Below are 143,394 nucleotides of genomic sequence, written 5' to 3'. Positions count from 1 at the left end.
GTTGAAGATCCGAATATCAAGTTACAAATGTTCCGGATGCGAAAATCGACGAAACGAGCTTGAAGAGCTCGAGAAAAGGAAGAAACGGAGCTGCCGGCGATCAACCGGCGACCCAGCCAGCGACCGCCGGCTTTTGAAGGAAAATTGAGCAGCAGCCGGCGACCCAGCCAGCGCCCGCCGCACAGCCCGCCGAGAAATCGGCCTGGCTGGCGATCGAGCGGCGCCCGCCGGGCGCCCGTCGCGTGAAGAAGAAATTTTATAAAGAATCCGGCGATCGCCGGGTGCCCGCCGTGCGACCGCCGCGAGCCTGTCTTTTTACGTTTTTATTCGTTTTTAAAGTCCTTTTCGAGCTCAAACTCTGTAGTTTTACCCTGGCACTATATATAGGTCTTTCTTGTACCTATTCAGGGTTCCCAGACTTTATTTTTCAGTTTTCTAGCTTTCAGAATTTTATTGCTTTCTAGTTTTCAAGGCTTGGATCAAGACTGAAGATTCAAGCCGCTACAATAGTTTTAATTCAGTTTTTATACAATTTAGTTTTTATAATTGCATTCTTTTTAATTATGTTTATGTTTTATTTCAGTATGTCTGGCTAGTTTCCTTTAGCTGATTCTAGGGTTTGTAAATAGTTGATTGAATTTATGTGATTTATTTGTTAATACCTTTGTGCCTTCCAGTTTATGATTCATAATTCCTGGTGCTTAATTTCTTGTGAATTATCTGATCAATAGTTTGCATGTTTAGCTATTCGGTTTGAGACCTAGCGGAGATAACTGTTTAGCGGATTCAGGAATGTATGATATGATTTTAACCTTGAGACCTAGCGGAGATAGGTGGATCATAGAGAGCTATTCTTAGGAGCTATTGGGAGTTAGTAGATTTTCTTGAGACCTAACGGAGATAGATAATTTACTAATCTACGATCGTTGCTGCTCTAGCGAGAGTGATTGATTAATTAAGTGATCTCTCATCATAACTGGATTAAACTGGTACATAGGATTAATAGATTTATTATGTGGATTTAGTTAATGAATTTACTACCCTAGGATCAGTTGTCTTTTAATATTCGAATTTTCCTACGTGTTTTTAATTATTGTTATTTGCGTTTTAGTTTAAGTTAATTAAACCTTCCTGCTTTCGTTTACCTGCATACTGTGAGAGTCTGTTTAGGAGATAGATAAAGTAATTTCGTTTTACAGTCTCTGTGGATACGATACTCTGCTTGCTATTTCTGTGCTACGATTACACCGTGTTAGTTGCGGTATTTTTGTTGCTAATAAAATAGTGATCACCTCCGTCCCAATAAAAGTGGCCACATTTTCTTTTTGGGTGTCCCATTAAAAGTGGCTACTTTCTAAAAATGGCAAAAGCTTACTTTAATTAAGTCAACAATTACTCACTAATTTGGTCAACAATTGTAGGTCACTTTCTAAAAATGTCAAAATTACTCACTAATTTGGTCAACAATTGTAGGCCACTTTCTAAAAATTACTCATTAATTTTGGTGGGTCACACTCAATTAAAACATAACAATCTCCTTCTTAATCTCCGTTCCCAAAAAAAAGTGGTCACTTTTATTGGGACGGAGGGAGTAAGCTTCGCACATTCCTCCTCTTTTTTGTTATTTTCATTTTTCTTCCAGCTACCATCGCCATTCGCCACACCACCGCCTTCGCTGCTGATGACTGCCGCCGCCCTCGCATTACCAAATACTGTAAGAACTTATTTCAATGAAATAATTGTAAATGAGTGAAATTGTGCAGGAAATAGTTTCCTCTCAATTGGTGTACATTTCAGCGTATTATTTTAACTTGTATAAATGGGTAGCCTAAGCACTGCCACGATATCGGGGAACTCATTCATGTACCAATCTATCCCTAATCCACACACACACACACACACATCTATGGGAAAGGTTGAAACTCTGGAAACAGGAAACTCATTCATGTACCAGTCTAGTATAAAGAATTGTTTTCGTGGTTGTTTTAAACTGATATCTTTGATTGTAGGGTTTAGCTAATTTTATTTGCTATTCTTTCTTTTCTTAGAAGTTCTGTGGAATGGAGGAGTCATCGTGGCTGCTGAACAAGATAATGCTTCATGCAGTGTGCAAGTATGTTCTAATTTACGCATAGAAATCATTCCAAAATGCTTCCGCTCTCTACACTGCTAAAAAGCGGTTTCACTCCCACACCGAAACATTTCAGCAGTTTCTTTATCTTTCTCTCCCGGAATCGAAGATTCCAATCCATCATTCACCTTTTCTCCCAACTCAGTCGCAATAATATTGAAGCTGATGTCCAAACCCGCACAATTTTTACCGAAGCTCTACTGAAACAACACAAATATGAAGAAGTAGCTGATATCTTGAAAAACCTCACCGGGAAATCCAATTTTCTGCATAAAAACCGAATATTCAATTCTTTGATTCAGGGCATTTGCAGTTATAATCGAGATCCTGAGAGGGGGCTGTCTTTGTTCAAGGATTTCATGAAAAGGGAGGCAGTTGTTCCATCTTCTCACACTTTCTGTTCGTTGATTAGCTGTTTTAGCAGAATGGGGAAAATGGATAGGGTGATTGATTTGTTGGAATTTATGTCTGATGATAAATTCAAGTACCCTTTTGATAATTATGTTTGTACTTCTGTTATGCTTGGTTTTGTAAAGACTGGGGAGCCTGAACTCGCAGTTGGGTTTTATGAGACTGCTCTGAAGTCAGGTTCTTTGACTCCTAATGTCGTTACTTGTACAACAGTTTTGAGTGCTTATTGTCAATTAAGAGATGTTGATAATGTTTCACATTTGGTTACTTGGATGGAAAGTAATAAGTTGGCCTTGGATGTTGTGTTTTATACTACTTGGATGTATGGATGTTTAATGGAAGGATTGATTTATGAGGCATTTCAAAAGTATAGAGCAATGGTGAATACAAAAGTTGAGTTGGATACTATTGCTTACACTATACTCATAGATGGATTTTCGAAAAATGGATATGTGGAAAAGGCTGTAGGATTTCTGTGCAAGATGAGAAAGGACGGACTTGCACCAAGTTTAGTTACCTACACTGTGATTATTTTGGGGTTCTGCAAAAAAGGGAAATTAGATGAGGCATTTGCAGTTTTTAGCATGCTTGACAGGTTGGGGATTGAATCTGATGAGTTTACATATGCTATTTTGATTGATGGAGTTTGTAAAAAGGGTGATTTCGATCTTGTATATCGCCTGCTTGATGAAATGGAGAAGAAAGGTATAAGTCCTGGTATTGTCACATACAATACTGTCATCAATGGATTATGCAAAGTTGGGAGGACATCTGAGGCAGCTGATTTTTCAAAGGGCATAGTTGGAGATCTCATCACATATAGTACACTGTTAAAGGGTTATGTTGAAGAACAAAATTTCTCTGGGATTTTAGAAACTAAAAGGAGACTGGAAGCGGAAGGCATTCAGATGGATCTGATCATGTGTAACATACTAATAAAAGCCCTGCTTATGGTCGGCTTGTTTGAGGATGCACTTGCAATTTATAAGGGACTACCACAAATGGACTTGTCGCCGAACTCTGTTTCGTATTGTACTCTGATTGATGGATATTGTAAAGTAGGTAGGATCAATGAGGCACTTGAAATATTTGATGATTTCCGCAGGACCTCAAGTCCTTCAGCTGCTTCTTACAAGCGTATTATTTTAGGGCTCTGTGATGAGGGTATGGTTGACATGGCCATTGATGTGTTTATTGAATACATGTGGAGAGACATGACTTTGGATAGAACAGTGCATATGATGTTGATTGAAGCAACATTGAACAGAAAAGGTGCAGACGGTATTTCAGAAATGATCTGCAGAATGGACGACAGAGGGCTTCGAGAATTACATATTGTCTGTAATGATGCCATTTCTTTCCTCTGCAAAATGGGTTACCCTGAGGCATCATACAGTACACTAGTGGCATTGAGAAGTAAACAATTAGCATTGGAAAATATGGGTTATTATTCAATAATAAGAGCACTTTTGTTTAAAGGTAATATATTATGGGCTCAGCTTATTCTGACTTGCTTTATTAAGATATATGGCATGTCTGATCTTAATGTTTGTAAGATTATAGTAAATTACCTGTGTTTGAATAATGTGAAAAAATCCCTACTATTTCTCTCACGAATGAATGAGAAAAAGTGGAGTGTGACTATTCCTATTTCCACTTTTATGACACTTACAAAAGATGGAAAAATTGTGGATGCATATGAGCTCATGATGGGAGCAGAAAGTAACCTTCCTCATATGGATGTTATCAATTACTCCATTATGATTGATGCCCTCTGTAAAGCAAAGCACATCAACAAAGCATTAGATCTTTGCATTTTAGCTAAGAAGAAGGGATTAGCTATCAACATAGTCATCTATAATTCTGTCATAAATGGGCTCTGCAGCCAAGGTTGTCTGCTTGAAGCTTTTAGATTGTTTGATTCACTTGAGAAAATAGATATTCTTCCTACAGAGGTTACATATGGTACACTTATTAACGCTTTAGTTAAAGAAGGACTTCTACAGGATGCCAGGGTTCTCTTTGAGAGGATGTTTCTCAAGGACCTTAAGCCGAATACTCATATTTATAACTCATTGATTGATGGTTATTGCAAGGCAAGTTTACTTGAGGAAGCTACAGAGATTTTCCAGGATTTGGAGTTACGAAATGTTAAGCCAGATGGATTTACAGTTGGTGCACTGATCAATGGTTACTGCCATAAAGGTGACATGGAAGGAGCTCTTAAATTTTTCTTTGAGTTAAAAGCTATGGGTTTGTTACCAGATTTCCTGGGATTCATGTATCTCCTTCGGGGTTTGTGCGCCAAAGGAAGGATGGAAGAGTCTCGGAGCATTTTGAGAGAAATGCTTCAGACCCAGTTAATCATTGATCTCTTACGAAGGATTGATACTGGAGTTGAGTCTGACTCAGTGGATAATCTACTTGTCTTTCTCTGTGAGCAAGGACGTATTCATGATGCTCTTGCCTTACTTGAAGAAGTTGGGTCCCTGCTTTTCTCTGCAAGGAGTATTTCTTCTTCGCATGTATTGGATCAACATGAACTGAAAGCAGACACTGAAGTAGCTCCTTCAAGCTATGCTGGATCTGATTTTCTTTCCCTGTCATCTGATGACAGAAAAGTGGAAGACCTGCTAAATTCCATTGAACCTGGAAAAACGCATCACTTGAAAGATTTTAATTCTTTCTATTCTCTTATTAATTCACTGTGTTTGAAGGGGGAGCTGGCTAAAGCAAATAAGTTGACTAAGTTGCTTATAAAATCATGAGTTGTTTGCTGCACAAAATGTGCATCTCCTGTCTAGATAGTATATGGGTTTCTCTTTTGTCACAGGAATGAGATCTGTGCGAGTAGCATCTGCAGGTATATAACATTTTCTCCTGGTGCTCTTGATCTCATGTTAATATATGAAACAAATTTTAAGACGAGGTTGTGTTTCTTGGCTAGATTCTTCACCACTTATGATAGATTACCAAAATTGATCCAATGCTAAGGTGAAGACATTTACTATAAATATATATATATATATATATATATATATATATATATATATATCTTTTTTTTGCTTGGTTGATCATCCACACTAATGTTCTTATGTGTTTCTGTATAACCTTAAAGGTACCATCTGACTACCCAAAGGTTCAACTCTACCTCAGAGCAGGAGTTTGTACACCCCTTCACCAATATCATGCTGTGGCTGTGGTTTTTGCGTTACAATAAAGTGATTCGTACATTTTCTTTTCCCGTACTGGTTTTACAGAAAGGATGCACTGACTCATGACTAACATGAAGTTTTTTTATTGCTGCAGATGTAAACTCACCAAATGTCTTGATGGAATACTGGAAGAAGATCTTGTAGTGTTCAATCCTCATGTTAAATTTATGCTTATGCATGTAAGTAACCACTGCATAAGCTACATATTCTAACCCTTTTCTGGAAGAGGTTCACCTTCATATCTATATATTATATAAAACATCAGTTTAACGGTAAAATTTTAGCGCCATATTTTCTCTTTCCGATGTTCTCAATCGCGATTCATTTAACCATGATTCTCTCTCCCACAATTCATTAGAAATTTAGAACTGAAAATTCCAATATTTGAAATCTCTTTCATTAAACCCAATACTCCCACGATTCATTAGAATGGAAAAAACTCCAATATTTGAAACCCTTTTCAGTAACCCTCTTCTCTCTCGCAGATCGATTACTGCCGCCACTCATCGTTCCATCGCTCACCAAACTGAAACGAAAACTCGGCCGCCATTTCCCGATTGCCCATCAAACTCTGATGGAGACTCAACTATCGCCTCAAACCAACGTCGCCCAAAACGGTAAGAGCAAACCCAGCCAGTTTCTTTCTCTCTATCTTTTTCTATTCTTTATCTCTTATTCAACATACTTGAATTCGTATGTGTGCGAGTGTGTGTCTGTGCAGAGCGTGTGTGAAAAGGACACAAGCTCAGTCAATACATTGAGGGCTATGACGTCGGAAATTAGAGCAGTGTTCCCAAAAATGTTGGTGCTAATTTTCTCACCTAAAATCTAAAGGAACAGTCCTATTTTTGTTATATTTATATCTCAATTTTTTGCTTTCATTCTTTATGTTATCGTCTGTCATTTTAATATGTTTGATGAATATTGGCATATCAAAATCTTTTAACCGCTGTCGTCCCAATCGATCCACCAACCACCATGGTTGTCTCCTAAAAACATAATAGGATAGTTTATTATCTTTAATTAAGTGCTCTTCGTAAGGGTGTTGTACTATTCTGTTTTAATGATATTTAGAACGGAAACTTGAACGAATCGTGTGTATTATGCTCCTTGAAGTGTCCATATGTCCTTCAAATGGTTGATTTTTGTGTACTAACAGTTTTTAATTATTTGCAATTAATCCTACTAAGATATAAATCAGCAATTTGAAGCAATTTTAATATTATTTGATATGTGGCCTTCACTCTCTTGGTCTTAATATTATCCGAGAGACCGTTGAGTTACCGTCATCTAATATTCATGTTTTCAGAGAGATTTCTGAGTGTACTCTAAACATTTTTTATTTCTATCCTCTTTTGTGAATTATTTATGCAATGCTCCTAATCATCTTGGTTTATGCCTTTTTTTGCTTGATTTTCTTATAGGTCTTACATTTGGTTCAGAGGTACTTGGATGAGTATATCTATGGGTTGTCATCAGTGGTCTTGAGAATCAATGTCTGGGAAGGTATGTATTTGGTAATCAGTATGTTTCGCCATCTTTCACAGGCTGTCATCAGAGGCCTTAAATTCTTCTCTCATCATTTGTGTTGCTGTTTTACTTAACTAGAAACTAATCCAGCTTCGCATGCCTACATTTTGACGAGGCTCCATTTGGATCCAAATAATATTGGATGGAAGCTAGATTTATGTTTTGTTGTGGATTTCTTTGATTGTGAATATGCTTTCATCACATGTTTCCTCTCCAACTTGAGAAGATGGCTTATTTTGTGAAGTTAATTAGTTTGAATTGGAATTATAATTTAACAGGATTTTTATTGCTTTCTAATCTTATAGGAACATTATTCAAAATCTAGAAATGAAATAATGCAATAATAGAGCTAAGAAGATTCTTGGTGTTAGAAGTATCTTTGCTCTTCACTGTGTATTGAAAAATTAAACATCGATTTTCAATTTACACTTCTTTTCTTTTTTCTTTTCTTTTTTCCAGTTTACAGTCCTCTGTTTTGGTTGGCTTCATTCATATAACCCCTTTACATACAAACTATATCTGAAAAGGTTGATTACTTAAACTATTGACTTCACTTTTAAAACAATTTTGTTCTAAAGATGAAGCCTTTAGTTCGATAATAGTATTTGTTAGTGATCAAATTAAGCATCCAATTTGTAATAAATAGCTTGAAAAAGAAAACGTGTTAGTACCATTATAATCAAATATGACGTTTTTTAATGTTATTTTCTCTATATTCAAACATTTCAGTCAATTTCGGCATGTATAGTTAATGAGTACTGAAAGCATAAAAAATAGTAGAAAGATTTGTAGAACAAGAATTGAATAGGAAAAAGGTGTCTTCATAAGTTTAATTTATGCGGCAATATGCCAATATTATATGAATGCGCTATTTGAATCGAAACATAATTTCATAGTATTACAAATATAGTTTGGGAATTTTATTTGAATGTACACATTCACTACTGTGTATTTTTTCATTAGCGTATCTGAGTCATGGAGGAGCATATAGGCTGGAGAAGTGTGGAGGCGAAGAATATCCTATTAAAATTTGCTTCATGCCAATGCGGAAAAGAAAAAGACATTTAATATTTGTATGCAAATTTGATTTGTGTTTTACAAGAGTACTATTATAATTCTATTTTTTTTGTTCTTTGGTTTATTTTCTTTACTATGTTCACATGTACAATTGTCAATGTTAATTATAATTGACGTATTTGACATTTTTTTTTGTCAATTTCATATTGATATCTATTTATCGTACTAAACAGTAATAGTAATATTAAGTTACAGTACAAATTGATTTGCAATTTATTTTACAAAATGTGTTACCTATGCTGTAGTGACCCAAAATTTTTAACTACAAAGAAATTTATCTTTTTTTCCTTTTCGTTAATTAAATTTTTAAGTCTTATAAGTCGCGCCTAGTTATGACATTGAGCATAAGTATTTAATCATAATAAATTCCAAGCTTTTATTATTATTATTATTATTATTATTATTATTATTATTATTATTATTATTATTATTATTATTATTATTATTTCATTTATTATTTTAAGTAAGATTTACCCTAATTCATATTTCCTTTCTTACTAAATCAAAATTATGGAAAGATCTTTTTTGATTGATTTCTCTACCAAAAACAAATCCCTACCTTCTAGTATAAATAGCACATATGTTCATTCTTTTCCTCACTCAAAAATATAATTACTGAGCTTTTCTTTCGGAGCGAGGTAACTTATTCCTCTTTCTTCTTAGTAGTTGTTTTCTTCCTCTTCCGAGTTTTTTTTTATAATTCTCCTAGGTGTAGACAACACCTTCTCTTTCATATTATAATAAGTAATGTTAATCCTCTTTTGCATAGTTGCCAGACCCCTATTTTCATTCGCTATTCTTTAATTATTTTGAGGTGTACTATACGTATATCATTTGTTAAGCATAGAACTATGTTATTTGAAATCTTTAAAGTTGAGCAATCTTATATATATATATATATATATATATATATATATATATATATATATATATATATATATATATATATGGAGAAGTTCAAATAAGAACTACTAATAAAATAAGAACGGAGAACCATTTTAAGCCATTCGATCATCAAGATCTACGATGGATGCATCATCTTGGTGGATGGATGCAGGTGCTGGGTTCGAATCCTGAAGGGAGCAAAAAAATTATTTTTTTCGGATGCATTAAATTTAATAGCGGATGCATTAATTTGTATAGCAGATGCAGAGTAATTTTATTGGTTCTTATGTTCTCACGATAATTGTGGTTCTCATTATAACCGCACCCTATATATATATATATGTATAGGGTCGCATTCAATGGAGACCACTTCCTTAGATAAAGAATAAAGACCAAATCAAGGCCATTCATCTCACTCCAATCAACGGTTCATATAATTTCCTAATTTGATTTTACATGTAATTAAATATTGATTAATTACATTTATTTAATCCAAAAAGGGCAAATAAGTCCACTCAAATCTACTGAAATATGAGATCCCGTTGAACAAATCCCGAAAATTTCTCTTTTCCCAATCTGAGACCTGATCCGTCAATGAACATAATATGTGAACATTAGTATGTTCATTGTTTTCCTATGAACATTTCGACGAACATCAGTATGTTCATTGATTTTTCTACGAACATATCGACGAACATCAGTATGTTCATTGGTTTTTCTACGAACATCAGTATGTTCATTGATATTTTCTACGAACACTTCATTGACGATATGCAAATCTGCAAATCCGGCGGCGGCGCGGCGCGACAGTCACCACCACGAGCGTTCTACCATCGCCGTCTTCATCGGCTTCACCCGACGCCGGGGCATCACGAGCACAGCCTGCGACGCCGGAGGAGCAGCAGGAGGAGGAGGAGGAGATGGAGGCGATTGGGGAGGGAGGCGGTGGAAGGGAGAATGGAGGGGATGGCAGCGGAGCAGCAGAAGAATGAGGATGAAATGGAGGCGAGGAGCTCCTTCTGTACATACCCTCGTCGGAGACGAATAGCTCCTTCTGGCATATACAGCCTCATCGAAATTACCTTGAGATTCCATGGCATAAATTCGAAACAGGGTGAAGAAGGAAAGCCACGGCACATTGGGAAATTAGCATTATTGACTTAACTACCATATCCCACTTATTACTCTTCCGTAAATATAATAATTGATTGTATCTAATTTATGAAATAAATGGATATGCTGAGATTGAAATTACATAGCTATCCTTTTATCATAAAATGGACGTAAATCATAGATTGTTGATCAGCGCAATTATTGACCGTTAGATTGCCCAAAATCGACGTACATGATTTGGTCTTCGTTCTTTGAAATCTTGGTGGTCTCTATAGAACTCCACCCTATATATATATATATATATATATATATATATATATATATATATTATATTTGAAATATGCGTCTATATGTATATACCACCCTAAAGAGATGTACTTTAAGTTCATTTTGTCTTAATATATATTTATATTGCATAAATCGAGCCTTCTGTTATTGAAAAAGTTATATTGGAACACCTTTTGTACTTTACTTATTTAGTATATTAGATACAATTATTTGGAACATTTGATATATATATATATTTGCTTAATCATTAAACATAGGAATATAATACATATTTTTTTTCCCACTAAACATATGTATATATAAATGTTATCAGTATAAATTATTTTTGTAATATATTCATATATATATATATATATATATATATAATTAACAAGTTAAATTTCTTTTCCTAAAGTTCATATTTTTAAATATTTATATAGATACATGTATTTTGTAATAGTATAAAAAGATTTTATTTAGTTTACATTTAAAGATCCATCATAATATGCATTCATTGATTAAGTATATTTTAATTATGATTTATAACTCATTTTAGGAATGGCGCGCGAGACTTGATTATTTAATTGCGAGTTTTGCTCAAGAAAGGTTAAGGTGGGGTTATAATGTTGCATTTAACATTTATCCTTATTATACGTTTTACTCAATTTATATGTGTGAGAACCAGGCAGAGCCTCCGGGCTATGAGACAGAAAGTTATAACCTACGGACTATATGAGACAGAAAGTTATAGCATACGGGCTATATGAGACAGAAAGTTATAGCTACGGCTATATGAGATAGAAAGTTATATAGCCTTCGGGCTAAGAGACAGAAAATTATTGCTTTCGGGCAATATGAAAGAGCAGACAGTTTTCATTGCACTTATATTTTGTTGTGATTCTTATAATATGGATAAATGCACCCCACTCACCCCAAAACAATATCTTTTTCAGGAGATGACTCGGGCGATGAGAGGTGGGGCGAATGATGGTCAAGAATAAAGAAGAAATAATGTTTTATTTTCATTTAGAATAAAGACTCAGTTTATGATGTTTATTTACTTTTCTCTGTTGGATTTGGGTTTTAGTTATTTAAATATTGAAATCTTATTATTTTTAATCAAAGTACTTTTTTTATTTAATAAGAAAATTGGGGCGTCACATATGCAAACCACTGAGTGCAAATTAATTTCTCTTTATCTTATTCTTTTTTTCGCAAGATAAATTCTCTCTTATCTTATTCTTTTTGTATTTTTTATTTTTTGTCTTCCTTTTTTATTTGTTACAAATGAATGGTTTAATTACTTAAAATTTGTGATTTACATCTTATAAATGAATTATTTATAATTAATTAATTATGTATGGTATATAGTTTAACTTTAATTATTTTTTACGATTTTATATAACTATATATTTCCCGTGCATCACATGGGGTAGCAGTACTAGTTATTATAGATAAAAAAGCAGTTTCTAATGGAACTTTCCAATTTTTTGGCCAATGTGTTACATGTTGGAAAATTTAAACTGTATTGATCTTCTTGTATCTCATCCCTCTCTTAATCTTCCACGGTGTGTCATTGATCAAGAGTTGTCAGTCAGCAACTTGCGGTCATTCGATTCGCGTAAATATTCTGTAACAAACTTAGCTAACATCAGTCTTTGATACTAATGTAATGCCTTAGCTATCTATATTTTGCCATTGACTTCTTAGGTCGAGGATCCTGAAGTTTCCTGGATTCTGCACAACTTGCCAGTAGACGGAATATCCTTATAGAAATAGTTCATCAGTTATTTGTTTCCATATTGTATCATTGCTTCAGTTTTACTAAGGGACATATTGGAAACATTATATTGACATGAGGTATTATGAGCTTATTCTTGAGCAATTGGGATTTGTATCTGAACATCTCTGGCTTGGGATTAGCTGCTTCTCACCCTGATCTTAATTCTAGGATATGAATTTTTGAAACATGATCGATATATCTTTATGGAAGTTGTTTGTGGCCTTAGCAATCACGTTGGAAAATTAGGAATTTTCAAATAATTACTTGAAATTGGCCTATCAATCATATGCTGTAAAGAGATGAGCACGTCATCTTTTTTCTCTTATACTAAGTACTCCCTCCGTCCCGCGAAGCGTGACCCACTTTCCTTTTTGGGTTGTCCCACGAAGCTTGACATGTTTCTAAAAATAGCAAAAAATTTACCCTTTATTCACCTTTTCACTTTTTCACCTACCACACTTAACACACAGAATATCAATTTCTTAATTCCCGTGCCGAAAAGAAATGCGTCACGTTTCATGGGACGGAAGGAGTAATAAATTTTATATGTGTCTACCGTAGTCCTATTTGAGCTGAATCTAGACAATTGTAGGTATGGATTTCTACTTATTGTAACATTTCAAATGACACTATAATATTTCGAATGACACTACTACGCCATATAAATGACACTATAACATTTTAGATGATACTATAACATTTCAAATGACACGACTCGGACATACGAATGAGGCAATAACTTTTCAAATGACACGATGGTGAGGAGCAATATATGCAGAGTAGGGAGAGAGTACAAATCAGAGGAACCACTCTCATCAGAGGAGCCGTATGGGTCAGAAGAACCATTTATACCAGAAGGATTTCATCCATCAGAGGAATGACTCTAGCCAGAGGAGTCATCCGCACCAGAGAAGTCATGCTTGACAGAGGAGCCCTCTCCTCCAGAGAAATCATCCGCGCCGGAAAAGTCACCATCGTCAGGGAGGTCATCGTCACCAGAAAAGTTAACTTCATCAGAGAAGTCACTACCGCCAGAGGAGACGCCCTTGCCAGAGAAGACGTGTTTACCAGAGGAGTCCCTCATGCCAGAGATGTCAATATCACCAAAGAAGACGCCTTCGCCAGAGAAGACATTTCCATCAGAGGAGCCAATAAACGCGCGGGAAGGTCTCCCGCGTATTATCGAAATTACCAACGTACCCTTCCACCACGCAGGACGCATGCACCGAAGATGTTTTTACTATTTTACCCCTCCGCTTGTAAATACTATAAATAGGGTCCGAGCTCGTGTATTATTTCTTACGCTATCTCATATTTTCAAATACAACAGTCAGTTTTTCTCTTGGGCTCCAGTTTTCCGATTGCTTTACTTCACTCTTTCCGATCATCTCTAGGTATAGCTTTTACTTTTCATATTATAGTTTAGGTGTTGGTTCCGTAAACACCAACTGGCGCCGTCTGTGGGAAACAATGGGCTAAGGCGTGAGAATTCCACCCCCTGCGTGTGCAGATCCGGAATCGTCGCCGGATTTGCATGCGTAGGTCCCAATTACGCCATCATTCGGATGTTTCAAGTTATTGTAGATCAGTTTTTATGATTTCGTGCAAATTTACTTACAAGTTCGGGAGATCTACGTTCAATTGTGTTTTTGTGCATGGGGAAAAGGTGGCGACGGTTATGAATTATGAATTCGGGAAAATTTACGTTTCTTCACTGTGGATCGGGGTAATTATGGGCAAACATGAGTTTCCTTTGGAGAACGGAGAGATTATTCGTAGATCTAATGGTTTTATCGGTGAATTATGGAATTTTAGCTCTGCTTTTGCTTAACGATTGGCTCTGTGTTGGGGATTTGTGGGTTTGCAGCGATAGGGTGTTAATTAGCACTCCGTTTTGGTTATGATTGGGCTTGCGTGGTTGATATGTGAGTGTTTTTTGTTCGCGGATGGTGCTTATCAGTATTTTCCATGTTTTTATGGTTAATCCTCGTGTTTTATCGGTGGATCGGGGAATGATGTTTTGTTTCCGTTATGATGAGGCTGATACTGTTAATTTACTGGTATTTTTCATTTAAAGAAGGATGTTTATCAGTGTTTCCATGGTTTCTATGGTTAGTCTTCTTTGTGCTTGGGCTCGTGTGGTTAAATCTGTGGGTCTTCTTCGTTTAAGGTTGATAATTACCGTTACTTCATTTGCCTGAATGACAAATCTTCGTTTTATACCGTTGGATCGGAGTTGATGCCCTGTTTTTGTTATGTTGGCTCTGTGCTGGGAGTTTATAGACGCTTTTCGTTTAAGGGAGGGGATTTATGGGCGTTTTCCATGATTTTCGTGGTTAATCTTCGATTTCGGTGATTGAACTGGAAAGTTATGCTTTGATCCTGATATATTGGAGTTCTTTATTGCGGATTTATGGGTTTTTGTGGTTAATCGTCGATGTCGAGGGTATTTACTGTCATTGATACAAGAGTTTTACCTCAATAATATGATGATTAAATACTTTGTCTTAGTTAATGGTGAGATCCATATTGTTGTTTTGTGAATGATCTTCACTTATGGGAAACGATTATTCATGATTCTCCATGTTTTCCTTGACTAATCTTCGAATTATTAGCTTCGTCTCTTACATAATTCCTTTTCTTATCATGTTTATTGCAACCGTGCTAACATATCTTCTGGTGGTAGCTCTGCTTGTATTTATCCCTGGGTATTTTGCGTCTGTTGAAGCTTTATTGAGGGCTCTGTTTTCTCAATCTATACTCTGGGTTTATTTCCCCGAGTGTAGAATTACTTGGAAGGGAATTTTTTAACGGTCTCTGCACCGGAAACCGGGATTTCTTATTGGATTTCTTACATTGGGACTCCAATCGGTAATAAGGGGTTTATTCTTTCGTCGTTAGAATGGTTTCTCACTTTGTTTATGTGTAGGTACCATGGGATCATCAGATGCACACCGCAACCTAGAAAGGGAGTTCGACTCCGCTGCTCTCACCACTGAGATGCCACCTTCATTGTTCCCGGGCCTACAGGGCAATGCTACCTTCACTGCCCCACCAGGGTTTCAGGCTATCCCCGCCACTCCGTTGACAGGGTTGAATGCAAGCCTCCAGAGATCTGCTCTGGTGACTCCAGGATCTGACATGCCATGCTTAACTCCCGCGTCTGGAGCGGGACAACTCACGTTTGGATCGATGGAACAGATGATGGCGCTGCTTCACTACTCCGCTGTGCGTCAGGCACTAGGAACTCCCATGTTGTCCAGTGTTCCCACTGTAGCTCCACTGGTGGGAACGGCTACTCTGCAGGGCGCTGAGGCCCCACCTCCCGCTGCTCAGGAGGTAAACACTTTAGCAATCAACAAACAAGCTGCAATGCCTCTGGAAGTGCAAGGGGACCCGGCTGACAGGGAAGGGGAAAGAAGACCAGAGGGGAGTCGGGTCAGACTCAACAGTGTTGTGAGAAAGGAGAGGGTTGACGAGTCTGATAGTCAGTCCGTCTCCTTGGTGTTCGAAGAAGAGAGACCGAGGGAGAAAGCTCGGCTAAAAAACCAAGTGTCTCAGCTGAAACATCAACTCCAGGATCTGGAGGAATCGCTGAGGGAGAAATCCCGAAGGGAGGACAGGGAACAAAGGTCAGGAAAATCGCACCGGGTGGAGAAGTCCCATCGATCTGAAAAATCGCGCTACACAGAGAGATCAGAGGAAAGAGAGCCGGAGTATTCCTCTGGCAGACATGAATATAGAGTCCACAAGCGCCACGCTCATGAAGTACCCAGGGACAGAAGGGAACAGGGGAGGCATAAGGGGGACAAGAGAGCTAAGACATCGAGGTTCCACCCGATCCACAACCGCAGTCCTTTCTCGGACGATATTTTGGCAGATGCCTTACCTAGAAGCTACAAGCCCATCTCCCTGGATTACGATGGCACTACCGATCCGGAGGTACACCTCAATCGGTTTGAAGGGTTGGTTACTTTGCACATGTACACGGAGGGCATTAAGTGCCGGATCTTCTCCACTACCCTTACTGGACCAGCCCAGTTATGGTTTGGGACGTTGCCCCCAAATTCCATTCACTCTTTCGAAGAATTACAGACTCGTTTTCTGCGTCAGTTCGCGAGTTCACGGAGGGTAGGGAAGTCAGCCCTTTCGCTGATGGATATTAAGCAGGAGCAGGGAGAAACGCTTCGGGAATACACAGCAAGGTTTAATCTTGCCGCTCTGGAGGTGCCAGAGGCAGAATCGCAAATTAAAAACTGTGCCTATGTCAGAGGACTCAGGCCAGGGATCTTTTTTGACGAATTACAAATTCGACCCGCAAGGGATTTTGATGACATCATGGCAAGGCTGCCGGGGTATCTACAGTTGGAGGACGCCAAAATGGCGAGGAAGGTGGAAAATGAGAAACACAGAGTCAAGAAAGCTGAGGAAGCACCCGAACGTCAAAGACAGCAAGATAGGGCCCCATTCAGAGGGTTGCCTCCTAGGGTACTCCCACCCCAGGGAGGAATGCCATCTAATCAACAGCGCACAGTGAATGAAGTAACACGGTTTACCGAATACACGCCCTTGATTAAACCACAAGAAGAAATTTTTCATCTAATAAAGGATCAGCCGTTCTTTAGGGCACCGGGGACCTACCGGACTGGGCCGCCGCAGGAAGGGCCTAACAATAAGTTGTGTGAATATCACAATTCCTTCGGGCATTACACGAAATATTGCGGACACCTTAAGCACCAATTGGAGTTATTGGTGCGTCAGGGATGTCTCGACCACTTCATTGACAGGGGAAATGAAGGTCAGAGGAGGACTGATCAGAGGGATCAGCGGGATCAGAGAGATCAGCGAGAGCAGAGGGATCCAAGAAATAACCGGGATCAGCGACGAGAGCAGGGGAACAACAACAGAGATCGCAGGTTCGATGATAACCAGGATAATCGTAGAGAAGGGGCAGATAGACAAAATCTTCCTCCCCCCCCGTATAGAAGGGAAGTTCACATGATTTGTGGGGAAAACGGGATGCCCACGTCAAATAGGGCCAAAAAGCAAGTCGTCAGAGCAGTCAAAGCAGGGTATTATCCTAAAAGGGTCATGGAAATCACCAGCGCGGCAGAGGAGCCGGCAATCACTTTTGGAGCAGAAGATATACGCACATTAATGTATCCACATGATGATGCGCTGGTCATCACGGCAGACATTGCTGGCTGCATTATTCACCGTATTTTCGTGGATTCGGGTAGCGCTGTAAACATCTTGTACAAGGAATGTCTCCAGAATATGGGAATCAACGCTCATGTGGAGCCGACAAATGCTCCTCTATTTGGGTTTGGAGGAGAGATGGTCATGCCCCTAGGGTATGTAGAGCTGCCGTTGATCCTTGGCAGTACAGTGGCGGGCAACAAAACAAGGATGGTACGTTTCTTAGTGGTGGATATGCCCAAACCCTCGTACAATGTCATACTCGGCCGGCCCGCTTTGACGGCGTTCAAGGCGGTTATCTCTTTATTTCACCTAAAGATGAAGTTTCCAATCGAGGGTGGAAGAGTGGGAGAAGTTTGTGGCGACCAGACGACATCAAAAGCATGCCACGTGCAAATGCTCACACAGTCAGCGGGGCAGAAAAGGGAAAGATGGACAGAGGGGTCGAACGCCCGGAAGAGGGGGAAAGTGGGCGAGGTGCATGCCCCAGCAGAAGAACGCCAAGAGTTGGCAGATTTATTAAAAGACAGAGACTCCACAGAGAAAACCGCGCTGGTTTCCACTAGCGATGTTTGCAATATGATAGAGTTATTTCCAGGGAAAGAGGGTTTCCAGACTAAGATTGGATCGGCCATGAGTGATCAAGTCAGAGAAGAGCTCATTGGTTGTCTTCGACGAAATGCGGATGTGTTCGCTTTTAGTACCTCAGATTTGAAGGGAATCGATAGAGGGTTGGCGGAGCATTGCCTCAACGTGGACCCTAAGGTCAAGCCGGTAAAGCAACGGACAAGGAATTTTGGGGCTGAAAAGGACGCTGCCATCAGAGAGCAGGTCTATGAATTATTGAAAGCTGGGCATATTGTAGAAGTGCAATACCCAGAGTGGATTTCAAACGCAGTGATGGTACCCAAGAAAACAAACACCTGGAGGATGTGTGTGGACTTCCGAGATTTAAACGCTGCTTGTCCGAAGGACCACTATCCTCTGCCGAGGATTGACCAATTAGTGGACTCCACTTCAGGATGTGCCTTATTATCCATGATGGATGCGTACCAAGGGTATCATCAGGTAAAGATGAACAGGGGAGACATAGCCAAAACGGCCTTTGCCGTCTGTTGTGGAGTATATGGGTGGAAGAGTATGCCGTTCGGTCTGAAGAATGCAGGAGCCACATATCAGCGGATGATGGAGAAAATTTTCAAAGAACAGCTTGCTAAGAATATCTCAGTATACGTAGACGATATGCTCGTACGGAGTAACAGGGCAGAGGACCATGTGGCGGATCTGGAAGAAATCTTCACGGTAGTCAGAGATCACAGACTCATGTTGAATCCAGCCAAGTGCACTTTTGGGGTCACAACAGGGAAATTCTTGGGGTATAAAGTCACGCCAGCAGGGATTGAGGTCAACGCCGACAAGGTCAAAGCTATTTTGGAAATGACACCGCCTAGAGGAATCAAGGAGGTGCAGACTCTGAACGGGCGTATCACTGCCCTAAGCAGGTTTATATCGAGATCGGCAGAACGGAGCATGCCGTTTTTCAAAGTGTTGAGGAAGGGAGCCAAGTTTTTGTGGACAGAGGAATGCCGCGCAGCATTTGAGGATCTTAAAGTATACCTAGCGAAACTCCCAACCCTGACCAAGCCGGTCCCGGGAGAAACGTTGTATTTATACATAGCTATGGGGGAGGAGTCAATCAGCTCTGTGCTAATCAGAGAGGAAGGAAGTCATCAGAGACCTATCTATTTTGTCAGCAGAATTATTCAGGGCCCTGAGCTCAACTACACAGAGATCGAGAAGGCGGCTCTGGCGGTCATGATCACGGCAAGAAAGCTGAGGCCTTATTTCCTTTCACATCGAGTGGTGGTGCGCACGTCTTTACCTTTTAAACAAGTTTTGGGGCGCGCAGATTTGTCGGGAAGAATGGTCAAATGGGCTGTGGAACTAGGGGAATATGATGTAGAGTACGAGCCACGAACGGCGATCAAGGCGCAGGCATTGGCAGACTTCATACAAGAAACAACTCGTCGTCCCATACCAGAGTTCTGGGTGGCTTATGTGGATGGGTCAGTGACAAAAGAGGGGTGCGGAATCGGGGTTTATATTACTTCGCCAGGTTATGGGACATACCAGTTCGCCATCAAATTCACCTGTCGGTTATCTAACAATGAGGCGGAGTATGAGGCCGTGGTCAGAGGGGCTCATATCCTGTCAGAGCTTAAAGCTGAGTGTGTCATTATAAGGACAGACTCCCAGTTGGTTGCACAACAATTCTCGGGAAGTTATAATGTCAAGGATCAGAGGATGAAGGCGTACCATACCAAAATTAACGAAATGAAAGAAAAATTCATGGAGTTCAAGCTCGAACAGATCTCTCGGGAAGAGAACACGAAGGCCGACCTACTGGCGCGCATGGCTAGCGCAGTAGAGCAAACTTGGAGCGACGAGATCATTCTACTTTGTGACACCAGAGAGATGGAAACTTCGCAGGTATTCTCGGTAGAGATCAGAGATGATTGGCGGGCTCCGATTATACACTTTCTGAAGACAGGGGAACGACTAAGCAGAGAGTCCAACCAGAGGGCTCGCTATGAAAATTACTGCCTAATCAATGATCAACTCTTCAAAAGATCTTTTACTCAACCTCTGCTAAAATGTTTATCGCCAGAGGAAGCTAACTTTGCTCTGAAAGAGATTCATGCAGGTTGCTGCGGCGGGCACACCGGATTTCGAGACCTTGTGCGCAAGATCATTCGGGCAGGTTTTTACTGGCCTCACATCAACCAGGAAGCCAGAGAATTTGTCCGCAAGTGTGAAGCTTGCCAGCGGCATGCCGGGAAAATCAACATACCAGGGGAGCCCATGGGTGTAATGTACGCCGCTTGTCCGTTTGATAAATGGGGCATTGATATAGTTGGGAAGCTGCCTACAGCACCTGGAGGGAAATGCTTTCTCATTGTGGCAGTGGACTATTTTTCCAAATGGGTCGAAGCTGAGGCCGTGAGCAAGATCGATGAAGTTACAGTGGAACGTTTTATCTGGAGGAATATCTGCTGCAGATTCGGAGTGCCACGCATCATCGTGTCTGATAATGGGACTCAATTTACGGGGCAACGGGTTGCGGACTTCTGCGATCGAATGGATATCACACAGCGTTTTGTCTCGGTGGCTCATCCACAGGCAAATGGACAAGTAGAATTGGCTAATAGGACCATATGTGAGGGCATCAAGAAGAGGCTAAATCAGAGCAGAGGGAAGTGGGTGGAGGAGCTGGATACTGTTCTTTGGGCTTACCGAACCAGTCCAAAAACGGCGACAGGGGAGGCACCATTCACGCTGGTGTATGGATCCAATGCGGTGATACCAGCAGAGGCACGACTAGAATCATACCGGATTACCACGTATGACACTGAGCACAATGAGGAGCTCCGCCGAGCAGAGCTGGACTTGGTGGAAGCACAGAGGGAGGAAGCCCGTATCAGAGCGGCCAAGTACAAAGGCATCATCAAGGCGGGATATGACAAAAGGGTCAGAGTGAGGAAATTGTCGAAGGGAGATTTGGTTCTCAAGCGAGCTGACGCATTAAAGGCGGTGGGTAAGTTCGAAGCCAATTGGGAAGGGCCATACATTGTCACAGAGGTTTTGGGAGGAGGTGCGTACATATTGTCGGATTCAGACGGCAGAGCTCTACCCAGACCATGGAATATAAACACACTCAAAAAGTTCTATGTATAACTGCTTCTTAGCAGGAGTAATCACTTGTAGACCGGATACTCTTTTTCCCCACAGGGGTTTTAACGAGGTCCGGGGCCATAATATCAATAAAACAGATATGTGGTTCTAGGGAATTCCCTGGTGTTGTGTTTGTTTATTTCAAATCTTATTTTCTTACATTACATATGCTACCTAACATGTTCGTGCAGAGCACTGCACATGTCACCAGAGGGGGGAGTAGGGTGTATACCCATAATCCTCAATTTTTAAATTCAAAATGCAGACTCAAAATACAAACTGCTTCTTAGCAGGACAAGGGAGAAATAAATACAAAAACTGCTTCTTAGCAGGCCAAAGGGAAAACAAGCATCAGGGATGGACGTCTCTTCCTTCATGATCCAACATTCTGAGTTCTTTTTCGTGGCTGGGATACGCTCACCTCTCAGATCTACTTCAACTTCACTTTGTGTCTGCAGAATATCAAGGAAAATAGCAAGTCAAAATGCTACAAAAAAGAAATACAGAAGAGGAACAAACCAAGGGTCAGATCTGAGGAACCAACGCTCAGATCTGAGGAATCAACGCTCAAATCAGGGAAGTCAACGTCTAGATCTGGGAAGCCTGGTTATAAAACACTCAAGCAAGGGAACTCCACTCGTTACAACCACGAAGTTAGAGATCTACACCAGAAGCACAGGGGAAAAGGCGGAGACCTCAGGGATGTGAGTGTTTAGAGGGGAAATTCCCTTACCTGAGTGCCTTACAACCGATCTAGGGAGGTAAAACATCAACAGAATCCAGGGTTGGAAGGATCGGAGGAGGATATATATAGAGGTGATTCTGGGCTTAAGAAATGGGCTAAGGGACAATGGGCCCGCATGAGCTTATGGGCCGGAGAAGGGTGTAAGAAATAATTGGGCCAACATGTTCATAACAGAGTATTGCACATGTCACCAGAGGGGGGAGTAGGGTGTATACCCGTAGGTCCCAATTTTTAAATTCAAAAAGCGCTTCTCAGCAAGACTAGGGCAAATCAGAGGAATTACGCTCCACCAGAGCAGAAGGGTCACGCTCAACCAGAACAGAGAGGTTGCTGACAATCGTAAGCCGCGAAAGTTGGTTGTGCCACTCGGGCCCTCCATGCTCCGCGCAGAGGTTGCTGACAATCGTAAGCCGCGAAAGTTGGTTGTGCCAGTCGGGCCTTCCATGCTCCGCGCAGAGATAGCACTTAATCGTAAGCCGCGAAAGTTGGTTGCACCCCCCGGGTTTTCCATGCTCCGCGCAGAGGTTGCTTTAACCGTAAGCCACGAAAGTTGGTGGCACCCCCCGGGTCCTCCATGCTCCGTGCAGGGTGTTCTTTCAATCGTAAGCCGCGAAAGTTGGTCGCGCCAACCGGGCCTTCCATGCTCCGCGCAGAGGTGGCACATAATCGTAAGCCGCGAAAGTTGGTTACACCCCCCGGGTCCTCCATGCTCCGCGCAGAGGTTGTCCTTAACCGTAAGTCACGAGAGGTGGTGTGCACCCCCCGGGTCTGCCAAGCCTCGTGCAGGGTGTCCACTTAACCGTAAGCCATGAAAGCTGGTTGCACCCCCCGGGTATTCCAGGCTCCGTGCAGGGTGGACCTTTAACCGTAAGCCACGAAAGTTGGTCGCACCCCCCGGGTCTTCCATGCTCCGTGCAGGGGGTTACTATTCAATCGTAAGCCGCGAAAGTTGGTCGCGCCATCCGGGCCTTCCATGCTCCGCGCAGAGGTGGCACATAATCATAAGCCGCGAAAGTTGGTTACACCCCCCGGGTCCTCCATGCTCCGCGCAGAGGTTGTCCTTAACCGTAAGTCACGAGAGGTGGTGTGCACCCCCCGGGTCTACCAAGCCTCGTGCAGGGTGTTCATTTAATCGTAAGCCGTGAAAGTTGGTCGTGCCACCCGGGCCTTCCATGCTCCACGCAGAGGGTTACTATTTAATCGTAAGCCGTGAAAGTTGGTCGTGCCACCCGGGCCTTCCATGCTCCACGCAGAGGGTTACCATTTAATCGTAAGCCGTGAAAGTTGGTCGCGCCACCCGGGCCTTCCATGCTCCACGCAGAGGGTTACTATTTAATCGTAAGCCGTGAAAGTTGGGCGTGCCACCCGGGCCTTCCATGCTCCACGCAGAGGGTTACCATTTAATCGTAAGCCGTGAAAGTTGGTCGCGCCACCCGGGCCTTCCATACTCCACGCAGAGGGTTACTATGTAATCGTAAGCCGCGAAAGTTGGTTGCACCCTCTGGGTCTTCCATGCTCCGCGCAGAGTGCTCAAGCATGGATGGGAAGCAGCGTGGACGGGAAGCACGAAATCGCCAGCAAAGAAATCAACCAAATCCTCGTCAGAGGAGGCGGTGAAATCCTTCCTAGAAGAGTTAACAAAATCCTCGTCAGAGGAGTCATCGCAATCCTCGCCAGAGGAGTCATCAGAATCCTCGTCAGAGGAGTCATCAAAATCCTCGACAGAGGAGTCATCAGAATCCTCGCCAGAGGAGTCACCAAAATCCTCGTCAGAGGAGTCATCAAAATCCTCGTCAGAGGAATCATCAAAATCCTCGTCAGAGGAATCATCAGAATCCTCGCCAGAGGAGTCATCAGAATCCCCGTCAGAGGAGTCAACAAAATCCTCGCCAGAGGAGTTATCAAAACCTTCGCCAGAAGAGTCATCAACAAGCAACGAAAACAAATATAGGCAATAAAGATAAAAGGAGCAAGGAAGGGAAGGAAATTTCACTAAAACATGCCCGGAGGGCATAGCTATACACCAAAATTTGAAGGTAAATATTCAGCTTATACAAATCAAAGAGTTACAAAAATTTCTTTCGGTAAAGACAGGAAAGGGATAAGGAGCATCAAGAGGGAGGAACAGAGACAGCTGGGGCAACAGCAGAGGAGACAGGGGCAGAAGCAGATGGAATTGGGGAAGGAGCACCACTTGCAGAGGCATGGCCAGAAACGGTCTTCTCTGTGAACACGGGCAACGGACCAGTCTCCACCGGTTGGGGAAGACGCACTCCCAAATCCAACAACTTGGCAGCTTCCTGCACATATAGATCCTCATCTTGATACAGGTCGAACAGCTGTTCCACCGCAGCAGAGGAAAAGACAGAGTCGGTGAAGGCAGAAGCCGCTAAGTCAGAGGGCAGAGGGGGCTCTAGGCCGAACTGAGAGAATGTTCGGGTGCTCTCGCCAGAGGGATCCCATAGCCGGTTCACAAAGTTCATCAGGGAAGCAGAGAACGCAGGCGCATATATGGGAGCAGAGGGCAGCGAGTCAGATCCAATCCCAAGAGAAAAGTAGGGAATGGCTTTCTCTAGCACTGGATACCACCACTCTGGCTTCTCTGGAGAGTGTTCAGGGATGCCCATCCGTTTGTTTATCTCCTCGTCTTGGAGGTTATCCATCAGGGCTCTGAAATTCAAAGTGGCAAGTTGTTCTGGGGTGGCCCCCGCCATCTCCAATGCCTTGGAAGCTGTTTGCTCTATCACATAAGCGAAAAGAGGTCCGAAATCTGCCAAGTATTCGGGAGTCTTTTTGAAAGACTCCAGAGTGCCTTCCAGCACCACCCCCAGGAAGTGTTGGCCTCGCGGAGACAAGAAGTACTCCAAGCGTTGATCTCGAGCCCCCAGGACGTACGCACGGTTCTGAGCTTCCACAAGTATCCTTTTCCAGCCCCGCCTGGCTTCTTCGTAGTCTCTTTCATAGTCAGCTTTAAACTTGGCCAGGCATGCATGGCTCTCTTTTGTGGCTCTCGACAATTCGGAGGCCAAGGACGCCTTCTCCACCTCCATCTGAGCTAATTTAGCTTTCAACTCAATAACCTCCGCTTCAGCCTTGCTTAGGCGCTCCACAACTCCAGCAACATCATCATCGCGTTTAGCGACGTCCGCTTGCTCTTTCTCTCTCTCTTTTTCAGACACATCATAATCATGAATACACTTGACAGCTCCCCAGATCCCGGATTCCATCTGCAAGGAAAACAAAATGGGTAATGACAGAGCAATCAAAAGGTTAGTAACTTAAATTTTCTATGACAAAAATACAAAAGGCAGGATACCTGAAGAGCCAGCTGGCACAACTTAGTAGCCAAAGCCCCGCGCGTCAGCGCCTCCATCTTTTCCTGATCCTGAGAATGGACACGAGCTATCAAAGCATCAATTAATTTCTGCCCCGACAGACTCGAAATCGGCCCAGGAACAAGATCCTCTGGTTCGTCAGCTGAGGGCACCACAGCTTTGCCCTTACCCTTTCCACCGGCAGAGGGGAGAGCCTTGGAACTACCAGCTGACTTCTTCGCTGGCCCTTTGCCCTTGTCCCCAGCAGGAGTGAGAATCTTCACACCACCAGCAGACCTCCTCGCTGGCTCTGAGGACTTGCCAGCCTTTTTTAGGCCCTCCTGTCTCTCCTTCTCACCCACAGAGATCAGGGAACCTCTCTTCCTCTTCTTCGTAAGATCAGCAAGGGTGGCATCGGGAGCCGAATCAGGTGAAGGAATCTCATCGGTGATATCCACGACTCGGACATCTTCTTCACGGGTGCCAGCGGCATCACCAGCACTGGAGTGCCTCCCCCTGTGAACAAGAGCACCCGCATCAACTTCCTCCGCATCAAAGGGGCGCGAGGCTTCCACATTCCCCTCTGGGATTTCAACTACAGGGGGAATGGGGATCAGTTGGGAACCAGCAGGCTGCTCCGAGGGACTTGTTCCGGAAGCAGAACCGCCCGAGCCATGTGCTCCTCGGCCAGCAAGAGAAGGGGTGTCAGGCAAATTGTCCCCACATTTCGATCTCCAAGACATATCTGCAAACCAAAATTTCACACCATTAAAAGCAGGGTAACAAGAGCTAATGTATTTTCTAATGTATATTTTTTACCTATTGATCTCTCTGGATACAGGGGAAACAGACCATTATATGCCAGAGAGGAATTGTTCTCGGCCAGGTACCTACAGTCTAGAGAGTGGGCCTTATTCATAGCATTAAGGTGAGCTATAATATTCTGGTCACGAGTAGAAGGGACTTCGGAAGAGGCTGGTTTATAAGTAGTGCGACTTGTATGCCATTCCAGCTCCGAAGCACCATAATCGCGCCAGTTGCCGAAAGGGGTGCGCACATAACAATAATATTTTAGGAAACCCTTATCGAAAGAATTCAGAGAGGAAAGGAAGGTGGTAGGATATTTCGGGTGAGCAGCAAAGCTATACAGGGGATTGCCCTGCATGCGGAGGGTCTGGGTCTGACAGAACAATTTGGCGGTGTCCCCAACACCGTGAGCGCGGCACAAAACGTGAAAGGCATATAATCTCCGAATGGCAGAAGGAGCGACTTGAAAAAAGGGGATGTGAAAATAGTTACAAACATCAACCAGCAGAATAGGAGGAGGGAGTCTCAAACCAGCATCTATTTGAGCTTTCCAAACAACTATCACCTTGGGATGACGAAGGCTTTCAGGAGGCGTTGAATCCTTACAAAAGGCCTCGAATTTTAAACCATCAGGACGCCTACATTTGCTTTTCAATTTTTCCACCTCCGCGACACTAAGGCGGGATGGAGGAATACGTTTGGGGGGTAGGCGGGGCTTTTTCCCTTTTTTCCTAGGTGGAGAAGGAGGGGGTGCAGTTTGAGATTCGTCAGAAGTAGAGGGGGAAGGAAGATTTTCAGGATCTTGCCGCGATGGGGAGGAAGATGAAGGGTCTTGGGCAGAAGGAGAGGGCGAGCGAGAGGGTTGAGGGGCGGAGGTGCAGGCCATGATGGGAGATGCCAACCCTAGGGTTTCTAGCACGCTCAATCAGAGCACCAACAGTTATACCACTACACTACGATTAAATACAAAATTGCAGTGAAGAGGATACACGAGTTACCTAGGCCGGAAAAAGATGGACGGTAAAACCTGGAGCGGAAGGGTCGTGGGAGAATGCCGGAACAGTGAGGAAATCGCCGGAAAATGCAGAAAATTCGCTCGGAAGACTTGGAGAAGAAGAATAGTGAAAAAAGAGGAGTTCGAATCGGCTAAGTAAGATTGTACGCGGGTAACCACCAACACGCGGGATGAACGGCACGTGGCATACGGAAGAAATCAACGGATGGGAATTTATACGGAAAGGCGAAAGGACGCAAAGGTTAAAAAGTAACCTCGGGTACGGGGAAAATACTGTAGACTGGGCAGACATTTAATGCGGATGACATCATCCACGCGGGCGAGTCCTCTGACTAGCTGCACCTTTCCAGAGTGAACTAGCCAGACCAGGGGGTGGGAGTAACAAAAACGCCAGAGAACAATTTACAGGGTCTCTTTTTTACTCTCATAATGTCAAAATGTCAAAATGCTTATGTCTTTATGATTTACAGGGGCCAAGGAAAATAACAAAGCTTTGATGCTGATAACACACCACTGGTTGAACGCGAAGAATACCCGGTTCAACCAGACTAGAGGGGGGAGTGGTTGGTGAGGAGCAATATATGCAGAGTAGGGAGAGAGTACAAATCAGAGGAACCACTCTCATCAGAGGAGCCGTATGGGTCAGAAGAACCATTTATACCAGAAGGATTTCATCCATCAGAGGAATGACTCTAGCCAGAGGAGTCATCCGCACCAGAGAAGTCATGCTTGACAGAGGAGCCCTCTCCTCCAGAGAAATCATCCGCGCCGGAAAAGTCACCATCGTCAGGGAGGTCATCGTCACCAGAAAAGTTAACTTCATCAGAGAAGTCACTACCGCCAGAGGAGACGCCCTTGCCAGAGAAGACGTGTTTACCAGAGGAGTCCCTCATGCCAGAGATGTCAATATCACCAAAGAAGACGCCTTCGCCAGAGAAGACATTTCCATCAGAGGAGCCAATAAACGCGCGGGAAGGTCTCCCGCGTATTATCGAAATTACCAACGTACCCTTCCACCACGCAGGACGCATGCACCGAAGATGTTTTTACTATTTTACCCCTCCGCTTGTAAATACTATAAATAGGGTCCGAGCTCGTGTATTATTTCTTACGCTATCTCATATTTTCAAATACAACAGTCAGTTTTTCTCTTGGGCTCCAGTTTTCCGATTGCTTTACTTCACTCTTTCCGATCATCTCTAGGTATAGCTTTTACTTTTCATATTATAGTTTAGGTGTTGGTTCCGTAAACACCACACGACAACATTTGAAATGACACTATAACATTTTAAATGACACGACTCAGTTGTACAAATGACACTATAACATTTTAGATGATACTATAACATTTTAAATGACACGACTCATACATACAAATGATACTATAATATTTCAAACGACACTATAACATTAGAAATGACACGATTCAATTATACAAATGACACTATAATATTTCAAATGGCACTACTACGACATACAAATGACACTATAATATTTTAAATGACACGACTCAGTTAATACAAATGACACTATAACATTTTAAATGATACGACTGGCATACAAATGACATTATAACATTTCAAATGACATAGAAGGAAACACGTTAGGGGGCAAAGGTAGCTCATTGGACATTTTTAGCCACACATAGTTATAAAACAGGCCAAACTCATGTTGAGATACCTAAGTAACAAGTGAGATGTAGCTAAGGAGATGAAATGAAATGATGAAATCATGCAAAAATCTAGAATGCAGTTTTTTGTAAGTTTGTTGTATACCTAGTGTGGCATCCAAATGCTTCTTCAACATAATCTATTTTTCCATTGTCTCAGGAAACCACGACGCTATGTTCCTGGCAGCTTATGCTATATTGTCGAATTCACATCTTCTCATAATCTTACTTTACATCCCTCAATTCAGGATATACACACAGCAGTTTGTATAAGAAATCAAAGACAGAGAACAAGTTCCAATCCATATCACTAAAGCCATTATCTTACCTTTTTCTTCCGCTTCGTACAAAGATTTTTGCGTTACTATTTTTTTGTTTTTTCTTCTTCTGCTTGTGACTATGTGTAAACTTTTCAGTAAGCATACCCCTCTTATTCTTCAATGGGAGTTCCCTTCTCTCAACCATTGCATCATGAGCTGCGTGGTCCTGTTCTTGCCCCTGCTCTTTTACTGTTTTTTGTTTATTCTTCTTTGGCCTGTGACTATGAGTAAACTTTTCAGCAGGTGTACCTCTCTTATTCCTCAATGGGAGTTTTCTTCTCCCAACCACTGCATCACGAGCTGCGTGGTCTTGCTCCTGCCCTTAGTCCTGCTCCGAATGAAACCTCAGCTTATCGTCATTAGCCAAGAATTCATGTGCTGGAGTGGGGGTGGGGTTTGGAGTTTTGGTCACATCAAGGTGATCAAATAGCACTGCATCATGAGTTAAGTGGTCCTGCACCGAGTGGGACCTCAACTTATCGTCAATAGCCAAGAATTCGTGCGCTGGATTGGGGGTGGGGTTTGGAGTTTTGGTTAGATCAAGGTAATCAAACAGCATTGCATCATGAGTTGCCCCTGGTCCTGCTCCGAGTGGGACCTCAACTTATTGTCATTAGCCAAGAATTCATGTGCTAGAGTGGGGGTGAGGTTTGGAGTTTTGGTCAGATCAAGGTGATCAAACAGCACTGCATCATGAGCTGCCCCTAGTCCTACTCCGAGTGGGACCTCAACTTATTATCATTAGCCAAGAATTCATGTGCTGGACTGATGGTGGGGTTTGGAGTTTTTGGTCAGATCAAGGTGATCAGCGAAGTCCTCGCCAGACGAATCAGCAAGGTCCTCGTCAGAGGAATTAGCGAAGTTCTCGCCAGAGGATTCAGCGAAAGCCTCGCCAAAGGAATCAGCAAGGTCCTCGCCAGAGGAATTAGCGAAGTCCTCGCCAGAGGATTCAGCGAAAGCCTCGCCAAAGGAATCAGCGAAATTCTCGCTAGAGGAGTCAACAAAATCCTCGCCAGAGGAATCAGCAAAATGATCCCTCTGCTCTGGCAGAGGCGTGATCCCTCTGCTCTGGCAGCAACATGATCCCTCTGCTCTGACAGAGGCGCGATCCTTCTGCTCTGGCAGCGACATGATCCCTCTGCTCGGGCAGAGGCGGGATCCCTCTGCTTTGGCAGCGACGCGATCCCTCTGCTCTGGCACAGGCGCGATCCCTCTGCTTTAGTAGCAGCGCCATAGTAAATATCTCAACACGAAAATACACAAACTGGATTATAAGCTTACCAAAACCTAGTCAAACATGGGTGACTAGGTCAAACGAAAGTCGCGGAAGATCGTGTCCTGGAAAATCGGAACCGCTAGGGTTTCAAAGAACATTCCAACAAACCCTAACCCTAGTCGCCTCCTCGCCGGTCCATAACCTATAAATACTACTTCATTAACACCTGGGATGGGGACGCCGTCATTAACATTCATACTGATACTTACGATCATTCGCATATCAACACATTCTCTAGCACTATTCTGCCTCCTCGCTCCCAGCCTTAGGTTTTCCGGTGATCAGATCAACCGGGACGATCCAACGGCCCACGCTCATTGCTCAAATCACCTTCGACTCCGTCGACCAAATCGATCCGATTCACTATTTCATTTACTTTCAATTGTTTTCAATACGATTTTTATTACTATTATTTACTGACTTGAGCGTCGGAGGCCCTTCCATCGACACCCCCACCGGTGCTCTTCGGAGGGCTCTAACGTTACTTGTGGTCTCAGGTTGCTAGTGCCCGTCGATCCTGACGTGACTGACGTCACTTCCGTGATTGTTGGATTCATCCCCCACACCTATCAATTCATTTAAACTCTATTTCAATATACAATATTATTCAATTATAACCTTAGAATATATCGAGATGATATCTAAGACTTGTGGTGCCGGCGAAAGATTCACGGTAAATATACGACCGAATTTAAAATAATAAAAAATTAATATTATCGTAATTTTTTTTAAAAAAGAAGAAAATATGAGTATGAAAAATAACAATCAAATATACACTAAAATCAATATACAATCGAATAATAATCGTAATATACAATATTATCGTAATAAATTATTAGATTTATTTAGATTAATTAAATTATTAGATTTAAAATAATTCAATATACAATATCATTCATTTCTTAAATCAAACAATTTATTATTTTAAAATAATAAAATATTTGAAAATAAATCAAATAAATTAAATCAAATAATTTATTATTTTAAAATAATAAAATTATTAATGTTTTGAAAATAATGAATATAATAATTTATTATTTTAAAATAATAAATCTATTAATTATTTGCTTTAGATTAAGATTTACTCCCTCCGTCCCGCTATTCATGGCATGTTGCTTTTGGGCACGGAGATTAAGGAGAAGAAAATTAGGGAATAAAGGTGTATGGTCCACATGATTAGAATTGTGTTTAGGGATTGTTTATTATTTCTAATTTATCAATATATAAAACATTTATTTCTTGATTCATTAAATAAATTTAGAATCTGTAATTAATTAATCATTTCTTACCATTAACACTAATTTAAAAAAAAAGTTTCTAAAGTAAAATAGGCAGGAAGATTGCATTTTTTTTTCTTCTTACTTTTGTTAACTTCATCACCAGAAACTATTGCTGTCAAAACCAACATGTGAATTAGATTTAGAAAATCGAGATGATTGAAGTAGTTTTGGGAATTAGGAAGAACATGTACTGGGGTGAGCTTCTGTAGAGATTAGGCCTTTCCCCCAATTTGTGAATTGAGAATTTTCTCGTAGAAAGGAACAGATAAAGATTTCTCCAACAAGATTAGAGCCAATTTCACAAAATAGATCCAATTAACAAAAATGAATGAATTCACAAAACAGAATCAAAATACTAAAACAAAATTCACCAAGCAACAATAAAGATCCCAAAAATCAACAAACATTCACAATTCATGAAATTCACGGAATCAACAAAAATCAAGAATAAGATTCCAGAAATTGTATGAAATCAAGAATAAGATTCCACAAAAATCAACGAAACCAAGAATAGGAATGAGATTCAAAACAAGAACAAAATCAACAAAAATCAACGATTGAGCCGCTTAAATCTCGCCGCACTGGTGCTAGGGTTTCACTCGGTGGCGAAGGAGGCGGCAGCGTCGTCACACTCAGTCCACCGCCGGGCCGCTGATATGGTTTCCTCTGAGGGGGTGGAGGCACGACGATGGAGCCGCTCAGATCTGGCGCCAACCGGTGCTAGGGTTTCACTCGGAGGCGGCGGCGGAAGGAGCAGGCGCAGAGGTGTGGAGGCAGTGGAGGGTGGTGGCGGCGCTAGGCAATGGAAGCGACGCTAGGGTTTAGGAGATGGTGGTGAAGGGATGAAGAAGAGGGTAGAGAGGGCAGGAGAAGGCGGTGGAGGAGGGTGGGTGGACGCGGAGTCGCCGTGCCGTCGCCGTGGAGGAGGAGAGGCGGCGAGGGTGTAGCAGCTGAGAGAGAGTGAGAGTAATCGGGAGAGAGAGAGAGTTAAGAGTGAGAGTGTTTTGTTTTTAATTAAAGTAGGTTAATTAGTGATTTAATTAAGATTAACTATCCCTTATTATTTCCTAAAATAGAAACGAGCCATTATTAGTGGGACAACCCGAAATGGAATACGTGCCATGAATATCGAGACGAAGGGAGTATTATTTTAAACATTATTTGCAAATAATATCATATTTTTATTAGACAATAATATTGTCTAATTTTTTAGAATAATATTATGAAAATAACAATAATTTTTAAAATATTCTCAATAATTTAAAAATAAGAATTAAATAGAAAATTAATTAAAAATAATTAAATATTTATATATATAAATAAAATAAAAAATAAAAATAAATAATAACAAAAAAATGAAATTTAAAATTTAAAAAATTGGAAAAATAATATTAACGACCGATTTTTCGGTCGTTAGTAAATAAAATAAATAAAAAATTAAAAATAAATAAAAATAAAATATAAAATATAAAAAATTAAAAATAATATTAACGACCGAAAAATTTGGTCTTAAAAAAATTTATTAAAAATAATTTTAAAAAATAATATTAACGACCGAAATTTCTGTCGTTAAAAATTACAAAATAATAAAAAAATCTAAAAAAAATTTAACGGCCAAAAATTCGGTCATTAAAAAAATTTAAATATTAAAATATTAAAAAATAAGTAACGACCAAATTTTTGGTTGTTAAAAAAAAAAAATCGGTCGTAAATCGGTCGTTAAGGCTGCAAAATTAATGACCGAAATTTTCGGTCGTTATACGCGTGTTATCTTGTAGTGATATGCTTAACCAACCCCTAAACTTGAGGAGCAAGATCATCATCATAGCACGTTTGAAACCTTAATGTATCAGCCACATTTTCTTGCTATGAAGCTCATATCTCATCTATAATTAAGGGCATAGCTCATTGCATTCGGTACCAGAAAAAGCTACAACATACACAAGTGCAAGAGCTCAGAAGCTAATGTTCAAACATCTAACACGACATCTAGTTCACAACACATCCCACTCGTGTGTTTAACAAACCTTGAGTGAGAGACTCGTTTGTTAGGGCTAGTCGGTAGGTTTGATTGTTTGAGATTATAGATTAACTTTGTTCAAAGTCTAGTTGTTGCTAGTATTAGTTGATAGCATTAGAAAGAATTTATTTTCTTTTCAACTCCACTCAATAAGAGGGATTCTATTGAGTGGTTTATGTATCTTCATTGTAAAAAGGGATTTTTATAATGAACATACAACTGCAATTAATTATCATTGCAGTATAAAAATAATACATTGTGTATACTTTACTTTTCCGCTGCCTTTCTATTGTTCTATTAATTATTAAGTGAATTGTTTGATCATTCTAGCCAACATATTTGGGTTTGCGAAAGCAACAAACCTTCACTAGAAAATGCTAAATAAATTATATTACTATACTTAAATAAAGACACTTTGAATATATTTAAATGAAAATGCATTCTTTCTTAAATGACACTCTTGTATTCCTATATTCCTTATAAATGAAATTGTTCATATATTCCTTATAAGTGATACTCTACTTTTTTATAAAAGACACTATATTTCTTATAAACAATACTATATATAAATGATACTATTATGATCAAGTAACGACACTTGTCATGTAAACAATTTATCAAATTTGATTAACTAAACAAGTTGTCAAGAAATCAGTAAAGGGAATGATAATTTTTGTACCTTCTGTCAATATATCTCCATTAAACTCTGTGTCTGCATAAATAGTGTGATATTGAGAAGTATGCATAGATAGTGTGATATTGAGAAGTACACTCTTCATTCAACGTAATTTGTTGCTGAACTTTCAGATTTGTTTCTGTAAATATAAATGACACGTTTATTAGACTTAAATGAAATTGTTCCCAAATATTAATAACACTATATAAACAATTTTTTTGTAACGTCGATGAATAAACGTTAATTAATGCATTACTAATTTTTTTAACCCAGCTCAAAAATTTCTGAAAAATTTCCCAAGAACACTATCAAAACTACACAATATCACAAAGAAAAAATAATTTTTGTATTTATCAAAATTACAAAAAGATTATTGTACGTTGAATCACGTCATTTAACTGGGCATCATCTTCTTCGCTCAATGTATTAAAATCTTCAATCTCTACAATATTATTGACCATAGTTTTCAAGAAAAACTAAATCGTGGCACAGAAACAGAGACAGAATCAACAAAAATTTGATTTTCGGCTTCCATATTTTTTCGCCGAAAAGAAGATAATTGCAAGCGTAAACAAGTTGTTGAAGACAATGGCGGATCAAACAATCATCAATCTAAATATTGATGTGAAATAAAAAAGATTTCTGCTACAAAATTCAGAAGTAAAGAGCGAAGAACTTGAATTAAATAATTTAATTTTTTTTTTAATGTATAATGTGGAGCCGGATCCGGGTCGTGTTGCGACTCAGGATTCGCGCGCACCATGCGCGTATTTAAGTGTGCCTCAAAAATATAGTATTAATTGAGAAGACGGAATAAAAAAAACAAAAAATATATAGAAAATAAAAATGATTTGTATCCGATGTCTGGGACAAAAATGGAATTATGGGAAAGGCCAAACGCTCCCCACGCTTAGCTTTTCCTCGTATCCAAAAAAATAGACATTATTAATGATTAAATACCAAAAGGGCAGAGAAGAAATTAATCATTAATTGAAATTGAATTTTGATATTGAAAGAGAGAGAGAGCGCATTAATGGTTAGTTATATTATACCGCAAAGCATCTATTTGTTCCGTTTCTCTCTCTCTCTCTCTCTCCACCTTCGCTTCCTCTCTCTAGATTTCTGCTTCTCTGTTGTAAAAGTTTCTCCATTTCTCCACCCAAAACCTTTGCCTGGATTTTCTCTAAATCTTTTCAGCTTTTCTCAATTTCATGCACTCGCCATCGTTTCTAATTGATTTCGATACGCCCTCTCATCGTCATGCTAAACGGTTCACCGGAAATCCGATTCTTCTGCAAAGAGAAAATGTTGTTGATGTTTTAGGGCAGCGGTTCGGCGCGGATTGCACCGGAAACCGGAGAAATCTTCAGTTTCTGACCGTGAATGTGTTTAAAAATCGAAATTTGATCATGTGAAGATCATCTTGAAGGGCTTGGTGATCATGATTTGTCGGTATTTTAGCTGAATTGAAGGGGAAAAAACGAAAAACAGAAAATAGCAAGGGGGCAAATAAGTCGTTTCATGAAAATAAAATAAAACAAAAAGAAATTAAGGATTTCTTGTACTGGGTATTATGGAAACTGTAATGCCGGAAACTGCAATGCCGGAAACGGCATCATGTGCACGCCGTTTTGCTGCCCTTAGAGGGGTCAAATGGCGCGTGGATTTGGGGATTTTACCATCTTCTCCTTCTGCAACCATCGACGATCTTCGCCGCGTCACCGCCGATTCTCGGAGAAGGTGAGCTTTCGAAGCTTTCTATAGGATATGCATCTCACATTTTATTGCTGACCAACACTGATGAATACCTTGATTTAGTTGCAGTTTGTCTTTAGATGTATGCTTCAGGTAGCTTTGGCAAGTCATTTTGTTGATTTCGTTCGTTTTGTTTGTTGATTTTCATATTTAGGGAGCATTAGACGTTGTGTTTTCTCAGGTTTTCGGGAAATCGTGGAAATTTGTTTTGCCTTGGAGTGGTTTTTCATGATCCTATATATGTTATGATCTGCTGGTGACTGCCTCATGGTGGTGGTGGCAAGAGACTTGAAATTGTTTTCTCAATTTTCCAGGAGCTTAAATTCGCTTAAATTCATGAAGTTTTGAGCATCATTCTTTTACATATAGTACAAACGTTTGGAAGGTTATTTGAATAAATGCTTGCAACTATATTACTATATTGAATTCACGAATCATTACATCCCTCAATAGTACTATACTATCTCCAAGTTTTCAACTCTGACAATGGTCTAGTGTAATGTATTGCTTTTTATCTGTATCTGTGATTGTAACGCGTATGATTTTACAGGTATGCTGCATTGAGGAGACAACTTCTGGTTGATCCACATGTGCCGAAAGATGGAAGTAGTTCTCCTGATCCCGTCATAGACAATCCACTGTCGCAAAATCCTGGTAGCATTTTGTTTTCTCGTGTTTTCATGTTATATTTGTCACAACCTATCCTATTGGAAGTTCAACTCTTGTCCAAGACTCATTTACATGTTAAGTTTTTTCTCCCAAAGTCATATTTCTTTTTTTTGCTTTTGTCTTGTAGACAGCATGTGGGGTCGCTTCTTCAGAAATGCCGAACTGGAGAGGATGGTTGATCAAGATTTGACACGTTTGTACCCAGAAAGAGGCAGCTACTTCCAGACAAGTGGATGCCAAGGCATCTTACGGAGAATTTTATTGCTTTGGTGCCTTAGTCACCCAGAGTATGGCTACAGACAAGGTATGGAATGCTTATTAACTAGTATTGGTTGGTACAGACAAGGTGGAATAGCTCTATTAAATTTGTATGATACTCAACTACCAACTACTTTTTTTTCCCAGTTATTAGTTATACTCTAATTAATGCCTTTGTATGTGCCAAGAAGAAATGTTTTGGTGGAGTGAGAAGAAGGTTTTTATTTTCTAAAGCATCAGTTTTAAGCTATCTGTGAGATGTGTGGACAGAAATATGAGATTACTTCAAAACACGTTGGAGTAGATTCTTTTGAGGGTTGTATTTGTTCATATAAAACTGTCAAGATTAAATGCAGGGACAAAGATTGAATTGGATTTCTTCCTCAGTCGTTCTTGAAATTCATTGAGTCTTTCCCTGCTCTGTCATTGGATAAATGAAAGTAAAAAATCTTAGAAATCTTGAATTACCTCCTTATTATATGGCATCCTCAGTTCCTTCTAAAAGCTCTCTTATACGTGATACTAATTTGCATGAGACAAATAAGAGATATACATTTCTCAGGTCCTTGCAATTATTGTTTTCTGTATTTCTACAGGGATGCACGAACTCTTAGCTCCACTGGTGTATGTTCTTCATGTCGACCTTGAACGCCTCTCAGAAGTGAGAAAAAATTATGAAGACCATTTTGTTGACAACTTTGATGGCTTTTCATTTCATGAAAATGACTTGACATATAAGTTTGAGTTCAAGAAATTCTCGGAATCTGTGGAAGATGGGAGCAAGTCTAAAAAAAGTCCAAAGATAGCCAGTCTCACTGAACTTGATCCAGTGATACAAACCATTATCTTACTTAGTGATGCCTATGGAGCAGAAGGCGAACTTGGTATTGTCTTGTCAGAGAAATTTATGGAGCATGATGCATACTCAATGTTTGATGCTTTGATGAGTGGTGCTGGTGGTGCTGTTGCAATGGCAGAGTTTTTCTCACCATCTCCTTATCGTAATTCCCATTCTATGTTCACCCCTGTAATTGAAGCTTCTGCTGCAATGTATCATTTGCTTTCCATAGTTGATGCATCTCTTTATACTCACCTTGTTGAACTAGGGGTTGAACCCCAGTACTTTTCACTGCGCTGGTTAAGGGTATTATTTGGACGTGAATTCTCCCTGGAAGAGCTTTTGTTAATCTGGGATGAAATTTTTGCTTGTGACAATACAAGGTTTATGGAAGCAGATGACGCTCATGCAGAATCAAACTCTGGAGTCCTCGATTCACCTAGGGGAGCATTCATTTCCGCTTTTGCAGTTTCTATGATACTTATGATAAGGTCTTCATTGCTTGCCACTGAGACTGCCACTGCGTGCCTTCAGAGGTTGTTGAATTTTCCAGATGATGCAAGTCTCATGAAGCTTGTGGAAAAGGCAAAATCGTTGCAGACTCTGGCAGTAGATGTGAACCATTCCAGTTCTCTACTTGTCCATCCTGGATTCTATGATGAAGTGAAGCCTGGGGTTACTAGGGGTTATAACCACACTCTCGATGCAACTTCTCCAAGAACTCCTCTCAGTGATACACATAAGAGCTACTGGGAAGAGAAGTGGAGAGTGTTGCACCACAAGGAAGAAGAATACAAGCAAGCTGGTGTGGAAGAAAAAGTGCCCCACATCCGAAAGGGATGGTCAGATAAAGTAAAACTTCACCATTCTAAAACCGAGTCTGATCCATCCTCACCAACAAAGAGTGAAAGATCCAATCTTCCCGATCCAACTGTTAGAAAAAGTTTGTTGAATGATCTGGCACGGCAACTTGGAGCAGATGATAATGAAGTAAGTGCACTGCGCAGTGAAGATGTAGAGCACCAGGATCCGATAGAGGTTAATGGTCAAGAGGTTGCTAACAAGACATCAAGCGATACACTGAGTGCTGCTGGGAGTGAAGAGAATTGTCCAAATCTCTCAAATCCACCCAGTCCTAGCCATACGAACATCGATCATGAGAATGTGTCAGAAAGAAGTAGTGTTGCATCAAACTCATCTGTTGATGGAAATGATACTGAATCATGCAGGACTAACACAAAATCCTCCCCTCTTCTCGGCTCTAGCATCTCTCCTGACGTCTCTTCAAGATGTTCCCAAAATGATGATTCACTGGGAAAATCTCCAAAACTCATGCATTACACAAGAACCCTGTCAGGTAAATTTAATTGGTTGTTGAAGTTAGGAAGAAATGCTAATGAGGGAACCTCCGAGAGGCCCAGTACGTCCGAAGGAGCTAAAGATTCCAATGGTGAAATTGGTCAGAACAGTGCTGCTGGGTGTGATGTCTCTTCCATATCTAGCAAAGGTGAAACAGTAAACCAGAATTCGATGGTTAGCCTCAGGAATCTTGCTCAATCAATGCTTGAGAACATTCAGGTACATGACTGGATCTGGTAGCACCCTTCCTTGCACTTTTTTGGCTTAGCCATGGCATTATGAAAATCTTTATAAGACGAATGGATTTGGAGCTGCTGCGTTTTCTTTGATTCTGAACAGTTCCATATTATAGCAGCATCTCTACAAGTTCAGTGAAAAGCTAAGTCAATCATCCTAAAATTGATAAGTTGGATACGGTTGAAATCTGGTACATGAGTTATAGTGATCAATCTCTACATGCCAGTTCCACCCGCTTAACAAGAATAATGTTACCGTAGAAATTTTAATTCGTTTGAGATGCGAATTTGAGCCTCAGTGCATTTTATCAAACTCATTTATTTTGTTTTCCTTGCAGGTGATTGAATCTGTCTTCCAGCAGGATCATGGTGAATTCGGACCACCAGAAAGTTTATTGAAGAATAGCTTTGTTGGCGAAGGACAAGTCACAGCCATGTCCGCGCTGAAAGAGCTTCGGAAAATTAGCAGGATTCTGTCCGAGATGTGATTTGGTAACTATTTGTCTGTCGGGTAGCAAAAATATTTGTTGCTCTGGTTTATTATTTTGTTGTATGTATCCTGATTTTCAAGTGTATAATATCATTAGATGCACCTTGTGTTTATACTGATTCTATCAAATAAAGAAGTACAAATTCTGATCTTTTACAAAGAAAAATATTCTTTTGGACGAGATGTTCTTTTTAGTGAAAGAATAAGAGTCGTGATTTTTCAGTTATATAGTTGTTCATTTTACCAATTAGGCTCCATACCTGTCTAGCCAATTCCTAAAAATCAGAATAATAGTGTGAAACAAAACATATACAGTATTTTCTTATCCTCTTAATAGCGACAAGTAAAATATGTGAAAACAGAATTTGGTGCTTTGTTGTGAATTTCATCGTCTTGTTTTGTTTTATTATGCGAAGGAAAAAAAACAACTGCATAAAAAACTGTACATACCTAAGGTCTTTCTTGTTGATCGTATAGGATATATTGTTCTTTTTTGTAAAGCATTTGCTCCTATCACAAGAACTTGGTCTAAGATGTCATACAATTTAAATTCATGGTTTCATCGATCTATCAACGAGGTCAATTCGATAATAATGATTTTATTTTACTTTTAAAAATGGATATGTAGCTGAGTTTTTAGTATAATTGAGAAAATATCTCGTACTTTGGGAAAACAAAATTACGAATTTCATCGAATTAGGTGTGTCGTAATTAGTTGAGTGGACGAATAGCTAAACATTACAAATTAAAATCATGTTACCATCTAATATTTGAAATTCTATATGGTAGCAGAAGGATTTTTAGGTGTGCTGAAGTAAAATTTTGATTTCCCAAAGGAGGATTACAGATGTTAACCACATACAAACATAAGTTTGCATTTGTGACAGTTAATATTATCTCCATTGCTACGATTGATTTTCCCAAACCAAAACACAAAGTAAGCACTAAGAAAATCAGGAGGTTCAACCTTTAGTTATCATACACAATATAATAATCCTTTTTCTCAGCCTACAACAATCCATGCACATTTACTTTCCTAAAATAAATTATTTTAAACAAAAAGCTGATTCAATTGGCAGAATGCTCTGGGGTAAATATACATATCCCTAATCTACGTTATGAAAGCCTGGGAGAAGTGAAGTAATGAAACCAAAGACGATCATTTGGATCTCTTTCACAATTACCCACAAGCGGTTGCCACCCTCGGCTTGCCCACCTTCGCCTCCATGCTCGTTCTCAACGCCCCTATTCCCATCATTCGCTCGATCATTCTCATTTTCATTCTCACCTATAGGTTGACCATCTGCCACGTCAACATTATATCATTCAACCAATATACTGGATTGCTACTGTATAAAACATCTCAGGATACAAGGCAATGATGACATTTGAAAAACAATACAAAAGGTTGAAAATGGGCCTGCAAGCATGCATATATACAGGTGTGCATACCTATTGGATGCATACCAGATAATCATATTCTAGTAGGAGCATAATCGGAGGACTTACTAGATTTGAGGTAAAAACAAGACAAGAAAGCATACTTCAAAATTTAAGGATGAGAAAAAAAAACCCATCCTTTTAATCAATATTCTTTGTTCTATTTATTTTAGAGGGAAGGAATGTTGCTAACTTTGGTACTAACAAGCAAACATGGTTTGAGAATTAAGAAAATAAACATGGATGTATGCAGAAGAGCATTTCAAAACCTCATTTTTAATATTTGGTGCATTTTCAGTGCTGCCAACATAAATCATAAAGCTACAAAATAGGTATTGTATTTGACAGTTCACATAAACACTGGAGAGCTTACCGGCTAAGCCAGCATTTTCATTTCCTTGTTCCCCAGCGGCTGCTAGATTGTCTGCCCTAGCAGCAGGCCTGGCTGGTGGTGCAGCTGCCCTGCGCATGCCTTGAGAAAGCCATTGAATTACAGGTGCAAGAGCTCCAGTTTGATATCTGCACCAGTCAACAGGAATAAGCAAGGTAGCAGACTAACAGGACTTCAACATGTAGATACAGGCAAACAAGCACGAAAAGAAGGCAATATCAACATAAGCAAACGAAAAGGCGCATAAAGAAACTTTATTTCTGAAACTTAAAAAGGGCATGCAAAAAGCATAAAATTATCTCCGCTACATACAAGTAAACAAGTGTTGCAAAAAACACAAGGAGAGTTAGCCTCTGTCTAGATCCATCTTGGTTGAACAAGAAAATAACTGCTGCCAGTTTTAAGATGAGCAGTATATCAAGCTGGATAGCGATTTGAAATCTCCGAACAACAACTTGTCTTTGAGGTCCAGCCTGTTGTTGCTGTTGCAGTTGCTCTCCTTGTTGCCCCTGCTCACCACTGACCTCTCTGGCCTCTGGAGAACTTCGTTCTCTGATAACAGCATAGAGATTATCAATGCAAAACAGAGCAAAAACTGTGAGTACTTCATATTTTACTGCCAGATACTATAAAGAGTATGCAATTATACTAAACAATGTATAACTGCAGGATGCACCCAGAGCTGGAAAGGGTTTGTTAAAACAAAATTAACTTCACTCTCTGACAACATCACAGGGATTATCAATGCAAAGCAGAGCTGAAACTCTGAGTTACTTCTGCCAGATACTATAAAAACTATTCAATTATATTTATACTAAACAATGAATAACTGCAGGATGCACCCAAAGCTGAAAAATGTTATGTAAAACAATTTATCAAGTTGCAATGAGTTTTGTGGAAAGATTTGTCTAATCCATGTTTAGATTTTTTATAAGGAATAAACAAAGCAGCTGAGCTTTCCTTAACCAAGTACAAACATATACTAGCAACATGACAATGATGCGAATGGAAAAATGAAGCGCAATATTGAAATAAGATGACGATGAGCTCCAACTCATGGGTCTAGTTTAAATAAGGAGACTGTTTTGCATAAGTAACAAAGAAGAGAGGGAACAAAAAAAAACGTTAATCAGCTAATCATGGTAAGCATCACAATACCAAATTAAGGTCCATTAAAGAATCCTATCAGTGTGCCAGACTTTAGGAATACTTACGTAGGTAAGTTGTAGGTAAAAGGGATAAGAGTATTGGGTGGAAAACCACCAAAAGGTTGCATATACGGAAGAACTGGAACAGCATATAGACCTGGCCCACGATTAATCTGTTCCTGGTGCTGATGGGGAGGTAATAATCCAGGAACAAGCACAGGATACATAATCGGGAACACCGGTCTATCTCCATTTTGTGATTTTAACCCTTCAGATTTGGGAACCTGTGTCCCCAGTGATTATATAAGAATACAGTTCGAGGAAAATGTCTACATGATTGTCTTCATGTAGAGAAGACTATGAGATATGTACGCATGACCAAAGACTGCTTAAAACATTTCTGCAGAAATATATTTCCTTATAAGGAGATCATGATATAGATATACAAGACAACTCAACGAGTTAAATCCACTTGATAAAATAAGTATCAAGCTTATTGAAAATTGAATGCATCAAGTAGGTTCACATTTAGCAGATAAGAGAGATCTGGCATGGTCTGGAGCATTCATCTAGTTCAAACAGAAGTCGATATTTTTTTATTCCCTATGTGTGTGTGTGTGTGTGTGTGTGTGTCTGGTAATAACAATTACTGATAGCTTCAAAGTTTCTTAGATACTTATTTTATTAAAATTGGATACAGAAGAATACTGGCCCGCTGTTCAATTATTAGATTTCTTCATTTACCAGTTTTTCATCCAGATAGTAAAAGATCCAAGTTCAGGTAAATGTGCATACTTTTTCTATTCTACATATGCATCTATTAATGGTCCATTTAATTCACATCTCTTTTCTTTGTAAAAGTCCCTAGTCCTGACTCTAAGTAACACCTTAACATTTGTACATGAATATCAATTCTCCAGCAGGGATGGTGATAGTAAGTCATATTCATTACACTTTCCAGATGTAAGGTTCCACCAGACCATTTGAACAGTTCAATAGCTATTCAAAATTGCCGATACAGGTCCATTGAATTTGACTCAATAAAAATTACTGCAGATTTTCTTTCACTAGTTCATGCAAAACAAGCTTTCATGTACTAGCTTGATATCACAAGACAGGCTATAATTTACCAACTAGTGAACTTATAGTTACTAGTAATGATCAAAGTGCTTTGCACGTCATGTACAAAGTAAGTAAATCGTAGAAGTTACAGTGATTTTTCATATGTCTGTGTGTAAGGTATTGATTATGATTTATTTATTATTTTCTGAAAAGAAATAATACATGCATCTTTACACATTGATGATTTCTTATAACTTTCTGCTTCATATTACTGTTATTACAAAATCATAAAAATGACTATAGATCCAGTGGAATCTTATAGAGAAATGACAACTACCTGAAATGATAATGAAAGGAGTTGAGATGGTGAGTCTAAATAGTCAAAGTCTAATTAATAAGAACATTTGACATTTTAATACACATGCGAAACTCCAAAAGAAAATGCAAGTGATCATGGCATAGTATTGGTCGATGTTAGTTAACTGTTAATGCAAATATAATGTGATGTGAGAAGCCTTATACATAGTATTAGGATGCGAATATTTTGATCAGTCACAGCCACAGGAATATTCATATTCCAAGAAAAAGCCCTTAAACAAAAGGAAAAGAAGGAACATCAATCTTTAAGGATATCTAAATTAGAAGGGCTAATACCACAAGGCTATTGAATATTTACAAAAATATGTATGAATCACGATGACACAAGATTTAAAAGCAAAACAAAAACCTAAAAAGCACAGGATACAAATTTCAAAAGAAAAAAAAGTAAGAGAAAAAAAAGGGGCCAAAAATCCCATGTATTGCCCAATCTAAAACCAAGAAAGATGATTGAACTACAACAAAAATCGTATTGAAAAATAAACATTCAAACCAGCATTCATAATCAAGGACGAATTTACAATCAACGAATTTCATTTATAGATTAGAATAAGAAAGGAACCTGAGAGTAAGTTTGATCGGACGACGAGGTAGAAGCTTCCGCCATTGCAGTGAGATCGAAACAGCTGCTGCTTCTAATTCAATCTGATTATTCAAATGAATCCCTAATTATAATTTGAGCCCTCAGCTTTCTGCTGTATATAATTTCCCAAATTTCTTCTCTTTTGAGAGAGACACAGTTATGAAATTACGTGTCGTCCAAGCCCTATCCAATGAGGTTGTGACACGGATGCAATGCTAGATGGGCAGCTCCACTGACAACATGTACAACTGCATATGGCGAATGTACAATACCATTTGGAGCAACATTTTATGAGTCGTTCAAATATAAATAATGATAAAAAAAAAAATTTAAAAAAAATTAGGGTTAGTTGCCGCTAAATTCATATATTTTTTTTCATTTTTCGATTTTTTTCTATGACCAAAAAATTCTACATTAAATTACATGAATTGAAAAATTAATATGAAATTTCCTCCGCATTCGATTTTTGGCCATCGCCGAAATGAGTCAGATCCTATGTGACGAAATTCATGCCAGGTGTTAAGTTTAATGAATGACATGGATGCCACATAAGATTTTAAAAACTGAAAAAATAAAATAAAATAAAATGACAGATATGTTGCGGTGAGAAACGAACTAGTTCTCAAGACCTCCGCGACGTCAAAGCCACTGTCCCCCTCAACGCCGATGTCTACCATTCCGACTCTGGTGCCCCTTCCAGCGGCAACTTCTGCAAGCCACAATGGATCCTCACAATTGCCAAAGCTCGAAAGCATCTTGTGCATCACTGGTTCATCAACTTCCTACTTTCTCTCCACGGGTATGAACTCTAAAATGTGAAACCCCCGTCCAAAAATTGGCAGCTTCATCAAGCTGCTCTTGAGAACATACTTAATTTATCTCAAACATCCTTTTCGTAGTGCGAAACCCCATAGATACATCCAATCAACCTCAGGTCCCAGCCATAAATTAAGAAAGAGAGGTGATGGTGGACGACGGCGGTGACGGTCTGTACTGCTGATGTCTGTCGGGAGAAAGAGAGACAGATAGTCGGTGGGTTCCGCCGGAGAAGGAGATTGGTGTCTCCAGCGGCGAGTTCTGACAGAAATTGAAGGAGGTTAGGATTTTAGGGATTTTTAGGATTTAGGGGTTTTGTTGGTGTGGAGAGATAGATGATGAGAGAGAAATCATATGGAGATGGAGGGAACTGAGATACGAGAGTGATGGTGGCGGAGGTTGCCGGAAATTGAAAAAAAGACGACGTCTTAAACAAGGAGATGAAAATAATATTAAATCACGTTGTGTTGGCAGAGGTGGAAAACTTATCTTATGTGGCGCCTATGTCACTCTTTAAACTTAACATCTAGATTAAATTGCGCCACATAGGATCTGACTCATTTCGCCGATGGTCGCAAATCGGACGCTGGGAAAATTTTCAATCGATTTTTCAATTCATGGATTTTAAAGTAGATTTTTTTTGTCATGGGAAAAATTAAGAATTGGAAAAGTATATGGATTTAGCGGCAATTAGCCCAAAAAATACTCCATCCGTCCCAACTTCCAATATTGTTGGCTCGTATTGCTTCTTGGCCCATCCCATATAAATGACATGTTTTCCTAATTAGCTACGTTGTAAAAGCCTATATCTAACCCTAATTTTTACCTTCCCCACCCGATACTCTCCCACACTTTGCGGCTTTCTCTCTCTCACGCACGCAGGCCTCTTCGAGTTGCAAACCCTAATATTGTACCGCCTCTTCGAGTTGCAAACCTCTTCCTCGCGCTGCCCTCTTCCTTCTAATTTGCCATGATGAATTCCACATTTGATCAATATCCCTTCTTTGGTCTGCTTTACTTGTAATCCCAGAAAGAAATTCATTTCTCCCATCATTGACGTCTGGAATTTGTTTGTCATAATGTCAGCAAACTTTTGCACATCCGTTCGGATTTGGGTCCGAAGATGATGTCATCAACGTAAATTTGAACAAATAGGAGTTCCTCTCCTTCTTTCAGTGTGAAAAGAGTTCTGTCCACTAACCCCTTCTTGAATCCTTGTTCAAACAGATACTCAGAGAGAGTATCATACCATGCTCTTGGTGCTTGCTTCAAACCATAGAGCACTTTCTTCAGCTTGTACACCTTATCTGCTCCAGCAACTTCAAATCCTGGAGGCTGTTCCACATAAACCTCATCAATGAGCACTCTGTTGAGAAATGCACACTTCACATCCATTTGGTGTACTTTGAATCTCTTATGAGCGGCGTAGGCTAAGAATAGTCTGACTGCTTCTAGTCTTGCAACAAGGGCAAAGGTTTCATCATAGTCGATCCCTTCTTCTTGACTATATCCTTTGGCCACTAGCCTTGCTTTGTTTCTCACTACGTTTCCTCCTTCGTCCTTTTTGTTCTTGAAAATCCATTTCAATCCAATCACATTTGCACCATCTAGGCGATCCACAAGTTCCCAAACTGAATTCCTGTTGAATTCATTTAGTTCTTCTTGCATAGCAATAACCCATTAAGTGGACTTCAGTGCTTCTTCAACGTCTTTTGGCTCAGAGTCTGATAAGAAACAATTGAAATGTTCATATTCGTTGATGTAGTTCTAGTTGTTGTCGTGGACGAGATTGCACATTGATCTTTGAGTCTTCACACCGTCTGATGGTTCTCCAATGATGTTGTCCTTTGAATGTAGCTCAAACCATCTTATATACTTCTTGATTTCTTCTGGTAAGGGTGGAGGTTCTTCAGTCAGGACAGATCGCAGTCCTTCACTTGCTTCTCGAGTGGGGGAGTGTTGAATAGGTGGTGTAGTAGGTTCTGCACGTTTTTCAGTTACAGCCTTTCTTGTTACTTCAGTTGTTGGAGTTCCCCCTTGACTGATGCCTTCAGTAGCATCTCCAATCGGACTTACAATTCTTTGACTGATCTTCTGATACTGGAGTTTTTCAGTATCTTCATCTCTTCCTAGTCCCCACACCAACACTTCAGTAGGTTCGATGCTTTTCATTTCAGTATTAGAAACCCTGAAGTTTTCAGCATTTTCTTCAGTTTTCTGTTTCCTTAAATCATCAATAGACTCATCAAAAATAACATGAGATGTTTCTTCCACACATAGAGTATGAGAGTTAAACACTCGATAGGCTTTGCTGGATCTTTCAGTTCCAGAATATCCAAGGAAAATTCCTGGATCAGCCTTGCTATCAAATGTGTTTAGCTTTCTATTATCATTGTTATGAATGAAAGCACCTAGAACCGAAAGCATGAAAGTACGAAATTATCGGCTTCATATTCTTCCATAACTCGTATGGAGTTTTTCCATGTCTTTGTGTGAGGAAAGATCGATTCTGAGTGTAGCAAGCATTGTTGGCGGCTTCAGCCTAAAACTTCAGTGGTAGTTTTGATTCAGCTAGCATTGTCATTGCTGCTTCCTTCAATGATCTATTTCTTCTTTCAGCAACTCTATTTTGCTATGGAGTTATTGCTGCGGAGGTTTGATGACTGATCCCTCGTTCCTCGCAGTAGTTCTGAATAACTGAATTGAGGAATTCAGTCTCTCTATCTGATCTGATGCTGATGATATTGATCTCCTTTTCAACACTAAGTCTTTTCATCAGTTTTGGTAGTTCCTTCAGCGTCTCACTTTTCCTGTATAGAAAAACAACCCAAGTGTATCGAGAATAATCATCTACAACTACTAAGGTGTATTTTCTACCGTTATAACTTCTGGGAGACACTGGACCAAAAAGATCCATGTGAAGCAGTTGAAGAATTCTTTCAGAGAAGTGTCCTGTTTTTTACTTGAACGAAGTCCTGATTTGCTTTCCTCTTTGACATGCTTCACATTCTTGCTGTTTCTGAAACACAATAGAAGGCAAACCTTCTACCAGTTGATGTTTAACAAGTTTGTTGATCGTTTTGAAGTTGAGGTGGTTGAGCCTTCTGTGCCATAGCCAGTTGAGCTCTGAGCTGCTCTTGCTGATGAGGCACGTTTCAGTGGACTATCTTTCCATGATACAACGTAGAGATTTCCTTGCCTGATTCCTTTCAGCACCACATTCTTCTAGTTGTTTCTTACAGTGAATTCATCATTCTTGATCTTCACTGTGAATCCGCTGTCACAAAATTGACTCACAGACAACAAGTTATGTTTAAGACCAGAAACATAGCTAACATTACTGATACTGGCGTTACCCATGTTGAGTACACCATAGCCTTTTGTTTCGCCTAGTGAGTTGTCACCAAATGCAACTTTTGATCCAGCTTTCTCAACGTATTGCGTGAGATATTCTTTATAGCACGTGTGCTTCGAGCAGCCGCTGTCCAGGTACCATGTTTTGATTGAAGCTTTAATTTCTTCCTTCTTCTTATATTTACTGGTTTTGTCCTGCAAGGAAGAGTTATTTTAGGTACCCAATCAATGTTTGGGTCCTTCAACATTAGTCATTGTTCCTTTTGGAACCCAAATTTGTTTCAGAACTGGTCATCGCGCTGGTCCTCTGTGGTTGACTGGTCGTCTGACTGAAGCTGTTGATACTTCAGTTGGCACATGCGCCTTCGTTGGTTGAGCTTTCTTCTTTGGAGCCTCTTTCTTGTAGTAGTTTTGTCTGTTGTGAACTGGAGGTCTCCTTTGCTTCATTGTGTATCTTCCTTGAGATACAGAAGTCATTCTTGACTGATGGTGTCTTGACTGATACTGAGGAGCATAGAACTGATGTTGTCTAGTCGCATGATCTTGTCTCCATGGCTGTTGCTCTTTCCTGAACTGAACTGGTTTCAGTTGCTGATAGCTCTTGTTGGTCTTCCTCCTTAATTGATGAGGAAGACTCCGTTTCTTTTCTCCATGGGCTTGCTGTTGCTTCAGTCTGGATGTTCCTTCGCCATACTTCTACTGGAATCTGCTCTCCAGTCTTTTCAGGAGGGCAAACTGATTTGGTGCCTCCTTTGCTCATTTGTAGTTCCGTGGAGGAGGAACATTCTGATTCACCATCATATTTCTCTTTATGATTTCTTCTTTGTCATAATCTCTTGGTTCTTCTGTAGAATTGTCATCAGATGCTTCAGCTGCATCCTGGATTATGACCTTCTTTCCTTTATCAGCTCGAATCATCTTGCCTCCTATACTTTCCACAAGTGATCTTGATGGAAAGTTATCCATTAGAGAGGAGAGTCCTTCATACAGTCCTTGACTGTTTGTTCCAATTTGTAATTGAGCCTCTTAATTTCATGATAGGCCTTCTCACATTCTTCTGTTGATTTCTTGAGTTGAACTTTCAGTTGGTGATTCTCCAAGATCAGTTCATCGAGACAGTTTTCATCTGGATAGTAGATGACTGTTTCTTTCTTGAACTGGTCTCGACTGATCTCTTCTTCCATTTTCTGATTCTGTTGCATAATGTTCTCGAACATCGCTCTTAACTGTCGATGATCAGTCATGAGCTGATCATACTCATCAATTTCATTTGCTGAGCTGTCTCCAGAATCTGAGATATCTCCTGTACACATCAAGGAGTTATCAGTGTGAAAAGTTCTAGAGTATGAGTTTACCTCAGGCCCATTCATTCCGTTGTCATAGTTGTTGCCTGAGTTGTCACCATGCTTTCAGCATCTTTGGCCATGAGGGCTTGGCTCTCGTCATCTGAGCTGGTGGAGTTGAAGGCGGATGATCTAGATGCATATTCAGAAGATCCAACGTCTTCAACTACCATTGTCTACTTCTTTGCATGCCAGCGATCCCTCTTAGCTCTTAATTCCTTGCGCTCTTCTTGCGTTAGTTAAGGGCATTCTGATTTGTAGTGTTGTTTCTTCTGCATCTAAAGCATTCCACATCCTTGAGATCTGTTGTGAAGGATTTCTTTTCTCCGCTTCTGTCTGTGGAGTATCTGGGCTTGTGTTCTCTTTCTCTTCCCTTGAAGTGTTTCTTGTGAAACTTTCTGAATCGTTCAGTCAACAAAGCATATTGACTGAAGAAATCCTTTGGCTTTAGTTCAGTCGTTTCCTTCGACTGTTTCTTGCTTTCATTTGCTGAAGCCTTCAGAGCTACTCCTTTTGATGTCGATGGAGCTTCTTCGTCTGATCCTCCGGCTTTCTTGGTTTCTCGATTTCTCTGAATATCAAATTCATTTGCCACGAGATCTGAGAAGAGCTTGTTGGTTAGAAGCACGTTGAATATGGATTTATTTTGATGGGCGACTGCGTAGATTTGCCATTCGCCTCGCGGAAGTGCTCGTAGAATCTTCAGGTTGATTTCTCGTTGTGTGTACTTGTCCTTTGAGATGGACTGAACCTCGTTCAGTATTTGGTTAAATCTATGATCCATCTCTTCGACTGATTCGTTCTTGAGCATGAGAAAGGAGTAGAACTTTTGACAAGCTATTGATAGCTTATTCTCCTTTATCTCTTCCGATCCGATGCACATTGCTTCAAGGATGTCCCACATCTCCTTTGCAGTCCTGCTCTTGATGATCTTGGTGACATATTTGTCTGGGACTGCTCCGGAGATGATGCTCTTAGCAAGATTATCCAATTCATCTTGCTTTCTTTCTTCGGTGGTGAAGTCGGCCTTGTCTTTGATCCTTTGTTCATCGCAAGGATCTCTGATAGGATCAAGATGAGTTCTCTTGACTGTCTCTGTAATGATGATTGGCCCTCTCGTGATGACTTCCCACATTCGGCAATGTTGGGCAACGAGATAGCTCTCCAGTCGAAATCTCCAAATATCATATTTTCAATACTGAACATTGGGAGTGATAAAGCTCTGTTGTGGTTAGTTTCCATATAGATCAAGAGAAGAAAGATATACAGAAAAAGAACGCAAAAAGCAATTTTAAAAGGAAAAAGATTTTAAGACCTTCTTTTTGAAAAATGATCTAGTCCAGTAGAACCGGGTCAAAGCAAATTGTTCTTGCGAACAACCTGCTCTGATACCAATTAATGTTGGGTCCCGAAAGGTCTAGAATAGGTGTATGGGGTGGGGGGAATACATCTAAAGGCAAATTTTCAAAATTAAACACAATACAACCTTTAGTAGTTAACTGATACTGAAAAGTATTACTGATGAACCAGTTAACGAAAGGTTGAAGACTGATACTGAGAAACACTTCAGTAAAGATATCAATTAAAGTCAAGACTTTAACTGATACTCTCGTAGAGCTTCAGTCTTGGATTGAACAGAGAAGTGTTATAAATCTTACTGACTATCCGAAGAATTATCACTTAGACTAATAACACACGCAGCGAAAAACTTTATCTTTTGAAAAAACCTTTTAGAAACACGTTGTCAGGTTAATGTTTCACTTTGCAATTATTCAGTTTCAGTTAAGAACGTTTGAGCACAGATAAGAAATTAAAACTGAAAGCGATAAACGACAAAGGAATTTTTACGTGGTTCGGAATCCAATTCCTACATCCACGGTCAGTAGATCACACTGACAAACACTCTGGGCTTATGCTTACGGGTGCACAACAAACCTTGAACTGAAAACACACGTTTTAGCACCAACAGACTGGGTTGGTGATCACTATTTTTATAGCAACGAAAACTGCAACTAAACAGTGTAATCGTAGCACAGAAACATCAAGTGGAGTATTGTATCCACAATGACTATTATAACGAATCACTCTAAGTAATTCCGAGTAAACTCTAGTAGTATTCAGGCAAACTCCCAAGAACGAAGAATAAAATTAAAATCAAAACAAAGCAAATAAAATAGGATAAAAACTCAAATAATAAAATTAAGACTCTGACCCTAGAGATGTACTATTGTTAATCAAACACATGTATTCAATCTATTGATTCAATTACCAATTTAATCCAGCCCTAATGAAAGATCACTATATTATTCACAAGCTTCTCTAACGAACACCTATGAACGTAGATTAATTTACCCCTTTTCACATTCAAGACTCCAAGGAATAAATTAACTCCAAATAGCACACAAAGAATAGCTTCACCTGTCACATTCAAGACTCAAGGCTAACACTATATCATGCATTCATGAATCGGCTGAACAATTATCGCATTCAAGACTCAAACTGAACAGCTAGACATGTAAATTATTGATCATGTAATTCACAAGAAAACAGGCACCAGGAATCATGAATCACAAGTTGGAGGGCAAATTGATATCAACAAATCAAACACATATTAAATCAACTTTGTACAAACCCTAGGTTCAGATAAAAGAACTAGCCTGACATAGCAAAATAAAACAAAAGCATAATAAAGAAGAAAGCGATAATAAAAACTGAATTAAATAAAACTGAATGAAAAATCTTGAATCTTCAAACCATATAGAAATCCAATCCAAGCTGTAAAAACTGGAAAGCAATAATAATCTAAAGCTATGAAACTGAGAAAAATAAAAGTTGGGAACTGAAAAATAAAGTTGGGAACCCTAGATAGGTCAAAAGAAGACCTATTTAAAGGCACAGGAGATAAATACAGTGTAGAACTCGAAAATACTGATAAAATCCGAAAATCCCGAAAATTCCCGTCGGCCACTATTCACTGCTGCGCGCGACATTTTTGTTTCGGCCATAACTTTCTCGTCCGAACTAGGATTTGTGATCCGTTTGCGCTCACGAACTCATATCGAGACGATCTACAACTTCTATTTCAGCACAGCTTTCCAAATTCGAACTCAATAAGCCTGAAATTTTCTTCAAAGTTCGAGTAAGAATCATGTTTCACAAGATAAAGCAAATTAAGCACAAAACAATCATCCAATACTCAATTCCCTATAAAATTGACATCAAAAGAACATTAAAAACCATGGAAACATGAGTGTTATCAGTTGAATTTCTCAAACACACTTAGCGCGCAATGGGCACTAAGATCTCTTTGGAGTCAGAACACTGGTCTGAACTCCACACAACTTCAAACATTCTTTTCGCTCAGTTGAAAGGAGGTTTGAAAACTACCAACTAGGTCACAGAGAACAGGCTCTCTGTAATCAGTAACTTAGGCTTTGGATAAACAATATTTGCCTAAGGTTCTAAGAGAATATATGAAATCAACAATGGACTGATTTTGGCTTTGTAATTCTCTTCTTCGATTCAAACTTTGGAAGGCTTTGATTGGCTGAGTTGCAATTTCGGCAGCGTTTCAGTTTGTGTATTTGAATCGGTGAAGATTGAAGTGATCCTCGAGCTCTATTTATAAGAGAGGTCTTGAATAGATCCGTTGGCGAAGATGGTCTTCAAGAATTCATCTGTTGGAGAGTAATTCGAATTTTGCTGAGGCTTCAATCTTCGAGGTTCCTTGTTTGGTGAGAAACGACTACTCAGGTACAGTAGGTAAGGCGCCTCTGAAAGGTAATCACCAAAAGTGAATGCTCTGCAGAGAAAGGACGATCCCCTGTATCTCTGCATTTAATGCGGATGTACTTTGATTGCGTGGCTTCCTTTTAACGTTGGAGTTTCAGTCCAAGGAAGAATGTCAACTGATACTTGACTTTAGTATCAGTCCGCTGATTCCACGTAGCCAACATTAGATGAATGAGTCATAACTGATTCTTCAGTTGAGAAACTCGTTCTAGTCAAATATCAGTATTTGACTCTGCCTTTAATCGCGAACATCAGTCGAGTTCTTCAGTCTTCAGTCCTACGTTCTTCATTCTTCATTCCTCCGGTCTTCAGTCTTCAGTCTTCAGAACACTAGCGAAACTAGAAAAAGAACTCCAACACTTAAGTTCAAAAATTTCTAGTCTATTACAAAGAAAACTTAAGGATTTTGGTATCATCAAAACTAGGGCTAGGATATTTCATTAAGTTCCCAACAACACATTAGTTATCTGTTCTTCCATATCCATCTGATTAGCATGATAAAATGAAGGCTTTTTAGATAACTTTTGTTGAAAATATCTCATAAGACAACCGACTTCACCATATACCATGCTTCTTTGCCTTTTGGAACCTAGATAATTCTTAGCATCCAACATAGTGTAACCAATGACATCTCTCCCCCTGCTTGTCTAATCATCAAATTATAAGTTGATTTATGTCTCAGTCCATCATCATCTGCCAAATCAATCTCATGCGCTTGAATTTCTGTTATTTTATGTTGGGAAGATAACATATGAACTGTCTTGAGAAGATGGAGATGATGATTGTGTTAATCAATAAACTCATTTATTTTATACTCCCTCCGTTCCTAAAAATTATAGCCCAAGGGAGATGTCAGATGTTTTAAGAAAAAGTGTGGTAGTTGTGTTTGAGTGGAGATTGGGTCCCACACCTTTTTGTAAATATTGAGAGGGAAAATTTGTGGGGTCATTTCCAAATAAGAAAATGTCACAATTTTCAGGGACGTGCCGATATAGTAATAAGGTCACAATTTTTAGGGACAGAGGGAGTACTTACCATCCATGTAAGTGACCCTCAATCTTACTTTACAATATGTTCGAGTCTCAAGTCGAGGATTGATCGTCAAAGAATCTTTTTTGTCTGCTTTACGAATACCCTCCTTACAACAAACATATTTGTATAATGTTGTATGACCAATTTTCTTGTTCTTGTTACTGTAATGTTCTCTCACTCCAAATCCTAATTTTCCTCCATATTGCACCCAAAACATCCAAACCTCATCCAAGCTATAAAATTGCATACCAATTCTAGGCTTGCATCCTAATTCTTCCATTGTCATCTTGGTGATATATTTCACAATAAAAATGAAAAAACTCGTAAATCTCTTACAGTATTTTTCGTGTGAAATTAATACTTCAACTATTAATTTCAAGTTTTCTTATGTAAATGATAAATTACATCTAATAAAAAAAAGAAATCTTAACCTGAAAAGCAAATAGAATAATATGAGAGATTACTTGAACTGGACTGACTTGATGAGGGCCACTGTGAGATTATGGAAGGAATAGAGAAAAGAGACTAGATGAAGGCAACAGTGAGATTATGGAGAGAATAGAGAAAAGAGACTTGATAAGGGCCACTGTGAGATTATGGAGGGAATAGAGAAAAAGGAGATGAAAAGATTATGAAGTTTCTCGTATGTAGAGAGTAAAAAAATGAGGGAACAAAAAAAATATTGCAACGACAATGTTTTGGCAAAAGAAAAAGTAATCTTTTTTGTACTGCATTAGGAAGAATTGTTTAGAAGCAATGGTTTCACGCTTATTGAGAAGAGCGACTTTAATTGAAGGAATTATTAAAAGCTAAAGTTGTTGTGTTTGGGATGAAACATTGTGTTTTAATGCACAACAGCTTGTGTTGTGATTCTCCCACAGTGGAGGATCCGCACCACCCCCATAACAATGCTAACATCACCAAAATTTGTGCGAAATTGTATTATGAGTCAATTTTAGCAAATCAACATCTAAATTCAAATTCATATCCTATGACTTATTCATGAAATTGTTATTTAATTATGTTTGGATCTAAATTTAACTTATCTTGCAAATTCAACCTACGAGGTAATCTCAACGAGCCCTCTCTCGTTGTCTGCCGGCATTCCCAGCCTCATACGGTCTTCTCAACAAAGACCTCATGCCGGTAAATCGACAGTGTTAGTCCTCACGACTGTCACTGATTCGATTTTTCCTTCTCACACCCCTCTCCCGTACTCTCCATCTTTCTCCAACCTAGTCCTCTCTCTCTCCATCTTAAGCCTCACCCTCCCTTTAAGGTCTGTATGCATAGCCGCTTTACATGAATATCTCCAAAGAGCTGTGCATATATACCTACCTTTTCCCCACCCTCCTTCTCTTCACAAACACTTCTCTTCTCTTCATCCACGCTTCTCTTCTCCATATCCAAGCCTCTTCCTCTTCTCCGTCACCCTCATCATCTTCCTTCCCACTGGCGTCTTTCTCTTCTGCATCTCTGTACTCACACTCCTCTCGAATCTTCTCACGAGCTTCTGAGACTCGGAGTTGGGTACCTTCTGATCATAGCTTCCATCAACAGCTCTTTTTTTGATGTTGCCAAAAATGGGAAAAGTAGAAGTCAAAGAAAAACCTTCTCAAAGTTGGTTCTCTACATCTTCTCGAAAGACTGAAGTTAGTAAAGCAAAAGGATCACCAGAAGTTCAAGGATGACGAACCAGTAAGACCTCGAGTCAATGGAAAATAAGCGTAGAAGAAACAAGCTTAGGAACATGAAAATGAAGATGAAGATCAAAGACGAAGTTCAAGGCGCAAACAGGTAGACTGCTGGAGTCCATGGTTTTCCATGCGTTTTTATGCTTTTTGCTCCTTTGTATGTTCTGCTCTGTAACTTAACTGATTTCTCATCAGTTATCTTTTAATGAAATGAACTTCCTTTTGATCTCAACCTGAAGACAATATCTTTTTGTCCAGGCTTTGATTATTTAATTCAGTTATGTCTTCGTTTTGTTCGTTTGAACTGTTGTGTTTTTCCTTCGAGAATGCAAGTTAATAGGTTATCTTGTTAAGGGGGAATAGTATTCACCCTGTTTAGTAACTTGTTGTTCTTGTTCAGTCTTTTCTTGTCTTAAAACTGTTGTGTGGTTTTGGCATCATCAAAAAGGGGGAAATTATTGGAAACTTAATAAAATATCCTAATCCTAGTTTTGATGATACCAAAATCAATAAGTTTCACTTGTAATAGACTATAACTGTTCAAACTCAAGTGTTAGAGTTCTTTCTCTAGTTTAGTTGTTGTTCTGAAGACTGAAGTTGCCGACTGTTGACGAATTAAGGCAGAGTCAAATACTGATATTTGACTAACCAGTCTAAGAATCAGTTACGACTGATTACTTAATGCGAGCCACGTGGATTCAGCAAATTGATACTAAAGTCAAGTATCAGTTAAACATTCTTCCTCGGACTGAAGCTCCAAAGCTTAAAGGAAGCCACGCACTCCAAAAGTACAGCCGCATTAAATGCAGAGATCTCAGGATCGTCCTTTCTCTGCAGAGGCCCTTCCTTCTTGGTGATTACCTTTTCAAATATGTCCTATCTCCTGCTCCTTAGTAGTCGTTCTCACCAAACAAAGGAACCTCGAAGATTGAAGCCTCAGCCCAAGTTCAAATTACTCTTTAACGGAAGAATTCTTGAAGACCATTCAGCCAACGGATCTATTCAAGATGTCTCCCATAAATAGAGCTCGAGGATCACTTCAATCTTCACCGATTCAACTACATAAGCTGAAATGTTGCCTAATTCGTCACTCAGCATTCAAAGCCATTCCAAAGTTTGAATCGAAGAAGATAATCACAAAGCCAAAAATCAGTCACTGCTGATTACATACATTATCTTAGAAATTAGGCAAATATTGTATATCCAAAGCCCAGGTATAACTGATTACAGAGAACTTGTTCTTTGTAATCTAGTTGGCAAGTTTTCGAACCTCTTTTCAACCGACCGAATTGAGAGTTTGAGTTGTAAGGAGTTCAGACCAGTGTTCTGACTCTAAGAGATCTTAGTCTTTGCGGAAATGCATAGTTTTGTCTCAGTGAAGCTAAGAGTGAGAAATCCAACCCAATGTGTTGGTACTGAAAATAGGATCTTCAGTTGTCTAGGTTTGTTGTGCACCCGTAAGCACATGCCCAGTGAAGTTGTCAGTCTGATCAACTGACCGTGGATGTAGGAAGTGTTTTCTGAACCACATAAAAATCTCTGTGTTGTTTACAGCTTTCAGTTTTTACCTTCTTACTTGTGTACAAACCTTCTCCAACTGAAAACTGATTAACTACAAAGATAAACTTAATTTCTGACAACATGATTAATCTCACAGGCTATTTCGAAACAAAAGTTTTTAGCTGCGTGTGTTATTAGTCTAACTGATTAATCTTCGGATAGTCAGTAAGATTCATAACATCTCTCTGTTCAACAAACTTGACTGAAACTTTACGTGTATCAGTTAAAGTCTCAAACTTAACTGATAACTCCTTACTGAAGAGTATTCAGTATCAGTCATCAACCTAAACTTTACTAAACTCCTTTCTTTAAAAAGGTTGTGTCGGTTTGTGTTTCAAGTTTCATTTTCAAAAATAGCATATAGGTGTATCCCCCCCTCCTATACACTTATTCGAGGCCCTCCGGACCTAACAACAAAATCCATGTACCTCTGCGCAACAACCTGTAACCAAACCTTGTAGACATCCTTATCCATTGTCGCATCCCATGTGAAATGTTTCCTGTTTAAACAACAAAACAAAGTATATTTACAAACACTAATATATATATATATATATATATATATATATAATTGCCTACAATTAACATTTAAAGTCATTAGTAATAGAAATAAAATTTAGTGATCATAAAATTAAATAACTATAAAAAAAAATATACCCATATTTGATCGTGAGTGTAGTATGTCCAGTGGGTGTAGCCTCTGAAGCTGCAGTAGGAACCGATGTTGAAGATGAATGTGATGGAGCCAACTGTATTTACCGTATAGATGCACCAATTTGTCTATCTGATCCTGTGGATGATTTAGGATGCGCTGAAGATGATGGACCACCCCTACCACTAGAATCTCCTCTTCCTCCAAATGATTATGTGGATGAGTAGCAGTCCGGCGAAGATGGTGGTGGAGGGCGGCGGGATAGCCCGCTTGCTGGCTTTGGACGGATAATACGCAACTTTGTCTTTTTTAGGGTACGTGAAAATTGGGTGAAAATTGCAAGGGATGAAGAAGGGGAGTAATTAAAGCTCAAAGGCGCCCCTTTTTTTAGAGCTCACCGAAAGAGATACATTCGTCGTCCTATTCAACTAAAAAATTCAAGATTTAAGAAAATAAATACGTTAATGATGGAATAAAATCTATCGGTAATACCGATGAAACAATTATCTGTCGCAATTTTTAATTAAAATACTTTGAAATTTTTTTTAAAAAAAACTACTTTAACGACGGACGAAAGTTTGTCGATAGTACCGTAGTCCTTTTTAAATTTAAAAATTCAAATTATTAAAACATAGATAAATTAACGATGGATAGGTGTCCGTCGTTAAAAATCCATCGGTCTGCTGTCGGTATTTTCATCGGCAATTACACGGGAATTTTTTTCCCGGCACCAATCCGTCAGTAAATTAGTTGTTTAATCGAGAATTAAAAATCCATCGTTGTTCCATTGTTAGGCATTGGTAATCTGTGACAAAATGTTGTCCGGCGTAAAATTTTATTGGTGTTCGGCATGTTTTCTTCCAGTGATAAATTATTCTAACATTTTGCATCTTAATCATATACTATTCTAACATTTTGCATCTTAATCATATACAAAAGACTGCACTATTTTTGTCGTCGGATGCAATATTTGTTAATTAGTGTCTTATTTTACTCTAAAAAAAATTAGTGTCTTATTTTTACAAGTTCGAAAATTATTGTCCTAATTTTCAAATCAATCTAAATTACTGTCCTAAAAAATCCTCGATTCTGATTCTTATCAAAGCTAGGACGATTGCTGCAACTTTGCTTTCAAATTATGTATGATGGGTTTGGTTTTCTAGAGTTGAATGAAACAAAATATTAGCATGATGCATGGCTTCTGTTAAACATTTGACATTATCGCATGTCGCTCATTTTCATATAACTAAGCACAATTTTAAGTGTTATGTTGTATAATAAGCACACAAATAATCAAAAAAATGAGTATGCAATGGAAATACAATTATCATTTATCTCTCATGGCTAAATCTAATACACGAGAATTAAAAAAAAAATCCATCCAAATTGGTGGAGAACCCAGGCAGCGACCTTGTTGCGGACGACGGGATGGTGGCGACATCTACTCTGAATGAAGAAAAGAAAAGGGGATTCATTGGAGCGAAGAATCAGTTTGATGAACAGCTCTTGAATATGCTAAAACATCTTCAGCATTCTTCTTCTTCTTCTGATTATCATCTTTGGTGATTATAGTTTCTCGAATCACCTCTCTAGCTTTGCCCATCTTATCATCACTCTGCTTCTTCTCCAACTGCTCTTTTCTCGCCTCCATCATTTTTGCCTTGGATTTTCAGATCTTAATTTCGCTGCTCAAGTAATTAAAGCCGGATCAGATGCATTCAATCAAACGTGTCTTCACCACAGGAAAACATGCATATCAAGCTTTGCTTATCTTACACGTTGCCTTAACATTCTAGATTTTTTTATTATATTCAAATTAAAATTACTTTTTTATTTTAGTTTAATAGATACCAATATCTAGGTTTAATTGCCCATAAAATACTGAACTTTCTTCCAATTCTGATTTTGCACACAAACTTTAAAATGTAGCGTGAAAATTATTAAACTTTAGATTTTATCTGATTTTCCTACTAATTCAAATTTCGGCCAAATACTAAACTAATATGACGTGCAAATATTTGACGTGACGTATCTACTGTTAATTTCTTATTAATAATAATAAAAAAAAGAATACAAAGCAATAACCCAAATTGTCAATAACTTAATACTCCCTCCGTCCCGCCCAAGATGCTACATATTCCTTTTTGGGCCGTCCCAACGAAGATGCTACATTTCTATATTTGGCAAAAATAAGAAATTTTAAACACTTAATTAACATTAATTAAGTATTTCTTTATTACATCCTCTCTCCTACTTTATCACTTTATTACCCTCTCTTTCTTACTTTATCACTTTATTACTTTCTCTCTCCTACTTTGTCACTTTATTATTACACACTTCAAATATTAATCAACAACTCCTTAAATCTCGTGCCGAAAAGCAAATGTAGCGGTTTGGCCGGGACGGAGGGAGTACATCAAATCAAATAATAGTATACTAGTCCGTAACCCGTCGAAATTCGACGGGAAATTATTTTAAATTATTATTTAAATTATATGATACTCCCTCCATCCTCCAAAATTATGTATACCTTATTTTTAGACACTACCCCACATATAATTCTTACAATTTTACCCTTTTAACTTACATTATTTACTCATAATCTATTTAACAATATCTTCACTGTGGAACCCTTTCTCCACTATCATTACTACAAACTTCCATGCATAATTTTGAGTGATGAGGGAGTATTATTTTTGTATAAATAATTATTTATATATAAATTATTTTTAAATTTATCTAATTTAAGGTAATATAGTTGAAATTATATTAATCTGAATCATATTCCTCAATTAATGTTAACCTTTTGTTAGAATAATAAATATTCTTTTTATATAAATTTTTATTTAATAATATTTTAGAAAAAGGTCAATATTGAAGATTTTATTTCATCTGAGCATCATCTCGTCTGAACCACTCTGTAGGATCATATCATCATCTAAAGCCTGGAAGACGACATCTAATGTTTGAACACCAGACTTTTGAACATCATCTCGTCTAGACCTTAAAATACAGAAAATAAACTTTTATGCGTCAATTTTTTTAACATCACTATCTGGAGGTTTAAAAAATAAATTTGACTTGGGAGATTGTATGATTTGGAGCTTCTTATATCATTTTGTATGGAATTTGAAAAAATCTTGACAAACTTTTATGCATTATCAGCTTCAAATATTATAATTGGGTTCCAAGAATCATCTCGTTTGGAGCAATTCAAATTGTATCAGTCTCAATCATTCCGCCAATTAAATATAGATTTTTAATTTGGAGAGGAAGAGCTTCTTCTTGTATAAGTTTTATTATAGTGAAACCTTATAAAAAAATCAATGTGAAATGATGTGATTTATATGAATTCTTCACTCGATTGAGATTATTATAAATTTGATACATAATTAAAGATTTCTAATGTATTTTAACATCATATCCTCTATTGTTCTTTATCTAAACTATTCATTTATGCATTACTAATTTCATAATTTATCTATTATTATCATCATCATCATTATTATTATTATTATTATTATTATTATTATTATTATTATTATTATTATTATTATTATTATTATTATTAAGATTAATGAATCTTTATATGGAATGTAATAGTTAATTAATTAATGATGAAGATTATATATGGTAAATTATTGAAATGAAACAATTCTAAGCATGCCACATAGGTTAAGGCTTAATCCTATTATAAAGTTATTAATTATATTTATTAAGATTAATGAATTTTTATATGGAATGTAATAGTTAATTAATTAATAAATGATGAAGATTATATATGGTAAATTATAAAAATGGAACAATTCTAAGCATGCCACATAGGTTAAGACTTAATCCTATTATAAAGAAGATTTTTTTTAATTCTCAAGTTTAAATCAATTTTTTTTAGTTCACTATATTACACAACTGGTTACTCCAATATATAAAATAGAACTCATTCAAATAGTATAAATATATATATAGTTTATAAAAAAATTAATCTTTAGATAATGAAAATTTAATAAACTTTATTACTTAGCTAAATAAATTTTTTATATATTAAGTTATTGATAATTAAAATGTTCTTTGGTTGACGCACCTAAATTCGAAGAATCCCCTTACTATTATCGAATTTATTCAATTAATTAATTCAACTAAAAAAATTATTATTTGATTTGATATATTAAATTATTGACAATTTGAGTTATTTGCTTTGTGTTCTTTTTTTATTGATAAGAAAGTAAATAAAAAATATTATTTTGTCAACTAATTGTCACGCAATAATAAATGCGTCACGTCAAAATTGGCACACTATATTATGTATTAGCTTGTTATTTAGCCGGAATTTGGATTAGTAGCAAAATCAGATAAAATCAAAAATTTAGTAATTATCACGCCGCAGTTCAAAGTTTGTGTGCAAAATTAGAATTGAATGAAAGTTCTATATTTTATGGGCAATTAACCCTTATAATTATATATACACTAAGATTCTCTTCAATTTAATATTTCAATTATTGTAATTTATGTTCTTGAAAAAGTTGAACGATTGCCCCAAAAAAGGCACTACACTTCCTATAAACACCGAATCTTAAAAAATATTTTTAAGACATGGTATTTATGTCAAAAGAATCTTAAAAAATCTTAATACATTATGATAATCCAATGTGCCATGTCATTTTTCTGAAGTCGGAAAAAACTAAAACAGTATACAATTGATACAAAAATGAAAACTTTAAAATTACAAATATTTTCAATAATTTAAGATATAGTAATTAATAGTATAAAAATAATTTAAAAATTGAAGTGATATTTACCAAGGAAAAAAAGAAGTAATAAAATACTTGAGCAACTATCTTTAGAGGAACAAAATCAATACTCATAAATATTTACAATTGAAATTGCAAAATCCTAGCACGCAATGCATAAATAAAAGGAGAAGGCCAATATATATACAAAACTAAACTAGCCAAACAACATCATAATTCTGTGATGGCTACAGAAATGCATTTAACCTTAATCGCTTATTATTAGTTATTACAGAGCAGATAGAATATATCGACTAATTAAGTTCGATAATATACAGTCTTCACTCACTCTCAGTCACAGGCACAATCGGGTGCTGCATAAAGTGAAGCGTGTGAGAGATGAGACTTCAACTCTCTATCAAGGATCCATCTATACACAGTTTTCTGCCTGCCCCTTTCTCCTCTTTCGCCTCCTCGTGTCGTGCCTCGAATATTGACATTGGTTAAAAGCCCTGTGAGATTGAATTTGATTAGGGAAAAACAGATTCACCACATTACATCTTAGGTGCCTGCGTAAAAGTACACCATATACATCTTTTTGATGAAAGAGGTTGGCATATAGCTGGGATTGGGGTTATAAGGAATGAAAATTAGTAATTTCAGACTTTTTAGATCAACACCACTGGAGACAGAATAATTATAAGTTTCATTGGTAGAGATATGAGAAGGTTCACTCACCCGGATTGGTCTAATGTGTTAAAATCCTCATCCTTCCTCATCCTCAGAGTCGGATCGGCTTTTCACTTGTTCGTCTTTATCTTGGATCTTCATCTCTAATTTTACCACAGGAATTGGATGAACTGGTGAAGTCTCTGCATTGTGAAAGAGCATATATGTACATTATTTATTTATTTCAAAATGAAAATATATATGTACATTGTTAAGTGCGCAAAAGATGAAATGCAAGAAAGGTAAAAACACACAGACTTGGGGGAGGGGGAGCCAAAGGTATAACACAAAACCTATTTATAGATATTGCCTTTGATGAGCATGGATCCATTATCAATATCTTGCCCCCTATTCGACAAAACATGTAGTCTTCGGCAACCTATATATGGTCTTCTTAGAAAGGCAGGATGAGAATTTTAATAGAGGAACCAAAAGGTAGGTCTATGACATAAATCTTAGGCTGGAAGTTGAATACATAGTGTTTTACAGATATGAAATATTCATGTGAATTGTATAAATTTAGTCAAGTTGAGACACATCCTACTTGAAGACAAACATCCTCAACAAATTGAACTTTGGACCTTTGGTGAAACAAGTAGATTATTATCCTTCATTCGAAGGAGTTACTCTTGTATCTATATTTCAATAAAACCACAGCCACCTTCGGAGATAATTTGATTCAATCTATAATCCAAAAGATCATAGTCTTAAGCCTTTCCTCCTCCGCAGCCTGCACATCTATCCCCCAAATCTTTGTCAAGAATCATATTCCCTATTCAAAAAATAGTGAAGTAGTAAATGGGATTCCCAACTAGCAACTTAAGCTTTTGGATGACACATTCATTCAACACGGTGTCAGCACTGTCGGGCATGCCAAACATTCTGTGATCAAGTCCCGTCACTGTTCGTTTGCTGAACATTTCCAGATGGAAGGCTTCAGTGTAAACTGTACAGTAATTAGCCAGCACACTGCAGGTGGTACCCTGTCTATCAATTTAACTTTTAGACAAGGATGTCATTCAACATTCCCAATTTTAAACTGAAGGCTATTATTCTTTACCTCCTCTATTGACTCAAAAAGTAATTAGAGTTAATTTAAGCAACACAACTACAAAGACAAAAGTCTCTACCATTTTATAAAATGGCCAATTTAAAAGTCCAAATGGAAAACTTTTGTTGGGAAATCAGTTCCCCATCCAAACTTGGTAGAAGCAAGAAATAAGAATAAAAACTAGACACAATTTAACAACACAAGAATTTAACGTGGAAACTCCAAATCCGGAGAAAAAACCACGACCCACTGAAAAAATTACTATATGATAAATTTTTACAATCACACAGTATTTCTCACCCTCTCGACTCACAACCACTACACTCTTACAAGCCTTTGAAAACCTCTCACCCCTCTAAAACAAAGAGCAAGGAATTTCAAACTAGAAGTAATCACAAGACTAAAGGTAGTGATTGGTGCAATTGTATCAAAGACCTTGGAACTCCTTAAATAACCTAAGGGTCTCCACCTACTTTGATAGCAAAACCAATGTGGGACAAAAATCCCCACTTTCATTTTTAACACAATTCCAACAATCTCCACCTTGTTAAAAATGAAAGAAAAAACACCATTGTCTTCACCGACAATTATGATTCTTATCACAAAGAACCATCATCCTCAAAAGAGAATAAACCTACTCCACCAAATGAGTAGAACACTTAGAATAAACCATTCTAAGAATTTTACTTCGGCACATGTCGAAAAAACCTTGCTGAAATTTTGGTGCAACCTTCTAGCTTTTGGCCCTCCTAGAAGTCATCAGCCATCGACATACTTTTCACCACACACCTGCATCCATGCCAAAAAACCATGCACATGTGGTCCAACTAACATCGTCACATCCTCTATCATGGCCATTGGACATGCCATAAGGATATTCATGTCCTCAAAGGACATCATCAAACACGATGTTAGCTGCTTGTTCGGAGCTTTCTGCCGAATCCGCTCCACCTTGACGAGCTCCACCTGGACAGTTTCGCTTCGTATGGCCGGGTTTTCCGCACCTCCAACAAACAACGCCCTTGGAGTCTTTCTTCCTCCCTCTGCTAAAGGCCACCATTGCTGAATTTTCCGATGAAGGACGTCCTTCACTCATCAGCCTTCTTTCTTCCAAAAGAAGTTTGCCCGTGACTTCAGCAAAGACCAGAGTTTCCTTCCCATAAACTAATATTGGCTTCATGTGTTCATAGGAACGTGGAAGAGACAAGATGAGTCTCAACGCCTTATCCTCATCTTCAATTTTCGCTCCAATACTCTCCAGTTCAGAGATAATGCCATTGAGAATACTCAAGTGATCTGAAATCTTCACACCTTCATCCATCCGTAAGGTATGAAATTGTTCCTTCAAATACAACCGATTCGAGATGCCTTTTGCTTGGTACAGAGCTTCCAGCTTTTCCCAAAGCTCCTTCGCACTCGAAATCCCATGTACATTTGCAAGTACATTCTTGGCCAAGCAGAGACGAATTGTGCTTGCCGCCTTCAGATCCAGATCCTCCCAATCTTCATCACTCATACCGGACTTGTTGTTTGCGTCATCATCTGCACCAGGCTTTTTGACTGCACCCGGACGTCCTTTCAGGGCCTTGTGTAACCCAGATTGTATCAGCACATCCTTGACTTGCACTTGCCACAAGCCAAAATTTATTATTCCATCGAATTTCTCCACGTCGAACTTCATTTGGACTTGAAGTTGACTTGACGTACCGCTTCTCCACCAAAATGAACAGCCGTCTCGCAAGAGACACCCCGCCCGGATCTTTCTCAAGAAATCCTTTCTGATGTGGAAGATCAGACAATGCTGCAACCACAGAGCATACTTGGAATATCAAGAGACCTCAGCCAGGCTTTGATACCAATTGTTGGGAAATCAGTTCCCCATCCAAACTTGGTAGAAGCAAGAAATAAGAATAAAAACTAGACACAATTTAACAACACAAGAATTTAACGTGGAAACTCCAAATCCGGAGAAAAAACCACGACCCACTGAAAAAATTACTATATGATAAATTTTTACAATCACACAGTATTTCTCACCCTCTCGACTCACAACCACTACACTCTTACAAGCCTTTGAAAACCTCTCACCCCTCTAAAACAAAGAGCAAGGAATTTCAAACTAGAAGTAATCACAAGACTAAAGGTAGTGATTGGTGCAATTGTATCAAAGACCTTGGAACTCCTTAAATAACCTAAGGGTCTCCACCTACTTTGATAGCAAAACCAATGTGGGACAAAAATCCCCACTTTCATTTTTAACACAATTCCAACAACTTTTCCAACCCAACTGTACATTCTTATAACGTCATTTCCCAGTAAATCAAACATCTCCAAAATATCAACCTTCGAGGAAAAGTCAGTTATCTTTAGCATCCTAATACTGACAACTCTGTTAATAATACAATTGAGAGCAATGCAAACATGTCAATCCCATCTAACCAAGAAACACAATCCTTACCAATCATGTTCCATGACTAAGTACAAAACCCACAAACTATATTAACATTTGTACTATTTTATGATATTCAGCCACCTTCAAAATCCTTCTTTTTGAAGGATTCAAAATCTTTGATTAAATATATCATCACAGCCCTTTCTTCCTTTGTAAAGAAAACCACCTTTGCTTAATTCAATCAAATTCAAGAGTACTAAATCACAAGTTTATAGGATCAATAAATTACGGAAGTCTAACCCATTCTACCCTCTGCCACTTCAAAAATCTTGCGGATGTAAAAATTCACCAGAAAAGTATTTTCCAGCATCTGATGGTAAATTCTGACATCGTTCTCAGTTAATCAAAACCCCCAAATTCACCCATCTGCCAAAACCAAGTTACCACAATAGCAAAAAGGCCGATCCTTCAACTTCCAAAAAATCATCGACAACTCCGCTCATTATACAAAATTCAGTGATCTGTGACTGTGAATCATGTCAATTCCATTTAACTGAGAAATTAGCCCCATGTTGATCCAATTTTACAACAAACCCAAAAATCAATTCATCAAAATCCATCCCCCCTCCCAAAGAAAAAAAAAAGATCAGGCAAATTTCAATTAAATGGAGTAAAATTGAATATTTTCCCCCAACAATATTTGAAAATCCACCACTCATCCACCATATTAGATCTGAAAAACCTGTAAAGATGATATTAATTTCGAAGATCGCCACAAAATTCACACTTAAATGCTATCAATTTTTTTATTATTTGAAACGCATTACACAAACATCACGATGGAGTACCTTGGAGATAAAAAGCGGAGGAGGGCCAGCCCTTGGACGAACTGAAGGCCTTCTGTTCATCGTCGGACAACACATCGGCCGCGGGGCCCCGATACATTACCATATCCGAGGAAGCCAATTTTCCTATGACCTCCATCATGGTGCCGGCGGGTTGGTCGGTGTTGAAGGGGGAGGAGGAGGAGGCGCGGGGCGGGACCCAGTAGGAGTAGCCGGGGAGGAAAGGGAGCCAATCGGGCGCAGCACGGCGCACGATAATGCTGTGGATGGCGTCCTCGAGCTTCCGGATGCCGAAGGCGATGACCTCGGCGGTGGCCTCCGGGGAATCGGGCTGTTCGGCGTCGATTTCAACGAGCTGAGCGCGGTGGGATTTGGTGGAGCGGTGGCGATGGGCGGTGAGCAGGGCTGTGGGGTGGGCGAGGGAGGATCGGGGGAGGGATGGGGAGAGAATTCGAGACAAGGCCATGAGAAAGATGCAGTCGAATTGAAAGAGAGAGATTGGATTAATGTGGATTTGTAGAGAGAGAAACTAGTGCGGTGTTTATTTTTATTTCTAAAGTCGGTAAGGGCTTCATTTACCGCTTTTGTGGGTTCACTTATATAAATCTATATAGTAATATTCTCTCCTTCCCAAACGAAATGTTCTATTTCTTTTCGGCACGGAGATTAAGAAATATGTATAAAGTAGATAAAGTGGGTTGGTGGAAATTATTTAAATATTAAGTATAGAGAGAGAGTGTATTGCCAAAAAAGGAAACAGGACATTTCGTTTGGGACAGCCCAAAAAAGAAAACAGGACATTTCGTTTGGGACGGAGGGAGTATAAAAGAGGAGTTTTCTCCCTCCATTTTTTCTCTCTCTTCTCCCATCAATTTTTTCATTATTTTTCATCTCTTTTTTTTTTCTTACAATTTTTATACTTTTTTAAATAATATCAAATTTAATTTATGAAGAAATATTTAATAAGCATCTTATGTTTAAGTTTGTAACAAAATATTTAATATGGTATAAAAATTATAAAAAATAAATTTAAAACAAATAAGTTCCTAAAAATTTAAAATATTATAATTCTTTTTCTTTCTCTTTGTTAAAATTTTACAATTCTTTTATTTTTGTCTGTGTATGAAAATATTTATTTATATGAAAAAATTGATGGGAGAAGAAAGAGAAAAAATGGAGGGAAAAAACTCTCCTTTTATACTCCCTCCGTCCATGAAAGAACTTCCTAGGAGGGAGTGGCACGGGTTTTAAGAAAAAATATTGTTGAGTGTATTGAAAGTGGATAAAAAGTAGTTGAGTGTATTGGGAGTGGTGAAAAGATGTTATAATTAATATTGGGAGTTGTGAAAAGTGAAAAATAAGATAATTATAAGTGATGGGTATAGTCCATAAATAGGTAGGAAGTTCTTTTGTGGACGTCCCAAAAAGGAAAGATAGGAAGTTCTTTCGTGGACGGAGGGAGTATATTATATAATTTTTTTTAAAATGAATTTCTTAATTTTGTGAAAGAAATTTTGTTTATGATTTTAATTGTAGTACTTAATGAACTTTAGGGTATTAGTTGCTATCAACGTTATATTAGGGGCTTAAGTGTAGTTGGGGTGGTAACGTTAGGGGTGTTTTTGCATATTAACCCTTTAATATAATGTGTATATATTATATCATCTCAAATTTTTTCATGTATGTTTTGATTTGGACGAAATTAAAATTCAGGACAAATTCTGAAATGAGCTAATGTTTATGTATTTATACTACAACTTTATATAGCTAAAAAAGGGATAATTGCGTGAAAATACACAAACTTTGCCAAAAATCCATATTTGACGCGAAGTTAGGATTTTACATTTTAATACACCAACTTTCGTTGTTGTCCAAATTTGACACGACTTAATTCTTAAAAATTCAAAAAACAACCCCTTTTTATAAATAATTATACAAAGACCCACTTATGTTATAATTTGGGACATTTAAACCAAAACAAAATATTTCCTTGTGATGTTTTCTTTTAAACTATTTTAGGCGCGGATCAAAGATTAAAAGAAAACATCATAAGGAAATATCTTATTTTGGTTTAAAAGTCCCAAATAATAACATAAGTGGGTCTTTGTATAATTATTTACAAAAAAAGGTTGTTTTTTGAATTTTTAAGAATTAAGTCGTGTCAAATTTGGACAACGACGAAAGTTGGTGTATTAAAATGTAAAATCCTAACTTCGCGTCAAATATGAATTTTTGGCAAAGTTTGTGTATTTAGGTGCAATTTTCCCGCTAAAAAAATATATCAAAATTCACTAATAATTTTTGGATTTACAATCAATTAACGCCTCAAACAAATATGTTGCAAAATGAAAATCAGTAAAAAAGTAATTAAATAAAACTTCCAAAAACCTTTCAAGATCAATAGAAAATTTGAAAGAAAAATATCTAGATATTTTGGTGGAAATTTTAAATAGATAATAATAATTATTAGATAAAAAGGTTTTGTCAAGTTCTTGGTCATTCATTTGATACGCCTCCAATTATAAGATGATTTCATTTTTTATTTTAAGGTTACTATCTTCATTCTAAATATAATATTTTAAAATATAATTTTTTTGTTATCATCAGCTATAAGATGGTTTCATTAAAATAGTCTTAAGAATGCCTTATAGTATAATGAAGTTTCGTCCATATTTACTCAATGAACCTTTTATGGTGTTGAAGTTGCAGTTCAGGGATAGTCTCCTCATTGATCTCAATCACATCAGGATCAACATCAACATTCTTCCCAGGCTCCTCCTCATTGATCTCAATCTCAACACGAGCAGCATTGTCAGTTTCCTGATTGAGAAGAGAAGCAGTCTCCTCATTGTTCCTAACTCAGTTTCCTGATTCAGAAGAGGAGCAGTCTCCTCATTAATCTCAATCACAGACTTCTAGTCTTCTGATTGAGAAGAGGAACAGTCTCTCATTGATCTCAGCATTTTTCCTAGACTCATTCTCCTAAGGAGCATTTATCTGAGGAGCATTGTTCCTAGGCTCAGCCGGATTCTCAAGACCCCTAAGGAGCATTGATCTGAGGAGCATTGTTCCTTGGCTCAACTGGATTCTCAAGACCCCCATCCTCACGCGGCTTCCCAAGACCCCCATCCTCAGCCGAATTCCCAATACCCCATTCTCAGGCAGATTCTGACCGCCATTCTCAGGCGGATTCTGACCCCATTCTGGCCCCCATTCTCAGGCGGATTCTGACCCCGATTCTCAGACGGATTCCGCATGTTGTACCGTTCCAACCGTGTTACCTTATCAATTTCATTTTTCCGCCTCTGTTCCTCATTCTGAATTTATTTAAAATGTTTTATTTTCTATCTCCTCATTAAAAATTTACAACTTTTTATTTATGTTTATATGTGAAAAATATTTATTATGATTAATAATACTATATAATAATATGCATAATGCAAATTTTCATTATCGAATCATTTTTAAATTTATTTAATAACTATAATATCATTACACTTTGATGAGGACTGAAATATGCACCAGCGCTGTGCTAAACATAACGGGAATATTTCTAGTTATGATTATTATTATTGTTATTGTGGTTATTTCTGATATTTGATACAGGATTGCCCTGACTCTCGGCTTGGCTCAGCTCGGCTCCGCTTTCCAGCTCTGATGGCTCAATTTCAAGATGTAGATTAAAATAACGGGGTTGGGCTTGATTCATTGGGCTAATGGGCTTTAGGGGTCTAATGGGCCCAATGGCCTTAAGTTTATGTTCATGCTTATAAATAGGGCCTTGATGCATAGATTAAGGAGGATAGTCATTTTTCTAGCCTACAATTTGTAAAGTGTAAAACACTCTCTCGATTATAGTGGAAAAACCTCCAAAACCCCCGTGGACGTAGGTCTTCTCGACCGAACCACGTAAATCCGGTGTCGTTTACTGCTTTTGTTGATCGTATTACTTCTCATTTCACCAACTGACGCTGTCTGTGGGAAAATTGAGCTAAGGCGTGAGTGTTTTCCAGCTACTGTTCATCGGCGGTACTGTTCATCGAAGATAGATTACTGTTCATCGAAAAGAAATTGGGAATTTGGGTTACTGTTTGTCACGGTTCATCGGAGCTGGGTTATTGTTAATCAAAAATGGGATCGGGACCACACGCCGCCGCCGTGCTCGTCGCCAGACATCAGTCGTCAGAGAAAGATGGATCTAAATCCAGTTGCCTCGGATCTCGAAGCTAAACCAACATCCATCGCTACAGATCTAAAAAAAATACCCATTCAATCGAAAGGAAATCCGGACTCCTTCCTTCATTTTCAGAAAATCACACCAGCGGTTGCCGCCGCGAACCACCGCGTGGCCTTTTCTCGGTTCCGTCGCACCTATTCTCCACCGCCACCCGCGCGACTTCTTCCGGCAGTAATCGTCACCGTCGTCTGACCCAGCTGCGCCGCAGTCCAGTGAAAGCCGGCGACATGGGATCCACGGCGGATCCGCTCAACTTCTATTTTCAATTTCTTAAATCCGAACACATTTTGGATGATTTTCTCCCTGAAATTGAGGGTTCTGACTTCCTTATTTTGTTGTGAATGAAAATGTGCAGGCTGCTTGCATGTTTGCCATTTGGGATTCCATATCAGAAACTGCAGTTACTTCAAGCAGCCAGCAGCGCCGCCCCTCGCCCTTGTCGCTGCTCTGCTCGGCAGAGCAGCCAGCGCCACTTCTCTGCTCAGCCCGCGCAGCCAGCGCCACTTCTCTGCTCGTGACGGGCACCCCTCTGCTCTGCCGGGCACTTCTCTGCTCGTGACGGGCACTCCTCTGCTATGACGGGCACTTACCAACAATCACTTCTCGTGAATCTGGCGAACCACGGCTATAGATAGCACTCGTAAATTACAGAATGAGGGTGATTGGCTGGACTTCATCACACTAAAAAGAAAGCAATCACAGTCAAATCAAAGATATGTTGAGTATAAGCAGATTTGGGAAATATTTGAACCAATATGGTAAACAACGTAATGTAAAAAGGGTAACCCACTAGTAAGTGGTGATTCATGTACTCCGCTGAACTCTATCAATGAGAGGAGCATGATTGGGATATATTATTCTTTGTCATTTAGAAAAAATCATGATTTATATGATCTGTGATGGGATTTGAAAATTTGAATGAATTCATCGGGATATGAATATGGGAATCAAGTTGTGGCAATGAATTATGTAATCTAGGGTTCGAATTCTCTTTGCAGCCCTGTTTAAAAGGGCTCTCATATTTTACTAATACTTTTGCTTAAAGAATTCTTACAGCACAGGATAAACAACTTTGGGGAAAGACTTAAATGAATATGGTAAACACCATAACATGAAAACGGTAAACCACTTGCAAGTGGTAATTCAGGTACTTCGCTGAACTTTACCTCGTCGAAGCATGCGAGCATGATGGGGGAGTATTATGCTTTATCACTAGGCAAAATTATGATCTTAGGGTATTTTATCGGAACATGTAAGCATGATAGGGATTTGGAAAACATTATACTTCTTTATTTGGGCAAAATCATGATTTATATGATCTTTGATGTAATCACAACATCATCTTGGAAGCTGCACAACTTCTGCATATGTGCTTAGACTTGAAATATGACATTATTAATAAACAAAGCTGCACACCTTCTGCATATGTGCTAGGGCTTGAAATGCAACTTGCATATTCTACTTAACATGTTCATGCAGAGCATTGCACATGTCACCAGAGGGGGGAGTAGGGTGTATACCCATAGTCCACAATTTACAAATTCAAAATTGCTTCTTAGCAAGTCAAGGGAAAAATAAACAGCCAGGGACAACGCTCGAACAAGGGGAAGATTAGAGGGATCATGCTGCCACCAGAGCAGAGGGTTACATTTAATCGTAAGCCGCGAAAGTTGGTTGCACCCCCCGGGTCCTCCATGCTCCGCGCATAGGTCACTATTTAATCGTAAGCCGCGAAAGTTGGTTGCACCCCCCGGGTCCTCCATGCTCCGCGCAGAGGTCACTAATTAATCGTAAGCCGCGAAAGTTGGTTGCACCTCCCAGGTCCTCCATGCTCTGCGCAGAGGTCACTATTTAATCGTAAGCCGCGAAAGTTGGTTGCACCCCCCGGGTCCTCCATGCTCCGCACAGAGGTCACTACTTAATCGTAAGCCGCGAAAGTTGGTTGCACCCCCGGGTCCTCCATGCTCCGCGCAGAGTGTTCAAGCTTGGAAGGGAAGCAGCAGAGGAATGCTTGGATGGGAAGCAGCAAAGGAATGTTTGGATGGGAAGCATCAGCGAAATCCTCGCCAGAGGAATCAGTGAAATCCTTGCCAGAGGAGTCAGCGAAATCCCCAAAAAGCGGAGTCAGAGAAATCCCTAAAAGGCGGGACCAGAGAAATCCACAGAAAGGCAAACACAGGGAGTTCGCCAAAGGAAAAGTCAGAGAAATTACGGCAACACCAGTCAACGAATGCAAAGATGTCATAAGGAAACCCACCAACTGGCGCCTATCACCATACGGGATGAACGACACGTGGCCCTAAAAAAGCAATCGACGATCGAGGATTTCTGCGGGGAGGCGAAAGGACGCGAAGGCTGAAAAGGTAACCTCGGGATACGAAAAAGCACTGCAGAAAGGGCATTTCTCTACTCTGACCGGGCTGCTCTGACGGGCATTTCTCTGTTCTGACGGGCATTTCTCTGCTCTGACCGGGCTGCTCTGACGGGCATTTCTCTGTTCTGAAAGGGCATTTCTCTGCTCTGACCGGGCTGCTCTCACGGGCATTTCTCTGTTCTGAAAGGGCATTTCTCTGCTGTGACCGGGCTGCTCTGACGGGCATTTCTCTGTTCTGAAAGGGCATTTCTCTGCTCTGACCGGGCTAGGCATTTCTCTGCTCTGACCGGGTTGGGTATTTCTCTGCTCTACCCTACTCTGCGGGATGCTCTGTTCTACTCTATGGGATGCTCTACTCTACTCTACGGGCTACAGTATTTTGCGCCTCTGCTCTATGGGCTGCTTTGATCTATTCTAATCGCTGCTCAGCGAGAAATAAGCCGCCTTTTGGCGTGCTACTGTCATCCATCGGTCTTCTTGTGCGCTGGTTTTCTTACGCGCGGATTATCTATTGGTCTTCTCACGCGCTGGATTTCTCACGCGCTCAACAACAGGGTATATTGTTCAGACTCGACAAATATTTATGACGGGTTTTCTCACATGATCAGAATATCATATTTCTCAACTTCGACATGGGTCTTCCTATGTTATTCGGGTATTCTTGCAGCGGTTTCCTGGTTCATCCAACACAAAGCATTTATATTGCTTATCTATGCAAAGTATTCAATATGGGGTATTCTCAGCGTTGGTCTTCTTATGCGCCCAAAGAAATGGAAATTATTTATCTTTGTCAATATTCAACAAACAAGAAGGAAATCTAACTTGGAACTACAATTCCAAAGTCAAGGGGAAAATGCTTATCTTTACTTTCTTAAAGTATTAAAACTCTTATGACTTCATGATTTGCAGGGATTAAGGAAAACAGCACAGCGCTGGCTTTAACAATACTTCGCTGGCTGAACACGAAGAATACCCGATTCAACCAGACTAGGGGGGAGTAGCTGATGAGGACTGAAATATGCACCAGCGCTGTGCTAAACATAACGGGAATATTTCTAGTTATGATTATTATTATTGTTATTGTGGTTATTTCTGATATTTGATACAGGATTGCCCTGACTCTCGGCTTGGCTCAGCTCGGCTCCGCTTTCCAGCTCTGATGGCTCAATTTCAAGATGTAGATTAAAATAACGGGGTTGGGCTTGATTCATTGGGCTAATGGGCTTTAGGGGTTTAATGGGCCCAATGGCCTTAAGTTTATGTTCATGCTTATAAATAGGGCCTTGATGCATAGATTAAGGAGGATAGTCATTTTTCTAGCCTACAATTTGTAAAGTGTAAAACACTCTCTCGATTATAGTGGAAAAACCCCCAAAACCCCCGTGGACGTAGGTCTTCTCGACCGAACCACGTAAATCCGTTGTCGTTTACTGCTTTTGTTGATCGTATTATTTCTCGTTTCACCACACTTTGTATAAATTGAAAATTTATATTTTTAAATTCAGAATTTTATTGAGTAATTGATGTGAATTATTATAATTTATTTTAAAACATATTTTTTATTTTTTATATTATTTTATTTATTTATTTATTTTTGAATTTATTTTAAAACATATTTTTATTTTTTATTTATTTATTTATTTTCAAGGAGGTGTTGTCATCGTGTGTACGTATTATTATGATAGGTAGAGATTAAACATGAATACAATCATAATACGATTTATACAAACACAAACATGATAACGAACACAAAAATGACGTCATTTTATTCGTATTGACATTTTATTCGTATTGACCTTATAATTACATGATAAATTTAAACCGTAAGAGAAAATAAATCATTAATAAAAAAAATAGATGATCGTGTGTTATACAAACATGACACGTCACGAATACAATACAATATAAAATGATCGTGTTGGAGGAACATAACACGAAATTATCATGTTCTTATCGTGTCGACACGACACGAGAAGGCTGGGCATTATTATTCCATTAACTTTCGTGCGTGTTTGCACGGTGTCAAAAAATGGTCAGTGGTAGCTAGAATCAACAAGGACCCAGGCACAGCCTCGACAACGACAAAGTTACAAGATATATATGTGAGTCGCGCGCGCACAAGTTCGATCAAATTATTAATTTCTCAAAATGAATTGATATCTGATGAGTGTTAATTACAAGATGGATGTTCAAGTGCAGCAGCTTATGATGTTACAGTCAAAACTATAATGCCTAAAACAATGTACGATTTGGATGTGGTGGCATTGAGCTCTGTGGATAGCTAAAGGGGTCACCAAATGGATTCATAGACACAATTTGTTGCTGTTGTTGCTGCTGCTGTTGATGATATGGAGATGCATATGGATGATTTTGATTATGCGACGCCATCATCATCATCATCATCATGTTATGTTGTTGTTGTTGCTGCTGCTGTTGCTGCTGCATCATCATCATCTGATACCGCTGCTGCGGCGACATCATCATCATCCGCGCATCTGCTGGAGAAGACGCGATGGAAAAGGGCTGCTCAAACGGGCTCGCCCCATAGCCACAGCCATAGCCATATCTGTCTGGACCGTATCCGGCCCTCTGCAGCTGCAGCTGCCTCCTGGAGATGTCGTCCTCGTACAATCTGTCGAGCAGCATCTTGTCGAACCCCCCGGCCTGATCATGCTAAAACCATAAACCGGATGAGTGTGTTGATGCAGTGTAGACAGTGTATGAATAAGCAAGAGAAGAATGAATGACTTTAGTTTGGGGCGAGTTGGTGGTGCTTGGTGTCGTTACAAGCGCCAGCTCCCACCCGGAGCCGGAGGTGTTTGCATGATTCGTCTCTGCTTGTTCGTTGCCTGTTTGGCAAATCGCAAGGGCTAATGAGTTGCTTTCCTCCGACTGTGTGGCTCTCGGGCTTGGCTCGTTGAGACCCTAAGGATCGCGTGGAAGATGAGAAGAGAAGACGAGAAAACAAGGAAAGTGCAGAAGAGGGAGGGATGCTTACAAGAAGATCAGCCTCAGAAACAACAACTGCTGGTTTCTGTTGAGCAGCAACCATAGCTTTGTTTCCTACTTGTTTTCCATTTTCTTCAGATTTTTGTGCTTCATCTTTTCTCCGTTGCTGCTCCTACACACAGATATTCAACAACCTTAACTATTCATGCATTCAAAAACATCAAAATCACATGATAATAAAACAGACAACAAGTTGAACAGATTCTTCCTCTCACCATTCGATGAGAAGGGGAAACTTTCTCAGGCGCTTCCTTCACGTACTCCTCCATAGTTACAAGAAATGAGGAAGGAGGCTGATATCATATTTCAATCAAAGAAAAAGGTTATATAAGCAAAAGATACCATAAGTGAACTCGAATGCAGAGAGGAACCTGTCTCAGAATGGGAAACTGAAAGGTCCGAGCAAGATCCAAAGTTTTGCAGAAGTCGTAGAAATCAGCTAGATGATCTGCCTACAAACCACAATCATCCAAAAAACAAAAAAACAAAAAAATCAATCAACCATGTTGTTGAATATGAATCTGATTAATTGAACTAATCCAAGCATAAGTTGTTGTGGATAATTCATAAGCACAAAATCACCTGTCGCCCTGCTTTCTTGTAAATACTAAGAGCTGCAACTGCCAATTGCTGCGGCATATCAAAATACTGCACCACAAAATAAGCCTCCCCAAACTTAGAGAAGATCTATTTAGACACTAGAAAGATCTACTTATACATACATACGTACCTTGTCCACGAGCACGATGATTCCATCATTGATCGTGCAATACACTCTGAAGCTCTCTTTGACAACCTAATTGTATCCCAAGAGACTAACACTTTAATTTCATTTTTTATGAAGCTTTTCTAGACCAAGTAGGGATGCTTGCTTACCAAGGCCAATGCATATTGAACTAGAAAGTTGTAACGCGCTGCTCCTTCAGGCTGCAAGAGGAGAGTCCTCGACTGATTAGATGAGGCGCCGTGGCAACAAAAACAAAGCATACTAATCTGTGGATGTGATTTACCTGGCAACAAACTAGCCGGTATAGAAGCTGCTGCAGCACAGGCAGCTGCTCCAGCAGCTGTTCAACATCCGACACCCGATCCTTACTCTTTTCCTGATTAGATTCACTGATTAGAATCATTCACACAAGCACAACTTCATCTACAATCCTAAATATTTGTAAACAATGTAATAAATAAAATAAAAAACCTTAGTTTCTGTGGAAGATGATCTGTTTGTGCCCCCTCTTTCTGAGGAGTCTAAATCCAACTTCAAGTTCCTAAAGCATTCGAGTCTTTCCTCCAAAAACATCGCGTATGACCGGATCCAAGACGAGCAATCCCAAGCTGCATCAAGACTATCCAAAGGTTAGAGAAAAGCTGGTTTGGATTCTTGAAACATTTTTTTTCCTTTTTTCTTAGGCCTAAATGAATTTTAGTTACCAAGAGCACTTGAATCATCTTTGAAATGGGAGATTTGAAATATATGGCCTCTTCTTGAGATGTGCATTAACTCCTCTCTGAAGCTGCTGTCGCCTTCTCTCAATATCCTATGAAAAACTATCAAACTCTTTATGGCAACCTGTTCATTATTCATCAATTAGCATTCAAAAAATTTAGATTTATATTGAAAAAAAGGAATGTAGAAATGGTTATTACAATCCAGCTTCTTGTCTTTGACAATCTTTTGGTAAGTGCATGGATGCAATAGCCAACATCAGCTCGTGGAGATGCTAATGATACTGCTGCAAATATATCTGCCAAAATATACATAATACAAAAATTTAAATACGATGATTATTAAAAATGGTTATTTGCGTCTAGATAATGCTTTCTTTGAATTCAAATACATGAAATTAATGCTCGTCTGATTTTTTGATGTGTCTGTCGGAGCTGCCAACATGGCTAAATCGACCGATGGTCAAATCGACATAACTCTTACTAGTTACTTCTTCTAAATGTCGTAGTTGTAAATAAAAAATGCAAGTACAATTATTTCAATTCCATAGAAAATGATGCCATTTTCTACTCGATGATACAACGTCGTTTTGTCCTTAGCACATAGTGTTGACATGCGTACGTCATGCAGATTAATATACCACGTAAAAGCTAGGTCAGTTCCAATTTGATCGAAATTGCTTGTCATGTAAAAAATCGGACAAGCTTACACGCAAAATAACCGAATAAAAAAAAAGATTTTCTCACTTCTAACATGTCGTTCCTTGGGAGGGCATTCAACGTGGTTGGTGGCCTTGACAATGGCGATGTCCAAATCCTAGCAACATGCAAATTTAGGGTTAATCAATAAATAATTCGACAAAAAACACAGAAAAAATAATTGTTGAATGATTAAAAACCTTGAAGTCGCTGTTGACCTTAGCTAGGCCAACCTTGGTGGAATCCTTGAGAGCGCCGTAGGCCTTTCGGAAGCTGTCCATTTATATCTATATATTAATAATGATGGCATGCAGCATTGATTGATGTGTGATGATGAACATCAATGGGAGAAAAACAAGAGAGAGAGATGAGAGAGAGAGAGGGAGAGATGCAAGAGAGAGAAGATCGGGGTGGGTCCCTCTCTTGTGTCTCTCCAACCGCCTTAGCTTTCCAATTCCATTTTAACATAACACAAATTTAAACATCACTTATTATGTCTTCCTCTTTTCTCTCTGTTTCTCTTTATCTTTTTCTTGAGGGAAACACAAATGTGAAATATGGGTGAATTTCAATGTGTTATTTTCCACCTCTCAAACATATATTTCTCCTATTACTTCTAATTATTATTATTTGGTGTTAAGATTTCTTTCTTATAAGTTCGAAACTCAGTTAATTGTTATTTTATTTTTAGGTTGATTTATCTCGTTAGGTTCTCTTTTATCGCAAATTTATATTCAAGCCTTGGAATTGTGTCACGATATACTATTTAAAAAAAGAAAAAAAAAGAGGATTAATAATGATTCCTCATTTCTTTTTATGGTAACTGAAACCCGACCTGCTAGTTAGAGGTAAAAACGTCTTACCAATTGAATTATGTTTTGTTGCATTGTCATGATATACTAATCTAAATTGAACTTGACATGGTACAGTCTTTGCTCAAAATTTATATTAGTGCTAATTTCTATACTTGGCGTGAATTAATTGATTGATTGCATAAAACGAATCGAATAGCCTTCAAGACATCCACTATGGGACTGCCCTAATAAGTTGACACGTGGATAGAATTGTAAATGAATATAGCTTTCTCGACTCGTTAAATTCGTGAACATGTTGGAATTCATTTGTTCACGAGTCTTAAATCGAGCCTTTAATTGAGCCATCAATCGAACATGGTTTTCCCTAACTATCAACATGTTTTTTCCATTCAACAGAAATATTAACACTAAAACACCTGCTTTTTTTGCGAGCAAAGATTATGAGCAGACTCAAAAATTCCAAATATGGACTATATGCTCAAAACAGCAAACAATATAAGCTAGACAATGGCATTGCTAAAGATGAACAAAAATTCACAACCCAAAAAAGAAAAACCAAAAAATGCTACCCTAAGAGAGCCTCCTCTCACCAACATGTAGTTCAAAGCTTTCGATGCATATTTTGCATTTCGATATGTAGTTCAAAACTTACAGCCATCATCAGACTCTACTCATCTACAACTTAATAGCCTTTCATCATCTTCACGTTTCTTCATAACCTCGACCGGTCTTGTACACCGCTACCCTTCGGACCATCCAACTTGCGCCTCTTTGCAGTAAGCCGGGGTCTCAACTGCATAGAGTTTCAACAGTTTATGTTACGCGTGTATGTATGTATAGCAGCAGCAACACAAGCAAATGATGTGAGGGAGTTAACGAGCAAACGAGGAATCTAGGAATTTACTTCTAACGCTGTGCACAATGCACATAATGCCACTCCGATTCCAGATTCTATTCTTTAGAGGATTCAGACTTTTTGTGGATGAAATTTTATCAGATAATGCACATAATACAGATGGAACTTCTTTTGATGAATCAACAAGCAAAGCTTTACAGTAACTAGAAGATCCAAATAATGATCGAAACTAGAAAGCACTTTAAGGTCAGAAAACATCCAAAAAATAGATAGCTAAGCAACCACATATTAGTATAACATATATATGAAATCAGAGGACATACCATCTCCATATACTTTAATTGCTTCATGACTTCTTCCGTCTCTAGTTCCTGAATCAGCAACAGGTGATTATTTTATTTTGTATAAATAACCATCATACTCTAAGATGCATGTTGAAAACAGGAAAATAAAATCACACAATATGACTCCACAAAAATTGGGAATCTGTAAGATGAATAGTTCAGAAGAGTTCCATGCTGACAAAAGAATACTGATTTAAGACTTTTGAACCACAAATGTACTTCATTTGTATCGAAAAACATCACATTTCTCCTTCAAAGTACAAGCTTCGTGAAGAGTGAAGCAGTAAAAGTAGCAAACATTTTGTTACCGCTCAACGTCATTCATCTGTGAATTGTACCAAACATTTTCAATTCGTACACAGATCAAAGATCAGAGGTTCATAATACCAAGTCCTCAACAGACAACAAGAACGTTCTAAATATACTATTTAGGGAAGAGAAAGGATTAAGAACCATATAGGGCAAGAAATAAGTTGGTAGAGAAGTACGCAACAAAATTTTGTTGTTTTACCATTTAGGCAGAACAACACTTAGAGCTATTATTATATAATGGAACAAAACTTTCATAATAAAATGCAATAACAAAATAATAATTAGCGAAATACCTGGGGTACAGCACAATCTGCATGAGTTGGATCCCAAAGAACGCAACGGAAGCATTCCCAGTTATCTGTTTGAACTTCAAAAAGGGGGGCTCTGCCAAATATTCAGTTCAAAACTCAGTAGAGTTATTAAATAGAAAAAATCAAACATCTCGAAGTTTAGAAACTTCTCAGAAATTATTCAACAAACAAGATGGCTGTCGAAGAAGATTATACATTGGCTATATGTTTAAAGCTATGGCAGAATCTTTACAATGATTTTCAATCTAGATTCAAAGATGGCAACTATAAATAACAATTATCAGAACTGGAGAATCAAAATTGTAAATCTGACCATACCAACTACTACTAGTCTCATATCTGCTTCACAATATCATAAGGAGACATTTGGTGGTTAGAGTTGAACAGAAAAGGTTAGATCTAATCCAATCTTTCATGAGAGTATCTATTGAAGACTTTACTTAAAATTGCATCTTTTTTAACTGTGATGCATAGAGTACTTGGAACCCAAACTATACTTTTTTCATTTGGGATGAAGCAAACTCGTTTCTGCACTGTAAAGTATATCCTGTTGTAGTGGTGCCAAATATAGGTAAAACTAATTTAAAGTGAAGATTTCCAGAAAATCCCTGGTCAGTCATCAGAAATGGGTTATTCTGACCTAGTGTCTAAAGTCGCGGATTATTTTTTGCCATAATACGTGAGGAAACAGTGGAACCAAGTTCACTAATTTCCCCTCCTCCATGCCTTCAATAAGATTTTTGTCATATGACTTGTTAATTATCAATAATCGTCTTCTTATCAAACGTACAAACAAGAAGCAAAATTTATCAATTCAAGTTTCACCATATCAATTATCAATATCACCCTAACTTCTTAAAACTAAACAACCTGTCTTCTCCAATTTAATTCATGGAGTTGCCGTTGTAATCTTCTCAACACTAGCAAGCAAAAGGAAATATAAAAATAGAAAGTAAAGTTAATTGTTGAGGTAAAAAAGGATTTATTGCACATACGCCCTTTAAACTCTAATACCCCTGGAAAATCTATTTCTTCATCTCATAATCTAAAACCCCAAAACTAAGGCTAAGATGATTTTCACACATTTGAGCAACTATCCATGTCTTTACAACTGCAGGATCAGATCTAAAAATCCTAGATGGCAGTAAATCCCAAACAGCACAACTACCACCCCCTCGGCCAACACGCCGAACAAAAAAGGAGACCCTTTAAGACAGCAACCACCTTAGATATCAATTACATCATAGTCTACAATTTGCCTCATTTGATACTAAATGCCCATAACAATAGTGTAGAAGTACAATATCCTGTCTCTCTCCTTGCTTACAACTTGACCAACATCCCAATCCCCAAAAGTTTATGCTGATTATGAATGCATTAGTTTACCTGCGCCATTTTCCACATACAGTTCCATCAATGCCTTGTCCAACTCCTTCGATGACCTCACGGCACTGAAGCCAATTACCAATAGGACGCTTTAAAGATTTGATAGTATCCGCGTCCTAGAGAGTGATGCTATTTCTTTTAGTACCCTCAGAAACATGCTGTAAACTAATACATGAAAAACCAAATCATCGAAAATGTTACCTGCATGTTAATGTTACTAGAAGTATCCAATTCTAATGGATTGCCAATAAGATTGCATTCCCTGCGGTAATTGCAAGCATCAATCACAAGAGCTGATGAATGTTTAAGTAGGCAGACAATTATAATGTGGAAAGCAAGATGGATCATCAAATTTACAATTTGTGGAGCCTATTATATTCCAATTCAATAAAATCCAAGAGACAACATAAAGATTTCGTTGCAACAGGGTTGTGCCCACTATTGAATCGAATGTCACAGAAACTAGTTTCACTGCTCGTGATACTAGTTCATCGTAAGCTCAACAAAGTAGTATGCACGACCATCCAAAAATACCTCTTCATGACAGTTTATAATTGCAAATGTCACCCCTAGTAATCATGCTCAGTTCTAATTTATCCTATCCTCTTATTCTCAAATCTAAACCCTGTAGCTGCAGCTTCCGCAAATGAACAAAGTGTGTCAACATAAAATTAGCCCAAATTGATAAAAAAAAATATATATATATTCTTGTAGGGAATATTATTAGTATAGACTATAGAGAAATGGGTGCAGTCTAGAGAGTAGAGAATCACAGATAGGAAAATGAGATGACTGACATGATAAAACACAGAAACATGCACGAGCACACATTACGAGAAAAGTATTGCATACATGGTACTATATTCTGTGACTATCCAAAGAGTTTAAGAAAAAGACTTTGGGTCCTGAAACTATCAAAGACCTAGTCAGATAAAGACTTTAACAAGATCACATGAAATTCACCACAAATATTATATGCACCAGTTTGTAAAGTTATCAGACTCTTCTTCTCTCAACAAAGTGAAAAACTCGCTATATAATTTGGTTGGAGATAGCATCCTGAAACTAGTGAATTAGAGCTTTCGCTTAAAATTGTTAGAAAATGCATAAGAAATCAGATCTTATAATTCCAAGATGATTATCAACCAGTCAAGTGTGTATCTCTAGACCAATATTTTATGTGACACAACCCTATTGCCCATTGTTGGAGAACGATGGAATTTCAAGGTCATTTAGGTATTATGCCTTCGGAGAATCTGTTGAACAGTACTGAAAATGGAAACACTGAAAGTTTGAAGGCTTGTTAGAAGGTTATTTATAAGCAATTGTCTCCCCCCACCCACCCACCCACTCCACTTTAGGAAGTTCTCTGATGCACATAACACAGCATAAAACAACCAAAAGGAAAAAGAAAAGAGAAACAACAGACAAAAATAGGGGGAGGAGGTAGGGAGACAACAACCGCCAAATAACTGGAAAAAAAGAAAGAAAACACAGTACATGAAACTGAAGAACATACTCATCAATGGGGCCACGCCAATCAGGAACATCAGCTTGAAATTCATTGCCAATTCGCACATTGGACATATACGGTTCAGTATCTCTAAACATGAACTCCAAGGAGCCCAATTCCAATTCTGAAGCTAAATGTCGATTTCTGCCACTTTCAGTACTTGTGTTTGCCAAATTGCTGCTTGTAGATTTATCTTTCATTATTTTATGTTTTTTTTTCAGACACGAGCTACAAAGCCACTCACTAACTGGCAATATTGTTATACGAGGATTACAGCAAGAAGTATGAAATGCATCATCACAGGTATCACATATTAGCATGTTTTTTGAACTCTCCGTCTTCTTACAGACTTTGCATGACTTCGAACAGTAGTTGTTGGTATTTTCATTAGAAGCTCGTCTAACCCAAACTTTATCAAGCAGTCCCTGACTTCTAAGAATTGAAATGCAAACATCTCTTTCTGAAATCTCTTCTGGCGCCTTCCCGGCAATCAATGCACCAGAAGAGGAGCACTCGCCAGCATCATCTGTATTAACTTTTAAGGCAGCTGAACTAAGTTCCAAATTTGATTTTGATGATGAACAATGATCATTGGCACTGCAGTCATTCAAAATTCTGTCTCCATCAGTTGTCAAGGCCTCTTCAGAACCAGCTTCTTCCACAGCACGAAACCCGTTAGAGGATGCTGCAGCCACTTTATTGTTTTCAACTGGATGCACCGTAGGAGATCTTACATCTTCTGTTGCACGCTCAGAAACAGAAACCAAATACTCTTTGCCAGCCAACATAGGAGCTTCAGAACAGACGGCAGAGTGGCAAGCATCACTAGGTTTAGTACCGGCAGATGACTCAATTTCGAAGAATGAAAGAGAGTTCTTATGGTATCTTCTACGTCGGTATACGAAAGTGGGCATGGAGTTCTGAGACATTGTACTGGATGTTGATAGCAGCGAACAATCTGTTGTGTAGTTTAAGAAGCGCAGAACATCATCAGTTTTCCTCTCCTCCGTAAAAAGCTCTCCACAGCCATCAAAATGGCGTCCACAACAAACTGAACATCTTCTCAGAATCTTGGTACCTGGCATCAGGTCACATGTAAACCCTTGTTTCATGAAGTCGGAAGAACAACTTCCATGTAAAAAGGATTGGAAATTCCCATCAACATTTTAACTGTTATATAAGTAAATAAGTAATCAGATCAGCTTCTAAAAATGCAATAAATAGACTATATACAAAAAGAAATTTATGCCTGATAATGCTGCAAGATCAGAGCTAAGAAAGAAACAATAAAATGGCACCTTAAAGGTAACATAACAAGATGTCATTATAACTTTTATCAGCCCATACATATAATTTAACTAACTATATTAGTCTTGCAAATCCACTGTTCAAGACAGTCTCAGCATGAAACAATTCAGAGTGTCGTGGTTGACGGTATAAGGTGATAAAAAACATCTAGTTCGCTAGTTTCCATTGTCTTATAGCACCTTAAAATGTTACCTTGAGTTCAAGATATCAACCTCTAAAAGTGAACAGCAAGAAATAATTGACCTTTTTGGATTGTCCCTTTGCATACCCTTTGCTGTCGACATTTCTCCATTATAAATTGCACTTTTTTTTTTAAATACACACCATCACCACAGAATATCAAGCCAGCTCTTATCAGCTCCCAAGTTCAACCTATCTCTACTAAAACAAATCATTACATTCAACTCTGGCAATGTAAACAAAGACAGACTGGATGAAAGGAAAAAGTAAAAAAGAGATTGAACTTCAATCATTTGAAACAGTGAAAAACCACCTCTCTTTAGCCCTAACTTTAGTGTCTTCTTGGATATCAAACTTCTCAGGGCAAACACCAACTAGCCATAAAACCTAGAAGGGGTCTTACAGTTGTCATAGTTAGAGGCAAGATGAGTTGGGAATTTATCCTAGATCAACAGACTGTCCCACCACAATCACTGAGACTAATCTCATTATAACAACCCCCTGGTTCTTAGAACCACAATAAAGTACGTACAGAAAACCAAAGGGCAACCAAGACACTTTTAGCTTAATAAGTTGGTGCAATCTGCTGCTGCTCTTGTCTGGTTTATGTGAATAATTTGAAACCCCATATATCCGCATACAAAGACAAAATATGGTTAACCCAATGCAACCCGCTACGGTTACCTTGTTAAAGTAAATAAATTTAAACAGATGAAAACAGGCATTTCCAGATTCTCAAATAAGGCTATTAAGGATTTTGATTCATGTTATTTCTTTATTTAGCCTAACTGTTACATATCAGTACACTTGATACAGAGATAGCTGGCACCTGACAGGTTCAATTATATGGGGAGTTCTGCTAGATATAAACTTGATGAATCTATATTGATGCTTTGGAAACATACAGTAATTAGTTAATCAGCAATGTCATACAAGGGATGGCCTACCCTCTCCGAGTTGAAGGGTAGATTTCAACTGAATAACATTACAAATGAACATCAAAATACAGATTACAAACTAGTGAATGATGATGAAACTTATGAACAAAATTCTTTTCAAACACAACATAGGTAAAGAGATGGCTGCTAAAAATCTTCATCATACAAATAATCGAACCTAAAAAAATCAGAGCTTCGACAATTATGTGAAAACCCCATCCAATATTACACTTATCAATCTTAATGGGTCAATCATCGAATTCGCATATCCCCTAGTTTTACAGAGGTTCTTGGTTTTCCATCCTCCCACACATCCCCCCTTCTCCAAAATATCCTCTGAATCTCAAAAATACATGTTTTCCAACTATTCCAATCACAATCATATTACCCATACCATTTTTAAGAATCTGTATTCATATAACAATGCTTTCTATGACTCTCTTCATCAAATTGACAACCCATTAACTAGGAAGCCTCTTTCAATTCCAAACACTTCTTTATTTCCCATTAAGGGTTCCCTGCATAGCATTCCTCTTTCTTACACGAATTAACAATTTTCCACTACTGAATCAAACGATTGTAAAACCCATTTGAACAGATAAACAAACATTCACAAAAAATTGCACGGGCATGCGCTCCAAACTTGATTTCCTGTCTATCACAAAACTAATGAGCACAAAGCAGCAAAACAGTGATTCTATTCGTGCTATTTCCATCAGACTTGAAGAAAGAACAACGTTAAATTCAAGCAATAAGCCAAGATTGGATTTTATGTATACCGTTAGTCTGCCATTGCAACAGTTGCATCAGTAAACTCTTGCTCCAACGCTTTTCGCTGGGCTCTGGGTTTTCTGTCCAAGAGAGAGGTATGGTGGGGAGAGAGAAAAGAGAGGGAGAAGAGAAGAGAGTTGTGTAGTTATGCACTATGCAAATATATTTATGTTTGGCAAACAGAAAGGAAAGAGTTGGAAAAAAAAAGCCATGTAAATATGCTTTGGTGAAAATATGAATTCTCTAAATGTATAATTATTAAGTATACATTTTCATACAATTTTGTGGGAGATTATGAGAATCATGACCTTTTTTTGTAATGAAAAATATGTAAATTAAATAAAGGAAAGAATAAAAAAACAAATTATATACTATACTCACAGATACATCTGAGATGAAGAACAACCGCAATGATAAAGATCGAGGGCGCGAGTGAAGGTGGACTAAAAAAGTTATTTCAAAAGAAGTTCTAAGAACTAAAATGCTCTTAATCTCCAATGCTTAGGATACACAAATCCTATTTCTGAAGAACATTTGTTTTACTAATTCATGAAATATTTGCTTTGAAGGTTATTCTCAATAGCACCAGCAGCAACTTCGTTGACCACAAGTTAATATATCAGCATGTGTTGGTCGATATTTAACTGAAAAATGATCTTTGTTTAAGTTGATGACGGTTAATATATGGCGCGTTTGTCGCAATTTTACTAAAATAAAATCTCTGTATAAGTTGGCGACAAGTTAATACATCAACACGTGTTCGTGGCGATTTTAATAAAGGTGATCTCCATTTAAGTTGGCGACAAGTTAATATATCAACATGTGTTCGTCGCAAATTTACTAAAGGTGATCTCCATTTAAGTTGGCAAAAAGTTATTACATCTACACGTGTTTGTCGCGATTCCAATAAAAGGTGATTTTCGTTTGAGTTGCTGACAAGTTAATATAGTAACACGTGTTCGTTGTGATTCTAATAAAAGGTGATCTCCGTTTAAATTGGCGACAAGTTAATATATCAACACGTGTTCATCGCGATTTTATTAAAATGTGATCTTTGTATTCGTGATCCCAATTTATGGCAACTGTATACATAATGAGTTGTCGATCACAGCGAGAGATGAATAGCTTTGCGCCGCAAAATAAAGTATGTTCTCCAAGAGATATCAACCATGTTCAACATGTTTAGATTTAGGAGGTCTCCCTCGTGAACTTCTGCACAGTGTCGATCACTCATATAATTTAATAAAATACTTGTAATTACCGTATTAAAAACTCTAATAGAACACCCACAAATATCTTATTTGAGTGTGTGGGTAATCTGCGTCGTATGAATGTCCACACACAAAATTTTGTGCAGAAGAAGTTAGATTTTGAGTATATCTCATCGAATGAGTAACTTCTTGCTCTACATTAAATCAAATAGAATTTAATTTATCTTACTTTGCCACCCTCGTTGATAAGATCAATTTATTCAAACTTTAACAACTTCAAAAAAAGGCAAATAGAAGTTAATTTATCTTACTTTGTCACCTTCTAGGATAAGATCAATTTACTCAAACTATATAAAAAAAAAAAGGCAAATAGAATTTAATTTATCTTACTTTGTCATCCTCATTGATGAGATCAATTTACTCAAACTTTAACAACTTCAAAAGAAAAGGCAAATAGAATTTAATTTATCTTACTTTATCATCCTCGTTGACAAGATCAATTTACTCAAACTTTAACAATTTCAAAAAAGGGTAAAATTATTTTTTGGTGAAAGATCAAATAATTTTAAAAATCGTACAACGATAAAATTATTATTTGGTTGACCACACTATCACTATATCAACACAACCGCACAAAATTACTTACTATTTACTTTTTTACAATCGCCCATAAAAAAGATTATATTTTGAGATTTTAATTCAACAGGTCATCAAATAACTACTCCAAATTAAAAACACATTTAATGCGAATATCTGGCCAGGAGGTGGAAATTAATGGTTCATTGCATCTCAGCGTTTCAAGATTTTCATATTTTCACAGTTTTACATGGATTGCACAATACTGCACAAAATCTCACAGTTTCTGCACAAAATCTGCGCATTAGTTTTTACATGCACACCATGATGAAATGCATATAATTTCTATGGTATAAGATCCAGAACTATTAGCCCACATTTGCAAAATGATGTGAAATGTAATCTGCCTTTTTCACAATCTATAAAATTCTGACCACAAAGTACATTTAAAAAAAATAAAAAAAATGAATGCCATTCTCAGTCAAAATATAAAATAAATTGGCACAGACCATGTAAACTAAATTACAAAATAGCTTGAAGGATTATAGGCGTTGCAGCAGAAGTTTGTAGAAGATTCACGCAAGAAGGCTTTACAATATGTTGAGACAAAGTTATGAGTCAGAGCTAGCACAGCACTGATGCAATCTGATAAATTCACTTTCGCATTCAAATCCTAAATCCGAATGCTACAAAATCATCAATTAAATTTGGTTGGCTATCATAAATACGGGCATAGAGATTGTTCAATGTTCTAGTCAGCTTTGCTCCATCACCACCATAGAACCTGCACAGCAGACTGATAAATCAGAAGGCATCAAGATTCTCTGATTTGTCCTCAAATACTTGACTAAATTATAGATATAACAGGAACAATGTCGCAAACATCATTCAAATGCCAAAAGTATGATAAAAAAACACAAAGACATGTATACAAGCTAGGATCAGATACGATAATTCGAAGTGAAGCAAAATTCCAGATTGCCGTTGCTTCATTTTGTACGGTAGAAGCATCTCTTGCTTTATGATATCCCAAGGGTTTCTCACGTTTACTGAAAAATGAAGAGGTAGAAAATGGCTGGAAATATATGGTAACTCGAGAGAAAGCATACCTCTGAATAATTAGAAACCAACACTATGTTTGGAGCCATCCCTTTCCACAAATTCCCCCAAAAGCCAAAAAGCAAATGCATTCACATATTTAATACAATTTCTTAAAAACAGATATCTTTGAAAAGCTCTACCCACCCCAAGAAGCTCCAAACTCATAACATTGCCCAAGTTGTTGAAGTTTGACTATGTGAGGTTCACAGTATTAACAGAACTACGAGTGAGCACTTCATGATTTTGAGTTAGAGTAACTTTTTCCTAAATAAACATCCTCCAAGAGTCAACAACCAGCTAAAGAATCTACGATTGGGTTAAGATATCAGGAAACCAGATTATTGGCTTTGTCATTACTTGTAGGACACAAGGTCATGTCATGAACAAACAATATCAGGAACTTGAAAACCGTCATAATGCAAATACGTCTAGTAAATAAAATAAGAGCAATATGAAATGGTTTCTATACTGAGAACTAGAACAGTGATAATTCCAATTAATTCTGACATATAATGTGAATATTGAACCAGGACATACCTCTTCACATGGTAGTAGAACTGAACTTGACAAGGAATAGAATTAGGCCAGAGGTACCACTATTCTGTGAGGTTTTGGTGCTGAATACAATAAGATTTGTTAAATATATGAGATGATACAGTGAATTCAAATTATACTACTAAATTCTGCATCTCAGTTCAAATGGTGCAGATAGAAACTGTGGTGCATGTAAAAAACCTAAGTCTTCAAAAAGCTTTGTGCAAAAGAGAAACTTCATCATATCTGTCTCTTGGTTTTGCAAATTCTAGCAGAAATATTAAGGCTGATCACTAATTCTTGGCATCCTGGTGGTCAGTGGAGGGAGGAAGCTGTTGCACTAGTTATATACTATCTGTTGATGATAGATCTCTTGTTCTGTAACTACATATTTTCCTTTCTCTTTTTTGGTGCCCTGGTTCAAAGTTCAAACCAAAAAGTAGGCAAATATAGACCAATTGCAGAGGCAAAAGGCCAAATGCAAACATCTTACATCCTTGATTAGTTATTGAAATGTGAATCGAGCTTCTTTTACTTGAGCACGGATAATTAAGCTTGTTGTAGAGTCTGTATATTTAGGTTTCTGTGTATATCTAGTTACTCTAGGATTAGATTGTAACCTAATTTTCTGTTCTCTATATATATGAGAGTCTCTCTACTTGTTAATAGACAACATATTTTCTCAAGACGATGAAGCGCAGCTCAGTAAGACACTTCTCCAACTAGTAGGTCAGGTTATCTAGAGGAATTAGTGTGTGTGCGGGTCATTTTGTATTTCTTCTAAAAGTTAATCTTATTAAATACAACATGCTTTACTACAAAGCTAAAACCATAATATGCTAGAGAGTCAGAGACTAGAGACAAATCATCTAGGAGAATATCTAATCCTTTCCAGTTTACAGCTGTGAACATTTTAATTCCATTTAAATCACATTCCTGTGAGCTCCCACAAAAGGTGGCTTGTATATCAATTATCAAGTTGACACTTTCATGTTGTAACGTATATGTCAAGAATTACAGCATATATTGATTTCGAACAAGCTACATGAATATGCTAACCATTTGGATTTCCTTGCTCATAGAAGCTTTTTAAAAGATTGACGGCTTCTGTTGCCATTATTCCTCCAGTGCACTTGAATCCCTTCCTTTTCGAAGTTCCACCACTGAGAAATATTAAAAATAATACAGCACAAAATAAAGAACTTTGAATTATTACAATTTGTCAAGAAAAAGACAACTCCCTCAAACCAAATTATTCAATACAAGTGTACGACTTTGTCCTAATACGATATCTAGTTCTTTGATGCAATGAAAGTATAGTTTAAGTAGTGGTTCCCTAAGTATGGTGTAAAGGAGTAAAGAAGCAAGAATTAAAAGTTGCAGTAACAATGAATTGGTGTCATTAAAAGGTGTAAGGCACTGGCACATAACATGAATACATGTATTTCTTTTGCTTCTCCAAACCTCCAAAGCAATGTTTCGCATTCAAGATAAGTTGCTTGAGTTATTGAAAGAAAAAAAAAAAAAAGGCAGAGATAAAGTGAAACAGAGGGGGATACAGAATGATTGAAAAGACAAAAAGAAGCAAGTGGCAGAAACTATTATGCTGCTGAGACGATTTAAAAAATATGCTGAAGATTTAATTCAATCATTCGTGATTTCTGGAAGGTGCCTAGATGAAAGCAAGAAAAATCAATTTATAACCCATCCTGTTGGTGCCCATGGTCAGAATGGTTAGAATTTTGAAGCAACACAGAAAATGAGAAAAGGTTCAGAAATAAGATGAAGTATCAGCGCAACACCCAAGTCATAATGTACATCTACATCTACGAGTTTCCTTTTTTCTAGTTCAGAATTTGCATAAGTTCCAAAAAGCACTGCACGGTAAATATTAGGTAGATATTAATTTCAAGAAAAGAAAAATGGCAGTATCTTGGAGTCAAACCTAGGAAGCTTCCCAGAACTACATGTGTGCAAGGACAATATTGAACCACAACCTCCGAACTTATCATTTGCACAGCCATAATATACTTCCTCTACTCCTGATAGAGAACCATGAAATGGCAAACCCAAGTTCAAAGATCAGTCAGAACTTACAAACAATAGCGAAATAAATTTGTTTGCCCATACCAATTATAGATAAGGCTGCTGCACACATTATGCATGGCTCACATGTCACATAGAGTGTGCACTTCGAAAATCTTAATTCAATTTCTTCTGTTGTAAGTCCATTTTTTTTCCACTTCTCAAGAAGCATGTCAATTGCTTCCATCTCAGCATGACGAGTAGCCTGCACACCGGATACTGATTTAGATAAATATAGGAATGCCCAATGGAAAAAACATCAGAAACTGGAAACAAATTGACATTAATAAATGATGCAAGGCTTGGAAGTACTTCTTGTAATTCTTGTCACAGAAATAAAAAATGCAACACAAGAAAAATATGACAGACTACTGATTGTATTCTGGCCCCAAAAGTAGATAATAGTCAAGGAATATTTTTGCAGCTAATTGTGCTATAGAAGACACTTAAAATCACCTCAGCAATTCTACAAAATGATGACGACTTTGGGTCGAGAAATATCAAGCAAATCACACAAAGAACTAGTCCAAATATGGTGTATCTAATGCTAAAGATCTAGAACAGATTGGTAGTTTCTTAAGATAGCCACTGGAATGTTTATTACTCCTATCTCTGGAACAATGGTAAAATTTGGGCTAGGAAATGTGAAGCAAATCATTCCAAACAACCATCTCAAGTACTCTGTATCAACTCACAAATGATTTGGAATGATTCTGATAATTTCTTGATTCGTCTACGGATCATTTATTTTCCTCATCTTTTTTACCATGATACAGTGATACAATTTGGCATAGCTTATATGGCATTTCCACATCTGTGATTCAGGATATATGATCTTCCCTTTGAATTGAAGATGGGATGAGAGAGAAGAAAAAGAAAAGTAATGAACATGTGAAGTGTTACAAGTTCCAACAGCAAGTAACTCAGAAGCAAAAATTGGAAGATACATGACAGTTACTAAAAAAGATTGTGAAACAAGATAAACAATATAAAGAGAAACACACATTTCTAGTCTCAGTTGTTCGATTTCTCCCCACGGAAATAACATTCTGTTCCTCTACGATTACGCAACTGTCCAAACATTAAAAAGATAGGAAAAAGAAACAGCAGAAGTTGAGAGAGAAAATTCTTTCCATAAATATGTCCAGAATTAGAATGCTAATTCGTCAATTAATTCCATTCATGTTGGGCCAGCTGGATAATAAGGCTTCTACTGCGCACATCTCGGCATCAAACAGTACTATCAAAACAACCTAGTCTGATCCATAACCATAGCAAACACTTAGAATACTAACTTCAGTTTCTTTCTTTTCTTTTCTTTTCTTATTGACAATGACACTCAAATGTGCAGTGAAGAAATTAAAAGAAAGATTACCCCACAGGCACTTCAAGGCTGTCCAATGCTAGCTTTGCCTGGCAGCAGAAAACCGGTAAAAATTTCAATGTCTTAAAAAAAAAAAAAAATCAGTCACCAATTAAGTTTTAGCAACAAAGTCGATGTCAAAAACACTAACATCTGATGTGTTTCATGGTAGATCGTTTAAAACATCATAAAAATACCTTCTTTACATCATATGTATTAAGCTTAAATAACTGAAAATAGAAGATAATATCGTCACCGGACAGTGCAAAACCAAACATTAAATTCGGAATTTGGGCAGCCATCACCTGTTCTAGAGCGAGGTTCATAAATGCAACACATTCGGCTTCCTCAGCAAAAGACCTCATCCTATACATAAAACGGAACCAAAACAGATCAAAATCTGAAAATCCGAAAGCTCCTCTTTCAGAGGCATTTTCACAAACACGTTAACATTATGCGCAGTGCGCACTAAACTAGATCCTCGCAGCGAACCTTGTTTCTAAAATAAGTAGAGTATGAGAATGAAACACGAATGAGAAGCTTGTTAGGAGCAATAAGCCCCTTCCTCAACTTGAAAGCGGATACCGCCTTGTTGCCGTAGGGGGAAAGGAAGAGAGAGAAAGAACGCGGCGGCGCAAGAGAAGGAAAGGAAAAGCGGCGTTTGGAGGTGAGCATCGGCCCAGACCGAAGACCCGAAAATTTTGTCCGGACCAAAATTACCGATCTTGAACCGCCCGCCCAAATTTTAATATGCAAAATGAATTTAATTTTTTCCTATTTTAAATCACTGTTGCCTATTCCACCAAACATAAAATTTAACAAAAAAAATATTCAAGCAAGGTGATTAAATATTAGATAAAAAATAATTTATTTATTATAAAAATATAAATTAAATAATTATTTAATAGATACCGGTCGGTATGGGTTCGATGGGTTCTTATATATTTTTCTTCTTACAGTAGGACGAAGGGAGTATATTTAAAGTGAGACTCTTTCTATTTAACTGTAAGTCTCTTTCTATTTAACTGTAAGTGAGACTCTTTTCTTTTCTGGTAAAGATTTTATCCTTTAAACACATTTTCACTTTTTCACAAACAAACAAAATACATTTTTCTTAATTTCCGTGTAAAAAAAAAAGTCTCACATATAGTGGAACGGAGGGAGTAATAGTTTTCTCATCTTTTTTTTTTAATGAAAATTTTATAACCAAAGTAAACGTATTTCCTTGACCGCAATGATTAAGATATTTATATATATAAAACATGAGTTGAACGGTAAAATTTTAGTTCCAATTATTTTATGAAATTTAAAAGAACGTGATTCACTTGTACTTGATATAATCATGGATCCATTGATCAATTAAGTACCCCGTAGTCCCAAATTTTAGGAACTGCAACTCTCTCTTTCTTTCTTTGAAAAGCATCACAGCCACTTTCATTATCCATAATTTGAGTAACGACATATACGAAACACGAAGCGACTATTTCTCACGGCTTTCAGCATGGCGACAACCTCTGCCATCTTTCGCCTCTGTTACTTTTTTCATCTACACCAGGAAAGTCGCCGCAGTAAACTCCGTTTTTCCTTCTATTTTCATCAGCCAAATCATCGAGTCGCAACCTCGCCTATGACCACTGTAGCAGTCCAGCGCCTTGCAGCGTTGTTTGTGTTGGTTTTGCGGAAGCTATGATAGGGAAATTTAGGGAGAAATGGAGTTTTACAGCACACTCATATGTTTTACTTGATATATTTTTTCTTCTTAATTTTACAAATGAGAAGCAACACTATTTATAGTGTGCAATGGATAACTCTAGAGACACTAGGTATTAATAAGCTAATAGATGCATGACTTTTAACAGTTATGAAAGACTCTTAATCTAACAAGGCACTAAATATGCACTAGAATGAAAAAGGCCCAAGACAAATTATTTCATTTAACAGTTTCACCGCCAATGTCCGACAAAAAAAGCCACCACTATCATCCACTGACAAATTCAATTTTAACGTCTTTTAATCTTCTATATGTATCTTAATCTCTTTAAAAAAAACATTAATTTTGTTTGGACGACAATTGAATGGAATCTTTTGAATATTTCCTTTCATCATTTTCACAATAGAAAACTCCAATTTTCGATGATTGTCCAAATGTGTTCAGCAATCGTGATAACAAAACCTCAGCAACTGAAGATATATTTGTAAGTAAGGATGAATTTTTTGGATGGTCAATTTTGTAGGCTTCATTTTCGTTTCTACTGTAAATATGCTTAATGGTAGTAGTTTATCCAATTACCCACAAAATTTACAATTTGTTAATTTTGTGGTGCAATGGTGACATGTTTCTGATTAGTTTTGAGTCTTGATGCATTTGGTTTTGCTTATATGTTTGTGATTATTTTTAGTGGTATAATGTAATTATAGAGTCACTTAAAAGTAGGATCATTAACCATACATGCACAATCAAGATGGAGAAGAAGCCAGATTGGTTCTTAAGAATGAACTTGCTCTAATGATCTTGCATAGCAACAAGGAGGAACAATAGAGATTTGCAGCATGGTATATCCTTTGATGCCACATTTGATGCCTAATTAGAAAATGAGATATATCCCTCAAACAAGACAGAGCTTAGTAATTTGAAACAAGAAATAATGTTGGTTATGAAAGGAAGCATGGAACTGTCCAAGTTGAGTAGATATTCTTTATGTTTTATCTGGTGTTTTTCAACATGTTGGTCACTGAAAACCTGCCCATGTGGGATGTGGCCTATATTCTTCATTAGTTGAAGCCTTTTAACACATATTTGACTAAATATATTAATTTACTCACTATCTGCATTTCCACGACCTAAAAGTTAAATTTTTTCCATCTCTCTTTAGATTTGTTTAAATACTATTGTTGCGATTGTTTTATGTTAATTTGATGATATTCAATTTATTACTTTTACTATTTGGTTGCTTGAGTTCTAATTTTCATGATTCTTCAAAAGAATTTTTGAATTGGATTATGTAGTAGTAGCATGTTAGTATTGTCTAAAGTTGGTATATGAATATACTTGACTTTCGTTGAAATATTTTATCAATTTATGCTTTTGCATTTATGCATTATAAATGCAGTCAAACATATCTTGCCGACTATAAAGTTCCTTTGTTTGGGTATTGTATATGTGCATTATGAAATGTTTTGAGAAGGAAACGTACTCTAAAGTTTTGTAGCCAATGAAGAATGCAGTGAGAATTATGACAATATTTGCTTTGGCTAATTTATTGAAATGTACAAGTTAGTAAGGTTTGACACTAAGACTACATTTTAAGATTTCGGTTGTATTTGAATTTTTTCAGATTGATTATGTCTAATGTTTTTGTTTTAATATCTTGGTATATTTTCGTTAAGTGCTTAATTTTTTTTTTATTTATACAATTGTATTCTTATTGATCAACTTATGTATATATTTCTTTTCTTGATCAGAACTTATGTATATATTTCTAGATTGGGTAATGCATTTATATATATTAGTATATGAAAATACAGTTTCCCATGCATATTTAAAATTGTCCATTTTTTAAAACAACGGGAATATCATTTAAAATTTCACATCACATTCAATGGTTACAATAAATAATAATAATAATAATAATAATAATAATAATAATAATAATAATAATAATAATAATAATAATAATAATAATAATAATAATAATAATAATAATAATAATAATAATAAGGGATTATAGCCAAAAAATACACGAACTTTGATAAAAGTTGCAATTTTCACCTGAATTTTCAAATTAGCCAAAATATACCTGAACTTATATTTTTTGTTGTAAATTTCACCTGAACTTGCAATGATTGAACTACGTCGAGGTGAAATTTACAACAAAAAATATAAGTTCAGGTATATTTTGGCCAATTTGAAAGTTCAGGTGAAAATTGCAACTTTTATCAAAGTTCGTGTATTTTTTGGCTATAACCCCTAATAATAATAATAATAATAATAATAATAATAATAATAATAATAATAATAATAATAATAATAATAAAGTTATCCCATATTCTTCATACCACTAATTCACAAAAAAATATGAGTTACGCATGAATTGTATCAAATTACACATGATCGATTCAAATTCACGTTCTCATCTATTGCAGTATAATTATATCTCAAAATGTTCAAATTCCGATTCTCTCAAACTCTCATTGTTGACATCCAAAAGTCTCCTCATCTAGTGCAAGTTTGAGAATATTGACAACTCCAAACATTTCCATTACAAATGCAAACTAAAGAGACACAGAGAGAAGATGAAGAAGACAAATTGGAGAATACAAAGGCTAAAGCTGGAATAAGTTTCATCCGACTTCGAATCGAAAGTACAAAAAAAAAAATGTTATTCAGTCACACCCTCATCTCTCTAATTCAAATTCTTAAAAATATGTGATCATATCTGAAATTAACCCCTACTCTAATTCCACTTTGTCATGCCCCAAATTTACCAATCGACTAGCTAGCTAAGTTCGGGCTCGCGTTAGGGATTATAAAGTCAATGACTATAGATGGAGAAATTCTGAGGCGTGAAATATGTGATAGAAAAAATATATCTACAATCCATGTATCTAATAATGAGACACAATTGTTCGTAAGGAAAGCCAAAGAACGAATATGAAAGAGGAACAAGAATGATGCCTACAAGTTTAGGGGATCCTTTCTTTTGTTTTTATGTTAATTTTATTTTATTTTTTTTTAGCTAAAATTATACTCCATAAAATTTGTATACTATTTAAATTTCATTCGTTTGGTTTGTTTCCGCCTTATGTGGGCTTGCATATGTAGTGCAAATTCAACCTTACATTTTAATAAGACATGCCATTATTTTGTTTGTCACAAAATTTTGGGTACACCTGGGTGTACCGTACAATTGGGTTGACCCATACCCAAAATAGTACTCCCTCCGTCCCGGCCAAGACGATACATTTGCTTTTCGGCACAGGATTTAATAAGTTGTAGATTAGTGTTTTAAGTGTGTAATAATAAAGTGATAAAGTATGAGATAGAATGTAATAAAGTGATAAAGTAAGAAAGAAAATGTAATAAAGTGATAAAGTAGGAGAGAGAAGGTAGTAAATGAATACTTAATTAGTGTTAATTAAGTGTTTAAAATTCCTTATTTTTGCCAAATATAGAAATGTATCGTCTTCGTTGGGACGACCCGAAAAGGAATATGTAGCATCTTGGACGAGACAGAGGGAGTATTATTTATATAGATTGGATCAGGATATGGGTTCAAATCAGGGTGCGGGTCAAAGTTTAAATGAATGTATAACTCGGTTGTACGGTACATCCGGATGTACCCAAGACCACTGTTTGTTGACTTAGTTGTTTGATTAGTTTTCATTATTTAAATATGAATATTTTATTCTCAATTAATTTTTTTAATCACTTAATAATTTTTTTAAAAAAATTAATGGGTAGATTATTAGATTATTAACTTTTGATCAAAATGATCAGATTTGTTTAGATTTGTTTTACAATTTATAATAATTGTTTTTATATATTTATGCATTTTTTGTTCGATTTATTCATCCATATCTATATACTACACATATTACATTACAAATAGGGTTAATGGTAGTCTTTACCCTATTTGAAAGACAAAAACAAAAATATACCCACTATAAAAAAATGTATAAAATGTATCCATTTTGATGTTGAAATGACTAAGATGCCCTTAAAAAAAGGAAATCTCAAACAAGTCCCCCCCCCCCCCCCCAAATTGCACAACCCTAGCCTCCTCTCTCTCTCTCTCTCTCTCTCTCCAGCTGCACCGCCGATTCCCCCGCCCGCCCAGCTGCATCGCGCTTTCGCTGCGACCTCCTGCTTCTGCAAATTGAAAATCAAGCACAAAATATTTATCTTCAAAATTTAGAAAGTTTCTTCTTTAATATTGGGTTTTTTCAATTCGTACTTAATCTGTTGGTTTGAAAGGTATATTGAGTTCTTTTATACATTAGTTATTGTTGTTAAAACTATTTTTATGGTTTATGAACAATATTTTTGAATTGCAATTGATATATTTGAAGATTCGTGTGTTCGTTCTACATTGCTCGAATCGCGAACTTCGCTCGGCATGCTCGGTAAGTCAAGCATGTCGAGTATATATAAGTGGGATATGAACAAATACTCGACATGCTCAACCACTTTATTAGGTTCTTGAGGGTCTCGAATAGGTGTATGAGGGGGGGGGGATACACCTATAGGCTATTTTAAAACGAAAACAAACTCACACAACCTTTTTCAGTAAAATGAGTTTAGCAAAACTTAGGTTGGCGACTGATACTGAATACTCTTCAGTAAAGAATTATTAGTTAAGTCAAAGACTTTAACTGATACACGTTATGCTTCAGTCGAGTTTGTAAAACAGGGGAGTGTTATGAATCTTACTAACTATCCGAAGATTTATCAGTTAGACTAATAGCACTGGCAGCGAAAAAACTTTTCTTTCGAAATAGCCTTTGTGATTTAAACAAGTTGTCAAGATTTATTTTTCACTTTGCTATTAATTAGTTTCAGTTATCAAAAGGTTTGAGCACAAATAAGGAAAGTAAATATTGAAAGCGATAAATAACAAGGGGATTTTTACGTGGTTCGAAAAATACTTCCTACATCCACGGTCAGTTGATCACACTGACAATTTCACTGGGCTTGTGCTTACGGGTGCACAACAAACCTAAACAACCGAAGATCCAATCTTCAGTACCAACACACTGGGTTGGATTTCTCACTCTTAGCTTCACTGAGACAAAACTATGTCTTTCCGCAAAGACTAAGATCTCTCTGAGTCAGAACACTGGTCTGAATTCCTCTCGGCTCAAACTCTCGATTCGGTCGGTTGAAAAGAGATTCGAAAACTTGCCAACTAGATTACAAAGAACAGGTTCTCTGTAATCAGTTATACATAGGCTTTGGATATACAATATTTGCCTAAGTTCTAAGAGAATGTATGTAATCAACAGTGACTGATTTTTGGCTTTGTAATTCTCTTCTTCGATTCAAACTTTGGAATGACTTTGAATTGCTTAATGACAAATTCGGCAGCGTTTCAGCTTGTGTAGTTAAATCGGTGAAGATTGAAGTGATCCTCGAGCTCTATTTATAGGAGATGTCTTGAATAGATCCGTTGGCTGAAATATTCTTCAAGAATTCATCCGTTGGAGATAGATTTGAACTTTGTTGAGGCTTCAATCTTCGAAGTTAATTCTCTATTTGGTGAGAACGGCTACTAAGGAGCAGGAGATAGGACATCTCTGAAAAAGGTAATCACCAAAAAGGAAGGCTCTGCAGAGAAAGGACGATTCTTAAGATCTCTGCATTTAATGCGGCTGTACTTTGGGAGTGTGTGGCTTCTTTTTAACTTTGGAGGTTCAGTCCAAGGAAGAATGTTTAACTGATTCTTGACTTTAGTATCAGTCCGCTGAATCCACGTGGCCCACATTAAGTAATCAGTCATAACTGATTCTTGGATTGTTCAGTCAAATATCAGTATTTGACTCTGCCTTAATTCGTTACATTAGTCGGCAACTTCAGTCTTCAGTCTTCAATCCTCTGGTCTTCAGTCTTCAGAACGCTAACTAAACTAGAAAAAAACTCTAACACTTGAGTTCGAACAGTTATAGTCTATTACAAGAAAAACCTAAGGATTTTGGTATCATCAAAACAAGGATTATGATATTTCATTAAGTTCCCAACACACTTGGAGTTGAGCAGGTCGAGCATTAAGCATTTAGAACTGTTGCTCGAGATGCTTGACTTATCGAGCATGTTGAGCAACGTTTGTAAGTTGAGTGAAGTAGAACAACGACAATTGCTCGACATGCTCGACAAGTCATACATGTCGAGCAAAGTTTGCAAGTCGAGCGATATAGAACAACAACAGTTGCTCGACATGCTCAATACTCGATTCTCGACAAACTCAGCACTTGACACTTGAGCACTGGACAATAATGCTCGACAATGATGCTCGACACTGAAGTGTCAAGCAATGCACGAATTGTACACAAGGGTAAATATGTCCTAAATGGGTATAATTTATTATTTTGTAAATGATGGGTATTTTTAAAATTTTATCTTTCAAAAAGGGTATATCTCATTTTTGCCTCTTACAAATATGTATATATGTGTGTCTGTATGTTGAAAATATAATTTATTACATAGAGATTAAAATACTTAGGATTAGGACTTCGGAAAAAATGCTTAGGATACTTTTTTATGTAATTTTAAATTTATTAATTGTAAATCAATAGCCAATGAATGCATAAATTCTCGATATTTTTACTTCACATGTCAAAATTTGAAGTGATTGATATAATAACTATTTTATTATCATCTACGGGTGCGTTCTCTTTGATTGTAAATTTATCATGGGAAAATGAAGGATAAAAAAAAATTCATCATTTAAATCCTTCATTTCTTTTCCCGCATTTCTTACTTGACCCTTACTCATTCCTCATTTACACTACAAATGAGGGATAATATTATCACACCATTTTTGAAGGGATAATATTATCCCTCCTTTGTAGTGTAAATGAGAAATGAGTAAGGGTCAAGTAAGAAATGTGGAAAAAGAAACGAAGGATTTAAAGGGCGAAATTTTGTTTATTCTTCCTTTTCCCATGATAAATTTACAACTAAAGAGAACGCACCTTACATGTTAAACAGACGTAAAGCTATAATTTGTATATGCCTAAATCGATTTATGAAAACAAAATCTCATATTAATATTATATTTATTGTAATTTTTTTTCATTATAATATATTATTACTACATGATACTTATTAAATTTAATATTTTGTCTATTGCATTTATAACATTTTTGCTATTGAATTTATTCTCATGCATCGCACGGTAGGATGTACTAGTAATAAAATATATTAGACTAAAATGACAAAATAAACCAAGCACGAAGACCTCATATAAAGTGAGACCTCACCTTAAATAGAAAATGAAAAAAATATGAAGTTGGCATATTTTTGCAATTATTGTACAAAAATGAAAATCAGATCGTCTAACAATAAAACAAGACTAGATAAAATAAAGTTGATTTAAAATGTAAATTAGATATTATATTTTTAACCATTGATTTATGAAGATATATAGTAGATCATCATCTTTGTTGTATGAATTGGTGATCCTAACTTCAAATGATCAAATTCCATGGATAAATAAAAATTATGCTCCATCCGTTCCACGAATCTTGACACGTTTGGTTTCGGCACAAAAATTAAAGAGTTGTAGATTAGTGTTTTAAGTGTGTAGTTAATCAAATATAAAAGTGATAAAGTATGAGAGAGAGAAGGTAATAAAAGTGATAAAGTAAGAGAGATAAGGTATAAATGTGTCAAGATTCGTGGGACGGCCCAAAAAGGAAAACGTGTCAAAATTCGTGGGATGGAGGGAGTATTTTTTAAATTTATTATTTCACTATAAATTCATTACGACTTACAATTTCCGGTGCTTATTTCTTGTGGATTTATCCGGCCAATAATTTTTTTTTATTTTTTTAAAGAAAGCCACCCGAAGGGTGAGGGATTAGGCAGACCCCCAACCAGTAAATAACCATCAAATTGCCCAAAAGTGGCAACACTCAAAACAAACAACAGGGAAAATAACAAGCAAAACATGCAAAATATAGCCAAAGGGCTAGCCAAAAAATGGCTCCCCCTAATAGGCAAGGCAAACAACATCAAAGAAGAAACAAACCTAAAAGAACTACCTATCATCATGGACACGGAATCTGAAGTTAGGATAACCAAGCTGGTCCATCCTAACCAGAGCAAGGAAATACCTAGGAGCAGAGAAACAATTGAAAGTAGATAACTCCTGAGCCTGGAGCCCTCGTCTCGCCATAAAATCAGCAGGGCGGTTTCCCTCCCTATAGATATGAGTAAAACGGACCTGCCGATGCAGAGAGAGCTGCCGGATCAAAGCAACAGTATAGCGGATACTAGCATAACCATGCCGCCCCGCAGACATGAGCAACATAATCGCTGCAGCATCCAACTCAACCCAAATATGATCATAAAAATAGACAGCCAGTCTAAGACCATCGAGCAAGGCAAATAACTCAGCCTCAAAATTGGAAGAGACAATGCAAGGTGAAAAGAAAGCAGAAAGGAGAGCTCCCGCATGATCACGAATCACGCCTCCAACGGCTCAATGCTGCATCCCGGAATCATAAGAACCATTAGTATTCAGTTTTACCCACGGAGAATCTGGAAGGATCCAGCGCACCATAGTGGAGCGAAGGGTCCTCCTCACAGGAGAAGCTGGCAGCATGAAATCAACTAGTGGAATACACCCACGCCAATTAATGTCACTGAGAGTTCCCGCCGCAACAAGAAGCCGAAGATTGTGGGAAACTTGTGAAAACACGTGAGAAGGACGAAAATGAATAGCTCTATGCTTACGGCTATTCATTTCCGTCTAAATGAACCACATAATCAAACAAGGAATCAAAAAGAAAATATGTCGCTTGTCCTCCCTGGGGAAGGCGCGCCGCCAGTGACCTAATCTTCGTGCAATATCGGTGCTCGTGTGAAAAGATGTGTGCATAGAAGGAAACCTAAAGTCAAAATGAGCCCACACAATGCAAGCAGCCTCACTCCACAGGAACACATGCAGACATGACTCAGACTGAGGAGACATACAGCAGAGACATATGGAAGCAAGAGAGGTGCCCCGCAACTGGAGACGACAATCAACAGGAAGACGATAAAAAAACAGACATCACAGGAAAACAAATATGGTGGGAGTAAGGCAATCACTCCAAATAATTTGTTGTTTAGTTATTTAGTTTAAGATCCAATGGAGATAATTGTCTAGCCAATCTAGAAATGTGTGATATAATTTTAACCTTAAGACCTAAAAGAGGTAGGTGGATCATAGGAAGCTATCCTTATTGTGCTTTAATTTGGGAGAGTATGTTTCTTCTTGAAACTAACGGGTGATAGAGAGTATATTAATCTATTGTCATAGATTGCTCTAGCAAGAGTATCTGGTGAGTTTTATGAACTTTCATCATGCCTGTATTAAACTGCTAATTTGGATTAATAGGTTAATTGTGTAGATTTAAAAGTGAAATTACATTCCCTAGGATCAGTCTTTTATATCTTTGATTTTTATCTGATTTTATTTATTTACAGTATTTAAGTCTAGTTTCTAGTTTTTCATCATATTTCTGCTCTTTTGACTGGATATTGATTTAGTACTTGTTAGGATTATTTATTGTATTTTCGTCATATCAGTCCATGTGGATACAATACTATGCTTGTTGTTTGTGCTATATTATAATGTGTTAGTTGTAATTTTTGTTGCTATAAAAATAGTGATCAACTTTTTAAAGCAACATTTATTGCATTTAACACACTACATTCACCAAAATTAGAGCATTAAATAATGTGTCTTTATTGCCAATAGATTATTCCAATCATCAAGTTAAAGTAGCCTATATTTGCTAGTAAAGTGATTTAAATTAAGTAAGACAATTCAAGGCTACACATAAAGGATAATGACCTTAAATAACGTGTCTTTATTGCCAATAGATTATTCCAATCATCAAGTTAAAGTGGCCTATATTTGCTAGTAAAGTGATTTACGTTAAGTAAGACAATGCAAGACCACACATAAAGGATAATGACCTTGATTTTAGGGCTGCAACAAATGGTGATGGCTTCAACATAAAGCAAATACTTCAATCACGTAACTCATCAGATGCCAACGCCAATGATTTGAGCTGGTTTAGGGCCATTTAAAAGCATCTGAACTAGATTTCAAAAAGAAAAAGAAAAATAGCATCTGAACTGAATCAGTTTGTTTCAATGTTGATTCACTAGTGAATGTAGTGGAGAAATATTTTCATAAACTATCTATAATAACTTTGAAGAAAGTGTTCTTAAGCATAGAAGGATGTATGTTTGAGAGATAAAGGTGAAGGGACAAAACTGCTACAAAATACCTCATATGAAGAAGGATGCTTTTACCAGACAGGACACTCGTCCATTAAACTAGCGGGTTTAGTAAGAGAACCTATTGACTATCTTCTTGACAGAGGTATAGTTGATAAGATTAAAGACATATCAGCAAAATTAGGTATACAAGGGGGATGGCTGAACTTGAAGAAAACTCAATTAGGACTTCATCAATTCGCAGGTTATTAATGCAATTTTCAATTGCATTTTGTGTTTTCTTTCTTGAATTTATGCCTAGAAAACATGTAGAGAGTCACGTAGCAACATGTTTAAGGTGGAAGTGTAATTATGCATATTTTGAACAAGAACCACCAGCCTACCGCTAGCCATGACTTAGAACAGAAGAGAGACGGCAATAGATGAGTTCTCGGACCATGTTGAAGCTTCGATCGCATTCACGCCGATTGGTGTCCTCTGTGAGTGCGTCGTCAATTGACTACGATCACCGCTCAGATATAACTCCAAATTAGACTTCATCACAGCAATGGTTTATGGTGAACAAGGCAGCACTGCGATGGCCGATCTCAAAATAAGGACGAGTTGAGAGAGGGTTATACGAACCAAAGAAGGCGACACTAAGTTAAATATGAACTAGGGAGACCAACGCTAGGATTAGATGCAACTAAAATAGAGAGAGAGAGAGAGGCCAAATAATTAGGTAAGCGTGTTGTTAGGAATATATATAGTTAGGTTAATTGAATTCTTAATGGAACCCTAATTATAACCCAAAATATCAACAAGAAATACACACCATTAATATTGGAACATATGAAGTACATTAATTTCCTTTGTTATCCTTTTTCTAACATAAACACATCACACAGATACTTTTGTCATAACAAGCGCACAACATACGCAAAAAATGCACATTATCTATTATAAATGTGATATCACATAATCAGAAAATGCAAATCTTCCGTAGAGTATATGCTGAAACTAACGTTTGTCATATAATAACAACATATAAATGAATATGCATTTTTATAATTTAGAAACTGATAGCAAACAACTACACCCTTTTCTCCTCTCTACTTTGTTACAGAGATATATCCTTGGCTACCGTAAAATTAGGCCACAAAATCTTTTTACGGCTCAAATTGGAAAAAAAAAAAGCTTAACTAACCATTAGCAGCAGCAACTGCAAGCATGAAATTTTAATACACAGATAAGGCCGCCAAGAAAACCTATCAAATCAAAGCCTAAAGCTGCTATATCCCCCTGCCCCGGACGATCCATATCCACCGTAAGGCTGTTGTCCTGCATATGATGACGGCAAGTACGAGCTGCCCCCGCCTCCCAGCCGAGAGTACGATGACTCCAGCTTGCCGTAGCTTCCGGGAGCTGGCTCTCTGTGCCCACTGATGAATTCCTGCACAATATTAACCTACCCAATGTTACCTTACATAATTCTTTTACAAGATCATAATGAATGTACTCGAGGTAACAAAGCAATATAATATCATAACTACTAAGAATCCATGAAAGAATACACAAGCCATAAAGTTCATATGTTACGCGCAAGTATGAAATCTGACAAAGAAAAAGTATCCATGAAAACTTAATAGAACACATAGGAGTCTAGGACTAGAAGTTTCATACTTCCATTTGATGTGGTAAGAAAAACAATCTTTCAAGATCAAATGAGGTGAAGTACGCTTATTTATTTAGAAACATTTTTGACGAAGATCAAATGAATTTCCAATGTCTGGAGAATGAAAAGTGAAAGCTTATACAAAGGGGACTACCCACTTTGGCAAAGCAAGACGAGTACCAAGTAGTTGCTAATGGAGCTGTTGTTCTATGATATAACTCTCAAGTCCCTCCCCGTGGGACCAGGGCTTTACATCAAATAAGAAAATACAAGCATATCTTAGATGCACTCACAAGCACAAATTAGAGATGACTAGCGGGGGTAAGCCCTTAGTTTAGGCTGATTGAGTTTTTGGATTGGTTGATGATAGTATATAAGGGCCCTTATTTCAGGATGATTATTTGGGAGGGATTGAAGATCTGTTTTGGGAACAATTATTCCTTCTGGGATAAAATGGGGGTATTGAAAATCTATTTTAGGGTCAAAAAAGTCTGGGATAAACCTGGAGAGAAGCAAACTAGGCAAGATTTTTGTGTGACTGACCATGTTAATAATAAATTTTGATTGCTTAAGGACACAGCGTTTGATACCGAGTCTACCTTCTGCTTATGAAGGCACAAGTTTCAATGCCTGGCACCTTTTGTGCTTTGGCACACCGCCTCCTTTCGCACCACTAGTGGATAGATTGCTAGCTTTTCTAACTAGAGATCCAACTTATGTACAAATTTCATTAGGAAGGAACCTAGATTTCAAATTCAGAATTGCTCAAGCAAACCCCAAGAAACAAAATCTTAAAATGTTATCAAATGAAAGACTCCAACAGAAGGGGAGACAAATCTTCTACTCGGGAAGAAGATTAATACCAAAATTGGAAGAGAATTACTCCCATGGAAGGGAGAAAGGAGGGAACTAAAATGATAAAAGAAAAATATAAATATACAGGATGGAGGAAGGAGGGTACGACGAGTGGAAGTTCAGAGTAGAGCTGTTTTTAATAGATTTAGTATTTTGAGTTTGTTTGGGTTCCTATAACACATTACAAACAAAACAAAGAGTAGTGCTTCTATGAATTCTCTTCCTGCATCATAAAGAGAAAACATCTTCTCAATCATGATGTAAATCAGAAGTCAATCTATTTCATAAATAAAAAGTACCCATGGTCCTAAGCCCTAGAATAAACAACTAAGCTTCAGTAAGGATAAACTTTGAAATCATCACATTAAAGAACAACAGTAATTGTCTTAGCTATGAAAGAGTTTACCCAGAGTTACTGAGAAAATGATAAAAGCAGCAAGAGTTAACAGAAACACAAAATATCTACCTGTATAAGTTGTTGAGCTGCTTGAACTTGTGAAGAGGTGCCTTTTATTTCCACAGTAATTTCCTCAGGTAGCCCTCTACTCTCTTGCACAGTCAAAATAGCACCACTACTGCGTCGAATGTAATCAATATTTGTCCCCTGAACACCAATAATGTCCTCTGCATATGCAAGAGGTATTTGCATGGTCTGTGCAACCTGCATAAACAATTAACAAATAAGAAATTTATAGGTTAGTGGGCATTACCAATGTTCTTCAACGAATAAAGTGCATAGAGTTGCAAGTGAAAATATAGGTGTTAACAAACCTGGGTCACAACAGGTCCTCCGGAACGCCCTATTAATGAAGAACGATTCACAAGTCCATGTTCCTGCCCATACAATGGTAGTCTAGAGGATGGAATATGAGATTCCATCTGGCTTTCCCGATCCAGAAACAGTGATTCCCTTTTCAACGTTGCAGGATAATCAACCCCTACTGAGGCCTGTGGTGTTTGATGCAAGGATGTCTTGTCAGACCAAGCGTCCACTTGCCTTTCCTGAGTCGCTGGTGCATTATGCTGCATGTAGAGAGAGATGTCATTAAAATAAACTTGTGATCTCACCCATATTTAACCCAAGTAGGAACTAACTTACACTCTTCTCAAATAAGGGTAGAACACTTTGATCCACTAAAAATTTTCTCAGGTGACCTACGACAGCTTCCAATGCCTTAAGAACCTTCTGAGCTTCCCCTTGTAACTCAACAACCCTCTCCTGGGAACTGGCATAAGTTGGTACCTCATCTGCAACCACAAATACAGAGGACAATTTATTCATCTTAAAGAGTAGGAAATTGTCTAAACAGGAGTGGAAGACAAACAAAAGAAAGCAAATCACAATAGAACTCTGCCAGATAAGGATTGTGAGAAAACTTTCTCAATAAGAAAAGCTTTGATATTTGAAATGTCTAATCAAGAGAGTTACAACTGTGAACCGTATCTATGATATCTTCCTGAGAGTTCAGATTTTCCTTCAACAATATTTTTAATTTTCAATGCACACGCACAAGAAGTTAATTTAGATAAATGAAAATAAAGTACATTGTGCTACTGAAAAAATGAAGATATGTTCACTCTCAGTCTCAGAATATACAAGAGGCTGGAAAGCAACAGAGAGGTACTAAGTCACTTCCCAAAACAATGAGTAGATTGATAACAACATCAAAAAATGACGCAATCAATAAGATGAAAAGATATTATTGTACCATTCGAAAGCACACGGACAGAAGCACCAGTTGTTTCCTGAATAGATTTGATCAGGGAGCCTTGTTTTCCTATTAAACTAATGGCTTGTGTTGACGCTACCAATAGTCGAATCGAACAAAATGCAGCACCAGTGGCTTTATCACCATCATTCTCAGGAAGACCATTAACACGCTTGAAAATTCTTATTATGGCATCCATTGCTGGAGACAATGCTGCTTCAGGTTCTTCCTTGCCAGAAATTAACACCTGGAATTGGCAAGTTCAAAGTTACAAGTTAATGGAAAAGATTAGCTAAAAACCAACTGTGGAAAAACATCATGATATCTTCCAAGTAGTTTGGAATAAACTACTATTAACACACAACTGGATTTTTATTACCAGACCTAAAAACATCATCAAAAAGAGAATATTTCAATTGCAAGCTTGTTTTCTGCTTACTCAAATAAGCCAGACCATCCCTTTTATTTTATAAAAAATATCTTCTAGCTCTTATTTACTCCATGTAAAGAATTACTACACTGTCATGACCATTAGAGTATATCTGCAAAAGTTGCTACTTGCTAGCTGCTCATAAATAAAACATACTAAAGGTTGCATTGTCAGACAATGAAGGAATTTAATTTTACTGTTATTAATATTCCAATCTAGAATGAACAACCAATCAGGTGCTGTCTGTTAGGCATATAAGTTAGGGAGTTTTAGTCTGAGGATTTCTCTATAGTAAGAGTGCTGTCTGTTAGGCACATAAGTTAGGGAGGGAGCCATAACTTAACCCAAAACCATGGTCAGAGGTAAAGGGTTGAACCCCTCTTATATACCATTCCACACTTTCATATGGAATCGATGTGGGATATCATAACAATCCATCCCACAGTAAGACTGGACATCCACGGACGGCTCTCACTGTGGGGAGCCTTCGATCAACCCAGGCGAGCCCGAGTCGTGCAGCACTCTCACCAGGTAGCCCTCTCCCATAAATGTCCGGATCCAACAGGTCAGACCAAATAGTTAGACATATAAGTTAGGGAGCCCTAACTTAACCCAAAACCACGGTCAAAGGTAAAGTGTTGACCCCCCTCTTAATCTTATATAACATTCCACACTTTCATGTGGAATCGATGTCCAAGATAAAAATTGTCTTGTGGTGCAAACCAGTCATCAATTCCACAATTGAAATAACAATCTCAATCTGGTAAAATCTCTGAGAACAGGAATATTGACAACTAATCAAACCTTGGGGTAAAAGCAAACACTCTAGTGGTGCAATTTGGCTAATACGATTAGGAGTCTAAGAAAATGCCTCCAAAGGATACTGTCTACATCATCAGAAATATAGCACAATTTTGCCACGGAAAAACAGAGATACCTGAATCCAGCTTAAGAATATATATATATATATGAGAGAGAGAGAGAAGGTAAATTGCCCTACGCATCCAACGTAGGCACCAAGCACTATTTAGATCTCATATGGTGATTCAGATTACACAAAATACACCAGGTGCCCACATTGAATGTGTAAAGTTTACCATAGACGAAGTTGTGTACATTAATAGATGCACAGTCTATGAAAGCTTACTTGGTTGCCATGTGTGTAGCAAAATGGCTCATGGAGCTTCCATATTGTTGTTCTAGATTGATAGTGCTGTACATTCCCATCTCCCCCCCCCCCTCTCTCTCTCAATATATATATATATATATATATATATATATATATATATATAATATAATATAGGGGATGAATTACACTAAGAAAGTTATCTTTAATACTAAGAAATAAGAATAATGCATTAGTAAGTAGTATATAGTGCATAAGCTGCTTATAATGACCACATAATGGAATTCAATTAATTGATAAAATTTTCGCTACCTCCAGGATTCAGGATTCGAACTCATGTAAAAATTTGACCCCTCTAGATAAATATCAACCATAGGATTTGAAAATCTAACATTACAGATTCATTCTCATTTAATCCTCTCCCTATATATATATGTGTATATAAGATTCTTCGACAAATAAAAAGGCGGGAATGTAAAGCACCATTAATTTAAAACAACAAGATTGAAGCTTCATGAGCCATTTTGCAACTCACATGGTCACCAATTAACCTTTCGTAGACTTTGCATCTATTTATGTACAAAGTAAAAATCAATGATATGGTTCCTGCCTCAAGGTTACCAAGATCTACGCTACAGCCGTACAGGCAACAACTATAAGTTCGAGACATTAATTTCTAGCTCCTGCTGGCACCCAGGTTAGTGTCATGTGAATTTCAATTTGTTTTTTTTTCCAAGAAGGAAGCGAGAAGATATAGTTCTAATAATCCCCAATTAAAACCCTAGAAAATTAATGGCTTCACTATCCTTAGCAAGGACAACCAATTCCAAACCCTAATTGATCATGCAAAAGCCCCAAATCCAGAAAATACCACTGAAACGTCTACATGAAAACCAAAAAACTGAAATTAACAGGCACCATTGGCACAGGAGTACGAAGGTAGCAAGAACAAACAAATAACTAATCTGGAGAATTACAATGCGATCCGGCGAAGTGATGGGGCCGTCGAGCACACGAACCCTAGCGCGGGTCTCTTCAACAAGCTTTTTGATAAGATCTCCCTTCCGCCCAATAATGCCGCCGACTTTCAGCACCGGCACTAGTAGCCGGAATACGGAGTATCCCGGCCAGCCCGGCCACTTGGCCTTCATCTCCTCCAAAGATTTATCCTTCTCGTCCACCGCGGTCGCCTCCGTCACTGGAGCTTCGACCGTGGCTGTTTCAGCATCTTCTTCCCCTTTGGTCTCGGCAAGCTCAGCCGGCACTTGTTGTACGTCGGGGATGTCGGCGTTTTCCGCCGGGGTCTGAGAGGAGGCCATACAGTGGGATGGTCTGTTGATTGAATGTGTGTATGTGTGTGCGTGTGGAGAGAGAGAAGTGAAAAGAGAAAAGGTAAGGGCGCGAGGGTTTTATCAGGGAAACTCTGAAAACAGAAGATGGTGAAAATAAATTCGAAAATATAGTTATTTCCTCAAAGGAAAATTCTCTAAATATGTTTGTCTACACTAACGTCCATATTAATATATACTCTCTTCGTCCCATTATTCATGGTCTGTTTTCCTTTTCAGATTGTTCCAATATTTATAGTCTATTTTCTTTTTTAAACTATAACAAACGCTTAGTTAAATTTTTAATTAAACTAGGAGACCCTAATTATTTCTCCCCCTAATTCTTAAGTTTTCATCCCAGACTTTCTCTTCTCCCACCAAATTTCTCTCACTCGGTCACTTCTCTCCACTGCTTCTCCTCCACCTTCGCCTCCTCCGAATCTGCGCCCGCCTTCCCCACCTCCGACTCCTCCGGATTTGCGCCTCCTAAATTTCTCTGGATCTGCACCGACCTCCCCCTTGAACAACAGAGATGAGATCTGGGGGCTAGGGGCTAGGATTAATAGAGATCGGGTCGCCGAAGTGTTGTAAAGGGAAGGGAGAGAGAGAGGGCAGGACGGAAAGGTGTTTCCGGCGGCAGCGATAGAGGCAGTTGTGTCGCTGAATTCAGTCGGCGCTGCGCCTCTACCCTGACCGCCTCCGCCTTCACTACTTCCACCCCCGCGTCGCCTCAGCCCTCCTCCGCCTTCACTGCTTCTACCCTCCCGCCTCTACCCTTGCCGCTTCCCCCCTTCCGCCTCCATCCTCTTTTCCCACGGCCCAAATTAGGGCTCGCCTCCATTGTTGAAAGATTTCTCTTTTTTTTTTTTTCCATTCCAAAAATTAGGAATTGATTGCTTTGTTGTTTTTAGTTTGAAGTAGTGTTTGATAATTGTTGGTTGTTTGAATGATAGTGGATACGGGTGGAGAAGTCGACAATGACAAATAAGGCGTCGGCGCTAGCCTCCCCGGTGTTTAGAACGGCGGCAACAATAGAATTTTGGAGTAAATTGGAATTTTATTTATTAACAATATTTAAGATTAATTAACAATAACATTAAACACAACTTTCCTCCTAATAAAACTCTCCTTAATACCCGTGCCGAAAAGAAACATGTCATGAGATGGAGTATATAGGGAATATTATACACCATCCATCCCTCAAACATCTTTCTCTCTTTACATATTGGTTCATCCCCAAAAGATCTTCCTAATCTACTTTTGGAAATAATTACACTCATTATTACTCTTACAATCTTCACTTTTTGTGGGATCCATTCTCCACTTATCTAATACACAACTAACTTTTATTAAAACACGTGTCACCCTCTCTTAGGAAGATGTTTGGGGGACAGAGGGGATACATATATATATATATATATATATATATATATATATATATATATATATATATATATAGGGGATGACTAAAATAAGTACACTTCTTAAGATATAAAATAAGAATCATTTCCAACCCTTAGATGATCAAGATCTACAGTTGATTCGTAACCCTGTTGGATAGATTTATGGTCCTGAGTTCGAATCCCAAAGGTAGCAAAAAATTATTTTTCACAATTTATACCTTTATACAGCGAATTCATACGTATTCTACATAAAATTCATACATTGGAAATTGCTCTTATTTCTTATTTTAAGATGTATTCTCACGGTAGCCCACCCCTATATATATATATATATATATATATATATGTGGGTGAGATCATGTAGTATCCACTCATAGTAGATAAGACCAAATCTGAACAACACAATGGGCCCACGTGGCAGCAGCCTCCCAAAACCTTCCAAAGTCTTTCAAGATTTAAAAAAAAAAAAAAAAAAAAAAAGGGGTAAAATAGTTATTTCGGATATTATAAAAAAAAAATTATCGAAAATCCTTTTTTTTTTCCGCCGCCGCCGTTAAAATTATGCATATAATTGAACACCAATATGCACAAACATAAATCCAAATATACATAACGTTAGATAGAAATATGGATAGGAATGCAAACCCTCTGGTGTCTCTCACTGTCGAATAATGCTATGCATATTTGTATGTAACATTATGCATATTTATGTTTTTCTCTATGCATATTTGTATGTAACGTTATGCATATATATGTTTTCCCATGAATATTTTTATTCAACGTCATGCATATTTGTGTTTACCTTCATACATATTGGTGTTCAATTATATGCATAATTTTGACGACGGTATTCGGTAAAATATGTATATATATATATAGTATATTTTAATTTTTTTTATTTAATTATCGAAATTTTTATTCTTATTTTACCCCTATGTGTATTTTGCCTTTGAAGGCATTTGCCACATGTCACTCTCCTAGCACGCCACATACACACATGATGTGGTCCTTAGTTAAGATCTTTATATACTATTATAAGGGATGGGATCTACATGATTGACTCCATATATATATATATATTGAGAGGAATCCACATTCAACAAAATAAAATGAAGGGAGATTTTCTAAACTACCCACATTTTACAATAGAAATATCACTTATTCCCACTTTTCTAAATTGCTACACTTCATACCCATTGTAATTTTTTTTTGGGTTAAATAGCAAATAAACCCTCAAGGTTGGCGCCCACATTTTTCAATTTCATCCTCCACGAATCGTAAGTGGCATGACTGACCTTATTGTATTGTTTTTAAAAATTTTCCGTCCATGTTTCAGACGTCCGTTAACCGGCCATCCAATAAATATATTTTTTTTTAATTTGCAAACGGACCCCACTAACCGTTTAAACCCCGGGGAGAACCAATACTCCTTCAATGTAGAACACCAAAACCAAAAAGAACCCTTCGACTTCTCATATTCTCTGCTAGTTCGCATCGCCGCCGGAATTAAAATTGGAGTTTGGTGATTTGTTTGCATGCAATGGCTGAAGAAGATAAAGGAGAACAAAGGTAAGTAAAAAAATTACTTCTCCCTGTCAATATGTTGTTTGGTTGATCATTATGAACAAGTAATTGATTTTCGGTAAAATCCTTTATGATTTTTTCGTTTTTGCTTTATTGTAACAGTATGATTGATGGCAAGGAATTTAATTTTCATTTTGGTGTGACTTGGGAGAAGAAGGATAAATGACTATTTGAAACTTATAATTTGGAGAAAGTAGTGGCTTGTGTAGAGGAAATGCCATATTCTTGTATCCAGAATCAGTTTAGTGAACTAGGGTTTCCAAATCCCAAAGCATATACATTTGGGATCCTGATAAGGAAGTTGAAGAGGGTTTTTTTTTTTTTTTTTTTAAGGATGAAGTTTATTGTAAGAGGGTGCTTCAATATCTAGATGCCCTTGGTTTCAAGGAGATAGACCTGTTCATTGATGATGAAGATACACCCATATGCCTACATGTTTTACTAGGGCTCTATTGCCCACAGAGATTGAAACTAACTTGGGAAATGGTAGAGAATCCACTGAAATACTCGGGGCAGAGGGTGTAGTTAATGATGGTGGAGTTGTGAGTCTTGTGGCAGATGGTACTAATAAGGGTAAGGGAGTTGGGGCAAAGGTTTCTAAGAGAGCTGATGTAGTTGTGGCAGAGGCTACTGAGATGGGTAAGGGAGTTGGGGCAGAGGCTACTAAGAGGGAATATGGAGTTGGGGCAAAGGCTACTATGAGCGATGAGGAGGCAGAGGACATGGACAATGTGGAAGAAATTAGAGGAGAATAACAAGCTAGGATAGAGGATATTGAGACAGTTTATGTTAATCCCATTGGTTTTGTAAGTGAAGAAGATGAAGATGCACAAAGTCAGGATGAGGAAGAAGATGATGGTTATGTAGAAGGTGATGATGATGAATCAGCCGAGCAATTAACTTAAAGAGATTATAAGAAATGAAGGTAATGGTGATGGAACTTTCAATTTAGGGCAGTTATTTGCAAATGTGATTGAGGCAAGAGAAGCCTTAAATAACTATGGTGTGAAATGTGGCTATAAGTTGAAGTTTGTAAAGAATGAGACATCAAGACTTAGAATAATTTGCTTGAATGATGAGAATTGCCCATTCAAGATGCCTGTTTCTAAGGATGGGGATAATGGTGGACTAACTATCAAAACTTTGTTCATGGAACAAAGCTGTTTCAGACAAAGGGAAGTTCTAAGTTTAAGCATGTCATATCTTGCTAATTATTTCAAGGAAAACATCTACAAGAATCCCAAATTCACAACAAAGGATATGCAAAATGAGGTGAAGATGCATTTGAAATTGAATGTCAGTCACTACAAATGCATAAGGGCAAAACACATTGTGATTACACAATTAAGGGCAGTTTCAACTAGGAGTTTGCTGACCTACCTGCCTACATTTAAGTGGTGAAGAGTAGTAATCCAAGAACATTGTGTGAGGTGCAATTGAGTGAAGAAGGGAGACAAAATGGCAGTAGAGTCTTTAAAATAATATTTGTGATGTTTGAAGCTTGTAGGAGGAATTGGATAAAGGGTTGTAGGCCAATTATAAGTTTAGATGACTGCCATTTGAAAGGTGTTTGCCAAGGGATACTACTCACTGCACTTGGGAGAGATGGAAATGATGGTATAGTGCCTACAGTTTGGGCAATTGTCAGTAAGGAAAATAAGAACAATTGGAAATGGTTTCTTTGTTGACTGAGACAGGAGTTGAACCTTGAAAATGGATCTACTGTAACCATTGTCTCTTACATGCAAAAGGTAAATACATAAGCATGTATAACACATCTCAATTCATACCTCTTACAAAACTGACCTATTACTCATGCTTTTTTTGACAGGGCATAATAGATGCAGTGCAATCTATTCTACCTAATATAAAAGCTCATCCAACTTCACAATTTTTTTCCCGCCTAAAACTAGAGTGTAATTTCTATACCAATCACTATTTAGTCCTATCTTAAATTTGGTAATTAACAATTAATTAAAGCATTAAATATGATAATTACTTGATATCATAAATATGTCAATATTGACTAATCCATTCACATATTAATAGTCGGTTATATATATACATATGTATATAATGTAATACATAACATATGTATGTACATATCAGTGTACTTATTTTTTGAAATTTATTACATATAATATATTAATATAGATAGTTTATAATTAATACATAACATATGTAGATTTATGATTTATGTATATATTTTGTTTATGGTAATTAGTTCACACCTACAAATATTATGGTATTAATTAAAATCGATTTTATAGAAAGAAAAAAGGAAAAAAAAAACTAAACCCCTGAGAGCACAGAGAGCAAACTAAGGGCCGAGCCTCATTAAAACCCCTTTAAAGAAAACCCAGTGGGAAAAACCTTAAAGGGGAAAAAGAGTACTCGTCTATGAACAGACCTCCACAACAAAGGAAACCGTAAAAAGTAAAGAAGCCAGGAAGGAGGGAGAGTCTTCAGGAGCTCCGGCCTAACCATCGCCCCTAAGAAACCCCGGTCTCCAATCCTGACCAAGAACCAAGACGAAAAACCCAAAATAACTAAAAAAACGAAAATCAGCAAAACCAGAAAGATACAAAAGGAACAACAGATAACTTGCTTCAGAGGTAAAAACCAGCAAGAGAGCACATCAACGACCAAAGCTGCTCCCTGCAGAAGCAAATTCCGCCGACCATCAAATCTGGTAGCGAGAACCAGAATCGACGCGGCGCCACCAAACGAGATCCGACCTCCCCGACCCCAGCCGCTAGCGCACCAGCCGACTGATAAAAGGCCGTGGAGACATCCCCACACAATCCTCCACCCGCAAAACTCCCAACTGCCGAACCACCAACAGCGACAAACCCTCCCAACCTGAAGCAGCGACACAAGCTGACCCACAAAACTAGCGAGCAATTCTAACATGACTATGAGAAGACATATCACGTGTAACCGCAAGCTTGATCTCATCAATGGCAAACGGCCACCATCCCTCCTGCCTATTGCCATTTGCCATAATATCCGCAGGTTGATTACCCTCCCTGTAAATATGAGTAACCATCAGACGAAAATCATTCAAGATTTTCAGAACATTTTTCCAAGAAGCTATAAAACGCCAGGGAACATCCGTGGACCGCGACTCCAGAAGGTGGACCACATACATCGAATCCGCTTCAACCCACCTACAAATATTATGGTATAGTAATTAATGATTCCTCCAAATATATTCATTGTCCATTATATATAATGTAAGAATAATGAATTATATTATAACATGAAACATGATAATTTCTCACATAATTTCAATTATTCCATTAAAATTCCAATTTAATTTTTTTGAAATATTTATACCAATTATATTTGATCTATAGATGCTAAAGGAATAGTTTTCTTTCTCAAGCAATAATAACTTTTCTACTAATCTCTTTATCTTTATGTCAACGCTAACCTTCTTATTTTTTCGTTAATTTTTCTACTAATATTCTTATTGTATGTAAAAGAAAACTATTCTCATAAATAATAAGTTATATTTTTTCTACTATATAAAATTAACTTACTAATTTTAGAAATAATTTTTATTTTTTATTTTTTAGTTTGTCTTCATTTCGTCTACTCCAAATCATATTGGTATTTTTTTGTTATAAATTTTCTATTATTTTAATTAAAATATTAGTTAATTTTGTATCTGTAAAATATATTATACTATATGATAGTTATATATATATAAACTATGAACCAAAGATTGACTAAAATAAATTAAAAGTCACTTTAAGATATAAATTATGAACCATTTTTTGTATTTAGATCATAAAGATCTATAGTGAATTCATCATTCTATTGGCTGGTTCTGGGTCCCCCCCCCCCCCCTTCTACCTTCTATTCATCACTTGTACTGCAAATGAACTATCATTGCATCCCGTGCAATACACATGAAATATATTCGTATTTTCCTATATATATATATATATAAAAGCACAACCACTTTCAAAAATAGTAAATTATATTTTATTGCCAAAAATCACTTTACTATTTTTAGAAATAATTATATTTTTAAATTTTAAATGGCATATCATATTTATGTATTGATAATTTTGGATCAACAATTAATAATTAATGTTACAATTGCATAACTCATGACAACAAATTAATTTTAATATTTTAATGAATGTTATTTCTGTAGTGGCATGTAATAAACTTAAGAATATTTACTTATATACAATTAATAATATATTATGTTATATAAGTGATATATTCCATACAATATATGTGTATATATATATTTATCGATTTTAATCTATAATAGATAAGATATTATAGTCTATGAATGTTCATTAATTTAATCTAATATATATCTATAAAATAATAGTATAGAAGGGGTAAAAACATCCGAATATTCTAAATTATAATTACTTAAACAAAATAACTCATAATATCAATATTATATATACGTAATCAAAGTAGTTCATTAAAAGTAATTTGTCACTCACATACACAAACATAAAAAGAATAAATTTTCACCTTTAAAAATTTGAGGACATTATAGAGCAGTAGCTCTTAATCAAGACAAGTGATTTGCTACAATTGTTACCAACTTTATAATTTTTCAATGAAAAATACTGACTAAGATGTGAGTAGGATTAAAAAAATTAGAATAAAATCAAATTCATTATTACAATTTAAACTTATGAAAATGATCAATTTTTTTCATGCAGCATCTATTTCTATATAAAAAGAAAGCAAGAATGTGAAAATGTCAATTCAAAATAATTTCACTTCATTGAATTTTTTAAAAAAATCATTTACTTTCTTAAAAAAAATCTTAAACTTTTATGTTATCTTATGTCATTTTTTTTTCTCATTCAATTTATATATTCCATTAAAAAAAATCATTTTAGCTTCAAATTTATCTTTAAAAAAAATCATAAATTCACACGACAAAAGAGTATAAATTTTAGTGTGCTAAAAACAATCATCAAACTTCTTCTCATCTTTATTGTCCTGATACGCCTTAATTTAATTATTTGATTCACCCTAGCATTAATGTATTGTCAAATAATAAATATGGACATATTAGGAATATACTTGTATAATTTTCTTTTACAATGATTTTCTTAATCATTGTGTAGAATTCAATCAGCCTATATAATTGGGATGAATGAAGTCTTTTGAAAAAATTCAGAGTTGTATAGTATGCATCAAATAATAAAAATTCTAGAAAATCCTTTTTACTAATATGCATAAATAAAGTTTTAGAAAGAAAAAAAATTCTTAATAGAAACCTAAAATAAAAACGAGTTTAAAATTATTTCAGGCCATTATCTTAGGGCCATTTGCAAAAATAGGCCACTATTTTTCGGACTTGCAAAAATAGGCCAATTATTTTAGTTTTTGGTAGTTTTAGGCCACATGTGTACCCAATCATGCTATTTTGGACCACATTTTGACCCCAAAAAGTGGCCTATAAATGCTGAATTGAGCTTAAATGTGGCCTAAAAATGTCAAAAACTAAAATAATTGGCCTATTTTTGCAAGTCCGTAAAATAGTGGCATATTTTTGCAAATCGCCCTAAGATAATGGCCTGAAATAATTTTAAACTCAATAAAAACAGATGAATATTTTGATGGACATTTTAACTAGCTAATAATGATAGTTGATAAAAATATGTTGTTAATTGATATTGGTCATTGATTTAGCTTACATACAACTATAAAAAGTCACCTTTATTTAAACAATTATAGTATTAGTGAGATCTCTCTTATATAAGTTTAAAAAATTATCAATATTATATTTTAAGTTATAAAAATATTAGTATAATATAAAAAGACATTCAACATTAAAAGGTATAGATTACTTATACTTTTAAATAATTTAGTTAAATAACTATTACCGTGCATCGCACGGGAGCAAAACTAGTTACTATAGATGAAACTAACCGGCTCACTGGGGTGCATGCGATGTCGGGCCAAAGTGGTCGTTAACCAAGTGGTAAATCACATTTTCCACTGGGTCGATGGCCCCTTCGGAGAGTATGTGAAGGCTTTCAACGACATGTGCTCTACCCTGGCTAATTCTGCCCAGTCGGAGAAAGATGGTGTGTTCAGGTTCAAATCGAATCATTTCCCTCAGAGCCGATATGTCGGTCATGTCCAGAATCATCGCCGACTCGGGCTCCGAGCGCATCAGGTACACCTGGATGAGCTGCAGCAACCGATTGCAGGACCCGTCGCGTAGCTAGCAGACTGCTATGGAATCCATCCTTGCTGCGTGAAATTGGTCTCTAATTTCATCCGCGAGCTGAATTACATGGTCTAAAATGTTTTCAGCTTCCACCACTTGCGCATTCATCTCCGCTACTTGTATTTCCGTAGGATGTCTAGCCAGAAGCACATCTTGATCGATCCTCAGTTGTCTCCACTGGAAGCACCGCCCACTCACGTACCCACACTGAATCTCTAGATTTCGACCGAGTTCTATCACCTTCTCATTCTCAAGCTCATCAGTGTAGTTTTGAGTGCGGAACAAGAACTCCGAGCTTTGAGCTCGGATTCTTGCCCACGTGATAGTAATTTGAGGAACATTCGCCATTTGTAGGGGTGGGGAAGGGTGTGTTGAAACTTGAAAGGCAAAGACTGGCAAAGATGGTAACTGCAAATGAGAAACTCTGAATCGCCCTTGCAAATGTGATTGAGACAATAGAAGCCTTAAATAACTATGGTGTGAAATGTGGCTATAAGTTGAAGTTTGTAAAGAATGAGACAGCAAGACTTAGAGTAATTTGCTTGAATGATGAGAATTGTCCATTCAAGATGCCTGTTTCTAAGGATGGGGATAATGGTGGACTAACTATGAAGACTTTGTTCATGGAACACAGCTGTTTCAGACAAAGGGAAGTTCCAAGTTTAAGCCAGTCATATCTTGCTAATTATTTCAAGGACAACATCTACAAGAATCCCAAATTCACAACAAAGGATATGCAAAATGAGGTGAAGAAGCATTTGAAATTGAATGTTAGTCACTACAAATGCATAAGGGCAAAACACATTGTGATTACACAATTGAAGGGAAGTTTCAACCAAGAGTTTGCTGACCTACCTGCCTACATTCAAGTGGTGAAGAGTAGTAATCCAAGAACATTGTCTTAGGTGCAACTAGAGCTGGCAAAACGGGCGGGCCGGCCCAGCCCGACCCGATCCAGCGGGCTTTTGAGATTTATCGGGCTGCCAATTTTCAGGCCCAGCCCATCCTTGATCGGGCCACCGGGCGGTTGACCCGCCCAATGATTTTTTTTTCCACTAAATCTTGTTTTTTTTACAAAAATTTAAATAAACTAAAATAAATCCAAATCATAATCATAGACAAAATTAAAATTAAAAATAGAATATTTAATTAAAATTATGTGAGCGGTTATACATTGTTCTGTCTATTGATCAATTTGTTTCCAATTATTGACACGGTCGTCTTTCAATTTCATTGCTAGATAGCTTAGGAATTAAATTAGTAATTTTTTGTAAAACTGGACTTGCACTGGCAGAAAAATACTATCATCCTAAAAATGATGTTGTGATCACTCTAATTGGATTTTCTCATTTGGTTTGTGCCATGAGCTATTGGTAGCTAATCCGACAGAATTAGTATATTAAAATTAAAAATAGAATACTTAATTAAAATTAAATTAATAAAAATATATTTTAAAAATTCAAGCGGGCGGGCTTTTTAGCTCGAAAACCTCAGGCTTTTTAGCCTCGGGCCCGATCAGCCCGACGGGCTGATTGGATGGGCTTTTTAGGCCCGAGTTTTTTTGGGCCTACATTTTGTACAGCCAGCCCAGCCCTAAATACGGGCGGGCTGGGCTGGCCCGTTGGGCCGGACGCGTTTTGCCAACTCTAGGTGCAACTGAGTGAAGAAGAGAGAGAAAATGGCAGTAGAGTCTTTAAAAGAATATTTGTGATGTTTGAAGTTTGTAGGATGAATTGGATAAAAGGTTGTAAGCCGATTATAAGTTTAGATGACTGCCATTTGAAAGGTGTTTGCCAATAGATACTACTCACTGCAGTTGGGAGAGATGGAAATGATGGTATAATGCTTATAGCTTGGGCAATTGTCAGTAAGGAGATTAAGAACAATTGGAAATGGTTTCTTTGTTAGCTGAGACAGGAGTTGAACCTTGAAAATGGATCTACTGTAACCATTGTCTTTGACATGCAAAAGGTAAATACATAAGCATCTATAACACATCTCAATTCATAAGTCTTACAAAACTAACCTATTACTCATGCTTTTTTCGACAGGGCATAATAGATGCAGTGCAATCTATTCTACCTAATGTAGAGCATAGATGGTGTGCTAGACACATCTATGCAAACTGGTCAAAGAAGTGGAGAGGGACTGAGCTCAAGAAGCGCTTTTGGATTTGCGCATGGAGCACATTTAAGGAAGAATTCAAGCAAAATCTGACCAAGCTTGGTCATATTAAGAAAGATGCGGCTGAAGACTTGATGAAGTATCTTGTCCAAACATGGTGTAGAGCCTACTAGAGTTCCAGGTCTTGCACTTATATGGTAGATAACAATATTAGCGAATGTTTTAATGCTATTTTGTTAGATGCTAGACATAAGCCGATTATAAGCATGCTTGAAGATATTAGAACCGTTGTGATGGCTAGGATTAGAGATAGAAAGAGGTTGTGTGATGCTTGGATTGGGGAGTGGTCTCCCGCTTGTATGAAGTTATTCCAGGATGCTAAGTTAGCTTCCATTGGGTGCAAGGTCTTATGGAATGGTGCTGAAGGGTATGAAATTGGTGATGGGGGGGAGGGGTAAGCACACGGTTTTCATAGATAAAAAGCTTTGCACTTGTAGAATTTTAGAGCTGACATGGATTCCTTGTAGTCATGCAATAGCTGCAATGGACCATTCAAAGCTAGACTCCATGTCCTTCATAGGTCATTGGTACCATAAGTCCACATACTTGAAGTCTTATGGAGAACTGATAACACTCATGTTTTCATGGTTTTTAGTGTTCATATGATGTCAATTTTATAGGAAATTGAGTGTTGGATGATTGTTTTGTGCTTATATTGCTTTATCTTGTGAAACATGATACTTGCTCGTACTTTGATGAATTTTACAGAAATACGAAGTCTGAATTTAGATGGATGGTCTTAATTAAAGTTGTAGTTAGTCTTGATACGAATTCGTAGGCGCAAACAGTTTGCAAATCCGAGTTCGGACGAGGAAGATATGACTGAAACAATAAAGTCGCGCGCATCAGTTAACTGTGCTCGACAGGAATTTCCGAATTTTCGGGATTTTGCGGGATTTTCGGATTTTATCAGTATTTTCGAGCTCTGTATTGTATTTATCCCGTGTGCCTATATACAGGTCATCTTTTGACCTATTTAGGGTTCTCAACTTTATTTTTCAGTTCTCTAGCTTTTTTAGTTTTCATTGTTTTCCAGTTTTTAGAGCTTGGATTGGATTTCTGCAAGGATTGAAGATTCAAGATTATTCTTTCAGTTTTATTCAGAGTTTTTATTTAATTCAGTTCTTTCAATTGCTGTCTTTTTAATTATGTTTATATTTTCTTTTGCTATGTCTGGCTAGGCTTTTAATCTGATTCTAGGGTTTGTAATAGTTAACTGAATTCATGTGATTAATTTGTTAATACATTTTTGTCTTCCAGTTTATGATTCATAATTCCTGGTGCTTGAATTCTTGTGAATTATCTGATCAATAGTTTGTTAACCTCTGGACTGGAGGAAGAACTAGAAGAGCTATGGAATATCATCCAAAAATTGAAGGAAAAAAAACAAGAAATAAAGAAAGAAGATTAGAGTGGCATATGTTTTTGCAATTTTATCTTGGTTGATCTTCCCGTATTTCTTTTCTTTTTAGTGTTATATGATCTTCTTGTAGCCTATACTTTGAATGCAATAAATGGATTTGCTTTTATCAACATTGAAGTGCAAAAAAAGATTGTAAAATGAAGTGCAAAATAGGATTATTAAACTGAAGTGCAAAATAAGATTGTAAACTGAAATGCAAAACTAACATATTCCTTCTTCATAAACAAAATCAAATAACAACAAAACCTTCATTCAAATTGAAGTTCCTAAATATCACAAAAAACACCATTTCAAGTTCAAAACAAAGCCCTAACAAAGCATGGTCTAGTAGGACTAATTCAGAATACTGTTTCACAAAAAAAAAAAACTCAATTCCAGTACAATTTTGCATCACAAAAACTCCTCCTAGCCCTGCGTAGTTGTGGATGCAGTTTGTGAGGATTGAGTTGCACTCATCCTCTCTCCACTTCTTGTCCTCTTTGATATGCTTCCATCAATTAGTTGTTGTGTGGTCGCTGATCTTTTGCCCTTCCACTTTAATCCCGGAGCTTTGAATGGCAATTGTGTTGGCATTCTAAGTTGGCACTCTAACTTCAGTGCCTTCTCCACTGAATTGAATTTGGCGCCCTGCTCTTGTACTATTCCTTAGTTCTCTTTCATTTGGTATAGGGAATCTAACATTGGGATCAACATCTTGTGAAATCACTTCTTGAGACCTAGCGGAGATAACTGTTTAGCGGATTCATAAATGTATGATATGATTTTCACCTTGAGACCTAATGGAGATAGGTGGATCATAGGGAGCTATTCTTATGTGCTTTTGGGAGTTAGTAGATTTTTTGAGATCTAACGGAGATAGATAATTTATTAATCTACTGTCATATGCTACTCTAGCGAGAGTGTTTGATTATTTATGCGATCTCTCATCAAGACTGGATTAAACTGGTAATTATGATTAATAGATTGATTGTGTGAATTTGGTTAATGACTTTACTTTCCTAGGATCAGTTGTTTTATTATTTGATTTATCTATGTTATTTCTTGCTTTGTGTTATTCTAAATTTCAATTCAATCATTATTTTTCTATTGCCTGGATATTGTGAAAATCTGAATTGGAAATATTTAGAGCTATTTTATTTATCAGTCCCTGAGGATACGATACTCGATTATTTTTTATTTGCTACAATTATACCGTGTTAGTTGCAATTTATGTTGCTAATAAATTAGTGATCAAGAACCCATTAAACCTGTCCCTGTAATAAAATTCTACAAAACAGAGAAGCTCAAACCAATTCAACCACCTCCAGTTGAGGCACAGGCTGGTAGGCCTAGAAAGAAAATGAGTAAGGCATCAAATGAGCCTTCTTCTTCAAATCTTCTCTCCAGGAAAGGCCAAGTACAAAGATGCACCCGTTGTAAGGGTGTAGGCCACAAAAAGACATTTTGCAAAGAAAAAACCTCGGAGGTATTTAAACTTGTTTGCATTGTTCAATATTCCAATTTGTTACCATCCAACTCTTTTTATTGTTGTTAGGTCCGGGGGGTCTCGAATAGGTGTATGGGGGGGGGGGGGAAATACACCTATAGGCTATTTTTATGATTATCTACTGACCTCAATCAGAGTGATCTCAGTCAGAGATAAAAACGAAACTTTACACGCAAACAAAGACTCCTGTTTTACTGAAATCAGTTTTGACCAACAGGGTTGACGACTGATACTGAAAGCTCTTCAGTAATGAGTTATCAGTTAAGTTACTGGAACTTAACTGATTCAAATAAGGGCTTCAGTCGTGTTTGCAAAGATAGAGATGATATCGCTCTTCCTTACTATCAGAGGATAGTTCAGTCAGATTGATATCATACGCAGCGGAAATTAAACTTAGTTTCGCAATAGCCTCAGTGGAGCAAGTTGTTGGATTAAGATTTCTCTTTGCTGTTAGTCAGTGTTCAGTTTTATCAAATGAAATAGCACAAGTATGAATGTAAAACTGAAAGCTGTAAATAACACAGAGACTTTTACGTGGTTCGGAAAAACCCTTTCCTACATCCACGGCTGGTTGATCAGCCCAACAATCCACTCCGCAAGTGCTTGCCTGGTGCACTGCAAACCGTACCCGTGTGCTTGCCTGGTGCACACAACCGTAAACTGAAGATAACCCCTCTTCAGCACCCACACACCTCGCGTAGGATTTCCCTGCTAAGCACACCTCGTGCTCAGACTTTTCACTCAGAGTTCAGAGTACCTTCCTGAACTCCGAACCACTCAAATACTCTTATGGGGGAGAGGTTTAAACGAGTGCCAACTATACTTACAAAGAACAAGTGCTTTGAAGCAAGTTTGACCTTTGGCTTCTGGGTAAACAGATATATGCCTAGGGTCTAAGAGAATGTATGTAATCAGCAGTGACTGCTTTTGGCTTTGGAATTCTCTTCTTCGATTCAAGCTTTGGGCGGTTAAGCTTTAGGCTGAGTAGCAATTTCGGCAGAGCTTCAGCTTATGTCGTTGAATCGGTGAAGATTGAAGTGATCCTCGAGCGCTATTTGTAGGAGAACTCTTGAATAGATCCGTTGGCGTAAATCGTCCACAAGATTTCTTCCGTTGGAGAGCAATTCGAATTTGGGCTGAGGCTTCAATCTTCGAGGTTCCTTGTCTGTGTGGAAACGGCTCTCTTTGATGGACAGGAGATGTGACATCTCTGAAAAGTAACCACCAGATAGGAATGACCTCTGCAGAGATAAGATATTCTAAGATCTCTGCATTTAATGCGGCTGTACTTGTGCGTACGTGGCTTCCTCTGAACGTTGGAGGATCAGTCCTAGGAGGAATGTTCAACTGATACTTGACTTTAGTATCAGTCTTTTGCGCGCATTAAATAATCAGTCTTCAACTGATTCTTCAACTGATACTTCAGTTGGTATCTGCAGTCTTCAGTCTTCAGTCTTCAGTCTTCGACACCGCAACTAAACTAGAAACGAACTCTAACACTTGAGTTCAAAACGATTCTAGTCTATTACATACAAGTCCTATGAATTTTGGTATCATCAAAACAAGGGTTAGGATATTCCACAAGGTTCCCAACAATTTCCCCCTTTTTGATGATGCCAACACCACACAGCAGTTCTAGACAGCAAAAAGACTGAACTCACAGTACAAGTTCTAAACAAGGGGTGAAAGCAGTTCCCCCTTAACAATAGATCCTAAAAACTTGTACTTAGAGCAAGAACGAAAATAGTTCTAAAAACAGATCTAAAAAGAAGACAGAAAAACCATAATCAGAGCATGGACAAAGAGTCATTGTCTTCAGGTTGAGATCAATAAGAAGTTCATTTCATTAATAAAGACTGATAAGCCATCAGTCGAGGTACAGAGCAAGACTTACATTGGAGTAAAAAGAAAAACAAAAACATCATGGAAAACCCATGGACTCCAGCAGTCTGCTTGGCTGCGCCTTGAACTTCTTGATCTTCATCTTCTGTCTTCGTGTCTTCATGTTCCTAAGCTTGTTTCACTCTCACTTGTGTTCCGTTGAATTGAGGTCTCTTCTGAAATGTCATCCTTCTGGTGATCCATAGCTATCCCATCTACAGTCAAGAAATAGGGACAGGAGTAACCTTCTCAAAAGGTTGCTCACTGACTCTGACTTTCCCAACTTTCCCCCTTTTTGGCAACATCAAAAAGAGAGATGACCATGGAAGCTGAAATCAAATGAGACTTCAACTCCAATTCTCAAGTTGTGGTGACGACTTGAGAAGGGAAGGAGTCCCGAATATGCAGAAGGAGAAGGACGTCAGGAGTGGGTGAAGAAGAATGAAAAAGAGAGGACGGAGAAGGCGGGGAGACAGAGGAATGATGAGAAGCAGTGTGAAGGAAAGGAAAGTATGCATAGCATCGTTAGAGATAATCATGAGATGCAGCTATACATACTATCCGGAGAGCGAGGAGACAGACGAGGAGAGAAGAATTATAGGAGTGCGAGAGGAGGGGAGGAGAAGCGAAGGAAATGCATGGCGAGGCGTTGATGAAAGAAAATGATCAAAACGCGCCTTGTCATACATGGGAGAGAAGAAGATGTGAAGATGGAGAATCGAATCAGTGGTAGTCGTGAGGACTAGCACTGTCGATTTTGCGCCGGATGGCAATGAGCTTCTGCGCATTGCTGTTGCACCACATGGAGGCTTCACCAAAAGGCGAGAAGCTTCTTGAGAAACAGGTGAAGTCTGTCCATATTTTAGACAGGAACTTCCAATCCATGTGCCGGGCATGAGGATGGAAGACGCTCGCTTCGCTGGATACAAGTGAGGGTAGAGCAAACTTTGACGCCGGAGAGACGTTGAGATCCAGTGGAAGGGTCCGGTGAAGACCAGGTATGTGAGCGTCATTCTTCTACTCCATGACTTTGAAGTCATAGATTTCTCCTTTAGTCGGAACAATTTTTCTCTGCAACTTTTGAAACAATTGAAACTTTTTCTCACAGTGAAGGTTGTGGAGAGTTGTTAGTTGATGCAGAAAAATCGTGAAGACAACATGGTATAAATAGACAAGATGTGAACTATGTAGAAGATGAAAGGTTTTTCGAAAACTGTGCCCAAAATACAATTGAAGAGAAAATTCGTGTCCGCCGTCACTGCGAGGGACTGTGTTTTCTAAAAAGTTGAAAGGCATCATTACATACTGTCATGTCAATGAGCTTTTCAAGAAATTTTATTGCAGAGGCAAAATGGTTGGAAGGATTTTTGGCAAAAAGATCAGGACAAGTTCAATCAAAACAGATTTTCACTTTATAAAAATCTTGTCCTTCACGGATATTCCATCTTCCAACAATTCCAATAATCAGTTAAAGTTTTTGAAAGAAACTGATCAGTTAGAGAAAAGATTTTAAACTAAAAACTTAAAGCTCATAACTGAAATAACTGATTTTGAAAGGTAAGCATTTAAAATACTTACTGATCAACTGAACATCGTAGTCAGTTGATACCACGTGATCCTGTTTGAAACATCAGGATGACTTCTTCTTCAGATGAGCATTCGGACTTTATTGCTTTCCACGTCGGCGATCGTAGAAGCAGCTGTTGGTTGACCACCAGTCAGCATGACTGTTTGAGAAAATCTTCAAACACAGCATCACTCTTCAGGGTTGATGAGGTCGATCTTTGCACAAAGATCATTGAACCTCTCTTTTGGAAGAGCCTTGGTCAGCAGGTCCGCTCTCTGAATAGCAGTGGGAATCCATTCCACAGAGACATTCTTCTTTTCGACATGATCACGAATGAAGTGATGTCGAATCTCAATATGCTTTACTCTGGTGTGATGAACTGGATTCTGGGAGATTGCAATAGCACTGGAGCTGTCGCAATAGATAGGAACTTCCTTTTCATCGATCCCATAGTCCTTTAGTTGATGGACTAACCACAGGATTTGTGAGCAGCAGCTTCCGGCAGCAACATATTCAGCTTCAGTTGTAGAGGTAGCGACTGAAGTCTGCTTCTTTGAAAACCAAGAGATGAGCTTGTTGCCTAGGAATTGACATGTTCCGGAGGTTGATTTGCGATCAAGCTTGCATCCACCGAAGTCTGAATCTGAATATCCGGTGAGCTTGATGTCGTCGTCTGCTGGATACCACAATCCTAAATTGGGCGTGCCTTTGAGATATCTCAGAATCCGCTTAGTTGCATCCAAATGAGCGTCCTTAGGATCTGATTGATATCTTGCACATACCCCGACTGCAAATGCGATATCTGATCTGCTCGCAGTCAAATACAACAAAGATCCAATGATTTCTCTGTACTTCTTCGAAGAGACAGAGCTTCCTTCTGAACCTGGATCAACTTTCCAGTTTGTGTTCATTGGGATCTTGACTGACTTCATGTGCTGAATACCGAACTTAGCTATCAGCTCCTTGGCATACTTGGACTGACTGATCAGTATTCCTTCGTTGGTCTGCTTGACTTGCAATCCGAGAAAGAAATTCATTTCTCCCATCATGGACATTTGAAACTTGTTGGTCATGATGTCAGCAAACTTCTTGCACATGCGTTCGGATTTGGATCCGAAAATTATGTCATCGACATAAATCTGAACAAGCAAGAGATCTTCTCCTTCTTTGAGAGTGAACAGAGTTCTGTCCACAGATCCCTTTTTGAAGCCTTGTTCAACCAGATACTCCGAGAGAGTATCATACCACGCTCTTGGTGCTTGCTTCAACCCATAGAGCGCTTTCTTCAGCTTGTACACCTTTTCTGGTCCAGCAACCTCAAACCCTGGAGGCTGTTCCACATAGACTTCATCTGTGAGCACTCCATTGAGAAATGCACACTTGACATCCATTTGGTGTACCTTGAAACCTTTGTGAGCTGCGAAGGCTAAGAAGAGTCTGACTGCTTCCAATCTGGCAACTAGGGCGAACGTCTCGTCGTAGTCGATTCCTTCTTCTTGACTGTATCCTTTAGCCACTAGCCTTGCTTTGTTTCTTACAACGTTTCCTTCTTCGTCTTTCTTGTTCTTGAAAATCCATTTCAAGCCAATCACCTTTGCATCGTCTGGTCGATCCACAAGCTCCCAAACTAAATTCCGGTTGAATTCATTGAGTTCCTCTAGCATTGCGATGACCCACTCAGTGGACTTCAGAGCTTCTTCAATATCCTTGGGCTCTGTAGTTGATAAGAAACAGCTAAAATTCTTATCTTCGTTGATGTAGTTCTGATTGATGTTGAAGACGAGGTTGCACATTGATCTCCGAGTCTTGACGCCATCTGATGGTTCTCCAATGATGTTCTCCTTTGAGTGGAGTTCAAACCATCTTCGATACTTCTTGATCTCTTCAGGGGAAGGTGGGGCTTCTTCGGTCAGAATTGCTCTGGGGTGTTGAGCACCTTCTGGAGCAGGGGAGAATTGAGCTGGAGCGGCTTCTGCGCGTTCAACTCGAACTTCAGTAACTGGAGTTCCCCCTTGACTGATGCCGTCTTCATTGGCTCCAGTCTGAACTTCAGACCTTTGGTTGATCTTCTGATACTGAAGCATCTCAGTATCTTCATCTTTGCCAGGTCCCCACACCAAGACAGTAGAGGGCTCGATGTTGTGGATTTCAGCTTTGGAACCTTCAGCGATCTGAACATACTTTTCAGCATCTTGTTCCCTGAAACCATCTGTAGACTCATCAAAGATCACATGAGGTGTTTCTTCAACACAAAGAGTTTGAGTATTGAACACTCGATAGGCTTTGCTTGAACGTTCTGTTCCAGAGTATCCAAGGAAGACTCCTGGATCAGCCTTGCTATCGAAAGTGTTTAACCTCTTCTTATCATTGTTGTGTATGAAACACTTAGAACCGAAAGCATGAAAGTAGGCAATCGATGGCTTTCTGTTCTTCCATAACTCGTATGGAGTTCTTCCATGTCTCTGAGTGAGGAAGGAGCGATTCTGCGTGTAGCATGCGTTGTTGACTGCTTCGGCCCAAAACTTCAAGGGGAGTTTTGACTCGGCTAGCATCGTCCTTGCTGCTTCCTTTAGAGACCGGTTTCTTCTTTCTGCAACTCCGTTCTGCTGTGGAGTTCTTGTTGCAGAAGTTTGATGACTGATTCCTTGTTCATCACAATACTTACGAATAACAGTATTGAGGAACTCAGTCCCACGATCTGATCTGATGCTGATGATGTTGACTTCATTTTCAACGCTCAGTCTTCTCAGCAGCTTTGGCAGTTCCTCCAGTGTCTATTTCTTCTTGAAGAGAAAGATAACCCAAGTATATCGTGAATAATCATCCACAACTACTAAGGTATACTTTCTACCGTTGTAGCTTCTTGGAGTGATCGGGCCAAATAGATCCATGTGAAGTAGATGCAGAATCCTTTCAGAGGAGTGTCCTGACTTTGACTTGAATGACATCCGCGTCTGCTTTCCTCTGAGGCATGCTTCACATTCTTGCTTCTTCTGGAACACAATAGAAGGAAGGCCTTCTACCAGTTGATGTTTAGCAAGTTTGTTGATCGTCTTGAAGTTGAGATGGTTGAGTCTCTTGTGCCATAGCCAGTTGAGCTCCGAGCTGCTCTTGCTGATGAGGCATGTTTCTGGTGGGCTGTCTTCCCAAGAAACGACGTAGAGACTTCCTTGTCTGAATCATTTCAGAACCACCTTCTTCTGATTGGTTCTAACAGTGAATTCATCCTTCTTGATCTTCACTGTGAAACCACTGTCACAAAATTGACTCACAGACAACATATTATGTTTAAGACCAGAAACAAAGCTAACATTACTGATACTGGCGTTACCCATGTTAAGCACACCGTAGCCTTTTGTTTCTCCAATTGAGTTGTCTCCGAATGCAACTTTGGATCCAGCTTTCTCAACATACTGAGATAGATATTCTTTGTAGCCCGTCATGTGCTTCGAACAGCCACTGTCCAGATACCACGTTCTGATTGAAGCTTTGGCCTCTTCCTTCTTTTTATGTTTCCTGACATTGACCTGCAAGGAAGAGTTGCTTCAGGCACCCAATCAAGCTTTGGGTCCTTCGATGTTAGCTCGAGTTCCCTTTGGAACCCATATCTGCTTCAGAATTGGTCTGGCTGATCTCTTGCACTTTGTTGAATGTCTGATCGATGTCGTTGGCGCTTCAGGTGGCACATGAGCATTCTTCTGTTGAGAAATCCTTTTGAAGGCCTCACTCTTGTAGCAGTTCTGTCTGATGAGTGGTTGAGGTCTTCTTTGCTCGGCGAAGTATCTTCCCTGAGATACTCGAGTCTTTGCAGACTTTTGGAGACTTGGCTGATGTCCAGTAGCTTGTTGTCGAGGATGGCTCTTGGTTCGTCTGGACTCAGCATTGCTTGGTCTCCACGGATGTTGTTCCTTCTGAAACTGAACTGGGGGTGTCAGTTTCTGACTGATGTGGCTTTTCTTCCCCCTGGATTGGTGAGGAAGATTCTTCTTGACTCCTGATGTTCCTTCCCGGATCTTTGACTGAAATCTGCTTTCCAACCTTTTCAATAGAACGATCTGGTTGGGGGCCTCCTTATCTCGTCTGTAGCTTCGTGGAGGTGGAACATTTGATCTAGCCATCAGTCTGCGCTTGCGAACTTCATCCATATCATGATCTCTTGATTCTTCTAAGGTTGTGATTTCAGAAGGATCGTCATTTGAGATGATCATGATATCCTTTCCTTTGGCAGCTGCAACCTTTCCTCCTATGCTGTTGACCAGGCCTTTCGATGGAAAGTTGCTCATCATGGGAGACTGCATCATGCAGTTCTTGACTGTTTCTTCCAGTTTGTGATTGAGCCTCTTGATTTCATGAGATGCTCTTTCACATTCTGAGTTGGAGATTCTGAGCTCTTCTTCCAGTCGACTGTTCTCCATGATTAGCTGATCAAGACACGTTTCATCCGGAAAGTAGATGATTGTCTGATTCTTAGCTCGTTCAACATTGATCTCCTTGTCCATTTTCTGATTCTGCTTGAGGAGATCTTCGAACATTTTCCGCAGCTGACAGTGATCAGTCATGAGCTGATCAAACACGTCAGTTTCATCGGATGAGCTATCTCCAGATTCTGAGTGGTCTCCTAAAAGCATCAGGAAGTTATCAGTAAATGGAGTTTTTGAGTGAGAGTTTACCTCTGGGCCATTCATTCCATTGTCGTAGCTGTTGTCAGCCACGCTTTCTGATTCATTGGCCATCAGGGCTCGGCTCTCATCATCTGAGCTGGAACTGTCGAAGTCGGATGATTCTGATGTGTCTTTGGAAGAGTCAGCATCGTCAGCAACCATCGCTTTCTTCTTCGAAAAGCTACGATCTTTCTTAGGTTTCAGTTCCCTGCGCTCAGCTGGAGTCAGATCAGGGCATTCATGTTGAAAGTGCCCTTTCTTTCTACATCCAAAGCATTCCAAATCTTTGATGTCGTAAGCGGCTGACTTCCTTTCTCCGCTTCGATCTGTGGAATGTCTGGAGTTCCATTCTCTTTCTTTTCCTTTGTAGTGCTGCTTGTGGAACCTTCTATACTTCCGGAACTTGGACTCCATCTTGTTGAATCTTTCAGTCAACAAGGCATATTGACTGAAGAAGTCCTCTGGCACTACTAGAAAAACGCTCATAGATAACGGATTTTATCCGTTATCTATGAGCAAAAAAACCGTTGTGTATAGTGGTGTTATCTATGATACGTATCATAGACAACGGTTTAAAAACCGTTATGTATGTGAGAATAGATAACGGTACGAGACGCTCATACATAACGGTATGAAACCGTTATCTATAATGATTATACATAACGGTTTATACCGTTATGTATGAGGTTTTTTCCGTTATGTTTTGTATTTTTTTTATTTTTTTTCCTATCATAGTTAACAGTTTTTTTTCTATACATAACGGTATGAAACCGTTATCTATAATGATTATACATAACGGTTTATACCGTTATGTATGAGGATTTTTCCGTTATATTTTGTATTTTTTTTGTTTTTTTTCCTATCATAGTTAACAGTTTTTTTTCTATACATAATGGTATGAAACCGTTATCTATAATGCTTATACATAACGGTTTATTACCGTTATATATGAGAATTTGTCCGTTATTTTGTATTTTTTTCCATCATAGTTAACAGTTTTTTTTACTTCTTATAACGGTTTTTGCACTTTTATAACAGTTTTTTTGCACTTTATATAATTGTAGTATATTTTTAAATTTTGCAATTTTTATAAAACGACAAAATGATAAAATCAACAATAACAATATTATATATCATCCAAAATATTCATACATTATCATCCAAATATAATGAAAACTTCACATATATTCTATTTAGCTAGATGTTTAATTAAAAAATATTACAAATGCGCGCAACTTGCTAGACATTTGAAACGACGTTCTCTGCTTCAGCCTTCTCGTTTGTAGTAGTCCTCATAGCTCATCGACTCCCATCTACTTAATCCGCCAAGATGATAAACTCAATCACAATAATGAACTGGAGAATTAAAAAAATCCGGCAACATGTGAGTTACATTAGTAATCTTCAAGATCTCAATGTTCTATCTATATTGTTAAAATGAGAAGAAGATTACCCTGCACCAACACGAGCGAGTTCACCTGCAAAATATAGCCAACCCGAGCTTCTTAAATAAAAGAAATATGAAAGAGAGATTTCAACTCTGCTCTCTCTCACAACGTTACATATATACCGTATAGTTGAATATAGTCCGAGGGAATGAAGAAGGGAATAACTGAAACATCAATTACTTAGCATAATTCTATTCATAACTTTCTCAAGTAAGAAACATGAATCTCAACTTTGAAAAATCATTATCTCAACTTTGAAAAATCATATAAAATCAACCTTTTCAAAGAAAAATGCAAGCTTTACCTTTTAAGAAAGCTATTAAAGTCTATCTTTATTAGAAAGTTACAAAAATACAATATCTTCTCAAGTGTATAAGAAATTATCTCACAAAATGCAGAATCTGCCACAGAACCTTGCTGCTTCGCGCAGTACTTTTAAGAAAATTGTTTGACATATCTAACGGTGTCCAATTTAGCTGAAATTTTACAGAAACCTCCTACTCATGCTGAAGTTATTACAGTAAAAATTTCAAGTTATTTGGACAATAGGAACACTCTCGAAAATCCCTCACAAGACATTGGTTTGTCCAGCCAAACTTGACAGCAATACAGTTTCTGTTGAAACTCAACATATAACTCATATTTTGGCCAAATAAAAGCTATAATATCTCAAATACATCATCTTACTACACATTAGCATGCTTTAGCTTGAAATTTAAATCATATTTAACTCATCAACACCAAGAAAGCAAGTTATAACACAACCAATCACCACAAGTTCTCCACTCAATACTAAAAGTCGTTCTTCCCTTATTCATAAATCAAAATTGGCTTAACACATAGTAACATGCTCAATATCCCCCAATTTCTATCATATAGATGCAGCCAAAGGACTAAAAGCTGATATCAATTTTGTCACCTGCTTCCATTGATAAGTTTCTTCTTTAGCATACACAACAAAAAAAATAATGACAATGTACAGATCCAAATAAATTGAACTCCAGTGGATATGGAAGAGACAACTTACTTGCTTTACATTGAGTTCTTGCTTAAATTTTGCACCTGTATAGTTCTCCTTATAACATACCTAAGGGAACTCTCAGGAATTGGAAGACATTCCTTGAAAATTTTGAATTTTACCTGAAAGTGGAGATGATAGCAGCTTATATGACGAGGAAAAAGACTTCATCTCAACAATGAAAACAAGTTTGTGAAGGCGTGAAGTTACCTTTACCAAATCATAAACATAGTTTAAGAAAAAAGTCTAGCCACCAAGATTATCAGTGGTACTAACTACTAACTAAAGAAATCAATAATTTAGGTTTACATTTTCTGCTTACATAATCATGAAGATCCCAAGTAGCTATTTCTAGCATCCTAAACCACTCAAGAGATGAAAAGAGAGGAAACTAGAACTTAATTTTTGGCAAACATCTACACCAAAATTAGATCTTAGCAGAAAGTAAACAATGTATTGTATGAGAAAAGTTCAGTTATTACTTGGACAAATCTCATAGGAGATATGCCTTCCAATTCTATGCAGTATTACATTTACATAGAGCTATACTCTGCATCAAATACAATAAAAAGTGAAAAGAACTGTAACCTCTGCGTTTTGCCTTATCTTACGGCTTTAGGGCTGATTTTAGTATAAGATTACTGAAGCTATCTTTATAACTGAAAACAAAAAAACAAAACAAAAAAACAAAACAGATAGCAGCCTACTAGCACAGGACAAGATCTTGTAGTTTGCCACTTGTGAGTTCTAGGATAGGACAGCCAATGTAAAATAAAAAATGAAGCAAGGCATCCTCCTACAGTGCAGCCAAAGAAGACAATGAATTCTTCAGTAAATAAAAGATGCAAAACATGTCCTTCAAGTCCTAAAGCTACAACGGTAGTGGAATCAATCTCACTCTTTCAGCATTAAACTTAACCAAGACATGATTTTCCCCAATCCTTAACGAATTTGCTGTATTTTATTAAGGAGAATCATACCTCCCTTGGCATTGAGAATGTTTTCGGCGGTGGTAAATCATAATCCAAATTCTCATCCTTGGGTATAACTCCAGCATCATTTTCCAGCAAAAAGGAATCCTCATCATCCTCATCGTCAGAAGGCCTAGCCCTTTCAACCAGGTGAACTGGTCATGGAAATACAGCACGGCCACCTGAAAACATATTAAAGTCTCATAATCAGTTGAACAAGCCGAATAAATCCGTGAGACAGGATTTTCTTGTTTTTTTATTTAAAAAAATTTCAAGAACGATGGTTCCTCAAATATATAAGAGAACTCTCCACTGTCCAATGTCATAAATCCTTATATTTGCCAAATGAATTATCACATTAGCAGTTTCTACCGAACTGTAGGATATTAGTAGTAAGGTAATTTTTATCATAACAAAATAGTAACAGCTTCCTTCACAACCCCTGCTATTGTAACTGTTACTGCACTTGTTACAGACACAAGAACATATTCTGTTAATACCTGCAATAGTATCAAGCTTTTGTCAGATGAAAGAGATTTAAACTGATGAACGTAAAAAACAACTAATTGATGTTTAAGAATGGTTCACAATTAGCCTTTTGACCTATAACTTTGGAGAAAATGCGGAGAATGGAAAGTCGACATCTCTAGCTGATACCAAGTAAGAGAATGGGCTTTTTTATAGGGAAAGAAGTGACTAAGTGAGTATCCATTTGGATGGTTCAGAGACATTATGGAAAAGAATCAAAAGATAAAATTACTAGGGAAGTATGCCATCACCATACCCAATACATTATGATGGTTCAGAGACATTATGGAAAAGAATCAAAAGATAAAATTACTAGGGAAGTATGCCATCACCATACCCAATACATTGGTTTAAGAAATTTTACCATGAAGAATGCCAGAGTGCCACCAAACAACATTAGCAAACTACTTCTCAGAATATGCGATGAGCTATTAAAGTAATCGTTCTTTCTCAATTCATGCCATGGATCCAGCATCAAAGAAAGAACACCAGTTGCAATTGCCATTATAGGGGTCACATAGCTCATCAAAGTAAGTGGATTTTTAAGACCTAGAAAAGGAACAGAGATGTCATAAACTTAATAGGATCACACATTAAAGTCAACGACAAGCAGGATCTTAAAAGAAATGATCCAATTCTATAAGCCTTGCCAAGGTAATGTTGTAGAGAGAGTTTATACAACCACTTACCATAGGTTTCTTTCTTCATTCCATTTTTGATATCATCATGTACCAATTGTTAAAAAACAAAAGAAAGGAACACAACCATGAGAGCATATATAGGTAATAAAACATAAACAAGAACAAAATTATTCAGACACCAAGACTGAATCAGTTGAGTTAGGTATAATGCAGCTTATACCTGGAGAAGTATTAAAGAGTGTGTCGCCGGTGACCCTTAGCCGCCGTCTGACTCGGAATCAAGGAAGTCCAGGCACGGCGGCGAGGAGCTGCTATTGATGCCAGAGGCCGGAGAGGGTGGAGTCTAGATCTGGGGCCCTAGAGTTTCAGACGGAGGAATTAGGGATCTAGGGTTTAGAGGAGAGAGCGGCGCCGCCTCTTGAGATACAGGCGGTGGTGGCGGCTGGAACCTTTTCAGATTGAGGCGGTGGTTAAGTGAGATTTTGAGGGAGAGTGGCGGCGGCCTCACTGCCGTTCGCCGGAGATTGAGAAATTGGGCGGTGGTGTGAGTTTGTAAATGCCCGAATTGAGTCAAAAGAATGAGAGATAAGGTGGGCGAGGCCGGCGCTCCTCGCCGGAACTTCGGCGGCCGCGGCGGCGGAGCCCTAGCTGGTCCGCTCAGCTTGAAAGATAAGGGGGAGAGAATGTTCTTTGTGTAAATTTTGAAAGTTTCAAATGATTTCTTTTATATATAGACAAGCAAACCCTAGCTCCACCTCCACCGCTTCCAGCCGCGCGATGTCTCCTTCAAATTCACTCCAATCCGACCAACCCAAACCCGGATCCGATCCCGCAGACCGCCCCGAAGAAAGCGGGCGGTTGCAGAGAGACGTTCACGGATTGGGAGAAGTGCG

General features: G+C 37.8%; 9 protein-coding genes across 30 annotated transcripts; 2 read left to right on the top strand and 7 right to left on the bottom strand.

The window, feature by feature from the left end:
* Positions 1-1,594: 1,594 nt before the first annotated feature.
* LOC131021329 (pentatricopeptide repeat-containing protein At5g57250, mitochondrial) lies at positions 1,595-8,489 on the top strand. Of its 9 annotated transcripts, none has more exons than XM_057950478.1 (9): positions 1,595-1,714; positions 2,052-5,405; positions 5,490-5,536; positions 5,661-5,763; positions 5,852-5,936; positions 6,243-6,374; positions 6,479-6,558; positions 7,182-7,263; positions 8,251-8,489. In XM_057950478.1, the coding sequence occupies exon 2, from the start codon at positions 2,149-2,151 to the stop codon at positions 5,308-5,310; it is 3,162 nt and encodes a 1,053-aa protein (XP_057806461.1). In that variant the 5' UTR covers positions 1,595-1,714; positions 2,052-2,148; the 3' UTR covers positions 5,311-5,405; positions 5,490-5,536; positions 5,661-5,763; positions 5,852-5,936; positions 6,243-6,374; positions 6,479-6,558; positions 7,182-7,263; positions 8,251-8,489. The 9 variants fall into 9 exon arrangements, with proteins under 9 accessions (XP_057806461.1, XP_057806460.1, XP_057806463.1 ...); XM_057950477.1 differs by having other exon boundaries at positions 2,049-5,405; XM_057950480.1 differs by having other exon boundaries at positions 2,049-5,405; positions 5,661-5,770.
* A 15,568-nt stretch (positions 8,490-24,057) lies between these two features.
* LOC131021328 (uncharacterized) lies at positions 24,058-26,297 on the bottom strand. The gene is made up of 3 exons (XM_057950476.1): positions 26,222-26,297; positions 25,405-26,147; positions 24,058-25,315 (listed from the first exon to the last, which is right to left on the bottom strand). The coding sequence occupies exons 2-3, from the start codon at positions 26,143-26,145 to the stop codon at positions 24,200-24,202; spliced, it is 1,857 nt and encodes a 618-aa protein (XP_057806459.1). The 5' UTR covers positions 26,146-26,147; positions 26,222-26,297; the 3' UTR covers positions 24,058-24,199.
* Positions 26,298-35,497: 9,200 nt separating this feature from the next.
* On the top strand, positions 35,498-40,236 carry LOC131021327 (uncharacterized). The gene is made up of 5 exons (XM_057950475.1): positions 35,498-36,205; positions 36,771-36,874; positions 37,017-37,193; positions 37,744-39,563; positions 39,919-40,236. Exons 1-5 carry the CDS (start codon positions 36,039-36,041, stop codon positions 40,066-40,068), a joined length of 2,418 nt encoding a protein of 805 aa, XP_057806458.1. The 5' UTR covers positions 35,498-36,038; the 3' UTR covers positions 40,069-40,236.
* Positions 40,237-40,947: 711 nt separating this feature from the next.
* On the bottom strand, positions 40,948-45,331 carry LOC131021326 (uncharacterized). 2 transcript variants are annotated; one of them, XM_057950473.1, is made up of 5 exons: positions 45,052-45,331; positions 43,116-43,333; positions 42,214-42,453; positions 41,884-42,029; positions 40,948-41,373 (listed from the first exon to the last, which is right to left on the bottom strand). In XM_057950473.1, exons 1-5 carry the CDS (start codon positions 45,094-45,096, stop codon positions 41,177-41,179), a joined length of 846 nt encoding a protein of 281 aa, XP_057806456.1. In that variant the 5' UTR covers positions 45,097-45,331; the 3' UTR covers positions 40,948-41,176. The 2 variants fall into 2 exon arrangements, with proteins under 2 accessions (XP_057806456.1, XP_057806457.1); XM_057950474.1 differs by having other exon boundaries at positions 40,948-41,358.
* An 18,820-nt stretch (positions 45,332-64,151) lies between these two features.
* LOC131021325 (uncharacterized) lies at positions 64,152-69,644 on the bottom strand. The gene is made up of 3 exons (XM_057950472.1): positions 69,063-69,644; positions 64,777-64,914; positions 64,152-64,554 (listed from the first exon to the last, which is right to left on the bottom strand). The coding sequence occupies exons 1-2, from the start codon at positions 69,523-69,525 to the stop codon at positions 64,808-64,810; spliced, it is 570 nt and encodes a 189-aa protein (XP_057806455.1). The 5' UTR covers positions 69,526-69,644; the 3' UTR covers positions 64,152-64,554; positions 64,777-64,807.
* An 8,148-nt stretch (positions 69,645-77,792) lies between these two features.
* Positions 77,793-81,404, bottom strand: LOC131021324 (putative clathrin assembly protein At4g25940). 4 transcript variants are annotated; one of them, XM_057950468.1, is made up of 14 exons: positions 81,025-81,404; positions 80,873-80,942; positions 80,327-80,424; positions 80,111-80,249; positions 79,878-80,014; positions 79,690-79,782; positions 79,556-79,606; positions 79,410-79,475; positions 79,262-79,327; positions 79,051-79,131; positions 78,895-78,972; positions 78,669-78,791; positions 78,419-78,595; positions 77,793-78,343 (listed from the first exon to the last, which is right to left on the bottom strand). In XM_057950468.1, the coding sequence occupies exons 1-14, from the start codon at positions 81,103-81,105 to the stop codon at positions 77,903-77,905; spliced, it is 1,701 nt and encodes a 566-aa protein (XP_057806451.1). In that variant the 5' UTR covers positions 81,106-81,404; the 3' UTR covers positions 77,793-77,902. The 4 variants fall into 4 exon arrangements, with proteins under 4 accessions (XP_057806451.1, XP_057806452.1, XP_057806454.1 ...); XM_057950469.1 differs by having other exon boundaries at positions 78,669-78,785; positions 81,025-81,365; XM_057950471.1 differs by having other exon boundaries at positions 77,793-78,334; positions 78,669-78,785; positions 81,025-81,364.
* Positions 81,405-82,128: 724 nt separating this feature from the next.
* On the bottom strand, positions 82,129-89,727 carry LOC131021323 (uncharacterized). Of its 2 annotated transcripts, none has more exons than XM_057950467.1 (7): positions 89,567-89,727; positions 86,368-87,439; positions 85,050-85,110; positions 84,849-84,964; positions 83,445-83,535; positions 82,819-82,866; positions 82,129-82,432 (listed from the first exon to the last, which is right to left on the bottom strand). In XM_057950467.1, the coding sequence occupies exons 1-7, from the start codon at positions 89,592-89,594 to the stop codon at positions 82,352-82,354; spliced, it is 1,497 nt and encodes a 498-aa protein (XP_057806450.1). In that variant the 5' UTR covers positions 89,595-89,727; the 3' UTR covers positions 82,129-82,351. The 2 variants fall into 2 exon arrangements, with proteins under 2 accessions (XP_057806450.1, XP_057806449.1); XM_057950466.1 differs by having other exon boundaries at positions 86,368-87,531; positions 89,567-89,700.
* Positions 89,728-91,737: 2,010 nt separating this feature from the next.
* Positions 91,738-97,160, bottom strand: LOC131021322 (tRNA-specific adenosine deaminase TAD2). 9 transcript variants are annotated; one of them, XM_057950462.1, is made up of 10 exons: positions 96,921-97,158; positions 96,734-96,794; positions 96,626-96,658; positions 96,441-96,478; positions 96,070-96,136; positions 95,111-95,270; positions 94,926-95,022; positions 94,040-94,143; positions 92,984-93,063; positions 91,823-92,141 (listed from the first exon to the last, which is right to left on the bottom strand). In XM_057950462.1, the coding sequence occupies exons 2-9, from the start codon at positions 96,791-96,793 to the stop codon at positions 93,026-93,028; spliced, it is 597 nt and encodes a 198-aa protein (XP_057806445.1). In that variant the 5' UTR covers position 96,794; positions 96,921-97,158; the 3' UTR covers positions 91,823-92,141; positions 92,984-93,025. The 9 variants fall into 9 exon arrangements, with proteins under 9 accessions (XP_057806440.1, XP_057806443.1, XP_057806442.1 ...); XM_057950461.1 differs by having other exon boundaries at positions 92,052-92,129; positions 96,441-96,511; XM_057950457.1 differs by having other exon boundaries at positions 91,738-92,141; positions 96,441-96,511; positions 96,626-96,794.
* Positions 97,161-109,405: 12,245 nt separating this feature from the next.
* Positions 109,406-115,635, bottom strand: LOC131021321 (RNA-binding KH domain-containing protein PEPPER). The gene is made up of 6 exons (XM_057950455.1): positions 115,130-115,635; positions 112,597-112,843; positions 111,987-112,135; positions 111,659-111,910; positions 111,354-111,548; positions 109,406-109,810 (listed from the first exon to the last, which is right to left on the bottom strand). The coding sequence occupies exons 1-6, from the start codon at positions 115,469-115,471 to the stop codon at positions 109,634-109,636; spliced, it is 1,362 nt and encodes a 453-aa protein (XP_057806438.1). The 5' UTR covers positions 115,472-115,635; the 3' UTR covers positions 109,406-109,633.
* Positions 115,636-143,394: the final 27,759 nt, after the last annotated feature.

The sequence above is a fragment of the Salvia miltiorrhiza genome, chromosome 4 (genome assembly GCF_028751815.1).
Source record: "Salvia miltiorrhiza cultivar Shanhuang (shh) chromosome 4, IMPLAD_Smil_shh, whole genome shotgun sequence".
In the NCBI taxonomy this organism is placed as follows: Eukaryota; Viridiplantae; Streptophyta; class Magnoliopsida; order Lamiales; family Lamiaceae; genus Salvia; species Salvia miltiorrhiza.
The sequence above is the reverse complement of the archived record's forward strand: the minus strand, read 5'-3'. Positions and strand labels throughout refer to the sequence as shown.

What these genes read in the sequence shown, in the direction of transcription:
- LOC131021329 (XM_057950478.1), top strand. Translation starts at nt 2,149, where the DNA reads ATGCTTCCGCTCTCTACACTGCTAAAAAGCGGTTTCACTCCCACACCG.
- LOC131021328 (XM_057950476.1), bottom strand. Translation starts at nt 26,145, where the DNA reads ATGTCTTGGAGATCGAAATGTGGGGACAATTTGCCTGACACCCCTTCT. An exon ending in TGTGCCAGCTGGCTCTTCAG is followed by an intron (nt 25,316 to 25,404) that starts GTATCCTGCCTT and finishes TTTTCCTTGCAG; the next exon opens with ATGGAATCCGGGATCTGGGG.
- LOC131021327 (XM_057950475.1), top strand. Translation starts at nt 36,039, where the DNA reads ATGGAAACTGTAATGCCGGAAACTGCAATGCCGGAAACGGCATCATGT. An exon ending in TCCACTGTCGCAAAATCCTG is followed by an intron (nt 36,875 to 37,016) that starts GTAGCATTTTGT and finishes TTTGTCTTGTAG; the next exon opens with ACAGCATGTGGGGTCGCTTC. An exon ending in AGAGTATGGCTACAGACAAG is followed by an intron (nt 37,194 to 37,743) that starts GTATGGAATGCT and finishes GTATTTCTACAG; the next exon opens with GGATGCACGAACTCTTAGCT.
- LOC131021326 (XM_057950473.1), bottom strand. Translation starts at nt 45,096, where the DNA reads ATGGCGGAAGCTTCTACCTCGTCGTCCGATCAAACTTACTCTCAG. An exon ending in CCGATCAAACTTACTCTCAG is followed by an intron (nt 43,334 to 45,051) that starts GTTCCTTTCTTA and finishes CTGGGGACACAG; the next exon opens with GTTCCCAAATCTGAAGGGTT. An exon ending in TTTACCTACAACTTACCTAC is followed by an intron (nt 42,454 to 43,115) that starts GTAAGTATTCCT and finishes TGCTGTTATCAG; the next exon opens with AGAACGAAGTTCTCCAGAGG.
- LOC131021325 (XM_057950472.1), bottom strand. Translation starts at nt 69,525, where the DNA reads ATGGCCTTGTCTCGAATTCTCTCCCCATCCCTCCCCCGATCCTCCCTC. An exon ending in CTCCGCTTTTTATCTCCAAG is followed by an intron (nt 64,915 to 69,062) that starts GTACTCCATCGT and finishes TTCACAATGCAG; the next exon opens with AGACTTCACCAGTTCATCCA.
- LOC131021324 (XM_057950468.1), bottom strand. Translation starts at nt 81,105, where the DNA reads ATGGACAGCTTCCGAAAGGCCTACGGCGCTCTCAAGGATTCCACCAAG. An exon ending in CATCTTCCACAGAAACTAAG is followed by an intron (nt 79,783 to 79,877) that starts GTTTTTTATTTT and finishes GAATCTAATCAG; the next exon opens with GAAAAGAGTAAGGATCGGGT. An exon ending in TTCAATATGCATTGGCCTTG is followed by an intron (nt 79,476 to 79,555) that starts GTAAGCAAGCAT and finishes GGATACAATTAG; the next exon opens with GTTGTCAAAGAGAGCTTCAG.
- LOC131021323 (XM_057950466.1), bottom strand. Translation starts at nt 87,473, where the DNA reads ATGAAACAAGGGTTTACATGTGACCTGATGCCAGGTACCAAGATTCTG. An exon ending in TGGCGTGGCCCCATTGATGA is followed by an intron (nt 85,111 to 86,367) that starts GTATGTTCTTCA and finishes CAATTACCGCAG; the next exon opens with GGAATGCAATCTTATTGGCA. An exon ending in CTAGTAACATTAACATGCAG is followed by an intron (nt 84,965 to 85,049) that starts GTAACATTTTCG and finishes ATCACTCTCTAG; the next exon opens with GACGCGGATACTATCAAATC.
- LOC131021322 (XM_057950457.1), bottom strand. Translation starts at nt 96,793, where the DNA reads ATGAGGTCTTTTGCTGAGGAAGCCGAATGTGTTGCATTTATGAACCTC. An exon ending in ATACATATGATGTAAAGAAG is followed by an intron (nt 96,512 to 96,625) that starts GTATTTTTATGA and finishes TTTTTTTTTAAG; the next exon opens with ACATTGAAATTTTTACCGGT. An exon ending in AGCCTTGAAGTGCCTGTGGG is followed by an intron (nt 96,137 to 96,440) that starts GTAATCTTTCTT and finishes ATGTTTGGACAG; the next exon opens with TTGCGTAATCGTAGAGGAAC.
- LOC131021321 (XM_057950455.1), bottom strand. Translation starts at nt 115,471, where the DNA reads ATGGCCTCCTCTCAGACCCCGGCGGAAAACGCCGACATCCCCGACGTA. An exon ending in TGTCCGTGTGCTTTCGAATG is followed by an intron (nt 112,136 to 112,596) that starts GTACAATAATAT and finishes TTGTGGTTGCAG; the next exon opens with ATGAGGTACCAACTTATGCC. An exon ending in TACCCTTATTTGAGAAGAGT is followed by an intron (nt 111,911 to 111,986) that starts GTAAGTTAGTTC and finishes CTCTACATGCAG; the next exon opens with CATAATGCACCAGCGACTCA.